The sequence below is a fragment of the Xenopus laevis genome, chromosome 9_10S (assembly GCF_017654675.1).
Source record: "Xenopus laevis strain J_2021 chromosome 9_10S, Xenopus_laevis_v10.1, whole genome shotgun sequence".
NCBI classification, from domain to species: Eukaryota; Metazoa; Chordata; class Amphibia; order Anura; family Pipidae; genus Xenopus; species Xenopus laevis.
In genome coordinates this window covers 83,354,755-83,498,933 of record NC_054388.1, presented here as the reverse complement: position 1 = coordinate 83,498,933, position 144,179 = coordinate 83,354,755, and the positions used below count along the sequence as shown (strand labels likewise).

At 38.7% G+C, this 144,179-nt stretch overlaps 4 protein-coding genes across 9 annotated transcripts in view; 1 reads left to right on the top strand and 3 right to left on the bottom strand.

The window, feature by feature from the left end:
* Positions 1–26,749: 26,749 nt before the first annotated feature.
* On the bottom strand, positions 26,750–54,386 carry luc7l.S (LUC7-like S homeolog). Of its 3 annotated transcripts, XM_018237504.2 has the most exons (11): positions 54,127–54,213; positions 47,577–47,641; positions 43,143–43,237; positions 40,408–40,506; positions 38,197–38,307; positions 36,778–36,921; positions 34,665–34,841; positions 30,483–30,571; positions 30,309–30,338; positions 28,892–29,093; positions 26,750–27,095 (listed from the first exon to the last, which is right to left on the bottom strand). In XM_018237504.2, exons 4-10 carry the CDS (start codon positions 40,501–40,503, stop codon positions 28,925–28,927), a joined length of 816 nt encoding a protein of 271 aa, XP_018092993.1. In that variant the 5' UTR covers positions 40,504–40,506; positions 43,143–43,237; positions 47,577–47,641; positions 54,127–54,213; the 3' UTR covers positions 26,750–27,095; positions 28,892–28,924.
* A 6,385-nt stretch (positions 54,387–60,771) lies between these two features.
* usp22.S (ubiquitin specific peptidase 22 S homeolog) lies at positions 60,772–101,956 on the bottom strand. 3 transcript variants are annotated; one of them, XM_041577880.1, is made up of 15 exons: positions 101,349–101,698; positions 96,311–96,601; positions 88,502–88,634; positions 85,762–85,875; positions 83,327–83,371; positions 79,724–79,825; positions 71,783–71,952; positions 70,129–70,276; positions 69,044–69,149; positions 68,391–68,549; positions 67,017–67,143; positions 65,765–65,856; positions 63,859–63,921; positions 62,924–63,073; positions 60,772–61,318 (listed from the first exon to the last, which is right to left on the bottom strand). In XM_041577880.1, exons 2-15 carry the CDS (start codon positions 96,575–96,577, stop codon positions 61,276–61,278), a joined length of 1,719 nt encoding a protein of 572 aa, XP_041433814.1. In that variant the 5' UTR covers positions 96,578–96,601; positions 101,349–101,698; the 3' UTR covers positions 60,772–61,275.
* Positions 101,957–111,975: 10,019 nt separating this feature from the next.
* dhrs7b.S (dehydrogenase/reductase (SDR family) member 7B S homeolog) lies at positions 111,976–135,319 on the top strand. 2 transcript variants are annotated; one of them, XM_041578890.1, is made up of 7 exons: positions 111,976–112,079; positions 121,651–121,826; positions 126,067–126,182; positions 126,861–127,071; positions 128,436–128,528; positions 131,944–132,096; positions 134,627–135,319. In XM_041578890.1, exons 2-7 carry the CDS (start codon positions 121,676–121,678, stop codon positions 134,830–134,832), a joined length of 930 nt encoding a protein of 309 aa, XP_041434824.1. In that variant the 5' UTR covers positions 111,976–112,079; positions 121,651–121,675; the 3' UTR covers positions 134,833–135,319. The 2 variants fall into 2 exon arrangements, with proteins under 2 accessions (XP_041434824.1, XP_018094546.1); XM_018239057.2 differs by lacking the exon at positions 111,976–112,079 and having other exon boundaries at positions 121,634–121,826.
* Positions 135,320–142,514: 7,195 nt separating this feature from the next.
* tmem11.S (transmembrane protein 11 S homeolog) overlaps positions 142,515–144,179 on the bottom strand; it is a 5,384-nt gene continuing 3,719 nt past the window's right edge. Inside the window, exon 2 of the mRNA NM_001096267.1 lies at positions 142,515–143,335. Within this exon, the coding sequence (NP_001089736.1) occupies positions 142,819–143,335 (517 nt within the window). The 3' untranslated portion in view covers positions 142,515–142,818. The remainder of the gene's footprint in view (positions 143,336–144,179) is intronic.

Genomic DNA, 144,179 nt, shown 5'->3' with positions numbered 1-144,179 from the left:
TAACTAAAAGTGTGCGAAAGGAGTCAGTTTGGGCTAAATATGAGGGGAAAGTCCAGCGTCTACAGTGATCGTGCGGCCTCACTAATTGTATGCTAATATGGATCGGGGCATGGTCTGACAGTACGATTTCCTCAATATCTGCCTCGCGGATTCTAAAAAATAGCTGTTCGTGGGTGAGTATATAGTCAATTCGAGAGTGCATATCATGCACTTTGGAATAATGACTATATTGTCTTTCTGCGAAGTGTAGGAGTCTCCATGGGTCAGTCAAGCTTAGTTGCGCCTCTAATTGTGCTATACTTCCCCCAATGTTGCTATTATGTGTGGTGTGGGGTCCCGTTCTATCAGTTATGTAGTCCCGTAGTGCGTTAAAGTCCCCTCCCACTATCAAATTTGGAGTGTGAATTCCTAAGAGTGTTTGCGTAAGTTGCGTAAAGAACGGTTTGTTGGGTCCATTCGGGGCATAAATATTAACTAGGGTATATACCGTACCTAATACGTCTATATGAGTAATTAGGTATCTACCCTCCGGGTCGATAACAGAGTCTTGTATTTGATATGGCAATGATGTACATATTAAAGTGGCAACACCCCGTTGTTTGGATGTATACGAAGCCGAGATACACTCCCGGATCCATGGTGCTTTGAGCGCACACGTGTCCCCTATCTTCCAGTGAGTTTCCTGTAGCAGTATTATATCAGCATTTAGTCTCTTGAGATGTGTAAGGACCGTTTTTCTCTTAATTGGGGTATTCAGTCCTCCCACGTTCCAAGAGACTATCTTTATGTGCTGTTGTGTGCGTGTGTGCAGCGGCTGTCCTGTCAGATTACCTGCGTCAGTCATGGTTCATCATTCAAGGGTCGTGGTAGATGAAAGTCCGCAATGCGTCGAGTCCACCCGTCCCAGCCAGCGGGCAGTCCCGTTTCGAGCAACCTCCGGCACTCAGGTAGCAACAGTATTGGAGACATAGACCAAAAAATATGTAAAGCAGTTAGCGGTAATAAGGTCATCACATTCAACAAATAGAAAAGTAAACAAATACTAAACAAGCTCATTTTTAACATAACTTTTTCTTAACCTAAGAAGATGATGCTCACTCCCACTTCGTGGGTAAGTGAGAAGTAGAGTATTCAATAATAGTCAGAATACCTTCAAGGCACCCTGTTGTCATCTTGCCCATTTTCCTGCAGTAGTCCTAGCTGGTCCCTAGCTGCTTGTGGGGTAAGGAAGAGCTGGGGTTGTCCATTCAGGACAACCCGTAATTTGGCCGGGTAGAGTAGGGAGAACCTGACATTGGTCTGAAAAAGGTGTCTACAGATAGGGGTGAATTCCCTCCTTTTTTGTGAGACTGTGGCGGAAAAATCCTGGAAGATCAAAATCTTGTGACCCTGAACCTGTACATCCCTGGCTTTCCTATACGCCTGTAGGATTAATTCTTTATCTGCATAGTTCAGGAATTTGGCTATAGCAGGACGAGAATTATTCCTGTTTTGGGGTCTTTCTCCCCCTAGCCTATGCGCCCGCTCGATGCAATTATCCGCCAGCTGTCGAGGGAGTTGCAAGGCTGGACAAAGTTCGGTAAGAATAAAGTCCGCCAGAAAATGAAAGTGTTTTAAGGTAATGAAAATATAATGCACTGCTGCCCTTCACTGGTAAAATGGATGTGTTTGCTTCATGAAACTCAACTATTGTTTATATACACAAGCTGCTGTGTAGTGATGGGGGCAGCCATTTCTGTGCATGAATCATAGTAGATAACAGATATGTTCTGAAGAATCCCATATATAATAGAGAGCTTATCTGTTTTCTGCTGTGTATCCTGTGCCTGTCCTACACAGCAGCTTGTTTATATAAACTATAGTTGTGTTTCTGAAAAAAAACACCAGTTTTGCTGCAGGGCAACAGTACAAATATTATATTTTCATTACTTTAAAGCACTTTCATTTTTTCTGTGTTACTTTTCCTTTAAGTTGCCCAAGATCATGATTATTACAAATCCTTTGCTACTTGTTAGATGTAATTAAACTGGTTATTATGTAAACTATGTACAATGCAGAGGTGTAGAAATATCACACCCAAACATTAACTTTTCCCATTATAGGTATAAAAATAAATTAGTGAAACTGTCATAACTTGTAAACGTATTACAGCATTGGTTTAAGGGCTTTTGTCTTGTTTTAGTTTGCACGTAGACTGAAGAGCTAGACACGTACCACATGTATAAAAGATGCATGCTCACACTTGATTGTTTAATATCTATTGCACTATTGAATGTTGGGAAATGTGTTGGCTTTCTTACTGTATCAAATACTTTCCTATTAAGCTAAACATAAATTTGTTTGTTGTGTATAGGAACTTGCCATTTTCTTACATGCTGGAAAAAAACAAAAGATAAATGTATTTTAGCACTTGCATCACAGTAATATTCTGAAAACGAAATGATAGGAAAATGCAACAATAGTTGTGAGTCCCTCTAAAAACAGTCAAGATTATTAATAAAAGTACAAAAATATTTATTAGGACATAGTAAAAAACTGCCTAACGTGTTTTATGCCTGTTGCACTTAATCATGTGCTACGAGCCTATGAGTACGTGCCAGGCACGAAAAGCTATTTTTTTACTATGTCCTAATAAATATTTGTACAGGTATGGGACCTGTTATCCAGAATGCTCAGGACCTGGGGTTTTCTGGATAACGGATCTTTCCAAATTTGGGTCTTCATGCCTTAAGTCTACTAGAAATTAATTCAAACATTAAATAAACCCAATAGGCTGGTTTTGCTTCCAATAAGGATTAATTATATCTTAGTTGGGATCAAGTACAAGTTACTGTTTTTTTATTACAGAGAGAAAGGAAATCATTTTAAAAAATTTGGATTACTTGGATAAAATGGAGTCTATGGGAGACATTCCGTAATTCGGAGCTTTCTGGATATTGAGTTTCGGGATAAGGGATCCAATACCTGTACTTTTATTAATAACTGTTTTTGGAGGGACTCTAGTGTTACATTTTCCTGGATATGTACCTGTGGACTAGGTGAACTGTGAATATATCCCTCCCAAATAAAAAATGTTTGCTTGCTACCATAACTTATTGTAACCTCTTTGATTGTGGTAGTGCATACACTTTTTTCCCGTCAACTTTTCTTTTTTGTTTTTAACTATATGATAGGCCTGTAACATGTATTAAAGCTTAAAGAATAAAAAGAAAGTATTTGATTATATTGTTTCATTTTATGTAATACAGTTCTGTTTTTTTATAATTTTATAATTCTAAAAATGTGTAAGGGCGATGTTTGTAGTCCTCAGGCTCCTTAAATAGGCCTCCTTTGGAGCCAAAACGGACACAGTGGCGTCATGACGCTGGCGCCCAATCAGCGGGCGAGAAGGAGCTGGTGTCACAGCGCTGCGACCAGGAAGAACCTCGTGGACAAGCTGGACGCCACCATCTTGGATCGAGGAATGGCGTCGGTAAGAAGTTTCCCTTACAAAATGTTATATGATGTTATAGTTTCTGTAAAGTTAAAAGCAAATCAGCAAATCAGCGCAGGATTTGAATTTATGTCACGTGATTTAGGGGATTAAACATTTTTTTCTTTTCCCCTTTGTTCGGAGTTGGATCTTGGTTCAGTCAAATACTCCCTGAAAGGGAAGGGTTCACCGAAAATACGCATTTGATGCATCCTTAATATTTTAACGTTCTTTTTTTTAGATTATTGTCACTTAGTGTGGTTTCTTATTTCTAAGTACACTGTGTTCATTAAATGAATTTGTTGTTCACTTTCTAGTGCTAAGAGGTTCTGTACAACAGCCTTATAGTCTCCTCATTATCAAATACTCTGTCCCTTTAAGCTGTAAACATGTAACATGTCGAGTTGTGCTGTGGCATGTTGTGATAAAAGTGCCCAATGCACCCAATTTCCATACTGCTCTATGGGTTTTCTGTACATAGAAAACTATTTATTAATTCTAAGCACAAGCTCAAGCCTTTTTTAACTTAATGCCCAGGTGCCTCATTTAGCCCTGAGGATTACTTTTTTGTATATTTGGGTGTAGCAGATGATCAATCCCTCCCATGGCAAGTGGTGGACAGCACTGTACATACCCACCCATACACATATGTAGTTCAGTAAACAATGTGTGGTTCATGTAACTTACAGATGTTTGTCACAATAACGCCTGACTTCCCAAAGCATGGATAACTACACCTTTTGTTTGAGAAGGACATGATTTATTTCAAAAGATTTTGCAGTGAGACAATTCCAGGGCATTTTATTGTTTATTTCCCTCAGCAGGTTTGTATTCATGCTAACCAATTAACTTCCTTTAATATTGCAGTTCGGCATCAGCAGGATGGAATGTGGATGAAATACACATTTTGCCTTTCCAGTTTGAGAATCAGGAAGGATTTCAGGGGTGTAAAATGAAAGTTACACTGTATTTTTTAATTTAATTTAATATCCTGCGAAGTTTATTAAAGGAGAAGGAAAGTTACAATCTCTGGGGGGTGCCAAGTGAACATGTTTACTTGCCTGATACCCTGGGCCTGTGCCCTTGTTAGCAGAAAACTGGCTTGGCCTGGGGTTCTTCTCAGCGAGTGCCAGGAAACAATGCTCTTCCAAAATCCTGAGGCTGACACATGTCCAATAAAGTGAATGAGTCATTTTTTTTTTTTATAAAGTTTGGCTTTTCACTCTACTGTGCGCAGGGCTGTATTTTGGCCACTGGACCTTACAGCACCCCCAGCTTAACGTAGTGAAGTCATGTGCTTTACTTCCGTGGGTAGACACCTAAAGCTGGCCATAGACACAAAGATCCGAGATTTCATACGATTTTAGGACCATGTGGAGAGTTCGACATTTTTGTCCCACGGAGATCGGTTGCTCAGTCAATCGGGGGCAGTTTAAAAGATTTCTGTCGGCTGCCGATAATTTCTCTGTATGTATTGCCAATCTGACAGTTTTCAGAGGGAGACTGTCACCAGCTTTGTTGGACATAAACTTTCGTACGATTGCTGTCAGGGGCAGAACATCGGCTGATCTTTTACTACTTTATTTGATCTGAATGGTTAGTGGCAGTTTGGGAGATGGGGTCTTAAGCTGGCCATAGATGCATAGATCCGATCGTTCGACCAAAGCCCCCCCTGCATTGCCTTCATCATAATCTGTACTGTGTAACATGAAGGAGAGAACATCTTGGTGATCTGAATTTCTCACAATAGAACTCACACCACCACATCAGCACTTGCAGGACAGGTACATTACCTTACAGAATCTTATTGGGCTAGGGAGGGGGCTAAAATGTATTTGGGTATCACTCATCTAACCCCTGAGGAAAAGGCCCGCAGGTGGTCTCTGGGGCTTTGTATTTACTGTGGGGAAAAAGGTCATTTTCTCAACCAGCGTCCTAAGAGGCCGGGAAACTTCAAAGCCTAAATGGAGAAGGCTACCTCCATTTGGGTAGAGAAGTTTCCTCTCCCCAATTTTCCTCTAGCATCATGGTACCTGGCCTACGGGCTCCATTAAGGTTTCTGCTTTTGTGGATTCAGGGGCGGCGGGGAGTTTTTTGGATGCTGCCTTCGCAGTACGATTTAATATTCCTCTAATACCCCTTATTCCTCCCATTAGAATCTTAGCCGTTGACAGATGCCCTTTGTGGTTTGTCCATGTACAACTTGCGCTCTGAGCAGTTATCCTTCTATGTTATCGAGGGTTCTTCTCCTCTAATTCTATGTTTACCATGGTTACAGGTACATAACCCACATATTGATTGGGTAACTGGGGAAATGCTTCATTGGGGTCAAAAATGTGAGGGCTCTTCCATAAGTGTTCCTCAATTGGTGGCAGTCACATCCCTAGAGTGTTTACCCATGGCTTATGCTGACTTCTCTGATGTGTTCTCTAAAAAAGCTGCGGAAACATTACCCCCACATAGGCGTTATGACAGCCAAATTGATCTCATTTCTGGGTCTACTCCCCCTAGAGGGAGAATTTATCCCCTTTCTTTGCCCGAAGCCCAAGCAATGAAAGATTACATCAGTGAAAATCTTGAAAGAGGTTTTCTTAGGCCCTCTAGTTCCCCTGCTGGTGCTGGGTTCTTTTTTGTGGGCAAGAAGGATGGAGGTCTTCGCCCATGTATTGATTATAGGGGCCTTAATAAAATTACCATCAAAAACCGCTATCTCCTTCCGCTGATTTCTGAGTTATTTGATCAGGTCCAGAATGCTACCATCTATTCCAAACTTGACCTTAGGGGTGCATATAACCTCTGGTTTGGTGCTCAAAGGAGAGACAGAAAGCGGAGTATATAGCGTCGCACAATCCTGAATTACCCTTGTGTTAAACAATGTGTCTGCCTGCCTGAAGCGATCAACTTGTATTGAAATAAATAAATAAATTATTATATTCGTGTTGTGCTCATTGCAATCATGTCTTCTGTGATTAACAAAACAAAATTAATTAAAGTGCATTTATAAAAAGTTCATGGTGACTTAAATATTTAAAGTGCATGGTGCTTGGTTGTGAACATGGGAATGTGCTTGAACCTGCGGCTTGGACTAATTAAAGAGACATCATAAAAAGTAACTTTTATTTCATCTACTAAAAATTCATGGATAGAGAGGAGGTTAATTGTTAAAACCACTAAAAACAAGTAAAAATTCAGGGTGGAAATCGGATCTAGATTTGGTATAGAAAAGGGGTGACAGTAAAATGTTTCCTTTAGACTGTTCCCATATCGATCTTACAACACCCGTTTCCCTATACTGGCTGATTAGTAGTATGGGAGTACGTTAAGGATAAATTAGCACTGTTGCAGTGATCTCCAAAAACGACTGAGCGAAGGTAAGTGAGGATTGGGGGTTGTGGGGAGGTGCCCTTAAGTAGATAAGCGTAATGTGCCAGCCACTGTACAGTATGATGTGCGCAAAATTTAACTGACACTGTGTCCTCTCAGAGGCACCTAATGAGTTGTGGCCTATTCCCTAGACACTACAAAAGCGACACATCGCACTGACAGAACCGCTGAGCAGGACGTTCTGAGGATAGGTTCCCCCACCCAGAAATTATCATCCGATCCTACCCCCTGGTCCTCTAACCCACTGCGTGCTTTGGTAAGATTCCTTATAGTTCCCTAAATTTAAACCGCTAAGTTAGCGGCTGAGCTACTGTGCCTGACGCACGTTTCGCCGGTTAGGCTTTTTCAAAGGCAAATGGCGGCGTGTTCTCGCGATATTTACGTCCTCACGAGCACGCCGATTGGTCTCTTGATGTCACGTGACCCGCAGCCGTCACTGCGTTTGTATCTTATGCAAAATGCCTCACGTGATCATAACATCCTTGTATTTGTATTGGATACAATACACTGTGGCAATTCTGATCATGTTGGCCACTGTTGCAATACATCTTTCTTACATTCCCATGTTTTTAGATACTTTCTGTCATTGAAATAGCGCTTAGATACATATGAATTCACACTTCTCAATAGATTACCTGCTGATTAAGCAATATGTAAAAGAAGCAAAAAGGACATAATTTTTTGTTTTCTGTATTTTAATTTTATAATATTATCTTGGATCTCATAATCTTTTTAGACGTTTTAACAGATCCTATTTAAGACAATTATACCTGACAGAATTATGATGCTTATAGCTTCTATGAGCCTATATACGTGTGTAATGATAAACTTTCATTTAAACCATGGGGATTGAGAGTATTTAGTTCATAGATCCCTCTGCTTTCTGTTGAAAGTAGTTTATGGTCTAAATCACCTCTTCTGATTCCTAGAGAAATTTTTTCAAGAACTGACACTGTTAAGCCATCTGGTGAGCCATTGTGGTATAAATAAAAATGTTTTCCCAAGGGACTGACTTTTTTGGGGTATAGCATTTTTTTGTCTGTACACAATGAATCTGAAGATTGAGTTTCCAATAACGCTCTCTGTGTTGATTTTATACTATTTATATGTTCAGAAATCCTTTTATTTAAAGATCTTTTTGTTTTGCCTATGTAATGTAAATTGCAAGGACAGGTGATCCTATATATCACTGCTTGGGTTTTGCAGTTGCTCCACTGCCGTAGAAGATGTTTCTTGCCGAATCTGTCTTCAACCTCTTTGATATTGTGTATATAGGGGCAGATGTTACAAGTGCCACATGGATATGTGCCCCATTTTTGTTTTGATACATTCCCTTTTTTATTGTTGAAGTGACTTCGAACCAGTAGATTTTGTACCAGTAGATTTTTTGTTTTCCGATGTGTCGCTTTTGTAGTGTCTAGGGAATAGGCCACAACTCATTAGGTGCCTCTGAGAGGACACAGTGTCAGTTAAATTTTGCGCACATCATACTGTACAGTGGCTGGCACATTACGCTTATCTACTTAAGGGGCACCTCCCCACAACCCCCAATCCTCACTTACCTTCGCTCAGTCGTTTTTGGAGATCACTGCAACAGTGCTAATTTATCCTTAACGTACTCCCATACTACTAATCAGCCAGTATAGGGAAACGGGTGTTGTAAGATCGATATGGGAACAGTCTAAAGGAAACATTTTACTGTCACCCCTTTTCTATACCAAATCTAGATCCGATTTCCACCCTGAATTTTTACTTGTTTTTAGTGGTTTTAACAATTAACCTCCTCTCTATCCATGAATTTTTAGTAGATGAAATAAAAGTTACTTTTTATGATGTCTCTTTAATTAGTCCAAGCCGCAGGTTCAAGCACATTCCCATGTTCACAACCAAGCACCATGCACTTTAAATATTTAAGTCACCATGAACTTTTTATAAATGCACTTTAATTAATTTTGTTTTGTTAATCACAGAAGACATGATTGCAATGAGCACAACACGAATATAATAATTTATTTATTTATTTCAATACAAGTTGATCGCTTCAGGCAGGCAGACACATTGTTTAACACAAGGGTAATTCAGGATTGTGCGACGCTATATACTCCGCTTTCTGTCTCTCCTTTGAGCACCAAACCAAATATTTATATAGGAGTGGTCAGCACATCCATGTCAAGTTGCTTCTAACTCTCGGTTTAAGGGGCAACCCTAAAGAAAAACAACTGGTTAGAAGGTGCGGCTACCATCTATAGTATTCTCCATTAAATTATAGGGTTCATTAATACCCATTCGGGTAGAACCTCTCTTTGCCTGCACATAACCTCTTGTCATACGAATCCTCATCTATCTCTCTAATAATCGCTTACGGTCATTGCAAATATGACCTCATTACTAACTAGGATTAACAAATGGGAAGGGAAAATGCAAGAAACTTTCTCCCATGATAAACTAGATCAACTTTCATCAGTGGATCAGTCCATGATGTCTCTGTTGAACAATTATCGGAGTGATAACACCAAATTATTGAAGTCTTGGTGGAATAAATCCACCTACAACAAATATCTGGAAGAAAAAATTATCCCCAGAGGCTTACGAATCAGAATTTTTCCGGCATTTATTATAAATGCCCCAGATTTTAAAGAGAGATGGGAGGATACTCTGTCCAAATGCTCTATAGACTTAATTAAAATACTTCATGAGTATGAAGACACTATGGTCAGAGAAATTACCGAGAGAATTAAGAACAAGGAAACCCAATTACAAGAATACAAAGATTGTGTAGAATATACTGCGTTTATATCAAAAATGAATGATCAACTAGACAAATTGGAACAGGACACTATTTTAAGAAAAAACAAAAGTTTATGCGAGATATGCAGGACTTCAAAACAGGGAATATTTACAAATGGGGAAGAAAAAGTGAAAGATCATTACGTAATCCAACCAATTCTGATCGTGAACTGACCGAGACTGACACGTCTGATATAGAAACTGGGAGCAATACTAATCAATACTCTAACTCACAGACCAACCTCCAATCCCTTTCCAGTTCCCCCCTAGAACCCGCTACTTTTTTAGGACAAGGAGATACAAGCGGATTAGAAGGGGGGCAAGAAGATTAAGGAACAGAAAAAGATGGGGTTATCCAAGGCAGAATTCCTGGGAGACAAACAGGGGGAGGGGTCATTGGAGATACAAAAAACAACAGAGGAATTAAATGTGATCAATTTAAGTGATCACGTACTGACTAACACACAGTTAGATATTTTAAAAAAAGGTTTATCCTTTTCACCTAGCCACAATGTGGACAAATTCACCCTATACAAAGACCTGTTTCTCTTCTGTAGAAAATTACTCCTAAAAAAATATTACTCCATACATGATCCTGTAACAATGGGTGACCATAACCCTTTATCTAAGGTAACCAGATGGGACAATCCTTTCGATCTATTTACACCACAACAGATCATTAATGAGGAAGAAAAGATCTTTAATAATGCTCTACACGATTTATGTTCACTTTTGAATGAAGAAACAGCACCAGAAAGACAATTTAAGGTACAAAGCACTTTCACTCCTATGAGCCAAATCTGTCCAGCTGTCCAAGTTTTTGGGGAACTTGTAATGAAAGAGTTTAACTCACTATCTGATACAATCAATGGGAACAATATGTCGCAAGCTGAGAGAAGAGCAATTAAAGAAATCCAACAGTGGGATGATGTTCTTATCAAAGCGGCAGATAAGGGAGGCAACATAGTGATATGGCCTAAAACTATGTACATAGCAGAGGCCTTAAAACAATTGAATGATAATAGATGTTATACCAAACTTGCCCATGATCCCACTGACAGCTACAAGAAACGATACCATGATCTCATAAGTGATGCTAAGGAATCTGGCTTAAGGTGGCCATACACGGATAGATCCGCTCGTTTGGCGATGTCGCCAAACGAGCGGATCTCCCTCCGATATGCCCACCTTGAGGTGGGCAATATCGGGCTGATCCGATCGTGGGCCCTAGGGCCCAACGATCGGATCCTAGCGTTCGCCAAACGGGCGGTCGGATCGCGGGACCGCATCAACGAACAGATGCGGCCGCGATCCGACGGGATTTTTAATCCCATCCGATCGAGATCTGGCCGACTTTCGGCCAGATCTCGATCGGGGAAGCCCGTCGGGGGCCCCCCATACACGGGCCAATAAGCTGCCGACACGGTCTGTCGGCAGCTTTTATCGGCCCGTGTATGGCCACCTTTACTCTCTGTACAAGAGTTCAATGCATTATCTAATGATAATCCAAGGATACCAACATTTTATATGTTACCAAAAGTCCATAAAAATAAAGAGAGACCTCCTGGCCGACCGATAGTCTCAGGCAATGGGAACCTATGTGAGATTGCAGGTCAATATATTGACACAAAATTGCGCCCTTTTGTCACCTCTCTTCCATCGTATGTTAAAGATACCAGAGATGTATTATGCAAACTAGAAAATATCAGGGTTAACAAAGATACTGTCCTAGCAACCTGTGATGTCACCTCATTATATACCTGCATCAGTCACAAGGCAGGTATAAGAGCAGTCAATACTATTCTCGAAGGTGAGAGCAATTATGACTTGGATTTCAGAATTTTCCTAATGGATTTATTAGAATTCTGTCTGTCGCATAATTATTTTGTTTTCAACGAAAAATACTACTTACAAATACAAGGGACAGCGATGGGGGCTCCATTTGCCCCCACGTATGCCAATTTGTTTCTGGGGTGGTGGGAACAGTTTTATGTCTTCTCTGAAGAACATGAAAAATGGACTTGCAAGATCAACCAATGGATACGTTACATTGACGACCTGCTAATTATATGGGAAGGCACAGTGGATTCTCTACAAGAGTTTATTGAGGAGCTAAATGACAATGACCTCAACTTGAAACTTACATATGCGGTCGATTTTACCAAGATTGATTTTCTGGATATAACCATTATTAAGGATGACAATGGTCTCTTACAAACAGATATGTTCAGGAAAGAAACCGCCACCAACTCTACCTTACATTTTTCCAGCCACCATGCAAGTAATGTGAAAAAAGCAATACCTATTGGTGAATTCCTAAGGGTTAGGAGAAATTGCTCCGATGATTTCACCTTTAAGAAGAGAGCTGAAGAGCTAACAAAAAGGTTAAAAAAACGTGGTTACAGTAATAGATCGATAAGGGAGGGAAAGAGAAGATCACAATCCATATCTAGATCACAAACTTTATGTCAAACCGAAAAAAAGTCCAATCAAGAAAGTGTGAGATTTGTTACAACATACTGCAAACAGTGGAATGGAATCAGATCTATCCTGAAAAAACATTGGCATATTTTGCATGCTGACTCTACCTTGAGTAAATACATTCAAATATTCCCACAAATAACATCCAGACGGGCTCCCAATTTACAAAATCTACTGGTTCGAAGTCACTTCAACAATAAAAAAGGGAATGTATCAAAACAAAAATGGGGCACATATCCATGTGGCACTTGTAACATCTGCCCCTATATACACAATATCAAAGAGGTTGAAGACAGATTCGGCAAGAAACATCTTCTACGGCAGTGGAGCAACTGCAAAACCCAAGCAGTGATATATAGGATCACCTGTCCTTGCAATTTACATTACATAGGCAAAACAAAAAGATCTTTAAATAAAAGGATTTCTGAACATATAAATAGTATAAAATCAACACAGAGAGCGTTATTGGAAACTCAATCTTCAGATTCATTGTGTACAGACAAAAAAATGCTATACCCCAAAAAAGTCAGTCCCTTGGGGAAACATTTTTATTTATACCACAATGGCTCACCAGATGGCTTAACAGTGTCAGTTCTTGAAAAAATTTCTCTAGGAATCAGAAGAGGTGATTTAGACCATAAACTACTTTCAACAGAAAGCAGATGGATCTATGAACTAAATACTCTCAATCCCCATGGTTTAAATGAAAGTTTATCATTACACACGTATATAGGCTCATAGAAGCTATAAGCATCATAATTCTGTCAGGTATAATTGTCTTAAATAGGATCTGTTAAAACGTCTAAAAAAGATTATGAGATCCAAGATAATATTATAAATTAAAATACAGAAAACAAAAAATTATGTCCTTTTTGCTTCTTTTACATATTGCTTAATCAGCAGGTAATCTATTGAGAAGTGTGAATTCATATGTATCTAAGCGCTATTTCAATGACAGAAAGTATCTAAAAACATGGGAATGTAAGAAAGATGTATTGCAACAGTGGCCAACATGATCAGAATTGCCACAGTGTATTGTATCCAATACAAATACAAGGATGTTATGATCACGTGAGGCATTTTGCATAAGATACAAACGCAGTGACGGCTGCGGGTCACGTGACATCAAGAGACCAATCGGCGTGCTCGTGAGGACGTAAATATCGCGAGAACACGCCACCATTTGCCTTTGAAAAAGCCTAACCGGCGAAACGTGCGTCAGGCACAGTAGCTCAGCCGCTAACTTAGCGGTTTAAATTTAGGGAACTATAAGGAATCTTACCAAAGCACGCAGTGGGTTAGAGGACCAGGGGGGTAGGATCGGATGATAATTTCTGGGTGGGGGAACCTATCCTCAGAACGTCCTGCTCAGCGGTTCTGTCAGTGCGATGTGTCGCTTTTGTAGTGTCTAGGGAATAGGCCACAACTCATTAGGTGCCTCTGAGAGGACACAGTGTCAGTTAAATTTTGCGCACATCATACTGTACAGTGGCTGGCACATTACGCTTATCTACTTAAGGGGCACCTCCCCACAACCCCCAATCCTCACTTACCTTCGCTCAGTCATTTTTGGAGATCACTGCAACAGTGCTAATTTATCCTTAACGTACTCCCATACTACTAATCAGCCAGTATAGGGAAACGGGTGTTGTAAGATCGATATGGGAACAGTCTAAAGGAAACATTTTACTGTCACCCCTTTTCTATACCAAATCTAGATCCGATTTCCACCCTGAATTTTTACTTGTTTTTAGTGGTTTTAACAATTAACCTCCTCTCTATCCATGAATTTTTAGTAGATGAAATAAAAGTTACTTTTTATGATGTCTCTTTAATTAGTCCAAGCCGCAGGTTCAAGCACATTCCCATGTTCACAACCAAGCACCATGCACTTTAAATATTTAAGTCACCATGAACTTTTTATAAATGCACTTTAATTAATTTTGTTTTGTTAATCACAGAAGACATGATTGCAATGAGCACAACACGAATATAATAATTTATTTATTTATTTCAATACAAGTTGATCGCTTCAGGCAGGCAGACACATTGTTTAACACAAGGGTAATTCAGGATTGTGCGACGCTATATACTCCGCTTTCTGTCTCTCCTTTGAGCACCAAACCAAATATTTATATAGGAGTGGTCAGCACATCCATGTCAAGTTGCTTCTAACTCTCGGTTTAAGGGGCAACCCTAAAGAAAAACAACTGGTTAGAAGGTGCGGCTACCATCTATAGTATTCTCCATTAAATTATAGGGTTCATTAATACCCATTCGGGTAGAACCTCTCTTTGCCTGCACATAACCTCTTGTCATACGAATCCTCATCTATCTCTCTAATAATCGCTTACGGTCATTGCAAATATGACCTCATTACTAACTAGGATTAACAAATGGGAAGGGAAAATGCAAGAAACTTTCTCCCATGATAAACTAGATCAACTTTCATCAGTGGATCAGTCCATGATGTCTCTGTTGAACAATTATCGGAGTGATAACACCAAATTATTGAAGTCTTGGTGGAATAAATCCACCTACAACAAATATCTGGAAGAAAAAATTATCCCCAGAGGCTTACGAATCAGAATTTTTCCGGCATTTATTATAAATGCCCCAGATTTTAAAGAGAGATGGGAGGATACTCTGTCCAAATGCTCTATAGACTTAATTAAAATACTTCATGAGTATGAAGACACTATGGTCAGAGAAATTACCGAGAGAATTAAGAACAAGGAAACCCAATTACAAGAATACAAAGATTGTGTAGAATATACTGCGTTTATATCAAAAATGAATGATCAACTAGACAAATTGGAACAGGACACTATTTTTAAGAAAAAACAAAGTTTATGCGAGATATGCAGGACTTCAAAACAGGGAATATTTACAAATGGGGAAGAAAAAGTGAAAGATCATTACGTAATCCAACCAATTCTGATCGTGAACTGACCGAGACTGACACGTCTGATATAGAAACTGGGAGCAATACTAATCAATACTCTAACTCACAGACCAACCTCCAATCCCTTTCCAGTTCCCCCCTAGAACCCGCTACTTTTTTAGGACAAGGAGATACAAGCGGATTAGAAGGGGGGGCAAGAAGATTAAGGAACAGAAAAAGATGGGGTTATCCAAGGCAGAATTCCTGGGAGACAAACAGGGGGAGGGGTCATTGGAGATACAAAAAACAACAGAGGAATTAAATGTGATCAATTTAAGTGATCACGTACTGACTAACACACAGTTAGATATTTTAAAAAAAGGTTTATCCTTTTCACCTAGCCACAATGTGGACAAATTCACCCTATACAAAGACCTGTTTCTCTTCTGTAGAAAATTACTCCTAAAAAAATATTACTCCATACATGATCCTGTAACAATGGGTGACCATAACCCTTTATCTAAGGTAACCAGATGGGACAATCCTTTCGATCTATTTACACCACAACAGATCATTAATGAGGAAGAAAAGATCTTTAATAATGCTCTACACGATTTATGTTCACTTTTGAATGAAGAAACAGCACCAGAAAGACAATTTAAGGTACAAAGCACTTTCACTCCTATGAGCCAAATCTGTCCAGCTGTCCAAGTTTTTGGGGAACTTGTAATGAAAGAGTTTAACTCACTATCTGATACAATCAATGGGAACAATATGTCGCAAGCTGAGAGAAGAGCAATTAAAGAAATCCAACAGTGGGATGATGTTCTTATCAAAGCGGCAGATAAGGGAGGCAACATAGTGATATGGCCTAAAACTATGTACATAGCAGAGGCCTTAAAACAATTGAATGATAATAGATGTTATACCAAACTTGCCCATGATCCCACTGACAGCTACAAGAAACGATACCATGATCTCATAAGTGATGCTAAGGAATCTGGCTTAAGGTGGCCATACACGGATAGATCCGCTCGTTTGGCGATGTCGCCAAACGAGCGGATCTCCCTCCGATATGCCCACCTTGAGGTGGGCAATATCGGGCTGATCCGATCGTGGGCCCTAGGGCCCAACGATCGGATCCTAGCGTTCGCCAAACGGGCGGTCGGATCGCGGGACCGCATCAACGAACAGATGCGGCCGCGATCCGACGGGATTTTTAATCCCATCCGATCGAGATCTGGCCGACTTTCGGCCAGATCTCGATCGGGGAAGCCCGTCGGGGGCCCCCATACACGGGCCAATAAGCTGCCGACACGGTCTGTCGGCAGCTTTTATCGGCCCGTGTATGGCCACCTTTACTCTCTGTACAAGAGTTCAATGCATTATCTAATGATAATCCAAGGATACCAACATTTTATATGTTACCAAAAGTCCATAAAAATAAAGAGAGACCTCCTGGCCGACCGATAGTCTCAGGCAATGGGAACCTATGTGAGATTGCAGGTCAATATATTGACACAAAATTGCGCCCTTTTGTCACCTCTCTTCCATCGTATGTTAAAGATACCAGAGATGTATTATGCAAACTAGAAATATCAGGGTTAACAAAGATACTGTCCTAGCAACCTGTGATGTCACCTCATTATATACCTGCATCAGTCACAAGGCAGGTATAAGAGCAGTCAATACTATTCTCGAAGGTGAGAGCAATTATGACTTGGATTTCAGAATTTTCCTAATGGATTTATTAGAATTCTGTCTGTCGCATAATTATTTTGTTTTCAACGAAAAATACTACTTACAAATACAAGGGACAGCGATGGGGGCTCCATTTGCCCCCACGTATGCCAATTTGTTTCTGGGGTGGTGGGAACAGTTTTATGTCTTCTCTGAAGAACATGAAAAATGGACTTGCAAGATCAACCAATGGATACGTTACATTGACGACCTGCTAATTATATGGGAAGGCACAGTGGATTCTCTACAAGAGTTTATTGAGGAGCTAAATGACAATGACCTCAACTTGAAACTTACATATGCGGTCGATTTTACCAAGATTGATTTTCTGGATATAACCATTATTAAGGATGACAATGGTCTCTTACAAACAGATATGTTCAGGAAAGAAACCGCCACCAACTCTACCTTACATTTTTCCAGCCACCATGCAAGTAATGTGAAAAAAGCAATACCTATTGGTGAATTCCTAAGGGTTAGGAGAAATTGCTCCGATGATTTCACCTTTAAGAAGAGAGCTGAAGAGCTAACAAAAAGGTTAAAAAAACGTGGTTACAGTAATAGATCGATAAGGGAGGGAAAGAGAAGATCACAATCCATATCTAGATCACAAACTTTATGTCAAACCGAAAAAAAGTCCAATCAAGAAAGTGTGAGATTTGTTACAACATACTGCAAACAGTGGAATGGAATCAGATCTATCCTGAAAAAACATTGGCATATTTTGCATGCTGACTCTACCTTGAGTAAATACATTCAAATATTCCCACAAATAACATCCAGACGGGCTCCCAATTTACAAAATCTACTGGTTCGAAGTCACTTCAACAATAAAAAAGGGAATGTATCAAAACAAAAATGGGGCACATATCCATGTGGCACTTGTAACATCTGCCCCTATATACACAATATCAAAGAGGTTGAAGACAGATTCGGCAAGAAACATCTTCTACGGCAGTGGAGCAACTGCAAAACCCAAGCAGTGATATATAGGATCACCTGTCCTTGCAATTTACATTACATAGGCAAAACAAAAAGATCTTTAAATAAAAGGATTTCTGAACATATAAATAGTATAAAATCAACACAGAGAGCGTTATTGGAAACTCAATCTTCAGATTCATTGTGTACAGACAAAAAAATGCTATACCCCAAAAAAGTCAGTCCCTTGGGGAAACATTTTTATTTATACCACAATGGCTCACCAGATGGCTTAACAGTGTCAGTTCTTGAAAAAATTTCTCTAGGAATCAGAAGAGGTGATTTAGACCATAAACTACTTTCAACAGAAAGCAGATGGATCTATGAACTAAATACTCTCAATCCCCATGGTTTAAATGAAAGTTTATCATTACACACGTATATAGGCTCATAGAAGCTATAAGCATCATAATTCTGTCAGGTATAATTGTCTTAAATAGGATCTGTTAAAACGTCTAAAAAAGATTATGAGATCCAAGATAATATTATAAATTAAAATACAGAAAACAAAAAATTATGTCCTTTTTGCTTCTTTTACATATTGCTTAATCAGCAGGTAATCTATTGAGAAGTGTGAATTCATATGTATCTAAGCGCTATTTCAATGACAGAAAGTATCTAAAAACATGGGAATGTAAGAAAGATGTATTGCAACAGTGGCCAACATGATCAGAATTGCCACAGTGTATTGTATCCAATACAAATACAAGGATGTTATGATCACGTGAGGCATTTTGCATAAGATACAAACGCAGTGACGGCTGCGGGTCACGTGACATCAAGAGACCAATCGGCGTGCTCGTGAGGACGTAAATATCGCGAGAACACGCCACCATTTGCCTTTGAAAAAGCCTAACCGGCGAAACGTGCGTCAGGCACAGTAGCTCAGCCGCTAACTTAGCGGTTTAAATTTAGGGAACTATAAGGAATCTTACCAAAGCACGCAGTGGGTTAGAGGACCAGGGGGGTAGGATCGGATGATAATTTCTGGGTGGGGGAACCTATCCTCAGAACGTCCTGCTCAGCGGTTCTGTCAGTGCGATGTGTCGCTTTTGTAGTGTCTAGGGAATAGGCCACAACTCATTAGGTGCCTCTGAGAGGACACAGTGTCAGTTAAATTTTGCGCACATCATACTGTACAGTGGCTGGCACATTACGCTTATCTACTTAAGGGGCACCTCCCCACAACCCCCAATCCTCACTTACCTTCGCTCAGTCGTTTTTGGAGATCACTGCAACAGTGCTAATTTATCCTTAACGTACTCCCATACTACTAATCAGCCAGTATAGGGAAACGGGTGTTGTAAGATCGATATGGGAACAGTCTAAAGGAAACATTTTACTGTCACCCCTTTTCTATACCAAATCTAGATCCGATTTCCACCCTGAATTTTTACTTGTTTTTAGTGGTTTTAACAATTAACCTCCTCTCTATCCATGAATTTTTAGTAGATGAAATAAAAGTTACTTTTTATGATGTCTCTTTAATTAGTCCAAGCCGCAGGTTCAAGCACATTCCCATGTTCACAACCAAGCACCATGCACTTTAAATATTTAAGTCACCATGAACTTTTTATAAATGCACTTTAATTAATTTTGTTTTGTTAATCACAGAAGACATGATTGCAATGAGCACAACACGAATATAATAATTTATTTATTTATTTCAATACAAGTTGATCGCTTCAGGCAGGCAGACACATTGTTTAACACAAGGGTAATTCAGGATTGTGCGACGCTATATACTCCGCTTTCTGTCTCTCCTTTGAGCACCAAACCAAATATTTATATAGGAGTGCTCAGCACATCCATGTCAAGTTGCTTCTAACTCTCGGTTTAAGGGGCAACCCTAAAGAAAAACAACTGGTTAGAAGGTGCGGCTACCATCTATAGTATTGTGCATATAACCTCATTCGTATCAGGGAAGGGGATGAGTGGAAAACAGCCTTTAACACCAGGGATGGCCACTACGAATATTTGGTTATGCCATTTGATCTTTGCAACGTCCCCGCAGTGTTCCAGGAATTTGTCTGACATCTTCCGGGACTTGCTGGGGTTATTCGTAGTGGTATATCTTGACAATATTTTATTTTTTTCTTCTAACTTGAATGACCATCAGAAACATGTCCGGGAGGTTTTATTCAGAGTAAGGGAAAATAATTTATTTGCGAAACTTGAGAAATGCACCTTTGAGGTTTCTTCTGTTCAATTTTTGGGTTTCATTATCTCTGGTAAGGGTTTAGAAATGGATCCCATGAAGGTTAAAGCTGTATTGGACTGGGCTCAGCCTCTTTCTTTACCTGCTACCCAAAGGTTCTTAGGTTTTGCTAACTATTATCATCAATTCATTAGAAACATTTCTTTGGTGTGTCTCCACTCATGGATATGACCAAAAAGGGTGCGGGAAGTATGTGGCCTCCTGAGGCTATTCAAGCCTTTGCATTTCTTAAGAAGGAATTTGTGTCTGCTCCCATTCTTCGTCACCCTGATTCTACTCTTCCTTTTATTGTAGAGGCTGAAGCCTCAGAGGTTGGGGCAGGGACAGTCCTTTCTCAAAGGCATCCGATAACCAACAAGGTGCATCCATGTGCATTCTTCTCTAGGAAATTCTCACCGGCCGAAGCCAATTATGACATTCGTAATAGAGGATTGTTGTTCAAATGGGCATTTGAGGAATGGCGACACTTGTTGGAGGGGGCTAAACATACCATAACAGTCTTTACTGACCACAAAAACCTGTTATACATTGAATCTGCTAAACTGTTGAATCCTAGGCAGGCTAGATGGGCTTTATTTTTTACCTGGCTTAATTTCTCTCTCACATACAGGCCTGGTTCCAAAAACACTAAGGCAGATGCACTCTCTAGGAGTTTTGAGTCTAACCTGTCTGAACCTAGTGAGTGTGTTCGCATCATTCCTGGTGAGTTGATTGTGGCAGTTCTGGCATCAGATCTTGCCACACTACTGTCTTCAGAACAATCTTCTGCCCCTGTGGATACTCCTCCTGGGAGGTTATTTGTACCTGAGGACTTTAGGGAACAGGTTCTGGGTGAGGCTCATAATTCTAAAATGGCGGGACATCGTGGTATTTCTAAAACGTTGTCTTTATTGTCTCATAATGTGTGGTGGCCTTCATTTAAACAAGATGTAAAAAATTTGGTGAATTCATGCCCTGTCTGTCAAAGATCAAAATCTTTGATAAACCTGGCACAGGGATTGCTAAGGCCATTGCCTATTCCTGACAGACCACTTAAGGTTCCATCACTCAAGTTGGGACCCAGGTTTATTGGTCCATATCCCATTGTTGAAATAATCAATCCTTCTTCTGTTCGTCTCAAATTACCTGACAAATTTAAAATATCTAACTCTTTTCACGTATCTCTTTTGAAACCAGCCTCACAGGTTTGTCCACAATCCTTTCCTCCCCCAGTGTTGGTAGAGGGTCAGCCTGAATTTGTAGTCCAAGAACTCCTTGACTCTCGCCTTGTGCGGGGTAAGTTGCAATATCTTGTACAGTGGAAGGGTTATGGCCCTGAGGAGAATTCTTGGGTTCCTGTTTGTGTTGTAAGTGCTGATCGTCTCAGGAAACAATTCCATCTTAAATTTCCTGGGGAAACCTGGGGGTCCGGTGGCCCCTCCTCAAGGGGGGTGGTAATGTAACAAAGGCTACTCACCCTGGTGGTCTAGCGGTTCGAGGGGGTCGGCGGGGATGCCCACCACGCTGCCGCTCCTCTTCCTCTAAGGTCTAGTTTCTTAGGGCGCGCGTGGCGAGCAACTTCCTTATTATTTGGTGCATGCACGCTGGCGTGATGCCACCAGCGCGCAATGGTGCGAAGTTTTAAAGTATTTAAAGTCACAGATTATATTTCTCCTTGCCTATTATAGGTTTCCTCCTAGTGAGTTCCTGGTGCCTCTGTGCTGTTTAAAGCTTCTGATATCCGATTACCTGTTGTGACCCCTGCCTGTTTGTGACAATCCTGACTTCTGTAATCCTGACCCTGCCTGGTAACCGACTCTTCTGTATCCCTTCTGATTGATCTCCTGGTTTGACCCTTGCCTGTCTGACTCTGTCTGCACCGACCCGGCCTGATTTGACTACGCTATCTGTCTACGCTTTGTACTGTGTCCTTCTGCCCAAAAGACTTTTCCTTACGTTCGTGCCCCTTTGCTCGTCCACAACCCCTAGCTTGGCACCTTTCTTAATAAGACCTTTCGGCATCCGATTAGCCGAGGGCTCCTCCAGAGGTGAAAGGCGGCTGTTACAGGCTGAAGCAAGAGCCGTGAACAGGGTGCTTAGCATTGGTTCTGAATTTAGGGTGCCGACCATGACACCTACATTGCAGAAGTGCCAAGTGCATTTACATTAAAACATTTAATATTTTGTTTAAAACTAATCCCCTCAACACAAATTCTAACTGCTTGCGGATAAAGTTTTTGTAATATCTGGATGTTACAGACCTAATACTACAAAACCTTCTGCCCAATGGTAACGGGGAAAACAATACATGAGATGGATGTAAGATGTCCCCCACTATGCTGTCTGCTCGTTGGATGACTTGCTTCTTATAGAGTTGAGAAATAGGTAAGAGTGGGCTTCCTTTAATTCTCTCTACTATACTAATTATTCTCTGCAGGATGCTCACTTTTCTAACTATTTCCAAACCAAACGGTGATGTTACTACATAGGACGCTCTCAATTGTACCCCGATAAAAATATATTAATAATTGAGGAGGAAAGCTGGCTTTCTTCAATTTACATAATAAATATAGATGTCAATTTGCTTTCCAAGTAATAGAAGCAGTATTTAAATTCCACATAAGATTGTCTGTTGGATTCACTCCAAGAACATGAAGTAAGAAGACGCACACACTAGAAGTTAATCATGACGTGCTAATCCACAGGAGGCTCCCCATAAGGGTCTCCAAAACGAACTTATCAAAATCAAAACATAGTATTGCACTCTAAATTTACAAAATAAAATATTTATTAGATCCATGAAAAAAAAGGGGGTTACAAAAAAAATCCTAAAATAAGTAGTGAGCCCAACGCGTTTCAACCATTATGGTCTTTGTCAGGGGCACAAATAATAAAGAATCCAAAAGAAAAAGGCAGAACGAGTCTTACTGTCCATACAGGTTTTTTACCAGTGTTTCGTTTACTCTACAGCAAGTATTGGCGTCTGATGTCATTTCCGCTTCCTCCGATATCAAAGACACGGAGAGATGTCCTCTGGGAAATCGTTTGGAACGCAAATGTGTTCCAGCGCAAATGTGATCTGTGGATGTTGACTTTTCATATGCTTCATTACCAACCACTCAAAACACTTTGTAATAATGGGTGTGAGTGAAACAGGTCTATAGTCATTTAAACAAGATACAAATTACTTTTTTGGCACAGGAATCATTTTTGTCATTCACATGGTTGATACCAAAGCTAAGTGTAAAGACAAGTTAAAAAATTCTGTAAAAACATCTGCAGCTGTTCAGCATATCTGCAGCTTTATCCTCAGCTGAAATACAAGGTGCCAGTTCATTTAGGAAAAAGCTCAACTGCCCATTTCCAACCTCAAAACGAGCAAAAAAAATGTATTGGGTAAGGCAGGATCATTTTCACATACATACTGCATTGAATTATATCCTGTAATATGATGAATACCTTTCCACATAATCCGTGTGTCTTTTGAAACCATAAAATAAATCTTCTCTGCATAATTTTGCTTTGCCTCTCTTATGGCTCGTGCCAAACTTGCTCTAGCCACCGTATAAGCCTCATTGTCCCTAGACTTAAAGGCAGTATCTCTGATTTTCACTAAATGATGTAATTTTGTAGAGAAACATGGCTTATGATTTGCACAACAGTCTTTAAGACTGTGACATTCTCTACACACTTTCCAATATAACCCACCACTGAGGTTGTGTACTCCTCCAGATCAATTCCATGTTCATACGTGGCAGCATCCCTGAACATGCTCCAATTTTCTACACTCAAATCAGCCTTGTAGTTTCAATATGGCATCATCTGGCCAAGTTCTGACTTCTCTTACAACTGGTTTAGACTGCTTATGGACTGGTCTCTTAGCTGGAATAAGTAATATAGACTTTTGATCAGATCAGATATAAACCCTCTGGATATTTGTATAAACATGTTTTCGCCACGTGTAGCAAAGTCGACATTCTGTTAATGATACACTATTAAAGTCTCCAGCAATTACAAAGAAACCGTCAGGATAAACGGTTTGAAGATCACTTCCGATAGTATATAGTTCATTTATTACTTCATTGGAATATACTGTACACAGCAACGATGATCACAGCAGAAAACTCCCTTGGGATGTAAAAAAGTCTGCATCTAATTTCTAACACTTCCATAAGTTCAGAGCAGTATGTACGAACAATCACCACATTTACACAACAGGTATTATTCACATATACACACAGACCTGCTCCTCCTCCTGCTTTTCCAAATAGGGAGACAACTCTGCTCGAAAACTGGACATAGCATGTAGCATAATAAAGGAATCAGTGATACCTTCATGCAGCCAGGTCTCAGTAAAAATAAAGACACACCAATGCCATAGCTCTTTCTGTAAAGTTAAAGATATTCTCAAACAATCAATCTTATTTATATAGAAAGCACATTTGAAAGGAACAGAGATGGCACGGCCGGATGACCCGGGTTCTCCTTCAGTCTATTGCAGATACCTGCTCTCTTTCTACTCCTTTCATACCATTCTCGTGCTTTTTTTAACGTATCCATCTACTTAGAATTGCTTACTCCCTAGCAAGGCTCCTCTCCTCCTACCCCACCACTTGCAGACTTTTTTTTAACATTCTCCTCTGTTGGATGCCGCTTCCCTCCTGCTGAGGCTCCTCTCCATCTACTATTTCCTCCTTCCCCGGCATTACACTAATTCATGAGTCCTTCCTTGCACATGCAATAACCTGGAAAGGCAATAGTCGGCCCTGGATTTTCCTACTTATTTGTTGAGCCCGATTGTGTTGAAAAAAGGCTTAAGTTCCTCACAATTTTATGCAATCTTTTTGTTCAACCCACTGAATTAAAGCTGAAAGTCTGCAGTTCAAATGCATCTGAGTTGTTTCATTTAAAATTCACTGTGGTAATGTACAGAACCAAAATTAGAAATATAAGTTTTCTGTCCAAAGATTTATGGACCTAACTGTATGTACACACATATACCACTAGGGCACGTATGGAATATTTACAATCTATAGGATACTGTGGGACACTGAAACAGGCAGCAACCAAAACAAAAACCGTACTGATCCTGCCACTCTCATTGAGAGATTTCCTTCCCCTATCCAAACAGGCTTAAACTCAGAAGGGCAGGACATTTTGGGGGTTATTTGCCCTTTAGTATAATATGTATAGTGGGAATATTTCACATGTGCCACTGATTTCAACTGAATACGATCTGTATACAATATTAATACCAAAACAGACAGTAGGAATAAAACCTCTGGGATCCCAGTGAAGCTGGCTCCTGTGGCGTTGCTCTGTAACTGGGTTTAAAGGAGAAGTAAATCTTAAAAAAAAAAAAAAAAAAGAATGTAAAATTGCTCAGGATGCTTCACTAAGCATCTCTGCAATTGTCACTCTTTTTCCGGTTTCATAACTATTTGTTATTTTTAACTGCCAATATACTGAATTTTGTAACAGTGCCACCTGCTGGTCAGACCTTATAACTGTCAACAACAGTTTGAGATACAGTAGAAACCCCATTTTACGTTTTTCAGGGGACCAGGAAGAATTATGTAAAATCCGGGAAAATGTAAAATCAGGAAAATGTGTTAAAGTAACTTTTTCTTCAAGTACTGAAAGGATATAAGCACAGGAGTCTGTTTTAGTTTGAGATACAATATTTACTGTGTTAATAACAAAAGGTTAAGCATTGCAGTGTTAATGTTACACTATGGGGGGCATGTGCAAGACTCTCTGTCAGTCTTATACACAACCTAAAGTAATAAGTGATTGGTGCAGGATTGTATAAGGGGGAGACTAATTGGAATTTACCATTTACAGGCAGAACCATGGCAAAATATACATCTGGCTAGTGTCATACTAGATATACCATCACATCAGATGTTTTTTTCCATCTCCTTAGTGAAAGATTTGGGTGAATATAAAACTGATCCTAGTTTGCAAATTAGGAGTTGGAACAGAAAAAGTGAAAAACATTTTTACTTCCTTGTTTTGTGATGAAAAGTCATGTGATTTCCCTTCCAGACCCCAATTGGCATGTGCAAATTACTTTTCTGATTCCGTTTGCCAGGCACAAGGATTCGGCTGAATCCTGCTGAAAAAGGCAGAGTCCCAAACCGAATCCTGGATTCGTTGCATCCCTACTACATTCAATTAACTAAAAATTTTCCACTTTTGCCTTAAAAGTTCATTCAATTTGCAACCTGAAGACGCAACAAAAAATGGATTGTGCATGTTTGACTTGCAGACTAAGCAGCGGAAACGTATTACAGGTATGGGATCCGTTATCCAGAAATATCTGAATTACCGAAAGGCCGTCTCCCATAGACTCCATTTTATCCAAATTCTAAAAAATGATTTCCTTTTTCTCTAGAATACTAAAACAGTACCTTGTACTTGATCCCGGCTATAATTAATCCTTATTGGAAGCAAAACCAGCCTATTGGGTTATTTAATGTTTACATGATTTTCTATTGGACTTAAGCCATGAAGGTCCAAATTATGAAAAAATCCATTATCCCGAAAGCCCCAGGTCCCGAGCATTCTGGATAACAGGTCCACGATGTACGATGATTTTAAGTAAAAAGACGGTCTTTGTCACATCTTGCCCTGAAGAAAAACTCAATTAAAATCTTAGGACAGAAGAAAGGAAACCTAAACTGAAGTTCTTGGAGTGCTGTCTTGCTATAGAGCAACATGGTCTGGACACATTAGAATGAGTGGTCTTTGGAAAGTGTTTAATGGAGAAATAAAAGTAAAAAAGATGATTCTCTAATACAGAATGCATTTGACAAATTGGTTGGTTATATTTTTTTTTTAATAATGCGGCAAGAGATACAATTTTGGACAAATCAAATACTTTTATTTATACTTCACTACTTTCAAAATGTAGGGCAAGCAGCATACTATTTTGCAAACACAGCTCAAACAATAAAAATGTAAGTTTAAAAAAAGATGAATTTTCGGGAAGTAAAAACCGTAACTTGTTATCTGCAGAACATTGTGTAATTATTTACACCGCAACACAAACTTATGTGTAGAACTTCAAGCTTCGCCATCTGGAAAGTCATTGGATCTTGGGAGTCTCATAATGGTCCTTGTGTATTCCCTGCTCATCTAAAAGCTTCTTGTAAGTTTAGATGCTGCTAAAATTAAACAGACGAGACCATATGTCATTTACAGGAACATATTTGAAAAAAGTTTCTAGTTTTTTAAAATGGAATCATAATATTAAAAAACAAACAGACAAAATCGGTTTCTTTTAAATCAATCCTAACTGGCCACGTAAAATGTTAATATCTCAAAGTATCAGCAGGCGATAATGCCTTCAGAAGATTCTCAGATATTTCAGCCTCCTAAATAAATAAATGTGGAGGACACAAAGTTCCAAAAGATGAGGTGGGAGAACTTGGCAGATTCAGGATTTAGGGGTTAAGTCAAATCCAAAATAGGGAATCGGTGAATCCCTAATTCAAACTGATCTTTCAGTAAAATGTAACGACAGGGGCAGCTAAGGTGATTTAAAGTAATCCTTAAGCTGTCCATAGACGCAAAGATCTGATCGTACAAATCATCGTACGATTGGACTTTCCCCATTTCCCGACCTGCCACTAACCATTCCGATCAAATAAAGTAGAAAAGAACAGATCAGCTGATGTTCTGCCCCTGACAGCAATCGTACAAAAGTTATGTCCGACTAAAGCTGGTGACAGTCTGCCCCTGAATATCGTACGATCGGCAATACATGCAGAGATATTATCGGCAGCCAACAGAAATCTTTTAACCTGTCCGATCAACCAAACAACCGATCTCCGCCGGACGAAAAATGTCGGGACTCTCCACACACGGTTCGAAAATCATACAAATCCTCGATTCGTACAATCAGATCTTTGCATCTATGGCCAGCTTTAGTCATTTAAAATAAAAACGGAAAAAAAGAGGGGGCGGGTCAAAACATTTAAAGGGATACGGTCATGGGGAAAAATGTTTTTTCAAAATGAATCAGTTAATAGTGCTGCTCCAGCAGAATACTGCACTGAAATCCATTCTCACAAGAGCAAACAGATTTTTTTATATTCAATTTTGAAATCTGACATGGGGCTAGACATATTGTCAATTTCCCAGCTGCTCCAAGTCATGTGACTTGTGCTCTGATAAACTTCAATCACTCTTTACTGCAAGTTAGAGTGATATCACCTCCCTTCCTTTTTCCCCCCAGCAGCCAAACAAAAGAACAATGGGAAGGTAACCAGAGAACAGCTCCCTAACACAAGATAACAGCTGCCTGGTAGATCTAAGAACAGCACTCAATAGTAAAAACCCATGTCCCACTGAGACACATTCAGTTACATTGAGAAGGAAAAACAGCAGCCTACCAGAAAGCATTTCTCTCCTAAAGTGCAGGCACAAGTCACATGACTGGGGCAGCTGGGAAATTGACAAAATGTCTAGCCGCATGTCAGATTTCAAAACTGAATATAAAAAAATCAGTTTGCTCTTTTGAGAAATGGATTTCAGTGCAGAATTCTGCTGGAGTAGCACTATTAACTGATGTGTTTTGAAAAAAACATGTTTTCCGATGACAGGATCCCTTTAAATAAAGGAGAAAAAATGTCCAAAAATCTACTGTGGTCACTGGGAGAAAGCAGAAAGTCATTTGTGCCAACATGCAATAAGAAAAGGGTTATAAGGTTTTCTAAAATATTTTACTCTCATTCATAAAATCAAACGATTTTTTCAGGGAAGAAACATTTTTTAAATTTTATACAGTGCTAGCAGTTTATTCTAAGAAAGTAAATTTTGTTGAAATAAGACCGAAATAAAGAGCTTTAGTTCTATGCAGAGATTAAATGAAAACGTAATGCTGTACATCAGAATCACAGCATTTTATCAAGTTTATATACATCCAAACCCAGTGGTGGAAATTGTGTGTGTACAATACCTGATTTTGTTATTGTCTCCTTAGAAACAGGCGTTACTTGTGCTTTGATCCTCTGTCCCTTGAGCTACGGTAATGACTTCTGTTGCGGCTCCCTGAACGACTGCGATGGCGCCTATGTCGGTCCCGTGACCTTGATCGAGACCTCCTTCTATCATGGGATGAGGATTGTGACCGCCGTCTCCTCCTTTCCTTAGAGCGTGACCTTTAATTAAAATTAAAACAATCGATGTTAACACATAGTTGTGGATATTCTTGGAAGAAGTTAGGAGGAGCTTAAAATTAAAATATTGATTTTATATGAATGGTGCTATAAGTTCTTAAAGGAGAACTATACCCCTGAATAATGAAAATATACAGCACATAGGTCTTATCTTTATTTATTTTAAAATATGTACTTTTTTTAGTAGTATGTGCCATTGGGTAATCCTAAATAGAAAATTGCAATGTTAAGAACGAAGGGCCACCTCCTGGGATCCTACGATTCACAAACAAACCAACATTAACACATATACAAGTCACGAGCCAATTGTTGTTCTGTCTTTTACTCCCACATTTCTTCCTGTTAGAGTTAGAGCTGCAGTATCTCTGGTCAGGTGAGGGAGCAGACAGCCATTTTCTCAATGTTGTTACATCTCTGCAGACTACACTGTAGAAAACTGCCCTACTCACTTAACTAGTGAGCTTCAATTAAAAAACTTTTATACATAGGAAAGAAACCTTTGTGCTTATTTTTTACTTCCCTGGAAGTGAGAATACTTCCTTATATTATATAAAGAATATATGTAGATACCACAGAGAAACGGAGTATGTTTATTTATTGTTGTCCAAAGATTGAGAGGTCTGCACTTTTTTCTATATAAAGGGCCACAATCTGTAAATTTGTTTTATATTTTCCCCAAGGCAATGGTGTAAATGCTGTGTAAATTTAGGTCAATTAATGGACAGTATGATTAACTACATTTTCTAGTTTTAGGCCTGTGGTTGGTATGCATAAGTTTCACATTTTGTATTTTTTTTTAAATGATTATAATATTTATGATTATATTAATAAGGTTTACAGGAGAAGAAAAGGATGGGCGACTATGGGTGTCAATTTCACAGGAGTCAATTTGAGTTTCACAAATAAAATATTTGCACCTCATAGGACTCTGCAAATCTAGAATAGGAGTTGCTATTCGTTTGTTACTTATTATTCACTTGAGATCGATATCTGATGTTTTGTGCACTTCATTTTTGTTGCCAAACACAATGAAGTGGGGGCCCCTCCTCTTTTACTATCCCCTGTTTTTAAGTTTTAGGGTATGATTGACCTTGGTTGTTCTCACAAATATTTATATACAGAAGAATTTAAAAAAAAAAAAAAAAGCTCTGATCCAATATTTAATTAATATAAAATGTTTTTTTCTTTAATACTCACCTTCGACGATCCTTGCTTTTGGATTTGGATCTGTTTAGCAAAAGAAGAAAGCATTGTTTAAATACAAGCAAGCTCAAGATAATTTATCAGTAAGTGTTATATGGATATAAGGTGAGTGAAAAAAAATAAAAAGGTAATATGGTGATAATTAGTCTAAGTAATAATGATACAAACCTTCTGCCCAAGTGGTCATCTCTTTCTCGTTCTTCTCTTCTCTTTAATCGATCTTGGTTCCGTTTCTCCTGCTTTTCTGCAACCGTTCTCTAATTAGATAAGAAGATAAAAAAATAAACGTCGGTAAAGAATTAAAGAACCAGAAACCCCCTTTAATGGGGAAAAAAAATGTACTGCTCAAAACATGTAAATATAATTTTTGCACAATGAAGAGAATTGTTTCTAAGAGCGGCTGGATGAGCACCAATCAGGCATTATCATTGCATTATTTCAACAGTATCTAGCCCATGAACATGTGGCTAGAAAAGACAATTTCCCCAATCTGTAGAATAAATTGGATAGCACTTTTTTTTTGTAACTCAAACTCTAGATAAAAAACAAAGCCTGTACTTTGCACAATGGATTTAATCTCTGTTATTTTATGGAACTTCAGCCCTTTAGTGTTATCAGTGCTTTGCAAAAAATAATGTTGGTAAATAATAAATTGAATACTACTTTGAAGAATGAAACCGTGGGATTGAATTAAGTGTTCAAATCTGGCACGCTATTGGAATTCTGCACAGTTGAAACCCATCCTTCAGGGGGCTATCACTTCATAAACAAAGCACAGTGAAATTACAGTTTTTAGCAAACATTTTTGCAAACACATTTTTTAAATATGTCATAAAAGAAAAAAAAGTTTATTCAGATAAACTTACAATCACAGGTGTATAATGTGTGTCTAAAACACAGGTATATTCTACATTTCCAGAGACTGGCCCTCTGGATCGAGCCTTATTGTCTGCACAATGTTACACTTCAGCTTGTGCAGTTGTACAGCCAGTGTGCCACAGCAGTAGCTTATTATAATATAGGCCAAGGCTAGGCAACTGAAAGGCACATTTTAACCCATGGCCATCCAAAGTATTTTATGGCAAAAAGACCCTGAATGGGCTCTATTAGCTTCTTGTTTGCCATCATTTAAAAATAACCCAGCTCATGAGCATACAGTGCATATGAAAACCACCGAGCACATGGAAAAAGTTGGAGAGGACTGTCACAACCAAGTTTCACATCAGTGATCAAGACAGTCTCTTAGAAGTACAAGAAAAATGTAGCCCAAGCACTTAAATATAATTAACTTCTTCCCCACCTTCTCCCAGATCACCAGCCAATAAAAACACTTTTTATTAAAGGCCCTAGTAACTTCTTCCCCACCTTCTCCCAGATCACCAGCCAATAAAAACACTTTTTATTAAAGGCCCTAGTTAGAGTTGCCAACTTTTTTGTTCCCACAGTCCAGGCAGGGGGGCAGGACAGATGAAGTCAGGTTGTGACAGATTATGGGTAGGCTTATGACATCGGGGCAGGGTCATGATGCAATGACCCGCAACTGGTCAATCACTGCTTCATTCAAGGGGAGTCCAGTGTGGAATTCATTATCTGGAAAACCAGACGGGCAGTTTTGAACTGGACATGTGGCAACCGTAACCCCAATTGTAAAAAAAAAAAAAACAAAAAAAAAAAACACACACACACACGTACACGCGTACACACACACACGTACACACACACACGTACACACACACACACACACACGTACACACACACGTACACACACACGTACACACACACACACACGTACACACACACACACGTACACACGTACACACACACACACACACACACACACACACACACGTACACACACACACGTACACACACACACGTACACACACACACGTACACACACGTACACACACACGTACACACACACGTACACACACACGTACACACACACGTACACACACACACACGTACACACACACACACGTACACACACACACACACACACACACACACGTACACACACACACACGTACACACACACACACACACACGTACACACACACACACGTACACACACACACGTACACACACACACGTACACACACACGTACACACACACACACGTACACACACACACGTACACACACACACGTACACACACACACGTATTTAGTATATATACTGTTTCATATTTTCATCTGAAAAAGGCAACTTGAATCAACAGATTAAAAAATTAATCGGGAAAAATATTATATCCTAAGTAGTGCAGTGATAATCTCCTTTTCTGCTTCAAGGAAGCAGCATAAGAATACCTTATGAATTGATCAATTACCTCATGTGCAGTGCCCAGTGTTATAATGTGTATGTGTGCATTATATTCATTAATGAGACATAAAATTACAATGTAGGGGAAATGAAAATATACTGGATTAATTTAAAACACTAGCTCCCAAGCTGATCAATTCCTAGATACTTATACATGTATTTAGCTTGAAAACTTGAGTTTTCTTTGATAGTCAGCTTTACTTTCTAGTGTTCTTTTGGACAGTGTCCACAATTTTCTAAAATTTGTAATCCTACTCTAAAATATAAATAATTGTTTTGCCACTACCTTTAAGGTATATACCAGTACTCACCAGCTACAGAGTTGTTATTCACATCTTTATGTTATTCAGAGGAAGAGTACTGGCACCATCTTAAGAGACTGTGGCTCTCCATGGCTTCAAGAAGAAGTGGTAAAGAACTTGTGAATATTTTTATTCCCTTCTAAACAGCTATCATGCATTATACTTCAGATAGGTTTCAGATTACATTATCCCCACAAGCAACTTTATGCCAGTGTCCATTATTCTTCAAAAGGATTTACAGTTTTCACATTATTTAAATTCCTTTAAAAGTTTTATTTATTTATGTTTAATCTGTAATGTGTAACAATTAAGGGCCTATTTATTGAAACCTCAAATTGAGTTTTTTCTGCAAATCCAGAAAATCACTCAGAAAAAAGGACAATATCAAATTGTTTTCAAATTCAAGTTTCCTGGAAGATGTCTATAGGCTTAGACAAAATCTTATGAAACTGGGTTTAGTGTAGAGAAGACTTTGTTCTATGGTAGTTTCTTAATGTCAGTATATGAATATATCAATATGAACCTTAAACAGCTTCTAATAAAAGCTAGTAATATGCTGAAATTATTCCCCCCATGGTGCTTAATGGAAACTTGTTTGTCTTATTGATGCATCTTAAATGGGGTGGTTCAACTTTAAGTAAACTTTTAGTATGTAATATAATGGCCAGTTCTAAGAAACTTTTCCATTTGTTTTCATTATTTATTTTTGATAGTTTTATAATTGTTTGCCTTTTTCTTCTGACTTTTTCCAGCTTTCAGATGGGCGTCGCTGACCCCATCTATAAAGCAAATGCTCTGTAAGGGCAGAGACACATGCTCAGATTCGGGGAGATTTGTTGTCCAGCGACAAATCACTTCTTCGGGGCGACTAATCACAAGGAAACTTTGATCGACTTCAGAAAACGAGTGCCATCCCATCAGCGATCTCGGGGAGATTAGTCACCCAAAGAAGAGGTGATCGCTGGGCAACTAATCTCCCCGAATCTGAGCACGTGTCTCTGCCCTAAGTCTACACACTAATTATTGCTCCTACTTTTTATTGCTCATCTTTCTAGCAAGGTCCTCTCTTATTTATATTCCAGTCTCGTATTCAAATCAATGCATGGTTGCTAGGGTAATTTGGGCCCTAGCTACCAGATTGGTTATAATGAAAACTGAAGAGCTCCTGAATAAAAAGCTAAACTCAAAAACCTTAAATAAAAAAAAAAGAAAACCAATTACAAATTGTCTCAGAATATCAATCTCTACATCATACTAAAAGTTAACTCCAAGATGAACAACCCCTTTAAGAGATAAACTACACAAGAGATTTTGTAGGATGGTGTCAGATCGACAGAACACACCCTACAAGTCGGATGTAATAGCATGGGTCAAAGTGAAATGGGACAGATGCCCAAATCTGATGTGTAAACTACATGGAAATGTTTCTATTTGACTTGACAACTGTTGGATGTGAACGCTGCTTGCTGTCTCGTCATCCAACAAGATAAAATACGATCCAGTCTGACAGACTTCTCATTGAAATAAGTTGAATACTGGATGAAGATGCATGAACAAAACACATCTGAATTTATCGGATCCAGCATTACAGATATAAGGATCAAATTTTGTAGGATTCTACAAAATCTCATGCTGTTGCGTGACAAGATTTTGTGGGTCAGATAAAATCTAAAGGCCAACAACTCCGTTTGCAATGTACTAAATGCATACGGTTGTTGGTACTTACCCTCAACAATTCCAGTTTTTCACGAATCAGGATAAATCCTAAATGCAATTTGCCCCCAAAATGATCAGCAAGACGACGGTCATTGTCATGGAGGCCAAGGTAGGCAGAGCAGACTTCACACACACGTAATTTCTGCTGCTGGAAACTTGATGCTGGCATTGAGTTACGGTACTCATCCTGCAAGTACAAAAAACATTTGTTGATGATTTATTTTTTTGTCAATATACCATCATCTCTACACAGATTAAACCTCTGTTATTCCATATGATGTAATTTAATGTGCCATGATATTAACAATGTTGCTGTTAATTTAGAACCTTGTTACAGGGTTTTAAAGAAAGCAATGAAACCCATACCAATCTTTCAGGATCACAATCCTGCCAGTAGCAGGACATTGTACACCAATTTATGCCGGAGGAATTGTGCTTAGCTGGTTGCCAATCATTTTGCACAGAGGCCAATGGGCCTATAGGTACTTCCTTAAATCAAGCAGTGTTTCATTTGAACATGGCTCAATTTGCCATATTTGGTCGGGTTAGGTTTAAAAATAAACAAATTCCAGTACATTATCATTGTATATTTCCTTATACAGTTTTGCTGACTACTACCAGAATAAGCACTTTGTTTACAAACCTTTGTTATATGATATAGCATCCACCACTAGGACAAATGTAACTTGATCTTTAACTTACATTTAGCTCCCTATCCACTTAACCATTACCCATAGCCAGAAGGCCTTCAGACAACAATAATAATACAAAACAATCTGAACTCTTAGAGACAGAAGAGAAAGGGATCAATAATTTGAAAGATGTAGCAGCTTCTTGAGGCCAGCTAGGAAGAAAGATATGAGTCTCTGGCCTTTTGTAATAAGTACTAGGAATGAAAAGCATCCAGTTCTTACCAATGATCTAGAGGACACTAAAGAGCTGCATTTAGACTGTGCAATTTAGCAATATGAAATACTGAAGGGCAGCATGGTTTGCAACTAATAAATCATTAGTCCTAATCGTTAATAGGATGAGACCATGGCCAAGAGGCCTGCCCGGAAAGTGTAAAAAGAATGATGGAGTCCTGGGTACAGTAGGGCAAGAAATACTAAAGTAACATATGTGAGGTTGTGGAATGCACTGCCGGGTGATGTTGTGATGGCTGATTCAGTTAATGCCTTTAAGAATGGCTTGGATGATTTTTTGGACAGACATAATATTAAAGGCTATTGTGATACTAAACTCTATAGTTAATATAGGTATGGGTATATAGAATTTTAATTAAAAGTAGGGAGGGGTGTGTGTATGGATGCTGGGTTTTCATTTGGAGGGGTTGGACTTGATGGACTTTGTCTTTTTTCAACCCAATTTAACTATGTAACTATGTAACTATGTAACAGTTGAGTACCCAGATCGATAAATGGTCCACGAAGGACTGGGGATAGGAAAGTCACACAGTAGAAATATATGCAACCCTTTGCATGCCATAACAATAAGGGAGTCACTGGCAACAGAATGAAGCTTACAAACGGAGGATTCTGACTGTAAAACAAACCCTGTTCTGCCATCTTTGCAGTGACCGGTTTTTGCTGCAGGTGGCTTAATACTAAATGGCTTCATACAAATATCACCTGAAAACAACTGTTCAAAGCTTCAGTGTGTAGTGATGCTAGCTTATTATTATCAAAGGATAAGGACATGTATAGGATCCATTAAATGAAAACTTGTTATCTAGAAATCCCATATTGGACAGAGTTCATTTTTAAGAAAATAATGAATATATTTTTAGCAATGATTTCAGTTTTCTTTATAAACAAACTTCTACTTGATGGTAACTATACTAACTAATCTATAATCATGCCATATCAACTAAACTAGCATAAATCTATATGATGTCAAATGAATCCTATTAGGTTTTTTTTTAATTTTAACTTTTTTTTTAGTAGACAGTGTACAGTAATTCCAATTACAGAAAGAAAAAGCTTATCTGATAAACCCTAGGTCCCAAGCATTCCAAAAAATAGTTCCTGTACATGTCCTGAAAACAAACATTTTGCTTTTAAACAAAAAAATAAACTTTAGAGCAAGCTCTCCATATCTGCAGACAAAACCAACTGAATAACCTCTGCTTCTCTTTTTCTGCCTTTCACTTTTTCCATCTCCATAAGGATTTTTTGAGCTTCATCTACATTCCCTTCAGCTCCCAGCTGTTCAGCCTTTGCAAGAAGTTTTCCTATTTCTTCATTCAGTTCATGAACCTTTTCTGCCTATAATGCAAAAAAAAATTATTTAGTTAATTGTAGAAAATAAAATTAAAATCTATACACATATATTAACCATTCACTATAAAAGTAAGTGGTGTAAAAATAAGCATCAGGAACATAACAGAAAAAATACAGTAAAACTCATATGTTTTTCAAGGGACTTGAAATTCCAGGAAAATATAAAACCATGGAAATGTAAAATGAGGGAAAACTTGAATAGGGGAATGTAAAACTGAGGTTTCACCGTATCAGAGTTAAAACATTTAAAAGAGAACTAAAGTTAAAGGGATTCTGTAATGACTTATATGGAGTAGTTTGTATTTCTAAATTACACTGCAAATAATTCACTATACCATATAAAATTGAATTCCTAACCCAACAAGTATATTTTTTTAGTTGTAATATTAGTGTGTAGGCAGCCATCTCAGGTCATGTGCATTCAGAAAGAACCAGAACATTAGGATGGAACTGCTTTCTGACAGGCTATTGTTTCCCCTACTCAATGTAACTGAAGGAGTCACAGTGAGACATGGATTTTTACTATTGAGTGCTGTTCTTATCTACCAGGGAGCTGTTATCTGGTTACCTTCCCATTGTTCTGCTGATGGGCTGATGGGGGGGAAGCGTTGGAAAGGTAGGTCGTTGATATCACTCCAACTTGCAGTGCAGCAGTAAAGAGTGACTGAAGTTTATCAGAGCACAATTCATACCACCAGGGGGCACCTGGGAAATTTACGATATGTCTAGCTCCATGTCAGATTTCAAAATTAAATATAAAAAAAATCTATTTGCTCTTTTGAAAAGCATATTTCAGTGCAGAAGTGTGCTTGAGCAGCACTATTAACTGATGCATGCTTTCCCATGACAGTATCCAGTGTCGGAACTACTGGAGGATGCAGGGGGTGCGAATGCACCAGGGCCCACACCCCCTCTGGGCCTGCCAACGGATCACATGATAGCAAATCTGCAGCGATCTCTGCTTCCGAGGGGGGGGGGGGTCCCGAATGCATAGCCTGCACCTGGGCCGCGCGCCTCATAGTTCCGTTACTGACAGTATCCCTTTAAAATCACTGGGGGGGGGGCGCCAAGATGTTAGCCACCCCCACTAGTTATCATAATTGCTTACATGATACCCTGGGCTAGTGCTCCCATTTGCTAAAGCGGAGGAAATAGCCTGGGCCGGTGCAATTTTCTGCTAACAGGAGCACCTGCTATCATTTCGCCCCCCAACTAGTAATTTCAACTTTAGCGCTCCTTAGTTTCTCATATAATATATACCTTTACAGATACTTCTGCACTAATTTCCTCCTGGGTCTCTGCCAAACGTTTCTTAGCAAGTTCTGTTCTTCTGTCACACTCTGCAATAAATGACTCAAGATGATCCATTGCCTAAAATACAAAGCTGCAAGTTACAATGAGTTTTGAACTTTTTTTTTTAACATTTGCATTAGCTGATTGCAGAATCCACGTATGTAGATTTCAGTATAGCTCCACAATACTATACAAATGTACCCTTTGGTGATACTTCAAGGCTGTCGCAAAAACTAATTTCTGATGTTGACTGAGTAAATACAGGTATAGAAAGCCCAGCTAAATGTCACCAATTGTTAGGGGTTAGAACTACTGGTAGCTTTAACACAACAGGAAAAGAAGGAATGATAAAGTGCCACATAGTACTGAGCCTTCTTGCTTTAACAATTCATTACAGCTTATATTTTAGGGACAAAAATGTATAACCCCCTTTATTAAAGGACAAGTAACATGAAACATTGAAAGCTTTTGCTTTCTACATTTAAGGGGGTTATCAAAATCTGAAATTTTCTCACTATTTTCTAAATAACACTCCAACCAAATCCACATGGACTTCCCCCCTTATTTATCAATTCATTTTCATAAAAATTTCTTGTGCGAGAAAAAAAAAAAACCTCTACAAAAATTGTTTTTCGGATGTCGCCAAAAACTGTGACTTTCACACTTGATGCCCAAACCACGAAATCTTCTGATTACTTAAAAAAAATCCAGTGCAGATCAGGATATTAAAATGTCAATGTGACATTTTTAACATCATCAGGGTTTAATAAATCTCGAAAAATGTAAGTTTTTTATTTTCTACGAAAAACAGCAAATAAATCAATCAGACTTTAATAAATAACCCCCTTAAAGTAGGTTCTAGGTCAAATCTGTTGACCTAGAACCTACAAATAAATTATTTATTGGCAACAAATGTCCTATTTTATATAATAAAATACTAAACTCTTTGTAATCTACACAATTTAGTTATCTGCTAAGTAGCATATACCTTTGAACATAAGGCTTTAAAAAAATACTGCATCAAAAACAGTTTAATATAAATAAACCATTTTTTAAAAATATGTTGTTCTATAGTGGTATATGCCATTGGATAATCTCAAATAGAAAACTGCCATTTTAAAAATGAATGGCATTGTATGATTTACAGGGCACACAAACAACCCAAGGGTGCACAGACATGCTAGATTACACCAGCCAATTAATTGAAGGGGCTATGTCTTTTCTATCTATATTTGTTACAGTTAGAGCAACATTATTTTCAGGCAGGTGTTATCTAAGGGAGCACACAAACCATCACAAAATGGTGGCTCAAGGTAAAACGGCACTATTTAGTGTAAAAAACACAAAAAACTCAGCAGTACTGTTTTAGAGGTTTTTCTTCCCACTATGAATTGTCAGAAAACCTAGGATTTTTAGAGGTTTTCATATTTTTTAGAGCATTGTTCAGCTTAAATTTTCATTCATACTTTTTTTTATTAAAATTTTTAATAAATATCACTGCATTCATAGTTTTAGAGTTTGTGAGTTTAGTCGTGGTTTCAAAAACCTCTAAAATCTGACCCTAGATAAATTGGCCCCTACGTTTTTTCTAGAATGGTTTCCGAGCAAACTTTCAAATTGCTTTCATTTTTTCTTTTTTATAGTTTTTTTATTGTTTGCCTTTTTCTTTTGGCTGACCACATCTAAAAAAACAAGAGATCTGTAAGGTACAAATGTACTGTGAATACAGGTATGGGTCCTGTAATCCAGAATGCTTGGGTCCTGGGGTTTCCCAGATAAGGGATCTTTCTGTAATTTGGATCTCAATACCGTAAGTCAATTTAAACATAATTTAAATATTAAATAAATCCAATAGCATTGTTTTGCCTCCAATAAGGATTAATTATATCTTGTTAGGATCAAGTACCATGTATCGTTTTATTATCAAAGAGAAAAAGGAAATCATTTTAAAACATTTGAGTTATTTGATTATAAAGGAGTCCATGGGAGACGACGTTCCCATAATTCTGAGCTTTCTGGATAATGGGTTCCTGGACAACTGATCCCATACTTTTACTACTTTGTATTGCTCATCTTCCAATTCATATTCCAGTCTCTGGCATATAAACTGAATGTAATTACTTAATTCACTGAATGAAACATCATGTTTTTAAGTAGAACAGCAAATAGCACACTTACATCAAGCTCAAAGAACAGGTCTCTCTCCTTCCTGTCAATTTCATAATCTGCTCGTAGTGCCAAATCATGAATCTTTGTACATTCTCCCAGATCCATGCGCTGTTCAAGAAAAAAAAAAAAAAAAGAGAGAGATTTGTTTTAGAATCCTTATATTTAACCATAACATAAAAATTGCTTACCGTATATACCAGAGTATAAGCCGAGTTTTTCAGCATCCAAAATGTGCTGAAAAAGTCTACCTCGGCTTATACTCGGGTCAGCGGTACCCGACCCGAGTAGCTGAGATTGCATTCACTTTTAATCATTCCTATACCAACAGTACACTTGGGGAGAGACTGCAATATCCCACAATGCCCTCTGTTGGTTATATGAAAGAATAACAGTGCGCCCTCTGTTGGTTATATGAAAGAATAACAGTGCGCCCTCTGCTGGTTATATGAATGAATAACAGTGACTGCAATATCACACAGCGCCATCTGTTGGTTGTATGAAAGAATAACAGTGCACCCTCTGTTGGTTATATGAAAGATTAACAGTGACTGCAATATCACACAGCGCCCTCTGTTGGTTATATTAAAGAATAACAGTGACTGCAATATCACACAGCACCCTCTGTTGGTTATATGAAAGAATAACAGTGACTGCAATATCACACAGCGCCATCTGTTGGTTATATGGAAGAATAACAGTGACTGCAATATCACACAGTGCCCTCTGTTGGTTATATGAAAGATTAACAGTGACTGCAATATCACACAGCGCCCTCTGTTGGTTATATGAAAGAATTACAGTGACTGCAATATCACACAGCGCCCTCTGTTGGTTATACGAAAGATTAACAGTGATGGCAATATCACACAGCACCCTCTGCACATGGTAGTGGGACAGTGGGACAATGCACACAGTAATCCGTTTGGCAATTCTCTGTCACAATCAACTTTGCAAAGAAGTCCGGTTGATCGCTGGTGGGGTCGCTTTGGCAGAATGTGCGCTGCTGTGAGACAGGGCTGTAGTTGTGTCTAGGCTTATACTAGAGTCAATAAGTTTTCCCAGTTTTCGTAGGTAAAATTCGGTTTCTTAAAAGAGCAAACAGATTTTTGTATCTTTAATTTTGAAATCTGACATGGGGCTAGACATTTTGTCAGTTGCCCAGTCATGTGACTTGTGCTATTGGAGTGATATCACCCCCTCCCTTTCCCCCCAGCAGCCTAATAATAGAACAATGGGAAGGTAAGTGCTGGCTCTTTCTGAAAGCACATGACCAGGCAAAATGACCTGAGATGGCTGCCTACACACCAATATTACAACTAAAAAGATACACTTGCTGGTTCCGGAAGGAAATGTAATATTGTATAGTGAATCATTTGCAGTGTAAACAGTGTAAATTAGAAATCATAAAATTCATGACCCTCCCTTTAAGGTTTCACTGTTAACAATTGCAATGATTTATGTTTTTTGTAAAATAATATATTGAAAGCAAGATCTGTCCATCCTTAAGGAGACCTGGTCAATGCATACTGAACATGGGATGAAAAAAATAAATACATGGTAGTGGTGTGGGAGAGGGTCAGACAAACACAATACTGAGCTCTAGGATGTTGCTTCTTCCTTACTCTAACTACTAGACCATCTACTAAAGGTATTAAAAAACTAGACTGCCCTAAATGCAATATGTACCACAGCAGGAGAAACTGGACAACAGCAGTATTTAAAAGGTTTTTTTTTTAAATTTGAAGAAAAGAAATTGCAAAAATGCACCATAGAACACTTCCATTGCTTTTTTCAGTTCATTTGGTTTAAAACAGTTCACCAGTAATAGATTGTTTTCAATTCTATTTGTGACTGTTCTTATGTTGAAGTTTCCTTTTTTCACCTTATATCTTTTTAATACAACTCTGATGGGGTGGTCACTGTTCTAAATTGATACATTTTTTTCATTTGTCCTTACTGAGCAGAATCCCAGAATTTAGTCGCTAATATTCCACAGATGCTGCTGAAAAATGTATCGCCTAATTCAGAAATTATAGTTAAAAATCTGCACCTGGACCACTGAGCTGCCAGACTGAAACAGGAACTTTAAACTTACATTTTGGAAAAACAGTAAAAAATAATACATATAAAGTAACTGAAAAACGTCTGGTGAACAATATTAAAACAACCAAACTGAAAAAAAAGGTGTTTGAAGGTGTACAACCCCATTTAAAGAGCAAAGGGAAGCTTTGGTGACTTGGGGGTGCCCAGAAAGTGATACAAACATGAAACAAGCAGACATGGATTAAGGAGGAACATTTAGGCTCTGTGAGTAATGAATGTCACCAGAAAAAAAGAAAATTAATTATAAGCTGTACTGAGATATTGGGACATTGCCATAGTCACTCTGTTTAGCAAAACATGCACTGTGGGAGTCGAATGTCAAAGATTTTAACTGCTTTATGCTAATGAAACGTCTGCATTCCACGGGGTATATGGAAAAATACTGTTAAAGACTGTGTTGCCTTTAGTTTCCATCTCAGTTCAAATTGGCAATGGGGTACCTCCCCCCCCATTTGTTCAGCCTTCCCTTTGCCTTTTTAACAGATGGTAAGGTCAAAAACAAAGTGTGCTTGTTTTGCTACTATGAATAAAAAAATTGCTTGACCAGTGCAACCTGCAGGTATTTTGTTGCCCACCCATGATGCTATTACATCTATGTGCTATTGCCCTGTAAATGAGAGATATAATAAAATGAGACTTACCGTTCCAGCAAGAATATCATGAGGGCAGCAGTCCAAGAGATGACTTTTGCACACTCGATCATCTGTAAACTTTACCCTCTGCCGTGTTTCATCCCCTGAAATGCAGATATAACAAGATGTACTTGCTGAATGAAACATGTTCATAAAACCCATTTACAGTATTTAGTTCACTATGTGCCATGCTTCTGCTGGCTGTAATAATTGTTAGCAATCATTGTTACATTAAAAAGTGACAAAAGTTAAAAGTATTGCAATAGTTAGATGGAGTTCCAGATACACAACTGTTAATAGCAGGCTGTTGGGGGTTATATAAAGGAGAAGTTGCCTTTTAAATGAATTTTAGTATTTTACAGGTAGAAGGCAAATAGTGCTTCTTTTTTATGGTGTTTGAATTGCTTGCCTTTCTACTCTGCCTCTCTCCACAAAGAACTTAAAGGGGAACTATCGCAAAAAATGAAAATTTAATATGAGCTTCATCATACTGAAATAGGAAACTTTCTAAATACAATCAATTAAAAATTCTGCATTGTTTCTGAAATAATCAAGTTTATATTCATTATTCCTCTCTCAGCATCTGTCACCCGTCATTCTCGCTTCATGCAGCAGGTAGGGGTCAGATATTTCTAGACAGTTAGATCCAATATATCTTATAGGGGGGCTTCCTTTCCTAGCAGATGAATTAAAACTGTCAATAATTATCGGACACCCAACTGCTGCTTGAAGAGCAAATGAATATAAATAGATGCCAAGAGGGATAGTGAAGATGAAAGTTTCTTATTTCAGTATGCTGAAGCTTATATTAAATTTTTCATTTTCACAATAGTTTCCCTTTAAAGGGGTAGTAAACCCTGCTGCACTGCTCAACCAAACTTTACACAGTTAGACTACAAAACCAAGAGTAATCATCTTTCTTCGTGCGACTGCACAAGCGCAGTAGAATGAAAAGCCAAATTTTAACTAAAAAGTCGGCTATTTCGTTCTGCTTGCATTTGTCTGCCCTGGGAAATTTGAAGAAAGAACAAGCCGGGCCTGTGCAGTTTTCTGCTGATAGGAGCACAGGTTTCAGGTAAGTCAATTCAATCACTTGGGGGTCCCCAAAGTGCAAGATGACTTTCCTTCTACTTTAAATAGGGGATCACCTCTATGGTTACTTTTTATTACTTATCTTTATATTTAGGCCTTTTGCTTTTCATATTCCAGTCTCTAATTCAAACTACTGAATGGTTGCTAGGGTAATATGGACCCTAGCAACCAGATAGTTACTGAAATCCAACTTGGAGAACTGCTGAAGAAATAGCTAAAGAAATGACGACCAACTGCAAATTTTTATAGAATATTAATCTCTACACCATACTTAACGTTAAAGATGAACAACCCCTTTAAGGTACAGATGTAACTGTGCAGCTTCTAAACAATTATGACAATGTTCTTATCTGGTTAAAACCATAAAAATGTATATGGTTTATTTTTCAGATCACTGGGCTCATCTTGTATAACATGCAGAACACTGACTATCAAAGAACTGTTCTGTTCCTGCTGGCATTTCTCATTTACCCAAACGGGATAGGTTGCCAATGTGCGCTAAGGATTTTTTTTTTAAGTCATGTGGCATTCAGAATAAACTGATTTATCTGCAATACTTAAATTCTCAATAAATTTATAATTTACAGGTTGAATCAACTTTTTTGGGTGCTTGTGCTTATATGAAGAGACAAACATTGACTGCTTAGGGTAGGGTTACCAAAAACACTCTGAGGGACACATCTAATAAATGCATATTATAGGACTACACGGATATACAAATCATGTGTAAAAGAGTTATGCATAGTTACTTTTTAATATCTTCAGTTTGCTTACATGAAAGAGTATTACCAGGGTATATGTAAGTAAAAAAGGGACTCACAAGTAACAACCCTTTTAGTGGAAACAGCTTTCTAAAATAAATTGGAACTTTTTAAAATAATAATTAAATGGAAATATAGCTGGCTGAAGTTTTACAAACTCTTAACCTTTATTAACGCATACAAAATTTAATAATTTCATACATACAGTTATTGACATATAATGGAAGAACTAAAATGTAATAATGAAATGACAGAAAAAACATCTGGATAAATGCAATTTTTTTTATTGCCTACAGTCACCCCCAAACGTAGTAGTGAGTGTATGTATCTGTATTATCTATACTGTATACCTTCATCAACAAGCAGTGTTCTTAAAGGGGTTGTTCGTCTTCAAACAACTAGTTTTCAGATACACCACCAGAAATAATGACTTTTTCCAATTTCATTCTATTTTCTATGTTTCTAATACTGAATTGTAAAGTGTCATTTTTCACCTTCTAAAGCAGCTCTGGGAGGGGGGTCGTCGACCCTTTAAAATGTTCTAAATGGATACATTTATTTGATACATTTCTTATCTTTGTCCCTGCTGAGCAGAATACCTGAGTTAGAGTCCTACGCGGGTCCATTTTTTGAGACCCGAACCGGCAACCCGGACCCGCGTTCTTACCCGCTTGGACCCGCTACCCAACCCGCAAGTACCTTATCCGCAACCGAGACCCGCTGACCATCAAGAATCAGGAAGTGTCATTGTAAACCGGAAGTGACATCATTGAAAGTAGACATGATCAGAAACAAAAGGAGTAAAGCAGGAAGTGCTGTCATCTTAAACTGGAAGTGACGTCATCAGAAGTAGACGTGACCAGAAAAAAGGAGTAGATATCGATATTGAGAAGACCCGCGGCCAGACCCCAGAACCGCTGACCCACGTCTATACCCGCACCTGGAACTTCTACATGCAACCCGCAGGGTACTGCAGGTTTTTGCGGGTAACCCGCGGGTACCCGACCCGCTGCAGGACTCTACCATGAGTTTCATTACAGGCAGCTGTTAAAATTGATATAATAGTTGCAGAGAGGCTGCTGAGAAATGTATCAACTAAATGTTGCAAATTATAACAGTTCAGAGTCTGCACCTGAATTACTGAGCAGCGAGACAAACACCAGAGACTCGAACATTCAACTTAAAAAAATGGAAAGTATTTAAAAAAGTTTTTATTTCTGGGGAACAACTGAAAAAAAAGTGTTTGGAAGCTTAACAACCAATTTAAGTTGGCAAAAATATTCACACCTCCACACAACTCCTCCATTACTACATGTTCTTTTCAATACAGTTAAGGAAAGTGTGTTGTAATCATCTAGTCAATTAGGTAAACAGTAATGATCGGTCAGAGAACATAATTATTAGTGGAGCTAGAAAGTAGCTCAATAATAGTAAGCATTATTAAGCAGAGCCAAAGCTCTGTCTGCCCAGAGCCTATAATGTCAGCGGCTTCTCATCAATAAGAAGGCATATTCAACAATCTAGACTGAAATGGCTATATATGTCTAGCAAAAGTTGTATGGTTAATGTGAACGGGTCAAAGGTTATATTATTTGGCATGCGGATGACATTTTTTCAGCAAGTCGCAAGTTATGCATAAAAAGCAATACTTAAGGTGTTTATAACAGAGGCCTACAGTATTATCATTTAACTACATACTGGCTATGAAAGTGTTCAGGGGATAAATAACAGGACACCTATAATGACAAAAGGACACATGGCCTATCATATTATCTATCATATGCCTCTTCTATAGGTTTATAAGTGGGACAAATTGTCTGTAAAACTATGAATGGCCACTGTGCACAAGATGGCCCATAATACTCATCATAGCCTGGTCAGGGCAATATCTGATTACAACACACTAATTATATTTTGTTTGCCTTCATACAACATAAAAAAACAACACAAATATGATTGATACCGACACATTCTTATAAGGTGGATAAAGTCTTTTTCCAACTTTAACAACTACGTGAAAGCTTATGGAAAGAAAAAAAGAAAAAATTATAATATAATCACTTTCTCTCAGGCTCCACATTGCATATTTTAAACCTTGTATATTCAGCATAAAACTTACAAGTGTTTTATAGGTAAGGAAATATAGGTTTGTCAGTGTGCGCGTGTGTGGATCTCGGAGTGTGTGGGCTAGTGTGGGTCTCGGAGTGTGTGCGCATGTGTGTGCACTTGTGGGGGGGGTCTCAGTGTGTGGGTCTCTGCAGAGTTGGAATATTTATTTTATTATACATCGGTTTTAATAACTAAACAAAAAAAAAAACCAAACTGCTATTTCACGTATCCATGAAACCAAATATACCAGTCTGCCTTATTTAGCATGCCCTTTTGGCTGTATATTATGCTACTGGTTGAAATATTTATGGGTATATCTTTGATACCCGTCTAAGATATAACTAATTAACTGATGAATAATAAAGTAACTAAAGAGAAATATATACATCATTTTTGGAACTTCATTTTTCAGGTATGTTGTACAATTATTCGTGAAAATAAACATGTGTAAGTTAGAACATCTTTAAAATTTGTGACTCACGGCTCGATGAAAGAGGCTTTTCTGCAACTCCCGTGCAGATGTAGGCTGGCAATGATACATTGAACCTTAACAAATAAAATAGAGGAGCCACAATTGTTTAGTTTGTATGAAATAGTATTATGGGAAGCAGTTTAAAAGCTATACACGGACAATTACAAAAAGCACAAATAAACACAACCTGAATATACCACGTGTCAGCCACCAAATTATTACAAAAAGTACTTATAAGAGAGCAATTTAAGACACACAGTCATGACAAAATCCAGTTTGTCTGTGTTTCTGCTGCTACAAAGACTGTTAAGATTCTTCCTGAACTACAAGGATAGATAGAACTTGCATGCTAGGGTCAAGGGCTAAGTTCAGGTTTAGGCAATATTTAGCATCTCAGAGGATGTACTAATATAGATGTTAGATCATGGGGGGGATCTATAGCTATTTACCGACAACTAGTTTCTGCACAGTGCCATAAAATACAGCAAATATGTGACATGGGCACTATACACTATTTTAGAATAAAGCAGACAATCCTAAATAGCAGCTCATATAACTGTGTGATTTTTGCCCATGTCAAAGATTGGTATTGCTAGACCTGAAACTTTACTCAATCCCTGCATCATTTACAAAAAACCCTTCACCATGGTGATGGCACCAGCAAGCTCTGGTTGAGAAAAACATAGGAGTTAGCAGGCTAATGTGATTGACGGTTATTAATTCTGTGACTTATGCATTACTAGTAGATTCCTTATACTGAATGTTATTTTGCAAGAGCTCGTTGCAAGATATATTACATGCTTTAAACTATTACAACAAACTCAGCATGCTAAAATGGCTGCCAAGCTGTGCACGTATTGATGCTATTCATTGTATGAATAGTTACTTGCATGTCACAGTGTCAATAGCCAAAACAGACTTGAGCCAAACTAAGGAGATTATTTATTAAAGCCTGAATACCAAAAACTCAAGGTTTTTTTTTTTGTTTTACTATAAAATCCGAATTTTTAGTGTATCAAAAAATTTTTTTATTATACCCCAAGGATGCACAAGTCAGAATCCAAAAAAAATCAGGCATCTCAGACCTGCCAAGGTTGTATATAAGTCAATGGGAGAAGTTCCAAAGATATCCTGATCTGCGCTGGGTTTCGTGCAACAATCCAAAGATTTTGTAGTTTTCAAGTGGAAAATCCGAAAAATTCAAAAAGATTTGAATTTTCGGACAATTTTCAAGATTTTTTCCCCGCACTGGAATTTTTCAGGGAAAATGTATTGTTAAACAAGGGGAAATAACCAGAGTGGATTTGGTTGGAGTATATTTCAGAAAATAATGAGATATTTTCTGATTCTGAAACATAACCCCACTAATTTTATTATGACAACCTCATACACTGGAATGCTGGACACCATCAGCAGCAATTTTAGGCTGGAACACTACATAAGGTAAGCACAAGGAAAGCAAGGACCATAAGAGGGGGTAATGATGGCTCCTGCCACTGGGCAAAGTACAGCTGCCCACAAGATTATAACTGCACCAAACAAGTATAAAAGTAGGTGTATTTTTAACAGATTTGATTCTTCTCATTTGTAAAGTTCTTTGAGATTTTTCAAACAGGACAGTAATACTGACATCAGATAACTGATAACTGATACAGGACCAGCTGTCACTTTGTCTTTTTAGAGTTTCCATTATTTTTACAGCAAGATCAGTACAAAATACAGTACGGCTCTTCCCAGAGTACTATAAGTCAAGTATTTCACATAAAGAATAATGCAATGATGTAACTACAGTACAGCCACCACAGGAGGGCCCAGAGGAGCCATGTTGTAGTATAGTTCCCTTCACCAGTCCACTTAAGTTCACTGCAAATAAGCAACTGGCAGGCAGCCGACAAGGGCTGGGGGGCAGTGTATATTTGTGGTTGAGAAAGGGTTTGCATCAGGCCCACCGGAAGATTTTTTTCAGGGAGGCCCAGTCATTTGCAATTATGACACTGAATAAGAGGATGGTTTTGTCTGTTAATATAATATTATTGAAGAACATAAAAGTATGGTTTCACTGGGAATTTACGTGGGTGGGGGGGGGCAATATATTAGGTACGTCTTTGCCTAGGTCATTTCTCCTTTTAGAAAGAAATGCATCAGCATAAGAAAAGCAAACAAAGCAATGCAGCACCATTTTAACTTGCTCCTTTTTTTTTTTTTACTAGGGATACAGCCACTACTGCTTTCTTAGCTTGTCAAGTTTGACAGCAGAGATCAGCTGAAAGAGCCCTGACCAAATCTTCTGTAGAGGTCACTGCTCAGAATTTAGTGCTGTGGAGACATATAAATTGCTCCTCCTGGCTGCTTGGGGCAGGCATTTGACCTGTACAAGAAAAATAAATGGTTATACAGGTATGGGACCGGTTATGCAGAATGCTTGGGGCCTGGGGTCTTCTGGATATTGAATCTTTCTGTAATTTGGATCTGCATACCTTACATCCACTAGGAAATCATGTAAAGATTAAATAAACCCAATAGCCAGGTTTTAGTTCCAATAAGCATTAATTATGTCTTAGTTTGGACCAAGTACAAAGTACTCTTATTATTATAGAGAAAAAGGAAATAATTATTTTAAAAATAGGATTCTGTGGATAAAATGGAGTCTATGGGAGGTAACTCTTCCGTAATTTGGAGCTTTCTGGATAATGGGTTTAAAGCTAATGGATCCCATACCTGTAATATATTAAATAAATTGTTCTCTCTCTGGACAGACAAACCTAGTGTGAAAACAAAATCAAATGTCTTATTAAAGAGAAAATATACCCCCTTTTTGAAATGAGCACATTCAGTTGGGCTTATACAGAAAATCTGAAGTTCCAGAAATAAATATCAATGTCATTTTTTTCCCCACACAAAAATACTGGATTCAACAGACAAAGTAAACCATGTTAAGCATAAGACTAAGATTCACCACCAAGTACACAATTTTCAACACCATAATATTTACAGTCTCAAAGGTAATCCTTAGCCATAATGCATTTACTCAATTTGTTCATTAATGGTAAACATGGTTTTGAGTTGTAGTAAAAGGGGTATAGATTTGCTGGAAGAGGAGAGGGTCATTCTTCCACTTTAAAAAGCAATGGCAAGACCCCATCTAGAATATGCCATGCAGATTTGGTCTCAGATGGGATATGCTAGTGCTCAAATGGCAAATTGTTAAAGAAAGACCAAAGAAGGGTAACCAGAGACTTGTCTGATTGACCTCTTAGAGTTAAGCTGGCCATAGACGCAAAGATGTGATTTTACGAATCGAGGATTCATACGGTTTTCGGACCGTGTGGGGAGTGTCCCGACATTTTTCGTCCGGAGGAGATCGGTCGTTTGGCCAATCAGACAGGTTAAAAGATTTCTGTCGGCTGCGGGTAATATGGGCAATATCTCTGCATGTATTGCCGATCGTACGATTTTCAGAGGGAGACTGTCACTAGCTTTGGTCGGACATAACTTTCGTACGATTGCTGTCAGGGGCAGAACATGATCTGATCTGTTCTTTTCTACTTTATTTGATCGGAATGGTTAGTGGCAGGTCAGGAGATGGGGAAGTCTAATCGTACATCGATTCTGGTCTGTGGCCAAAAGAAGAGACTTTGATTTGTTGCGTTAGGCAAATTTCATTTAGACAGAAAATGTTGAACTCAAAGGACAAGTGTATTGTTTTTTCCCCCAACCCAAGTTACTGTTATTAATGGTCTCTCTAGTCAGGAAATCTTAGTGAAAATGAAACCTTTTTATAAAGGATTGTGCACTGCATTTTATTTTTAGTCTTCTCTCTCTCATTACATGTCTAACACAGACAATGGATATCAAATGGGGGAAACCCCAAATATAGGCAGAACAGTGTCCCGGTCCGTATGCCACGACAGGGCTCACCGTGTTCAGAGGATCGCATATCATATATCATACTTCATTGTCATATTGATTTAAATGTGGTTATCATTAATGAGGGATTTAATGTACTCAATTTTATTACTTTGTAACATAAACAGTACCGTCAATGACTGTCTCGTGTAAAACAGGAAGTGGTTATCAAGATTAACAATGGTTACTTAGTATGGTTTTTAAACAAAGTATTTCGTTTAACATGGGGTGTTTGTATATAAATGTGGTTACTTTGAATGGTAGCAATGCATACATTTTATTTTGTTTTGTTTTAGATAACTATATGTTTCTTATATGTGAAATCGAAATACTTGACGCATCGTGATGATGACATGTAAGCCAATTAACTTTTACCGCCATCATATGTATTTATTGCATTCTCTGAGTACTTTTCTATACTTTGAGAAAGGCCTCGGAGAGGCCAAAAAGTTAGTCCTTTAGCTATTAAGGATGTTAGAGTGCGGACCTTCTTTGTGGGATAGATATTCTAAAATTTTGGACACTGCACCCAGGCACTTTTGAACCAAGTGACGCGAGTGCCGACTCCTCCACAGACCACTATATATATATATATATATATATATATATATATATATATATATATATATATATATATATATATATATATATATATATATATATATATATATATATATATATATATATATATATATATATATGGGAAAAGGAGTGATGAATTCCAGTCAAACGCAGTGGGTTGCTGCAAAAACAGTGCTTTTATTTAACACCATGTTTCGAGCTGTTTCGAACAGTTTCACTAAACTACAGAGTGTGCTGATCTTCTGTTATATATATATATATATTTTTAATGGTTTCTGCCAGTTCCCTATGCTTAGCCCCCTGCTCTTCTGCTGATCTTTCTAAATACTTTGCTGATCTGTCTGACTATTGTTATTTTGTATCAACAGCCAGCTTTCCTTAGCCTGCATCCTCCAAACCCCACAATTCCCTGCACATGTGATTTCAATAAGGAACAGAACATCATAGTGCAATGCATTGTGGGTTATGCAGTTCCTGCATGTTGTCTGTAAGCTGTGGAGAAGTTGTTACAATTTGTAGTCCCTCCTTCCCTGCCAGGATTTCAAATGATGCCGATAGAGAAGAACTGTTCAACAGCAGCATTGCAGCATAGAACATGGCATTTATTCATACTTTTTGAAGAAACAGGTAACTGTGATGGGTATATTAGGGGTTTCTGTGTTATGTGGGCCTCTTTATTAAATTTTGGTTTGGAAGCTGGAGTTCCCCTTTAAGCAATTTGTCTCAAAATTATAAAAAAAAATTATAACAAGATAACGTCACAAGGAAAATATTTGTCTGTCAACACTGACACAGAATGGATTTCCTTGAAATTGATCCTGTGATGTAAATGACAAGCCCACAAAACAGATTAGCATTTACTCTGCAGGTAGAGAATACTCCTTGTGTGAAATCAGGCTTACAAAATGATTTACAGCTTAAAAAAAGCCACATACAAGACATTGCTGAAGTTGTTTTCTATTTTCATAACTCACAGTGCTGCACACACACACTACACAAAGCTTCTATAAAGCTCCTCAACTTGGGAGATTTTGTCTTATTTAAAGGAGACTTATAGGATAAATGGAAAAAACCCTAATTTTGCAGGCAACTATAAGTAATATATGCTGTTGCTTTTACATGGTGGTAAAAATTAATATTATCCCTTTATTGGAGCTCCCTATAGATGTTCTCTGGACCCTGTCTGCGTTTCAAATGAGGGGTGGGCATGTCCTAATGGTCCCTGCCAGAAGCACAGTAGGAGGTAGACAGCCAATCACAAGCACAGACAGGCTTCAGTTCCCTATCAGGTCCTGCTAGCTGCTGATTGGTTCCTGTCCTACAGTGCAGGGAGCTGAGAGCCAGGGGCTCCCCTGCACAGCCTGGGATTTCAGGGAGCAGGAAGTGGAAGAGAAGGGAGGAATTATTAGGGTTTTTGCAGAAATATTCAATAAATCAGCCTGAAACACTACTTTTTAAAGCACAATTCTTCTATATCTAAATAGTGTGTGTGTATGTATGTGTATGTATATATATATATATATATATATATAGATATAGATATAGATATAGATATAGATATATATATATATATATATAGATAGATAGATATGGTACATTTGTATTTTTTACACAAAACGTCTCCTTTAAAGGCATTGCATTTAACAAATGCCAATGTAAAATGTGATAGTAATACACCAGCCATTTTTAGCGAAATCCTGCATGTTGCATTTTACTTTTTTAGATTTCATTTCACAGTTTGTCTGAAACTTGGAAATTGTTTGCCGCCACCCTCAAGACTTGTTTTTTTAGGGGGAAGTAATCCACTACTGGTAAACATGTGCAGCTACTAGCAGCTGTAACTCGTTCTTTACACTATCTGAAAGCAGCAGAAGGTGCTACACCTCGTAATAAACAAACTACTAGAGTCCCAGAGTAAAAGAAGAAGAGCTAAACTGCCAGCATTATATCAATAAAGGGTTGAGGAGATAATGAAGGCACCAGTACAGGCCAGGGCCTAGTTACAGACAGAGAGCTGCAAAGACAAGGCAGGCATGCGGCCCACCCAGACTTGTTTTGATGGGAAACTTACCGTCTCGAGCTGTGCCCATCAGCTGGTCCAACATAGCTCTCATTTGGGCCTGGGCCGACATCATCGACGCGGAATTCTATCCCGTTGACTGCGTGTTAATCCCGCAGCCCTCCACTACTACGCGAGTAAAGAGGCCAGCAAGTCTGCCGCGGTGGATTGTGGGATGAGTGATGAAGCCGGAAGTGGCGCTGCAGTACAGCGAAGTAGGCTGACGTCGGGTTGTCAAAACAATTTACACGTGCTCTGCAACACTATAGTCTCTGTGCAGCTAATAAAATGTCCCCGGAAATAAATAGGGAAGTTCGTGACAGAATAAGGAAAGTCATGTTTAAATTGTGGAAAGAAGTTTTCAAAGGGAGACACTAGAATGCTGTACAGTTTTAAGGGTCGTAGTTACATGATTTCATCACATACCCCTTAAGAATTCTGTTCAAGTGAAGTGACAAGTATAAAACTCCAATTTCTGCTCTGCGCTGGCTTGGGACGCTTTGATAAAATCCAATAAATAGAGCATGGTCACCCCCGCAGCTGTTAAATGGACTCTTCCACGAGTCTGTGGAGCGAGTTTGCCAGGTTGGCGGGTTTCCAGCCAAATTGGCTACTAATTTAAAGCCCAGGCGTGTTTTGAAAGTACATGATTTGTAAATATCCAGGATACAGCTCATTTCTTTCTTTAAATCTAGGGCAACTAACAAGAACACTAAAATACCATAATGACTTATGACTTATAAGGGGTATATAGTATTAATAATCTCCGGCACACTTTGAAATTGTTCCTGGCCTCCCATCATTTCCCTTTTTTTATCAATCCACCTTCAAGGTCAGAATGCCCCTTGTTAACCATGAGTGCAACCAATACAGTATGTGCCAAATATACTTTTTGCCTATTGAAAAAAAATCTATGTTTTCTGATTTATTGAACTTACAGGAAAAACAGGGAAATTGATGCTACTCTATGTTTGGTCCTTGCAATGTAGCTGATTCAAGAAACGGATAAGAACACAAATAAGAAACTACCTTGTTAACCTTCCAACACTATTTTCAGTTCAGTTGGTGTAACGACCACGTTATCGGGAACCTTGTTCATCCATAGTACCTGCAGACGCACAGATGAATCCTGTGGGTTCCGGTGGCGCCCTTTTGGGGCCCCGGGCTTTCTGCTGCGGAAGCCAACAAGAAGTGGGTAACAAGTTCGTAGGTGAGGTACCGGCAGGGAAAAAGAGAAGGCTTAGTCGGTCAGGCAAAGAGTTCAAGGCAGGCGGCAGGAGTCGTAGTCAGGAATCGGGCAGCACTCAAAATCAGGAATATCAATCACAATCAGACGCTTAGGTAGGAACAGATAACTGAAACCAGCTTGGGCACTTCAAAAATGGCAAATTGGCCTTTTAAAAAAGATTTGGCGCCAATTTTTAAAATCTAGCGCCTATCCGTGACGTCATGACGCCGGCATCACAACACTCGTGTCCTGACGCTCAGTGTCAAACGCCAGTGTCAGTGGAATACCCAGAAGTGCGTGTCTGCTCACCAGCAGCAAGGAGAGACGCACCAGGAGGTAAGGGATTTCGTCAATCTCCCGGCACGTCTTACAGTTGGTTTTAGATTGTTCACCAGAAATAAAGACTTTTTCAAATTACTTTCTATTTTCCATGTGTGACTTTTTACTAATATTGAAATTTAAAGTTTCATTTTTCACCTTTTAAAGCAGCTCTGGGAGGGGGGGGGGTCACAGACTCTTTAACTGTTCAAAATGGATACATATAGTTGATACATTTGTTATCTTTGTCCCTGCTGAGCAGAATCTCTGGGTTTCATTACAGGCAGCTGTTAGAATTGATACAATAGTTACTAAACCTCCAGAGATGCTCCTGGGAAATGTACCAAATCAAATTTGTTAACTTGTTTATATTGTTCTCCATAGCTGTGCAGGAGTGTTAGAGTAAATATGGCTCTTATTATGACAAAGTGCTGATGAGCTGTGTGCCTTACCAGAATGTCTGTGGACAGCACCGCAGTCAATGCAAAGACCATTGCCAGAGTAAGACACTATTATGAAATTCACTGTTATGCACAGTCCCCTTTCCTCCTGCATCTCTTCCTTTTAAGGGTGAGTGCCCTACTCTTGAGACGCTAGAAGAAATAACTGGCCCTATGTGGCCCTGACAGTAAGTGCTGCCTGGGTACTACCTCCTTGGCAGAGTCTCAGATGCTCATCTATCTGGCCTCCTCCTTTCTCTAACAAGCTCAGCAAGCTTGTCTAACACTAGCTGGTCTGCAAAAAATACTTTTACCGTTGCTATTATCTTATGTGTTGCTCCTCAGGCTCTTGTGGGCCTTAGTTCTCCTGTTCATAAGCCAACTAGGCCTGGACAACTTCTCACCCCTTATATTGATTTCCTAGGGCCACCTAACCATTCCTGCATCTAGAACCTTCTAAAGTGGATTACCTAGCCTACACCAGTTAATGGGACCCAGGGGCATTTTGGACCCTGTGGCCACCTGAGGCAGCTGCAGTGATGCCGTCCCCCCTCACCCCTCCATGCTTAATTTACATTGTCAGACCAGGGGCCCACACCACTAGTGCAGTGAGCGCAATTGCACTCTCTGCAGTAGAAGAGTCAACATTTAGATTTAAAAATCAGAGAATTTCAACTCTTGCGGTTACCAGGAGCATTTTTTTTGCTGCCCCGGGTAAATTGCGGACTGTTGCTGCCTGAGGCGACTTTCTCTACTCACCTCATGGCAGCAGTGCCCCTGCTGGGACCTGTAACAAACAACACTCCACAAAATAAAAATAACCCAATTGACTTATAGCTACTCCTTACAAAGTTAAATGGGATATATCCCTCTTAAAGGAGAAGGCTGCATTTACTTAGGGGCAAAAAGTTATACACCTCTAAGTGATTGTATTTACTTACAGTACCTGACACTCCGGGCCGGTGCTCCTAGCAGGAGAAAACTGCACCAGTCCGGCTTCTTCTTTCTTCTCGTGGCTGCGCATGCACAGTAGAACAAAAAGCTGAACTTTAAATAAAAAGTCGGCTATTTCGTTTAACTGCGCATGTGTTTGCCCTGGGAAATTTGAATGAAAATTAAAGAAGACGCCGAAAGAGGATTGCTTCGTGGTGCTCACTGGTATAACCCCAGGCCGGTGCAGTTTTCTGCTGATAGGAGCACCGGCCCGGGGTTTCAGGTAAGTCAATACAATCACTTGGGGTGCCTAACATTTGGCACCCCCAAGTGCAAGATGACTTTCTTTCTCGAGGTCCAATTCTTCTGTAGCATGTTATATACTGCATGGCTGTGGATACAAAACTGTGGCAGGCCTACTTGTTTACCTGTTACAGAGGGATCCGAATGGCTTGACAGACAATCCCTTCAATGACCACAACCTCTACTATTCGCCTTTATCTAATTGCCCACATGCTGTTGGTCTAAATTCAGTCTTTAGGTTTAAGGGATAGCTGTGGGTCTACGGACAATCATTTACTAAGTGCTGAGGCTCTTATGACATAAATAGCTGTGGACATTATTGTCCAAGTGGTACCGTGATGTCCTTCAAGGACAAGATACCACCAAACCTATTGGTCCTATTGTTATGGGTTCAAGATCCAGCCAAGTGTTGAGGATGAGAAAGGGTACAAGGAGTTTTTAAATTTTGGCTGTGTTTAGGTTTTACTTATTACAAAATGATTGGTGCTCAGAACAGTGCAGGATGCAGCATATGCTGGCTATAACTCGCATTGCTCAGTTCTTAGACCTTTCTAGTTAATGGCTTCCTGTAGTATTAGTACAGAGTTGATCCAGCCAATAATATGATTTCCCCCCTCTTAGGAAACTGGAGAGGTTCCTGATAGGGTTCTATCCTATGTCTTCCTATGGATCAACTAGCAGGTTTCACTTAAATAAAATGAGAACATGATGGACTTTAAATAAGTTTTAATACCTTTCTGTTTCCAGATCATATCATTAAGACTAGACATGCTTTAGAGAGCCCTCCTGAGACAGAAAGCTCACAGCCTGTGCAAACATGCGGATTTTGCTTTCAGGTGCAATCACCCACAGAAGTGTCTGTAAGACATCACAAACTTTCACATTCATACACGGCAACTGCAGTACCTTCTGCGCTATTCAACAGGCTCAATAATGAAACCTTATCTCCAGTGGAAGAAAACAGATCCTTTAAAATAATATGTTCCCCAGCTCAGGAGAGGTCTTTCATTGATTTAACTGGAAGTCACTCTCTCTGTGAATGAAGAAAATATTATTCTATAATTTATGTTTAAGAATAAATTAATTTGACATTTTAAATAATATAGTAAAATCCAAGCTGATTTCTCGGACATCGACAAACTAATGTATGCATGTTCTCCTAAAACAAGGCAGATTAATTGGCACCTTCTAAAATGAACCTACAGTGTGTAAATGAGTTAGGGACCATATATTGTAGTATTAAGTACCAATGGGGCAAGAACTGATGGGAATGATTTATACTATCTGTAAAGTGTTAATCAATTGTGTAATTGCTATTTAAAGAACATCAAAATATATTCAAGGTTGTATTTTCTATATAGAACCTGTCTTTAATAGAAAGGAAAGGACAATTGCCTAATACAGACTGGTAATCCAGAATGCTTGGGACCTGGGTTTTTCTGGATAACGGATCTTTCCATAATTTGGATCTTCATACCCTCAAGTCTACCAGAAAATCATGTAAACATTAAATAAACCCAATTGGTTGGTTTTGCTTCCAATAAGGATTAATTATATCTTAAGGCCCCCATACACGGGCCGATAAAAGCTGCTGAGTGGGGGCCATCCGACTGGCTTCCCCAACACTCGTATCGGATCCATTATCATCTGATCGTTGGGCCCTAGGGCCCACGATCGGGTCAGCCTGATATCGCCCAGCGAGCGGATCTCTACGTCTATGGCCACCTTTAGTTTGGACAAGGTACTGTTTTAGCATTATATAGTAAAAGCAAATCATTTTTTTAAATTTTAATTATTTGGATAAAATGAAGTCTATGGCAGATGGCCTTCCCATAAATAGGAGCTTTATGAATAACGGCTCCCATACTTTTACATGTTGTAAAAGCCAAAGTGGTGATGGGCATGACTTATGAATTTAAAGGTATTGCTGCCCATACTTCCAGACTCACTTAGGATTCTTAGTAAGGGTGGTCATGCACTGATCAAGCCTCGACCTTTTTACTTCATTCTGGGACAGCATGTTTTAAGGCCAGAAACAAGATTTCTATTCTAGTTTACTATACAGAACACAGCCTTAGTTAATCAGCTATGTGATAATGAAAGTGCGACCTGGAGTGGTTAGCCAGATATTACACAAATCTTTAGGTGCCCTCTGCTGGACTATTGTAAAAATATCAGCAGTTTGCCAACCCCTTCAAAAATAAAAAATTTAGTTTTCGATTATATTGAGCTCAGTTATTTTTGCTTTTCTGGAACTGCAGCATAAAATTATACACCATTCTCTCATTGCATATATTTTAAAAGGTAAGTTTTTTTTTAAAAAAAAAAAAGACAATTTTGTTTTATTGTCCAAGAAAACAAGGATGTTTGCTATACCTCAAAATTTTAGCTGAAAATCAGCCAGAAAAATTTGTCAGAGTGATGACTGCATTGGCTAGTTGATGTGATCTTCACCCAGTTGGCCTGTATCGGTTGGGATTAGATTGTTGGCTCTAGGGTCAAATAATGGAATCAGAGATCGCCCACTTCAAAGGGGACAGATCTGCTCATTTGGTGCCCTTGTCACACAAGTGAATCTTTCATTGTATGACATTGTGAGATATTGCTTTTGTACTAGGTAGAATAATTACATTTTCCATTCAGATTCTAGTGTTCCACTTCAGGTTGCTTCCTACTAACTGCATTCAGTAATGTGAAGATTTGATCGCGTTACTGTTGAAAAATAAATACCCTTGGTGCATCATCTGATTTTCATGCCTCCCATTTCAAAAGAAATCAAAACTTTCATCCAATACTCCACTACATGTTGTTTTCCGCTATAAATATAAAATTTATTGCCAGTCTTGAAACCTTAGACATTCAAGATACTGTGTATACGGTGGATGGCCAAATCCATGCTCTATTAGGTAAGTAAGATTAAATATTACAGAATAACCTGACTTTCCCCAAATTTTTGTTTCCTTTAAACTCGGCCACTTACGCACATGTAATTTGGAAAAACTGTCCAAACACAGCACAATGTCCCTGAAATATATTTAGGATATTCTGTGTTTTTGATTAACAAGAGGCACGCATTTTGAACTCTTTGTGGATTGGTCATGCTAAGGTTGCCCCCCAAATAACCATACTGTTGTGTCAGGCTGTAACAGGATGATAAACCAAAGACACAACACATAATACTGATACATTTGTTTTGCCTTTCCTTTTACTCATGGCTGTAATAATGAAGTTAATTTTCATGGACTAAATAAAAATTGCTATTCAATGACAGACAAAAATAAAATCAATCTGTAAAAAAAAAAAAAAAAAATCCATCTTCTGGTTTTCAGGGGCAGTCGAAAGGAAAATATTTATACTGAAAACTGGTCTCCGTATGTGTCGAATTAGTCCACAATCCAGAATTTTCAAATGCTGGCTGATAAACACAGACCATAATAGTTTCATACTGTATTTATTTCAACGAAAATTCACAAATAAAGATACTTGCAAAGTTCTCTTTTGCCATGTATAACTGATTTGAGGACACCATCCTGGCATCTCCTTTTATGTAACTGTTTAACAGTCCCACCACGCGAATCCAGTCGTTGGCTTGATCATGATATCTATGGTCAAGTCAATTCCTCATTTGAAGCTCAAGCACCAATGGAAAGGATGACTATATTTGGAGATGTAATCTTTCCCCCCTCCCACACAAGATCCCAGAAACACAATGAAGGATGTTTAGTGCCAGAGTTTCGGAGTATCCCTCCACACTTCTGCAGCTCCCATTTTCCTCAATAGTTGCTCCGCCAGTTCTAAAGCCAGCATTGGCAAGTGTGATGGTGACATTGCTCCGGTGTAAATCTGGTTTGTGTGTACATTTCAGGTAGATTTGTGTCATAGCAGAAGGCTTCTTGTTTGATATTCTATACAGGTAATTCAGAACAACTCTGATAAAAGTTACTCATACTCCAGAAACTGCTTGTGATAGAAAAGCAAATACCTGGAGAAAAAAAAATAGGGAAAAAAAAACAATTAAACTCTGTGTACTTAAGTATATATTTCACCCTTCCATGACTATCAAAACACGTTTAACTTGTGTCTTCCTACCTAGATGAACACCATATAATTTTCCACTAAGAAGTACAATTAAAACTGCGCCAGATTATTCAGTTTATTGCCTTGACAATATTTCCTTAAGAAAAGCTACAGAATGAATATGTGCAGTGTGTGATTATCCTCAAGAAAATAGTGTAGCATTGAGTATGTAGATTATTTGTACAATCTTTACAAAGCTTTAGTACGGAGGATAGGGAACACAAATATTCCAGTATTGGGTTAGTATTTCCCCAGCAGATTTGCCTCAGTTTAAGAGTACACTCGCATAGTGTATGGTCCACTTCTCCCTGCCTGCATTCGTTTTTAGGTGTATACTGCAAAAATGTACAAAATCTTTTAAATTGAAGGAAAATGCAAAAGCAGGAGCCACAAGTAAGTTGCACTAGAGAAAGGCAAGGCATTCCAAGGAAAGGCCGCTCCATAACGTTAATCTTGTTTTACTGGTGTGTTTGGGGTCATTTTCTTGTTGAAACATCATTTTCAAGGGCATTTTCTCTTCAGTATAAGGCAACATGAACTCTCCAAGTTCTTTGATTTACTGAAACTGATCCATGATCCCTGGTATGTGATAAATAGACCCAACACCATAGTATGAGAAACATCCCTATATCATGATGCTTGTGCCACCATACTTCACTGTCTTCAGTGTACTGTGACTTGAATTCAGTGTTTGGGGGGTTGTCTGACAAAACTGCAGCCCCTAGACCCAAAAAGAACAATCTTGCTTTCATCAGTCCACAAAATGTTGTGCCAGTCTGTGTTCTTTAGCAAACAGTAAGCTCTTCACGTTTTTTTTTCAACAACGGGACTTTGTGGGAGCTTCTTGCTGATAGCTTGGCTTCACATAGGTGTCTTCTAATTGTAACAGTATCACAGGTAATTTATACCTTCTTTAATCTTCCTGGAGCTGATTATTGGCTGAGTCTTTGCCACTTTGGCTATTCTTCTATCCATTTGAATGGTATTTCCATTTTCTTCCACATCTTTCAGGGTTTGGTTGCCATTTTAAAGCATTTGAGATCATTTTCGGCACTTTATATGTTTTTCCCTCGCCAATCAACTTTTTCATCAAAGTATGGTGTTCTTCTGAACAATGTCTGGAACGACCCATTTTACTCAGATTTCCAGAGAGCAATGCATTATAACCAGCATTCACAATTGCTGCCTTCCATACTTAAATAAGGGCTGTAATTGACACCTGTTTTTATCACAGACTGAATGACCTCACTAATTGAATTCCATACTGCTATTATTTTGAACAAGCCTCAATACTTCAATTACACAGAATCAGCAGCATGCAAGTCATGACTGTTGGGTCTGTTGGTTTTCTATGACTCTGCTACACCTACTAGTAAATTATTTGTTTTTGGTAGAAATTTTATTTCTACATGGCAGTGATTGACCAGGTTAGTGATGTCAGACTGCTATCATTCCTATCACAACTGTAGGATATTACCAAAATAGTTCATCACTGTTATAACCAACTCACCCTTCACTGTCTATAACATCTTTAATGCTAGCCTTGGTAATAATCGCATCATCACATTTGAACCACTGGTCCTTGTGTTGTCTGATGAAGCTTGTGTAATGCCCACTCTCCAAGGTTCCCTGGTGGTTAACTACTGCAAACAATGAATACCTATGACAAGGAAATGAATAACGTATATTAGAAAGAGTCCAGTACAGCTTATGAGGGTAAAACAAGACAAACACTGGCATATGCAGGGGTTGTAATGTTTGTGGCCCTTTTAAAGGTGATCCTTTTAGTGGTGAAAAAAGAATGCAGCAATTTGTTGCAATCTTAATTACAACTGCCAAAGGTCCTTTCACTTGAGAGTGCCAATATGGTAAGCTCTACTACTGAAATCTATCCCTAAAGTTTTTTTCAATGGGCAATGCTGCTTTAAGTTTGGGGGAGAAAAAGAAGCCACATGGGGGGGGGGGTCCACTAATTTGATACATTTGTCAAATAAAAGATCTTTCCCCCCCCGATATCCCCACCTTGACCTGGGCAATATTGGGCTGATTGTTTGACTTTAGTGTTAGGATTGACAGAGATAGCTGCATTTATTGGCCATGTATGTCCATTTTTACATGAGCACATGCACAAGTCTATAGGGCAGACTTATCAAAATGTAAAATTAGAGCTCACCACAGAAAAACTCACCCACTTTCTATTCATCCCATGGTGAGCTCTAATAACACACTCATAAATCTGCCACTAAGTCTTCCACTGGGCAATAGGAAAAGTGAAGATGGTGGTGTAGCACTGTTTTTTTTTCAGGGCTGCTGCATTTTTTTTTCTTAAAAGAAGCGCTAGCCTGAGGAAAAGCTTAATGATTTGATTGGGCATTCGTTGGCCTTCAAATGTCAGCTGTTAAATAATAAAAAAATATCTGGAAAATAGCAGGACCGAAAACTCACTTATTGTCATTGTGTAAACTATCAGATGGTTGTTGATACTGTCCATTCATTCGGCTTTCTTTACTGTAACAAGAAAAAGTGCAAGCATTACAAGTCATTCTAATCTTAATTCCCAAGTTACTTGAAAACAGCAGCAGAGGGTGGTGTTTTCTATATACCACAGGTAAGTCTTCATAGACTATAAACACTTTTTTCAGGATCTTAGCCATTACAGCACTACTGCTTTGTAAGCAAAATGAAGGTAACAAAGGCACAGAGGCATGGCTCAAAACACATCAATGAATTGTGGTGCGCAATAATAATAATAATAATAATAATAATAATAATAATAATATACTAGTGCCATCATAATAATACATTTTTTTTTCTTCTGTAAAGCAGATTAATATCAGTAAGAAATAGTGCCTAGCTGGAGAATTGATGTTGATATCAGAAGAGCACACAGCTGAAGAACAGGAGTTAAAGGGGAAGTAAAGTCTAAAATGGAATAAGGTTAGAAATGGTGTATTTTGTATACTAAGCATAAACTTACTGCACCACAAGCCTAATCCAACAATTGATTTATTTTTTCCAAATTGGCCACAGGGGGTCACCATCTTGTAACTTTGTTAAACATCTTTGTAAGACCAAGACTGTGCACATGCTCATTGTGGTCTGGGCTTCAGTTGAGAGGTTAAGATTAGGGATCTTCATAAATTATCAAAACAGCAGTTAAATAATATCTGCCAGAAGCCGATACAGCAAGACTGATTAATAATCAGAATAAGCATCCTGTGTTGTCATGTAATCTAATGTGGATTTTATAGTTTTTGTATTGTTTAATACAAACTTTCTCCAACTCTGCAGAACCAGTGGCTGCAGCAAAATAATCCTCCAAATAGAATCCCAGTTTATCTGTTTAAATCTGGCTCCATGATCTGTGTCCCTGCAGCTGTAGTAACCAGTAAAGGGGGTGTAAAGGCAAAAATAAAATCCAATACAAATCTCTACACAGTCACCGATTGCTCTACAGCAGGCATGTCCAAAGTCCGGCCCGATTTCAGATTTACACCGGCCCGCAGCCTCCATCATGAAATTAATAATAATGCAGCCCGCCAGCACAGTGTGACAAGCAATCGCGTAGCCATAATATTTGGGCACATTAGTGAAATGATGCTGCCTGTGTGCTGAAGGTGTTCCCAAAAGACACATACTGGCACATAGTGGAGCTCCACTCTCACATACTTCTTTAGGGCTGAAGGTGTCAATAGGCATACTGACGTGCCAGTACAGTAAACTAAAGAAGTATGTGAGAGTGGCATGCCAATATGTGTCTATTACTAACTCCTTCAGCACACAGGCAGCAGTATAGGCCAAGTGGCAGATCATTTCACTAATGTCCCCAAATATTACTGCCACGAATACGCAATTCCTTGTTTAAATTAGCTAAATGATGTTAATGGTTCAAAGAATGTCAGGCTGAATGGTCGGCCCCCACACATTTTCACCTCACCAAATCTGGCCCTCGTTGCAAAAAGTTTGGACACCCCTGCTCTACAGGGAAACAAACAAAGCTGCTTAAAAAAAAGGTGAAAAGCAGAAGTAGTGTTCTGGCAATTACATTAGACATTTTTGGTTAAACTATATTAGAAACATGTTTTATTTTGCACAGCCTATCGATTTACCCAGTTTTTATTTTTACACTGAACTGTTCCTTTAATGAGGTAGATACAAGCAGATGCGCTAAAATCAGTGCTGCATTTGAAAGAATGGTTTCCACTTCTGTGCAGCTACACAGAGCAGAAAAAATGTGAAACCAGACAAGCAGAGATCTTTACACAAGCTTAATTATATTTTGCTTTCTACTAAAGTAATACTGAAATCCTCATTTTCCAAGACTTTCTATAAAACATTTGTCTCTGCTTACCTGGAAGCCATAAATGGCATCATGTCCAGCTCCAAAGGGAATGACACATATGTTGTAATCTTCCGCCTCAGTTTAGCCGAATGCTCAAATCGCTAAATAAAAAAAATTAATTTTACCATCTGTAGTTGCAATGTTAAACGGAACTTGATAGGTCCTAGTCTTCCCCACCAGTTTCACACCAAGCACTTGTCTCATCCAGTTTAAATACTGGACATAAAGGGGAAAAATTATTTTTCGGTTATCCGTACCAGAAACTGCAATTGAAAGCAATGTCTCTATCCTTTGCTTTCTCAGTTTGTCAGGCTATACAGAATGTATTAGAAATCAATTTTCCCCCTGCCAAGTTAAAAGTTTCCATAACCCTTGCCTATTTCTTTTCTCCTTCAAATGACTTTTAATAATAGAACATGCAAGTCATTGTGTCAGCTGGAGTTTTGGCTGCAGGAAAGCTGACCAATACAATGTTGGAATGGCATGAGTTGTCAGATGAAAGTTTAATTGAGATCCGGATACCAGTAATTAACCTTTTTTTAAATCTACTTTGGTGGCTGCCTGGTTATGCACACATCAGGGGGTAGATAGTGGGAAGCCATAAGATCTGAATCTAATTTAAATTTTTTTTTTAAACACAGGAAATCTGCAAATTCAGCAGATGACTGCAAAAAATGTACATCCATAATTTTAGGGAGTTGCTTAGAATATTAGGGCATTGCTTAGAATATTTTCGGTTACTCCAGTTTGTAAAAATTCTACGCAAAATGTTGGTTACATTCATAAATGAACATAAATGTATATATTTAATCTCAATTCGTGGCAGAAAAATTATAATTCTCATGGTTTTCCTAAATTTTAAATAAAAAATTTTACCTTAAAGTTCAAACCTTAAAATTAAATGCAAAAATTGCTCGGCAGTTTAAAAAAAAAAAAAATAAGTCTCAAAGTGAAATGGAAAGTTACATAAAGGGAAAGTAAATCTAATGGTGACAAAATAAAAGTTCTAGTGCCTTTGTTTGCTCCCCCCCACTCTGGTTGCCCTTGCTCCATGAAATACTGAATTAGTGTGAAGTGTTCTGACAGAAAATTCAAGGCTTCTCTGCAGTTGGAGTGTAGAATAACCGAGTGTATGTGTTAACAGAGGTTGAAAGCATTGTCAGGCTTTCAAGTTTAAAATGTACGTTTGTAAACAGCAGTGCTAAGTGGTAAAACAACTTATAACAGAAATGTTACAAAGCTCCATATTAGTCTTGCTTACTTTGAGATGAAAACAAGCCACAATAGGCAATTTCTTCATAGTCAGCTGTTTCGTAGATTCCTGGTAGCTATGGCAACCGCTGCATTTGATTTTGGCACTACTTCCTAGATGCTCTGGTCGTGTAAACCTGAAAAAGAAAGGAATTTTATCTTATAAATGTTATCACTGCGTACAAGAGATAATTGGGGCATATTAACATTGGAGATTAAAACTGGTTGCTATGGGCAAAATCGCCAATGATCATTAACAGTCACCAAGTTAGAAATCAAATGCAAAGATCATATTAGTCGCTATAGGCAATATCACTGGTGAGGTTTGTCTCCAATGTAAATACACCCCTTAGTGTATACAATGTAGTGGTGTAGTTGCAAGCTGCTACAATAATTTTCTTCAAAACAACTCACTTCCCATTTATATCAAAGAGAACCAAGGTTATACAGTAAATTAATTGGACAGGACATACTATGGTGGGGGAGGGGGTGGGAAGACAACTGTAGTCCCAAGTTCCCTTTAAATATAGCTAGGCATTTCCGAGATATTTAGGCTTTAGAGGCAGGGGAGAAGGCTCTCAGCATTAGCAGCTCTGCACCCTTTATGAGCCAGAGCACAAGTTTGAGTTAATACGTTTATTTCATAACTATGCCATCTATGATAGCCTTTCGCATTGTGGTTATGGCATAATTGCGGATTAAAATGAATGCCCCCAATAGCCTAATTTAAAGGAACAGTTCAGTGTTAAAATAAAAACTGGGTAATAAATAGGCTGTGCAAAATAAAACATGTTTCTACTATAGTTAGCCAAAAATGTAATGTACAAAGGCTGGAGTGAGCGGATGTGTAACATAATAGCCAGAACACTACACTGCTTTTCCGCTCTCTAACTCTGAGTTAGTCAGCGACTTAAAGGGGGGCCATGTGGGACATTCAGTGAGTTTGCAATTGATCTTCAGCATTCAGCTCAGATTCAAAAGCAACAGATATGACCCACATTGCCCCCCCCACTCAATTCACTGATTGGTTACTGCCTGGTAACCAGTCAGTGGAGACCAAGAGAGCTAAAAAGCAGGAAGTAGTGTTCTGGCTATTATGTTAGACATCCAGTCACTCCAGCCTTTATACATTACATTTTTGGCTAACTATATTAGAAAATATGTTTTATTTTGCGCAGCCTATTTATTTACCTAGTTTTTATTTTTATACTGAAAAAAATCCTATAGAAATCATGTGAAAAGACCTGAAGTATAGAGCTCTCAATTTACCACAACATTTCCGGAGTATCTTGACCCCCAGTGAGTTGCTGCATTGCCGATTTTGTATTGTTCAGACAGAATTCATGCAGTTCAATAAAGTTTTGTTTTTTTAAATCTACTATACCTCCTGAGACAGTCTGTGAGCGTTGTTGTTCCTGACACATGACTTTCCCCATTCACAACACCAGCATCACTTCCTGGGCTCAGAGGCCAGAATGGAGTTGAAGAGCCTGGCAGATCTAAGCTGATGTCCCAAAATGGATCTATAGTCGTAGAAACCCCACTGAAGTGAATGAAAGAAAAATTAACACAGCTGCTTTAAAAATTAACTTCAGGCTTTATTTTTTCTAAAATTAAAGGCTATAATACCTGTATATAGGTATCGGAACTATCTGGAAACCTGTTGGCTAGAAAGCTCTAAATTAGGGGAAGATATCTCCCACAGACTCCATTTTAACTTTAACATAATTGTTATTTTATTTTTTTTAATTTCCCTTTTTAGTAGTTTGTTTTACATTTATTTATGATGATATTTTAGTAGGTCCAGAGCATTCTGGATAACAGGTCCCATAACTAAACCAGTAAACTCACTTTACACTGTTTGGCCAGCTAATCAAGAGGTTTGGCTGATAAGTGCAAACATGAATGGTGATCTCAACACTTATAACTACAGTTTGAAAAGTAATAATAACTTCCTGTAAATGGTATTCAATACAGGGTGTTTATAATATTATAATAATGAGACTTTTAGTAGATTCACATGGTGTAAGAACTTACTGGCACACTTGACAGGTTACATCTGACTGTAGGCCTCCTGTGAAGATTTGGTCTATGATACAGTTACAGTGGTTTGGATTGTTGGCCTTTTTCCCATTATCATCCCCTATAATAATTTTAAAAAAAAATAATAAAATGCACTGGTCTGATCAGGAGACTCATGCAGTTTTCACCCTTCTAATAATTTGTTTGAATATCTTGTTGAGACAGAAATACTAGATATAGAGCAATATGAATATAAGTTATACACTAAGGAACAACACATTTAGTCACACAAACCAGACACTTGCTTTACACATCACTGTTGGGGACAGGTGCCTTTATATTACAAATATATAATTTAACACATTTGGTTTAATATTCAAGTTCCTGCCAAAATTGCATTGCATACGAAATTAAAAAGTACAATTTTTTTTGTTTTGCAGATTCTTAGCCAGTGCAGACTACCACTCTGGGGCTTTATGGCTGCTTTTCAAACGACTCATACAAAAATAAAAATTCCGAATATATTCAGTCACAAGTCACTTGTCCACACTCTGTATATACCAATATGTACACCTGGCTAATGGCTGAAAATTAATAAGATAGAAAATAAACATTGCTGGATTTTAAAATAATCGTAACCCATTACTTGTAAATTTATTCCAAAAAACAAACAAGTCATATGTGGCATAACTGAAGAATAAGGAGTGCAGAACATTAAATTTAAAAAATGAACATGTTGAGAGGGGAACATGTGGATTCGGCCGAACCCCAAAAAAAAAATGCAAATTAGGGGTGGGAAGGGGAAACCATTTTTTACTTCTTGTTTTGTGACAAAGTCATGCAATTTCCCTCCACGCCCCTAATTTGCTTATGCAAATTAGGATTCGGTTCGGCTGAATCCTGCTGAAAAAGGCTGAATCCCGAACTGAATCCTTGATTCAATGCAACCCTTAGAAACAATCCAAATGTGTGAGAAAACAAATCAAGTTCAATATTTTGATTAAAAAGAAGGAAAGTAGGAGGTATTATGTTTACCTAAATGTCCCACAGACATACATATGCACACCATCTAAAAACACAAGTGGATTCAGAATACCAACCTTTACAATGTCTGTGCAGAACATCTAAAGCAGCAATGAGGAACTCGTGTGCATCTTGCTGCTCGTACCCTGCTAAATGCCGTGCATGTGTCCATACAAGGTGCAGTAACCTATATGGAATGTGAGGAGAACGGTGTCCGGAGTAAAACTGTAATTGAGAGAGAGAAAAAATAAGCAAAAAGTTGTTCAAGTTAGTTGGATGATTCTTAAAGGAGAAGGAAAGGCTAAAATTAAGTAAGCTTTATCAGAAAGGTCTATATAAATACACCAGTAAACCCTCAAAGTAATGCTGCTCTGAGTCCTCTGTCAAAAGAAACACTGCATTTATTTCCTTTTATTGTGTACACATGGGCTTCTGTATCAGACTTCCTGTTTTCATCTTAAACCTCCAGGGCAGGACTTGAGCATGCTCAGTTTGCTCCTCTCCCCCTCCCATCCCTGCTTTAATCTAAGATCAGAGCTGTAAGTGAGCAGGGAGAGACTCACGCAGGAAGTGATGTCACACCAAGCTTATATGGCAGCTTCTATCGTAAACAAACAGAGACAGTGTCTAGAGCGGTTTACTCAGGTATGGTAAAGCATTCTGCAGAATAAATATAGCGTTCTAGGTTGCACTATTGTGGCTAATCTGTTGCTTTCCTTCTCCTTTAATAGTTAAACAATTATTTATTTTATTTATGTTAGTATTTTTAATGGTTAGTATTACTGTCCTGCTGGAAAATGCTATCTGGTAGTCAGCAAAAAAAATAAAAAAAAAAAGATCAATAAAAATAAGTAACCATAAAACTTAAAGAAGACATATAGGATCAATGAAACTCCCCTATTTTTAGGTAGTCATGTGTAATATATGGTGTTGGTTTTACTTTTGGCTGTAAATTAATTGTGTCGTCAAAACTTGCCCCTTTATTGGAAATCCCCATAGATGATCTCTGGTCCCTGTCGTGTTTCAAATGAGGGGTGGGTGTGTCCTAACGGTGCCTGCCAGAAGCACAGTAGGAGGGGAATAACCAATCACAGCCCTGTAGTCACACAAGAAAAGACAGGCTTCAGTTCCCTATCAGGTCAGCCTAGATGCTGATTGGTTCCTGTCCTACAGTGTAGTGAGCCAAGTGCCACCGGCTCCCCTGCAAAGCCAGAGAATTAAGCGAGCAGGAAGTGGAAGAGAAGGAAATATTCAATAAATCAGCCTGAAACACTACTTATTAAAGCATAATTCTTCTATATTTAAAAAGAGTATAATACACTGACAGATGCTTGTGTTTTACATAAAATGTCTCCTTTAAGCCTTGCAATTGCTTATATTTCTTTTAAGGCCCTGTTTTTCAGCTTCCATTCTGACTTCCAAACCGAATACCTGGTTGCTAGGGTAATAAAAAGGGGTACTCTACCCAAAAAAGTATTTTGTATATTGAAAAAAAAAAATTCCTTCAAACCAATGTTCTAGTGTATATTTATTCAAGATTCAAGTTATTTGTAAATGTAATTGCTATCAAATAGTATTCATCTGCCTGTTTATATAATCTGTCCTGGCTTCTAAAGCAATGCAGTAGAGGCCTTCTGGGTAATCGATAGAGAGTGGACATATGTTTAAAAAATAAAAAAAAATGAGATTTCTACCCATTTAGTGCAACACACCTGCCAGAAAAGTACTTACCTCCTGAAAGAGCGTAGACATTTCACAAACAAGGCAAGAGTTTGGACTTTGCATTTCACATTTATGTCTGTCCGAAAGGAAGAAATCTCGTAGCAAGGGAGTATGGGTTAGTGCCTGGACAATACAGTTCATAAAACACGTGTTCCCAAGATTAATTAAACCTCGCAAACCTAAAACAAGAAAGTTTTTCTGCTTAATAAAACGACCTGAACACATGGTATATAGAACACGCAGAACTTTTGTTTGATGGAAATAAAATTTTCGTTAACATTTATTTTGGGTGCATTATGTATAAATATAAAAAAAAGTTACAAAATTCTGTGTACATTACTAAAAACAAAAAAAAGGGAAGAGTACCCCGAATAAGGAATGCCATAAAACGTATTAAACACATACTGTTAAAACGAAGTAAAATGGCTAAAATCCATACAAATAAAAAAAATTGAGTATTGACACTGATTGGTGACATATCTAACTGTATTCTCTATTGCATGTTTTATAAAAATGTGCCATAGTAGATTGGGGAACATCAAACACACATAAGAATGTCTGATACTAGTAGTAACATTTTAGGCATCCTTTGTCCTGACAGATAGGTCAATACTAAATGGTTGACACCAATTAAAAGCATAAGAATTGGTTTAATTCCATATATGTTTCTATGTCTGGGGATCTGGGGATATCATGTCATGCCACACGTCTGAAACTGGCACAAAAAAAAAAAAAAAAAAAATCCCTTGAAACACTTATGTATATGTTTCCTCCTTTCTAATAATGTGTTGAGTAATTTTCAGATAGTACGGAATGTATCCCATTGGTCAGATAGCGGGTGTTTGATTTTTGAGTAAACAAATGCAAGATTAAAGCTCAGCTCCTTTGTAACCCTCTAGATAAATGCTTTGTCCTTTACCATAACACATAAGATCCACTGAAATCAAGCTGAACTTGAAGCTACTGCTTCATGACAGTGTCTGGCTGGAGCCAGAGTTTAACTAGATGTTTTCAGGGAAACCCTAAAATATGCTAATGAAAATTAAATCTGGAGAAGAGGACACACTGGGGAAAGCTCTAGGAACTAGAAACAAGTGCAACCTTTTCAGAAGAGGGCAGATGTAAGTACAAAGAAAGAGGAAAAAAAATAGGGGAAAAATGGAGAGAATGAAAGGATGAATTTAATACTTACCGTAAATTCCTTTTCCCTCAGTCCCGAAGGCAGCACTTACTATAGAGAGCTCCTCCTTTGGGTAGGAATCACCGCCCAGCATAATAAAAACTCCTCCCCTGTTCCCTATAAGAGACCCCTTCACCATATCCCCTTCAGTGATAAATAAGCAATAACACAATGAATGCCAAATATTTTAATAAAGGGGGGGAAAAAAACGTGCTGCCTTCGGGACTGAGGGAAAAGGAATTTACGGTAAGTATTAAATTCATCCTTTCCCTCACGTCCCTTGGCAGCACTTACTATAGAGAGTTTTGAAGCAATATTCCGGGAGGGTTTAGGTCGATACAGTATTTAATACTGCTTTTGCAAAAGCCACTTCCTTGGGTGTATCCACGTTGAGCCTATAATGGTTTGAGAAAGTCCTGAAGCTTGACCAGGATGCTGTTCTGCAAATTTGGTCCACAGAGACTCCTGCACTTTCCGCCCATGAGGCTGACACTGCTCGAGTTGAATGTGCACGCAACCCCGCAGGAACCGGTTTTTGTTGTGATGTATATGCAATAGTAATTGCCTGTTTTATCCATCGAGATATCGACATCTTAGATGCGGTTTTGCCTCTTCTAGCACCTGAATGTGTTATAAACAGGTGATTTGAGATTCTGAATCGTTGCACTACTTCCAGATATTTCAGTAAACATCTTTTTACATCCAATGAGTGTAGGTTTTCCTCATGTTTATTTTTAGGCTCTGGGTAAAAATCCGGTAAAACAACTTCAAAATTTATATGGAAGTCTGATGAAACTTTTGGTCTGAATGAAGGGTCTGTTTTAAGAATTATCCTGTCTTGAAAAATTTGCAAATAGGGTTTCTTACAGGATAAGGCCTGTATTTCTCCCACTCTTCTGGCGGAACAGATGGCTATTAGAAACACTGTTTTGATTGTAAGATGGAATAGAGAGGCCTCCTCCAAGGGTTCAAAGGGTGCTTTTTGTAGGACTTTAAGGACTATATCTAAATCCCACATTGGTGTTAGTGGTTTGCACTTTAGTCGAAGGTTCTGCATTGCCTTAACCAATCTTTTTACTAGTGGATGCTCCGCTAGTGATGAATTTCTAAACGCTCCCAAAGCGGTTATCTGTACTTTAATCGTGTTGGGAGCTAGATTCTTCATGAATCCGTCATGTAAGAAATCCAAAACTTTCGAAATGGGCGCCGTCTCTGGGAGCAGATTCCTTCTTGCACACCAATTTCTGAAAGTTGTCCAAATTCTTTGATAAATGCGGTTAGTATGGGGGGGTTTGTGGATGCACACCTAAGGCCAATTTCAAAAAGTATAATTTCAAAAAGTATAAAGCCCTGTCTAAGTAATTCAAGTAAATATGCCAGTGCATTTAATTTTGAAACAGGGTTCTTTTGTTACAAAGTTATGATCATAATATTGATAAGCCACCATACCACGTCAAGGTAAAACCCCACATGGTGGTCCCTAACTTATTTATCTTTAGTCATAGTAAACAAGGTACATTACCTCTCTGTAGTAGCAATTCTTTGTATAAACATCTCCTGTGCCTTGGTTTCAACTCTGTGCTAGATCCTCCCCCGCCAACTTGCTGAGCGGCTTTTAAGAGGGAGAGACTGCCTTAACCAACGCCCATTTTAGAAAAGTAGAAATCAGGTGTTGTAATTAAAGTCAAGGTAGAGTGATATGTGCAGTTGCACAATAGTGTGTATACATGTGTAAGTGAAAAGTGAAAGTATGTATGGTAGTGGTAAGGGCTTTATACTTTTTGAAATTATACTTTTTGAAATTGGCCTTAGGTGTGCATCCACAAACCCCCCCATATAAATGCGGTTAGTCACTTTTTTCCTGCTGCATAGCAGAGTTTTAATTACTGCAGGGGAAATTTCTTGTTGACTTAATGCATCCCCTTCAGTCTCCACGCGGTTAGTTGTAGCGGAATTAGATCTGGACATGAGATTGGTCCTTGGGTCAGTAGATCTTCCCTTCTGGGTAAAAGCCATGGTGGGCTTACTGACATCTGAATCAGCTCCGAATACCAACTTCTCCTTGGCCATGCTGGAGCTATTAAGATTATTTCCGCCGAGGTCAGCCGTATCTTTTGGATCACTTTGCCCACCAAGGGGAATGGTGGGAAAATGTAGGCACGGTCGAAATTCCACGGTTGAGCCAACGCATCCACAGCTATCTCTCCCTGACCACTTGTCAGTGAGAAGAATCTCGGCAGTTTCTTGTTTTCCTTTGATGCCATGAGGTCTATTTCTGGAAAACCCCATTTTTTGCAGATTTGTAAGAATACCTCTGGACTTAAACTCCATTCTCTTGGGTGTATATCTGTTCGGCTTAAGAAATCTGCTTTGAGATTTGACTGGCCTGAAATGTGCCGAGCTGCAAGACTGTTTAAATTTTGCTCTGCCCATTCGAATATTCTTTTTGTTCTCTGAATGAGGTCTTGACTTCTTAGACCTCCCTGGTGGTTTATGTAATAGGCTGTTGTTACATTGTCTGTATGAATCAAGACATTCTCGTTTCTTATATATGGGCCAAATGCTCTTAAGGCTCTCCATACTGCTTCCAGTTCTAGCGAATTTGCTGCCAGATCTGCCATGCCATCTTCCCATCTTCCTTGTTTTGACAATACTTGAAAATGAGCACCCCAGCCTCTTTTGCTTGCATCTGTCGTGATTAACTTTGCAGGAGTAGGGAATAATTGGGTTCCTTGGTTTAGGTTTTCTATCTGCAACCACCAGGTTAGTGATTTCTTTATTTTCTGCGGTATCTGTGTCTTCCTGTTTAAAGAATTCTTGTTGTGGTCCCATATTGAATTTAGAAACCTCTGTAGTTGTTTCATGTGAGCTTGAGCCCATGGAACAGCCACTATAGCTGCCGAAAAGAGTCCTAGGACTTCTGCAATTTGCCTTAGAGAAGATCGTCTTCCTTCTTGCAATATTCTCACTTTGTCCCTGATTTTTTCGGCTTTCTGCCATGGTAACAACACCTTCCCCATTTCGGTGTCTAGAATCATTCCTAAAAACTTTATTTTTGTTGTGGGAAGAAGATTGGATTTCTCCCAATTTATGATCCACCCCAGCTTTTGTAATGTTTGAACAGTTAAATTTAGGTGTTCTTGTAGGATGACTCGAGATTTTGCTTTTATGAGGCAATCGTCCAAGTATGGTATTATCGAGACTCCTTGTATTCTTAAATATGCTATAGCTATTACCAATATTTTGGTGAACACTCTTGGAGCACTTGATATTCCGAACGGAAGTGCTGTAAACTGGAGATGTTCTGTAAAAGTGGGACTTTTTATCGCTATTCTCAGAAATTTCTGATGACATGGTCTTATCGGAATATGTAAATAAGCATTTCGCAGATCCAGTGTCACCATCTCCTCTCCTTCTCGAAGAGCTTGAATCGTAGATCGCATGGTTTCCATCTTGAACTTCTTCTTTTTTATATAGCCGTTTAGATATCTCAAATCTATCACAGCTCTGAACTTCCCTTCTGGTTTTGGTACTAAAAAGATTGGGGAATATACTCCCGATCTTCTTTCTCCTTGAGGTACTTGGATCAATACTCCTTGATCTTTGAAATCTTGGATTGCCGCACACATAGCTTCTTTTTCTTTCTCTTGTTTTGGAAGATATGTCTTTACAAACTTCGTTGGAGGAAAAGAAGTGAATTCGATGGAATAACCTTTCTCTATAGTTTCTGTTACCCATCTGTCGGATGTTATTTCCTTCCATTCTGCTATAAACTTCTTCAATCTTCCTCCAACTTGTTTGGCGTCATGCCGAAAACAGTCGTTGCTGAAAATTTGCACGTCCTCTTCCTCTGCTAGATCGTCCTCTGAATTGACTATAGGGTCTATCTTTTGTTGGTTTCTGATTTCTCCAATCTTGTCGAAACCTATATGAGGTACGAAACCCACGAAAAGGACGTTTAGTGGATCTTCTATCTTGAGGCAGACATCTCACTTTGTCGTCTGATTTCTTTTCCACTAATGAATCTAGTTCTGATCCGAACAACTTTCCTCCTTCAAACGGAAGATTAAGCAAGCGATTCTTTGACGCTATGTCTGCGGCCCATGGTTTTAACCATATAGCCCTCCTGGCCGATGTTGCAAATGCTGTGGATTTGGATAGAATATCAACTGAAGCTAAAGCTGCTTCCGTGAGAAAATCAGCTGCTGAAGATAACATGGGTAAGTCGGACAAGATCTTGTCCCTTGGCACTCCTTTCTTCAATGCTTTATCCAATTGAGTAATCCACACCTTCAGTGATCTAGCTACTGAGGCTGCAGCTATTGCTGGCTTAAATCCTGCTGCTGCTGCTAGAAATGCTTTCCTTAATGCACCATCAGCCTTTCTATCCATCGGGTCTCTAAGACCCCCACTGTCCTCCAGAGGAAGCGTTGTTCTTTTAACCGTCTGTGCCACTGGGGAATCCAGTTTTGGAGCATTGTCCCAATCTTTGGCATCCGCTTCATCAAAGGGAAATAGTATGTTAAATTTTTTCTGTAAGACAAATTTTCTATCTAGGTTAGACCACTGATTTTTTATTTTCCCTTTAATAGCTTCATCCAATGGAAAACATTTTTTCAGTTTATTGATATTTGCAAAAAGTTTGCTCGCTTTCTTTGGTGGTTCTGAAGTATCTTCTAACCCCATGGTCTCTTTAACCGCCAAAATTAAGGGATCTATCTCTTCTATGGGAAAGAAATCTTCTGAATCTGAATATTCTGAATCTGAATCCCATTTATGTTTTGAAGGACATGGTTCATTCGAATCATCCGAAGAAACATTTTCATAAAGAGGACTGTTTTCGATAGGAATATCCTTATCCTGTTTAGCCTGGTTAAATGATTCAAAAGCCTGCAGCATTGCACCCTTCATCCATGATACTAATTCATTTGAATTAGCAGCTGGGGCTGCTGAATTATTTATCTTATCCTTACAAGCCAGACACAGCTTGTTTCCTTCAGTTGATAAAAATTTATTGTCACAGCCCAGGCAAATAACTAAGGGTATCTTCTTAGTAGTCTCCTTTTTATCCTTAGGTGTTTCAATTTGGGGGTCTTTATTTTTGGTCTTATCTTTCATTTTCACTTTAAGTTCCCCTCTATCAGGTGCAGTGTCAGTCATGCTGCAAGACACAAGCAGCACAATTAAACGCTAGTAGCTGCCACCTAAGGATACATTGCCTGATACATTGCCTGATACATATAAATAAGTAATTGCTTACTTGTCTGGCGTGTGCGCAGCGTTTGGGGACCTGGACGGTGAAGCATACACCCAGGAGCGGCAATCCGCCATTTCGCGGCGTGCTGTTTATCGCCGAAACCCGGAAGTGACGTAATCGTGACGTCACTTCCGCCGCTACGTCCCCCAGCGCATTTGCTATCGCGCGCACACTAGGAGGCCGGTCATTTGAGCGGCGTCCTATTCACAGCCCATATTATTTCCATTACCTGGAGGCATATACATCTGCATAGCGTCCGGTTTATTTGCTGTAACGGAGGCGCAGTCATCTGACAGGCGTCCGATCCTGAGTCCTGTTTAAGGGAGGCACAGTCATCTGACAGGCGTCCACAGGGTTTTTTTTTTTTTTTTTTTACGATGTTTTCTGCTGAACGATGTTTCCTCACCGGTAGGAAAAAAACACTGAAGGGGATATGGTGAAGGGGTCTCTTATAGGGAACAGGGGAGGAGTTTTTATTATGCTGGGCGGTGATTCCTACCCAAAGGAGGAGCTCTCTATAGTAAGTGCTGCCAAGGGACGTGAGGGAAAAATGCAATACATTTACTCCAAATGCAATAAAATTAAATTTCAAAAGTAATTGCACAGTGAGTAACCGCACAATAAGTATCATGTGGAATTCTCTCCCTGAATCAGTTGTACAGGCCGATACATTAAATAGCTTTAAGAAGGGGTTGGATGGCTTCTTAGCAAGTGAGGGAATACAGGGTTATAGGAAATAGCTCATAGTACCAGTTGATCCAGGGACTAGTCATTTTGGAGTCAGGAAGAAATATTTTCCCCCTCTGAGGCAAATTGGAGAGGCTTCAAATGGGGTTTTTTGCCTTCCTCTGGATCAATTAGAAGTTAGGCAGGGTAAATGGAGTTATAAAGTTGAACTTTTTTCAACCTAACTTACTATGTTACTCAATAAGGGAAGCCATTTTAATATAGTAGGTTTCAAGAAGCAACAACTTGGGACACATAGTAAAAGGAAGGGATGATATTTTTTTCTAATAGGTGCCCAGTTACAGGTGGAATGAGCCTGTTAAGATAGTTATGCATGATTGGTGCAACAGTGTAATAGAAAAAAAAGTTTATTCTGATTATGAATCAGGAATGGATTTGTGGCAAGGCCACAAATGCCCGGGTCTAGGGTGGCAAAACATTAGCCTCTTTCTGAGGAGCACTGGAGACACACAGGTTGGACAGGCAGGTGATAGGACCATGTGGCCTAGAGTGCGCCTGTGCAAGGAATGAGAATTCCACCTTGCACATGCAAGGAAAGCAGAAATGCCCCTAGGAATTTGAATATGCCTGGCCAATCAATTTTACATTGAAGGTGGCCGTTGAACCAAGGCCCAGAGGATTCTACCTTAATCTGAAATCAGAAGCTCTTCAAAAACCTTTATCAAACTTCACAATCAAAACAAAGATAAACAGACATGTTTCAGCATTTGGGTATTGTTTTTCTTAATGTCTCTTCTTGATTTGGATTAATGAATCCCTTTCTTACCTATAGTACAATTTGTGGTAATTTTTCTTCTTTTGGGGTTATGCTGTAACAGCTCTAGCTCCCGCTTTGTTGGCTCCCATGTTGAATACTTTTCTCCAACTCCTAAAATAATTAGAAAAAAGAAATTGGGAGCTACTGACAACTGAAAATGAATTACAGGAAAAACAAACGTTTTCTCTATCAACTTAAATTCTGACTTGCCACAAACATGAATTCATAATTATCTTATGGCAGAAAGCCAATTAAGTACAGGTACAATGACTACATTGGCAACATATATACTGGATTCATGTGGTTAGTTTTGCATGGCAGAACTTTGACAACCAGAACTCTTATTAAATGCTTTGGACAACCTTAAAGGGGTGGTTCGCCCTCAAGTTAACTTTTAGTGTGTTGCCAATTCTAAGCAACTTTTCAATTGGTCTTCATTATTTATTGTTTATAGTTTTTGAATTATTTGCCTTCTCCTAACTACAAAATGTATTGTTATTGCTACATTTTATTATTCCTCTTTCTAATCATGCCCTCTCCTATTCATATTCCAGTCTCTTATTCAAATCAATGCATGGTTATTAGGGGAATTTGGACAATAACCATATAGTTGAAATTGCTGGAGAGCTGCTGAATAAAAAGCTAAATAATTCAAAAACCACAAATAATAATAATAAATAATAATAATAAAAAATGAAAACCAATTGCAGTGATCCCCAACCAGTAGCTCCTGAGCATGTTGCTCTTCAACCCCTTGGATGTTGCTCCCAGTGGCCTCATTTTTTAATTCCTGGCTTAATTTGTTTCCTCCGAGTAAAGTTAAAATTTTGCAACAAAATTATAACTGAGGCAACTTTGGGCGACTACTGAAAACACATAGCCGCGTGTGTTTTAGCACAGGCGACTTTTCATTGTAGCCTATGGGAAAACACGCTGAGGCAGTTCGGGGAGATTGTCGCTCAGAAGATGAGGCGATTATAGTCGCCAGACGACAAAACCTCCCTGAATCTCCTTGTGTGGACTAACCCTTAGAATGCTTGAAGGACTTTTGTAAACAAAAGCAATTTCATTTCACCAATACATTTTCATACTGGTTAGCAATTTAGCATTAATAGTCTTTTAACTTGTTTTAAAAATTATAACTATACTCGGAGGAAACAAATTAAGTTTCCCTGATAATAAAAAAAGCAAACAAGTCCCTTGGGAACATGGCAGAAAGGTTAAGAATTATACAAATGAGAGAAAGCAGATATGAAACAGGGAAAAGAAGGGGAGAGGACGGTAAAAAAAAATTAACAATTGAAAGGAGGAGAACAAAAACAGAATATGAAAATACGAGAACGGATTGTAAAGGAGTAGGGAAATAAAGGGTTGTGAAAGCTATGGATAAAAGGAATAATACAGAAAAAGAAAATCACAGCACAAGGACATAATATGAAGGCGAACACAGCGAGAAAAGGTGGGTGACCCATAAAGAATGTTAAAAAGAGGAAAGGAAACTCTAGAAAAAAATTTAATGTTCCTGTCTAGTGTCTCAGTCTGGCAGCTCTGTAATCCAAATGCAGATTATTAACAGTTACAATTTGTTACGTTAAGTTGATACATTTCTTTGCAGTATCAAAGAAATGTATCAACTTTGAAATTTTAGCAGTTATTATATCAATTCTAACAGCTGCTTTTAATGAAACTCAGGGATTTTTATTCAGCAGCTCTTCAATTTGCATTTTAAGCAATCTGGTAACTAGGGTCCAAATTACCCTAGCAACCATGCATTGATTTGAATAGGAGACTGGAATATGAATAGCAGAGGGCCTGAATAGAAGGATCAGTAATAAAAATAACAATAACAATACATTTACAGCCTTACAGAGCATTTGTTTTTAGAAGGGAGTCAGCGACGCCCATTTGAAAGCTGCAGAGAGTCAGAAGAAAAAGGCAAATACTATAAAAAATGAAAACCAATTGAAAAGTTGCTTCAAATTGGACATTCTATAATATAATAAAAGTTGCCTTAAAGGTGAACCACCCCTTTAATGAGTCGGCGATCACGCCCCCAACCCGAGCGGTTTAGAAAGACATAAGAAGGTGAAAAATTTAACTTTAAACTTCAATATTAATACTGAATTGAAAAATGTGTTTGAAGTTGAAAAGCCCATTTAAGAATGTAAAAATAATGGCTAAGAACATAACAGAAATGACTAATTAAGAAAAAAACATATGCAAAAGTGGAGGAAAACAGCAGCTAAAATATTTCAATATAATTCAAGGGAAATGAGATGAGAGGTTCAATTTTGTCATAAGCCAATACAGAACAATATGTATATGGACTGCTAAAGTAAGGCCCATTCATTTGTTTTTCATTATCAAACAACTCACCAGCTATGGTGACCCAAACCCTCTAATGAGTGACCCTTACGGGAAAATTATACCTCCCAAATGAATACTTAAGCAACTAATAGTTTTTTTTATCAAATTAAGTGGCATATTAAAGAATCTTACCAAACTGGTATATATATATTTTATAGCCAAAAATGTAATCTATAAAGACTGGCGTGACTGGATGTCTTGTATAACAGAACACTACTTCCTAACTCTGAGTTGGTCAGAGACTGAAAGGGGGGGCCACATGGGACATAAATGTTCAGTAAGTTTGCAATTGAGCCTTAGCATTCAGCTCAGAATCAAAAGCAAACAGTTATAACCCATATGGCCCTCCCTCAATTCACTAATTGCCTGGTAACCAATCAGTGGAAACCAAGAGAGCTGAAAAGCAGGAAGTAGTGTTCTGGCTATTATGATAGACATCCAGTCACTCCAGCCTTTATACATTACATTTTTGGCTAATTAACTACAGTATATTAGAAATCTTTTTTATTTTGCACAGTCTATTTACCCAGTTTTTATTTTTACACTGAACAATTCCTTTAAGTAAATATTGCTCATTAACATCTTTTGCCTTGAACCACCATTTTGTGATGGTCTGTGTGCTGCCTCAGAGATCACCTGACCAGAAATACTGCAGCTCTAACTGTAAGAGGAAAAAGTGTGGAAGCAAAAGACAGAACTCTTTCTGTTAATTGGCTCATGTGACCTAACATCTATGGTTTGTTTGTGTGCACCGGGGCCGCCCTTATTTCTTAAAATTGCAATTTTCTATTTAGGATTACCGAATGGCACATACTACTAAAAACTATATAATTACGAAAAAGATTTATTTGCATGAGGCAGGGTTTTACAATGAGCTGTTTCAGCTGCCTTGCTGAAAATAACTGTTAATGTATGCCCATCATAGACCATCCATCCACATAATTCAAAGCAAATTCACTGGATACCTTAAAGGTCATCCAGGGGATGTCTGTCTTTATTGTTTTCCTCAATTGGTGTCTTGCAAGATAGAGAAAAGTTTTCATTCAAAACAAACAAGATATTTTATAGCTAAATTGGAATTAGTTCTTAGCTGGTTTAACTGCTAGCCAGTTTCACAGTGGTTACAGTAAGGAAGAAATTCTGATTCTACCATGCAGATAAAAAGGTCTGCTTGCTCTTCTTTATGGCCACTTTAACATAATACAAAGTGCAACAAAATTAAGTAAAATGGAAATATCAACTTACCAGTCATTGTATACTGGTATGGAGAAACCAGTGCAGGGGAAAAAACTGTAGAGGAAGGGGAAAGGGTCATGGAAGAAAACAAAATTAATTTTCAAATAGCAAAAATGAACACAGGAGAAACCCAATATGCAAGAATGAACTACACTTACACCCCTCTGGTTTAAAGGAACAAAGTCTTAAATGAAAAAGATCAGTATCTTAGGCTGGAAGAAAAAAAAACAACCCAAACGAATAGTGCTATACTGTTACTTTTTTAGTCAACACATGTCCACTACTAATATGTAAAGGGATCCAAAACAATGGAAAGATAGATTGACACGACAAGTCATATGTTCCCATGTGTCCCCTTACATGAGCACAATGGATTTAGAAGAAATAGATCTGGTATAAATGGTTACTTACAAGCCTAAATATGCATATCTCTATTCAGACTCTCCAATATAGTATATTAGCTAAAATCATGGTTAAAATCAGGGGAAGCTTACATGACAGACATTACACCATCATAAGGCAACTGCAGTTGGACTCAAATGATCACTAGCTCAGGTATATCACACCAAAACATGTCTTGCTGTATCACCTTGCCAAATTGATTTTACTATATAATCAGCACCAGGGCTATTTTTGTTTTTTTCCTTCAGTCTAAGGTGCTAATCTTTTGCATTCAAGACACTGCTTTTTAAAAGTTCCCAATGTTTAAAAAAAATTGGACAAATGTCAAAATGTGGCATTACCAACTGTTGTAAATTGTTTAGTCTATTTGTGTGCTTTATACTGTATTTGCGCAGTTATCTATATGCCTAATAAGGAAATAATCACCAGAGTGAGTGTTCTCATGTGTCTTTTAATAACCTTGGAAGCACCCATTTTGCAAATTTTAGTCTTCTGTTTAACATTTTCCAGAGCAGGTAATATACCTCGAAAATTTCCACTATTATTGAGGCTATTTTAACATTTTGGCATAAATTGATTTCATATACTCAAAATATTAAGGCTATTTCTGCAGAGGTCAAGTACATTTAATTAGTATTTCGAATGAAATATATATATGAAAGGAGCAGAAACAAACAAAAGGAAAAAAAATGAATACTTGAGCAACAGAACGTTTATATCACCTGATCAGAAATACTACAACCCTAACTGTAACAGGAAGAAGTGTGGAAGCAAAAGAAAGAACTTGGTCTGTTAATTGGCTCATGTGACCTAACAAGTATAGTCTGTTTGGTTTGTTTGCGTGCACAGTGAATCATACGATCTCAGGGGGCGGCCCTTATTTTTTGAAATGGCAATTTTCTATTTATGATTACCCGATGGCACATACTACTAGAAAAGTATATTATTATGAAAATGGTTTATTTACATGAAGCAGGGTTTTACTTACGAGCGGTTTAAATGTAATATCTTTTTATATAGATCTACATTGTTAGAGGGGTATATAGTTTTGCTTTAAAGGAATTGTTCACTGTAAAAATAAAAACTGGGTAAATGTTTCCAATATAGTTAGCCAAATTGTAATGTATAAAGGCTGGAGTGATTTGATGTATAACAAGTCAGTCAGAACACTACTTCCTGCTTTTCTTGGTTTACACTGACTGGTTACCCTGGTTACCAGGCAGTAACCAATCATTGACTTGAGGGGGGGCACATGGGTCATACCTGATTGCTTTTGAATCTGAGCCGAATGCTGTGGGTCAATTACAAACTCACTGAACAGAAATGTACCATGTGGCCCCCCTTCAAGTCGCTGACTAACTCAGAGTTATAGAGCTGAAAAGCAGGAAGTTGGATTCTGGCTGTTTTATTAGACATCTGTTCACTCCAGCCTTTATACATTACATTTTTGGCTAACTAACTATATTAGATACATTTTTTATTTTGCACAGCTTATCTATTTACCCAGTTTTTATTTTCACACTGAACTATTCCTTTAAGGCCAATAGCTACTGATAATGTATTATCAGCATCAACAGTTGATCCTGTATACTCCTAGTGAATGCAACATGGAATAAAAGAGAACCAAGCCATCAAAAGGGAAACCCCCGACGCTACAAAGACATTTTTATTCTTGGAAATTTATCAGAATGACTGGTAGAAAACTATTTTTATATACAGTAGTTGTAAATTTGGTGTCAGTTAAGAGGAGGTCCTGATCACATCTGAACCAAAAACAGTTAGTCCTGAGGTCAGACGAATTCTTAAACTACCAATCTATATAAAAAGGCACCGATTCACAAATGATCTGAAGTGTTCAGCAGCAATCATGTTTCAGTGCAAGCAATCCATGTTCACCAATTAACAAAGGGTTTTCCTGAAAACAAAGTTGTAGGGTTATAGAATACAAGAACACAAGGAAAACGGACAGCCAGAAACACCAACTAATTAAAATGAATGGTAAACAGTAACACGTAACTGTCTCCCTTATCATAAGAGCCTACCTTGCAATTTCCAAGCTTTTCGTTGTTCTTCTTTGGCAACTTGCTCCATATCTTTGTCATATATATAATCTTGACACATAAAGCAGTATATACCCCCATACAATAGATCTATAGCTTTAAAGACAAAAGTTGGCAAAGGTTATAACAGAAATGTAATTCTTATATTTAAGTTATTACTTTGAAGTGACTCAATCACTCAAATAAGACCTGCTCAGAAAACACAAGAATTAAACACACCCAAAACTCCCAATTATCTAAATTATTCTAGGCCAGTTTTTCCAAATCTTCAGTCAACATGCCTACTACCATGTTGTTCTATCTCAACAGAGTCAGATTTAGAGGTTCTAACTTTGTTTTTTAACTATGACTAGTAATGTTACCTTGAGTAGCTGGTAGAACATGGTAGGTAGGCACAGCCAGCTAAAGGGCAGAAAGAATGGCCTACAATCATTTAGAACCTGGGATATTTTATTTTAGAATTTTACAGTCATTTGGATGACCATACAATAATTCTAAAAAAAATGTAACAATAAAGTGAATAGAATTGTTTTGACCCCAATATGAATTCACACTGAAATCTGCAGGCAGAGAATCAGCCCCTATGCTGCCATTGGCAAGTTGTCCTGGTGAATATCGGAAAATAAATGTAAACTTTTGTGTTTCTTTGCTGAAATCCGCCTGGTGTACCTGCACCAGGCCCAACACAGTTATTCCAGGTGCAGGCAGGATAGGAGGCTAATGCCAGCAGAGGGGCTGACTCTTGGCCTGTGTATTTCAGCAAGCAGTCTAATTTTCAGCCTGTTTGGCATTGGCGTTATTTCCCTGTGTAATTTAAGAAATAACAAAAACCATAGGTTTTATTGCCACGACATGTTTCGGGCTCAAGGCCCTTTATCAAGTGTTATAAAGGGCCTTGAGCCCGAAACATGTCGTGGCAATAAAGCACAATTAGCAGCAAGCACTGCATTCTTGGCTGTTTCTCTCAGTAACTCCAATTTCAATTGATTTACTCTACACCTGAGGTGGGGGTGTACACTGAGATAGAAGAAGCCTATTAAACCACTCTCCCAGAGCGCAGTCACTTCTATAGTGTAAAAACCATAGGTTATTTTTATGTATGCAATAGGTATACAGTGAGGTCAGTGAGATTGTGGAATGCACTGCCGGGTGATGTGGTGATGGCTGATTCTGTTAATGCCTTTAAGAGTGGTTTGGATGATTTCTTGGACAGAATTTCAAAGGCTATTTTGATACTAAATTCATACCTCCCAACTGTCCCTTTTTCAGAGGGACAGTCCCTCTTTTGACAGCTTAACCTGCAGTCCCTTATTTGTACTGGAAAATCCCTATTTTCTCCGCACTGAACAGCCACAAAAAGAAACAAAGTTTCTAACTTGATTGCCTTTTAGCAGAGAGCACAGAGCTGCTAACATGTGCAAATAAGATACTTTGTAACAATTTTGAGACACAAAAAAACAGTTTAGATGAGAAATATTTTCAAACTTTCATAACCTGCCAAACTTTGTAACATGAACATGGTTATTAGGGGGTGTGGCCACAGAAAGGGGTTTGATCAAAATATTTCGCTGTTCTACGTGTGAAAAAATTTTTTGTCCCTCTTTTTACTTCCAAAATGTTGGGAGGTATGCTAAATTCTATAGTTCGTATAGATATGGGTATGTATGTATGTATGTATGTATGTATGTATGTATGTATGTATGTATGTATGTATGTATGTATGTATGTATGTATGTATGTATGTATGTATGTATGTATGTATATATATATATATATATATATATATATATATATATATATATATATATACACACACACACACACACACACACATATACATATACAGGGGTGAGAGTTGTATGGGGCCCGAGGGTAAGGGGGGCCCCGGCCAAGCCACACTTACTTGATTAACCGGGCCCCCCTGCTTTCTGAGAGCTGCTGACTTCGGGAAGGCATGGACGTTTCAGGGGCCCTGACCACCAATTTTCTTATAATGTGGGGGAGGGGGGTCCAATTACAGGCGCAATTCAACATGTTGCATAGTTTGTCCAGAATGTCCATTTAAAAGTACATTCAGTAAAAGCCAAATTGTCTGAACTTTGTTTAACGGGAGGGAGGGGGGCATAATCCACCTGAAAGTCATTATGAGTAGACCATTTGCGATTCCTTTTTTTTGGCCAGTTATAATGTATTCTTAAAGGAGAAATATAGGATAAATGAAAAAAAAAAAAAACAATTTTGTAGGCAATTATAAGTAATATATGGTGTTGCTTTTTCATGGTGTTAAAAATGAATCTTTAAAAATATCTCCTTTATTGGAGCTCCCTATAGATGTTCACTGGTCCCTGTTTCAAATGAGGGGTGGGCGTGTCCCAATGGTTCCTACCAGAAGCACAGTAGGGGTGGGACAGCCAATCACAGCCTTGCAGTCACACAAGCAAAGACAAGCTTTAGTTCCCTATCAGGTCCTGCTAGCTGCCGATTGGTTCCTGTCCTACAGTGCAGTGAGCTGAGAGCCGCCAGCTCCCCTGCACAGCCTTGGAATTCAGGGAGCAGGAAGAGGAAGGAAGGAATTACTAGGGTTTTTGTAGAAATAGTCAATAAATCAGCCTGAAACACTACTTTTTTAAGCACAATTCTTCTATATCTAAATGAGTATAACGCATTGGTACTTTCTTATTTTTTTACACAAAAGGTCTCCTTTAATTCCAAAAAATCTTACCCAGATTGTGTCTCTTATTTTTTGCGTGTTCGTGAATATGTTTCTTCGTAAAGCAGCCAAAGTAAACACAGTAGAGACAAGAGTGAAGTCTGTTCAAGTGAGCTCCACACATATGACAGACGCACGACTTAGCCTAGAATTAAACAAAAAATAAAAGCATTAAGGAAATGTTATGTTTTAAAAAAAAATCAAAACATTTAAAGGGAAAGAGTAGTTTTCAGCAGTTGCCATCTTTCCAAAAGTCTTCCACATCAAATTAGGCATGACACCAGCCAGGGGTATAACATAAGCAATTAACATCACTGGGGTAGAGGGGTACCTAAAAAATTTGCACCAAAATAGCACATTTGTGGGTTGCTCATCCCTATGCATTAGACCTATATAAAAAATAAAAGGCACCTAGCTCTGAAGAAGCATTTGGGAAACCGTACATTTCATACTACATTGCGGTGTGGCCTAGGGAATGTTGTAGACATAATACTGACATGATACTATAAAAATCTGTATCCCGTTTAAGACCCTCCAACAGCTATACAAGTTTAGTGAGAAAAGGTTAAAATTTTTTGTTTTGGAAAATATATAATTATAGAAAATGTATTTTATTTATGGATAATATTTTCTTTATGGAGTACCCCAAATCCAGTTATTTTCATACCTATCTTTCCCTAAATGTTTGGAACTGTGTCCAATAAGATAAGCTTCAGTCATAGTCAGGCTGTACATAAAAATCCCATTAAAGAACACAAGAAGTAGTGTTCACCTTAATGTCTGCATAATTAACCACATTTCAGATAAAGTTTACATTTACAAAGCATTTAGTTATTAGCATGCATGTATAGACAAGAAATTTTCTGCAATGCAGCACTGCAGTGGCCAAGTGTGTAAGAACGTTTGAACTTAAAGCGCCGCAGCACTGCTCTTGGATCTAGTATAAAATCTATTACTTTAAGACTTCACGGTTCCTATGTGTCAGCAATATTGTGAACAGTTTTAATGTGCCATTAGGTAATGTATTGATCCAATAGGAGTACTTTGTTGTCTTAGACTGCAGGCGTTTAAAGCGAATACTACTTCCACTATCTTTAAGATCTGACGGAACAGGTGAATAAAAAACATTTTTTCTACATGTGCTCTTATGACTCTGGGTAAATTATCTCAGTTAATAAAAGAGTACTCTGTAAGTGTTAACTCAAGTACGACTGCACCACCAAGAGTTCAAAAACACTGCATTTGGCATCTAAAATGCACAAAAATTTGCTTGGTTATTTACAAACTGGAACAATCTTTAAAAAAACAAAAAAAAAAAAAAAAACCAACAACAACATGCACTCACTTTGTGGATATGACGATCGGCTAGCACATACAAGGACAGCTGGTTGGATACAGGTAGCTAACAGGACCTTCTTGCCTGCTCATAATAAAGTAAGAGGTAAAACACTGTCCCCTCATTTCAGAATGGATCTCCTTGGTCATTATAACAGCTTAGGCAGGGTGAGAGTAGAAAGAGAAGCAAAATGAGTGGTTCACCTTTAAATTAAGTTTTAGTGTGTTATAGAATGACAATTTTTCAATTGGTTTTCATTATTTATTTTTATTTTGTTTTGTTTTTTTAACAGTTTTTTTTAATTATTTGCCTTTTTCTTCAAACTCCTCCTAGCTTTAAAATGGGGTTACTGACCACATCTAAAAATAACATGCTCTGTAAGCTACAATTTTATTGTTATTGCTACTTTTCATTAATCATTTCTATTCAGGCTCTCCTGTTCATATTCTAGTCTCTTATTAAAATCAATGTATGGTTTTGCTAGGGTAATTTGGACCCAACCAGACTCCACACTTCTGAATAAAAAGCCAAATAAACAATATAAAAATTGAAAGCCAATTGCAAATTGTCTCAGACTATCACTAACTACATCATAATAAAAGTGAACTCAAAAGGTGAACAAACCCTTTAAAGGGATACGGTCATGATTTTGTAGTTAACTTTTTTTGTTTAATACTACATACACAGTGTGCCTTGCAAATTATTCTACCATTCAAAACTGCATTTTCAAACTTGTGAAAAATATTTTTTCACATGGGCAGCAATGTCAGTTAAATATATAAGATTCCAGGGTATATGATTTCAGGGTTAAACTGCCTCTCACTGCATTTTATTCAATTGCATTATCTTGACTTTTATTGTATAACATTTAGAATGTTGAGATATTGTTCACAAAAGTCACTGTTTAAATTACTTACAAATGCATGTTTGGCCTATTTAAGTAAATTGAAACAGCCTCATAGCAAGTAAAGACAGTTCTGAGTGCTCTAAACACACTTTTAGAACATTTTAATATGCTATTAGGTGTATTAGGCAATTCCCACTAGGATATGACACAAAGTGCTTTGCCTGTGAGTCACTAAAACGTTCCTGATATTAAATTAAAAGCTACAAGTGGGGGAGAATTAAGCATGTGAAACCAATGCCAGTGTCTTAGCAATCTCACTCCTTATAAAAAATAATGGCAGGCCTGCGATTGAGACCATTGTCCAGGTCAAAAGACACTTTCCCAAGAAATGCAACCATGCAGGGAGGTGCCAGCCTCTGAAATATACAGTATGACCAGAGGGACCATAGGTGGTATGCCTCCATGGTATGGTGGATTTACAATTTCCTCTTAAAGGGCAACAGTTGGGTAAAAATGTTATCCCCAACCAAACGTGTGGGATAATTGAGCCAGCATTCTGGTTGGGGATAAGTTTTGTTCATTATGCACATGCGACTGGACTGGACATGGCTGCTCACACCGGAGCTCCCTCCCAGTGCTAGTAGCGTAGCCCTGTCAGGTGGCTTTTTAAAAAAAAAAAAACTGCTGTTATCCCCAAACGGAATGCAGGCTCTATTAGCCCATACCTTTGGTTGGGGATAATATTTTTACCACACAGGTGCCCTTTAACTTTGTAACTTAAAACCCGTTTTTGAAAACACATGCAATTGTGTAGATCCTAATTTACTTCTAATGATCTAAAGAAAGTCTGAAGGTGATCTCTGAGCATAAGCCACAGCACATTTCCTTTGTCATCATTATAAATGGTGACAGACAGATAGGGGTGTTCTGACCACCACTGTTTTACTGGTCAACAGAGGCAGTCAGAAACCCCCATGTGCTGTAGTAAAAAGTATGGCATTTTTGGCTGGTCCTTCATTCATTAAAACACCCAGTCTGACGCAATGGGATCCAGGAGCAGGCAAGGTAGAAGGGTGATGCCAGCATAGGGGCTGATCTAGCCCTGCATACTTTAGCAGGCCGAGATTTAGACAGTGTGGCATTAGCCTTATGGAAGTTGTCAGGGTAAATCATCTTGTTACTTGCCCATTGTTCTGAGGCCAAGCTGATCAAACAAGGTGCTGTGTGGGAGAGGGGGACATACCAAGATCAAAAAATGGGGTGATGACACATGGAGAGATGTGTCCCAGTTAAGTTGAGGTACCAGCTAGCAACAAATCATCTGGGGTTACATGAACACCAAAAGGGTTATTTACTTTTTTTTTGTATAGATTTTTAACCAATGGGTAAAGCATATTTCCTGCAGGCAATGTATCATTATCCTAATTCTTGCCAATTGCTCAATTTTATATTTTAAAACTAAGACCATTTATTTGCTCCTTAAAAAAAAAAAAAAAACAAGTTCAGTACAGAATTGTGAGGGGAGCACTATAAATTGAGGTTTTAAAAACAGCAAGCTTCCCCATGGCAGAATTCCATTAAGATCCAAGGATAAAAACAAATATAAGTTGCAGAAAAATATTATTATTATATTTTAAATAAAAAATGTATGTGTTCCATCACTAATTAAAATCATAATTACAAGTAATACCATTACCTAATGGGAAACAATTTTTTATTTTTTATTTTAACTATAATGCTTAAAGTCTGAAAAGGGTGACTCCAATGAGTAGAAAACAAAAATATTTGTTGCGCGTCAAAAAGAAAATTTTTCGTGAAAGCGAAAGGAGTGACATTTGCCCATTGCTACTGAGAGGCCATCAGTGAGCACAGAAAAGTCTTACTGTTTCTCTGCTCGCTTAAAGTGATACGGACACTAAAAAATTTATTTTTAAAATATTAATCTACAGTAAAGTTACCTATAGTTCATGTTGCATCTGGCAAATACTTTTATTGCAAAATTATAAATAGTATGCAAAGACATTGTTATGATAGATATAAAAATATCTCTTTAATAGATTTTCTGACCTCTGGCAATTGGCCAAATGACTGATTTTTCTAGTTATATAAGCAGAGTAAAAACTGTCATTTTGCAATATTTTTTTCTGGTTTCCCTAATACTAGCGGTTTTTACATGGTTTATATAGCTAGAAATATCAGGGCTACTTCTCAGAATAGTATTAAGCAAATTTTACATTGTATGGAGTGTTTATATTCTCTAGGTAGAGCTGCTTAACAAAAAGCTAAATTATAAAAATAAAAACAAATGGATAATCAATTGCAAATGGTTTCAGAATCATTGTCTCCATCACAACAAAAGTTAAAGGTGAATTACCCCTCAACGCAATCTGAAAGCTTGTTCAAGGCCATTTAGAGGCCATCTACAATTTTGCAAGTTTACAGACAAGAGCCTCTGAATCTCTGTGGCACTGAGCTGGATGAAAAAGATTTTCACTGGCACACAGGATTTTTAGCTGCAGGGCAAGCCCTTGCAATTTTTTAATGCAGTGCAGGTGCAACGTTTCAAGGGGGCATTGACAAAGGGGCGTGGCTCGAAACGTTGCACCTGCACTGCATTAAAAAATTGCAAAGGCTTGCCCTGCAATTAAAAATCCTGTGTGCCAGTGAAAATCTTTTCCATGGAATTTTGAGGTGGCCGAAGCCTCTATCGTTGTGCACCAGGTGATAAATACATGAAGGGTGGTGTTGGTGTGCGGTTAACCAAAATTTCTTGAATGAGCTGGATGACAAACCCATCTAGTGGAGGGCTGTACCTAGAAATACACTGCTATGTTATGCGACAAAAATGACAAATTACCGAAGCCCAGGAAGAAGACCGGAAGATTACCGAAGTGCCGGAAGATGCCACCTGTGAGCTCCACTGCGCTGACACTGCAACGAGGGGTAATTACAGGCTATGCGGCATATGCAGGTGGAACACCTGTGCGGGGGAGGGAACTATGGAGGGTGGGGGGCCTCTGATGTATTTATTGCTACTTTGAACCCCCTTGCTAGACATTTGCCAGTTGAAACACTGCCCTGTTGCAAAATGTTCCCTTTGGCAAATGATCATTCTCAAGAGTAATAAAAGGCATACTGGGCTAGGCAATGCACTACGTCAGTTGTATTCTGTGAGGCCTTTAAGGCTGCAGCAAACAGGTTTTAAGGCTAGAGGTGTCCCTGGAGATGGCAGACAGGAACTTTAAGTAAACCAATGAAGTGCACACATCCCTGTGTGACACTGAGAAATATTTAAGCATTGCTTTGATCATGGTGATTAAACAAGGTAACTTCTTGTCAGCTTTGTCTATTTCAGAAATTCTCCAACAATACTCTCCAGAATTAGAGATCCTGAGGGGCATTTAGGAATGGCCTTAGAAAAAAAAAAAATCTTTGAGTGTCAGTTACTACCAAACCTTGCACAGAACTACAGTCAGGATAAATGAAGTAAACCCCTTGCAATCTCTCAACATACTTATATTTGATCTTCATATCAACTATACAGATAGCGGTAGTATAATATAAAAATGTATGAACTTTTTATAGTCCATTTTATAAATCAAACATAAAATTCCCTATCTTCATTAGATTCAAATACCTAAAATTAGATTCAGGTGCGCCATGTCAGGTACAAATAACTACGACAATGTTAAAGAGAATAGTGGAGGAATTGGTCTAATTTAAAACTCAGACATTTAATTTTGTTTGCACCTCGTTTAAAGGAGAAGGAAAGCTAAGGAGGCATTTTATTGCCAATAGATTAGCTGCAATAGTGCCAGCTAGAATGCTATATTTATTCTGTAGAATGTTTTACCATACCCGAGTAAAAAGCTCTAGAAGCGCTCTGTTTGTTTAGCATAGGAGCTGCAGTATTAATGTGGTGTGACATCACTTCCTGCCCGAGTCTCTCCCTGCTCTGGGCTCAGATTACAGTAGAGAAGGGAGGGGGGGGGAGAGGAACAAACTGAGCATGCTCCTGCCCAGGGCAATGAGGTTTAAGCTGAAGGCAGGAAGTCTGATACAGAAGCCCATGTGTACACAATAGAAGGAAAGAAATGCAGTGTTTATTTTGACAGTGGACTCAGAGCAGCATTACTTTGTGGGTTTACTGGTATATTTAGATGGACCTTTCTGATAAGGCTTACTTAGTTTTTACATTTCCTTCTCCTTTAAGCATTTGGCATCACCAAATAGCTCTCCGAAGCCTTTAAAAAGGTTATAGATGTCTTAAGAGTTTGGCAATCTTTTTAAATCCCTTCACAAACAATTAGACATCGCTCATTCCAGGTTATGGATAAAAATTGTTCAAGACTTTAACGCAAATTAACTTTCTTCATCTCAGTATGCCTTCTGTGGTTGGTTGATGAGAGTTTACCTTTGAATAAAATTAAGTTGCTATTATTCCACTGCAAAAAGTTGGTTGTAATGCAATTAATTGGTCCAATAACACCTACTGTTGTTGCATGGGTAGCAGAAAGTCACACCTATTCACTTAATTGGTTGCACTGAAAATGTTGATAAGATATGTGCCCCATATGTTGCTTACCCCTCAACAGATGAATTTGAGAATTAACCCCTGACTCCATAAATCTATGTATTGAGAAAACCTTCAACACAAAAGCTCCACAAAGACTAACCATATTAATCACAGCCCGAAGGCTTAGAAGTCTAAAGTAGAAAAAGGGTCATACCTACCAAGAAGGAGGTGCATGAAAATGGGAAAGTAGTTTGGAGAATAAGTATAAGTTAGCTATACACAATGAAATCTTTAAATATTAACTTACAATTTCCCCACAAATCGTATTTAAAGGGATGATTTCTGCTTAGAATAACCCATCTAGGCTGTGTTGTAGATCTGTTTGCAGCAATATCAGGAGGTATGACTTGAATGAACACATTATATGATTGAATATTCAACGGCACAAAATATCTTGTCTTTACTATACTTTATTATATTTATTTCCGTTGTAAGTTATTGTTCTCGGATATATATGCATAGTAATTTTTTTCCTCGCTTTTGTTTTCCTTGTTTTGGATCTTTCCCTATGTAAAAAAAAAAATACTGCTTTCTAACAAGGATGACTGCAGCAAGTGTGTTATAGATTGACATTATTTGATCTTTTTCACTACTTTCCTCTTTACTTTTATGCCTTGCCCAAGTATATGTTAGAGACAAACCCCATCACCTTTTACGTTACCCATATGTGGCTTTACACAACATTAAACATCCCTCCATATAAGGAAATACTTTACTTTCTAGTTTATATTTTATATATGATCACACTTCAGGTGATGTACATAACATGTTCTGTCTGCATATTACCTGTAACTTGTCAATGTATAGTTAAAGACTCTAAAAAGAAAAATGTTAAAATATTTATGGGGTAGACAAGTAATATTTTAACATTTATACAATAGGCCAGCTGTACAAATGCAAAATTTTGCCTTAAGTCTATAGACTTGACACTATTTTATTTCACATTCGAAAAAACTAAGTTAGTTTGGCTTAGTAAACTATTATTAGTTAAAGAACAGCTGTATAATATAATTTCATAACCTAACTTTCTAATATGCATGGAATTCTAAAATTTAAACTCACCTTCCTCTTCCTGGTTTCAGGAGTCCCACTCCACACAAAGCACTGGTAAATTACTCGCAGGTTTTGCCTCCAATTCTCCACCTTAAAGCTGTTCACATGGGAGCAGCCGGCCGGACTCATGACAAACCCACATCCACTCACTAGGTGTGGGGTCCGAGGACAGGAAGGACTTCTCCCCAGGGAGGAGGAGGAGAAGGCTGAAAGCCTCCCCCCCTCCCAATTTTGTCTCAGCAAAAACTCCTTCGAAGGGGTCCAAGAACCAGACATTAACAAATTTTGTTACTTGCAGGTCTACAAGAAAAAAAAAAATAGGAATTACATTTTTCATTTTTACAGAAGATTTTATGTTTTAATTGTATAGACTACCGCCACATTGTAAATTACGGTTTTTGAATAGAGCACAGAACTTGAGGTATTAAGAATTAATACCTCTGTGACGTGGCAAAAGAATTAGGTCCGAGACCTACTATGCTTAACACATTGGCAATTTCCAAAACACATTTAACAGGTCGTATTTGACAGAATTCCTTTTTACTTCTAAAAATAAACAGTATTTTTGATTGATGGTAACTTAGCTGCATCAACTCATATTGGTGGCAAAATAAACCTACAGGATGTTTAAGATTTAAATATTTTTTTTTTTTATTAGCCTTAAGGAATGGTATTCCAAATAAACACCAATGTCCCAAAAAATTCCAGATAACTGATCCAATACATAGACATGTATATCAATCTTTCACTAAGCCATAATTTCACAGAATAGGCGTACACCTGGTGTAAGACAACATACTTATGCACACAAAACACACAATGCATATTTGTATACACAATGAGATCGAAATTCTCTTTATGCTAAATAAAACTTTCCAATGTTTTACATATTAACGTAGGCATTAAAAAAAAGTATTTAGGATCCACAACAGTGAAATGTAGTTATCCCCCTGGGAATAAACAACCCCTGTGATACATTATTAGAAAGAAAATATTTCTCGTAAAGTGGTCTTTAAACTGTCCCAAAACTGAGGTAAGTACCAATAACCCCATATGGTTAAATGTCTGTGCGGAAATACATTTGAATTATGCCTTTATCGTGATGCTTGGCACTGTACATGGAAAAATACATATCTACAGAAACAGATGAAATACAAAAAAAATATAGCTATTTGGCAAAATACAGAATGAAAAGAGTTACAATTTAAAGGGTTTTTTTCGGCCTCAAACATGTCAGTTGGTTTCAGATAGTTCACCAGAAATAAATTTTTTCCAATCACACTCTATTTTCTATATGTGACTGTTGTTCGAATATTTAAGTGTAAGTTTAATTTTTCACCTTCTAAAGCAGCTCTTGAGGGGGGGGGGGTCGCCGACTACAACTGTTGTAAATTGGTAATTTAGTTGATACATTTGTTATCGTTGTCCCTGCTGAGCAGAATCCCTGAGTTTCATTAAAGGCAGCTGTTAGAATTGATACAATAGTTGCTAGTATTCCACAGATACTGCCGATACTGGCTTAACCAAATATTCACAGTGTCATATCAGGTCTGCACAAAAACCTTTACGGTTTACGGTCAATTTGGATACTGGCTTAACACACATGCACATAGAAGCACACAGGTACTTTTTAAGGGTTTTTTCACTTTTTTTTTGGTTCTTCATTTTATCATTTTGTCTCGTTACCCCCCCCCCCAAATAAAAGGTTTATTTCACAGTGTGCCTTCTGAATCAAGCATTCTGATCGCTAACCACGTTGTCGGATCAGTTATTTTATTATTTAATTGATTTCTATTCGTTTGAATGTGTACTTTCAAAAAATATAAGGTTGTTGGGGGTCTTTGTACTGTTGGGGGGTCTTGCAGCACATAATACGCAGTCAGGGGGCTTTGTTCACAAAAAGGCGAAATGGCAGCCGAGAAAATTCATATGCGCGGTTTTCTATTTGGGGTCAGCACATGCCACCTGCTTTGGTATATCTATGCTTATTGGGCATCATACTATTCAGTAGACATTTGATGTTCATATTTAGGGTGTTTTTCTCAAGTTTGGGTAAGATAAATGTGGCAAATTGCAATATTGTTTAGCGATTTTCAGGAATGTCAAAAGCCACTGCCTTTAGCTTTGCAGTTGGGTAGTTTGGAGTAGAAAGAATGTGTACTTTCCAAAAATATGTTATGTTAAAAAATGTAAACAATTTTAAATTAGCGTAAATGTAAGCCATGAAATAAGTATGCACAAGGTAGATTTTGGAATCTTTATATGCTATATACTACAATAAACCGATGTACACTGGGTATCAAACTGTTCAGCGAAACCCAGGCTCTCATATTTGGAGTGCTTTATCTTGGTACCCAATCCCAATAGTATGTGGAAGAGGAGATGCTGCCAATGGAAGTTTTGAGGTTGCCAAATTTAGGAAAGGTTTGTGGCTTGGTGCTTTGGAGAAGAAAGACGCGCATACCCAATTCGGATTCAGGGGAATTTTACTTTCTGAAAATATATGGTTTTCTGGGATGAATGTACTTCTTTCTATCTTTGCTTTCGAAAAAATGCTGTAAATGTTTTGATTTTGCAGTACAGTTATGAGACCAGTTATCCAGAATACTCAGGACCTGGGGTTTTACGGAAAATGGATCTTTCTGTAATTTGGATCTTCAAACCATTAAGTCTACTAGACAATCATGTAAACATTTAACAAACCAAATGGGCTGGCTTTGCTTCGGATTAAGTTTGAATAAAGTACAAGGTATTGTTTTATTATTACAGAGAATGGAAATCATTCTTAAAATTTGGATAAAATGCAGTCTATGGAAGACAGCCTTTCTGTAATCGGAGCCTTCTGGGTAACGGGTTTCCGGAGAACGGATCCTATACCTGTACCTGGAATTACAGAACAGATGGCTCATGTGGAGTGTCTTCATCTTGGGGCCCCTATTTATGCCACATACATATGTAAACCAATACATTGGGCATCAAATTGTGCAGTGGACTCCTGGATTTCATATTTAGGGTGTTTTACATTGGTACCTAATGATGTGTGGGAGATAAGATGCTTCAAAATTGAAGATTTTAGGTGATTTTTGGAAACGTCACCACATTGCCAAATTTAGGAAAGGTTTGAGACTTGGTAATTGACGTAGAAAGACATGCATACCCAATTTGGATTGGAGGGACTGTGTTCTTTCCAAAAATATATGGTTTCTGGGGTGAACGTAGTTTTTTGTAGCTTTGACCTTCATAAAATGATGTAAATGTGTTGATTTTCCAGTGTCTGAAACTACAGAACTGATCGCTCGTACGGGATGTCTTCATTTTGGGGCCCCTATATGCCAATACAACCAATAAACATTGTTCATCAAACTGTTCAATGGACTCCTGGCTTTCATATTTATGGTGTTTTACCTTGGTAGCTAATGATATGTGGGAGATATGATGCTGCAGACTTGAAGCTTTGAGGTAATTTTTCAAAAAATTCAATGTTATTAAAAAATGATAACTTTAGGAAAGAATTGCAACTTGGTAGTTCTGGAGTAGAAAAATATATTTACCCATTTTCGATTCCTCAGAATCTGTGCTTTCCAACAATGTGTAGTTTCTAGGGTAAACTTATGGTTAGTGGAATGTTTGGCTTTGAAATCATAAGTATGCCATTTTGTGGAGCGGTGCCTTGGAAATTTGGTAGTGTACTGCTTGGAGTTTTTGCTATATACAAGTGAGAAATCGCCATACTATATATATTTGGTATTGGCACATTCAAGAGATATAGAACTTTCCAAATCTGCTGTGTTCTCATACATAAAATAAATTATGTTTCTGATGAATGTGTTTGTATTAAGGGAAACATGATTTTTTTCCCCATTTTTTAGACAGTCTTTTTGCAAAAGTGAAAATACAGCAAAATTCTAACGTATTTTGAAACCTCAGGTTGTCCTGAAAAAAAACGATATATTGTTTTCCAGGGAGATCTTAAAAAAAAAAAAAAAATAATAACCTTGCCAACGAGGGCCCCTAAAGTGAAAGCACAAAATGTTTAAAAATGGTCTGGCAATAAAAATACCAAATCAGTGAAAGAGTTAAAGGTATGGGGGTAGGTATAGAATGTAGGAACCATTCAACAGTACAAAGTTCAGCAAATGAGCCTTAATTTTAAGTTTCTTACAAACACAGAGTGAAAGCCAAACAAGCTGCCACCGTATCTTTATGTAATTTCCAATATGTTTGGCCAAGCAGTTATCAGCAAGATGTCTTTATATAATTTCCAATATGCTTGGCCAAGCAGTTATCAACAAGATTAAGGATCAGCGGTTCCATACATGGATATACAAAGAGGTTGGTGGTTGTGCTTTGTTTTCTGTTTTTTTAAACAAAACTCTCTATGGTGGGAATAAGTTGTAGACTGCTCCAGTCAGTTTACTGCTTATTGAAGGAGACATAGGATAAATGAAAAAAAACCAAATTTTGTAGGAAATTATGAGTAATATATGGTGTTGCTTTTACATGGTGCTAAAAATTATTATTATCTTTAAAAATATAAATTTATTAGAGTTCCCTATAGATGTTCACTGGTCCCTCTTTCAATGAGGGTGGGCGTGTCCTAATGGTCCCTGCCAGAAGCACAGTAGGAGGAGGACAGCCAATCACAAACCTGCAGTCACACAAGCACAGACAGGCTTCAGTTCCCTATCAGGTCCTGCTAGATGCTGATTGGTTCCTGTCCTACAGTGCAGTGAGCTGAAAGCCGCAGGCTCCCCTGCACAGCCTGGGAATTTAGGGAGCAGGAAGTGGAAGAGAAGGGAGGGATCATTAGGGTTTTTGCAGAAATATTCAATAAATCAGCATGAAAGACTACTTATTTAAGAACAATTCTTCTATATCTAAATGAGTATAATGCACTGGTACGTTCTTATTTTTTATACAAAATGTCTCCTTTAAAAATACAAAAAAAAAAAAAAACCTTATAGCATGCCATACCAGCAACACAAACACAGATTTAGTTTTGCCTTTACACAAGTGCACCAACACTTCTGTCATTTTCTGTCCATACCCATCTTTATAGACATTTTCTATTGTCTTTATGGACTGGATTTCCCTTCCTTCCTTTTGTGCACTTCATTCTTCTGTGGTGGTTTAGTGGCATTGTGCAGCTGAACACCGTGTCCTCATTTCCAGATTTGCTAAATGACTACTCCTCTTTTCAGCAGGACACAGAGCAATGGCCACTCTCAGAATATTGTACCTTAATTATACGTGATGAGGCGCATACACCCTAATAACTACATTGCCATTACACTGGGCTGGATCACCTGTGCACTTCCCATTAGGAAACAGACTAAAGTGTTTAATCTGTGCTTTTTAATCTGCCCACCCAGATGAGGGAATGGAAGACATGAGATGTATTGTATGTAGCATAGTCTGGTCCCTTAACCTGTGTACCTCATGCTCCATGAAGCTGTGAAGAGACCATACACTGGGATGACAATACTCAGAAGCCACCCATCGTACACAGAACCATTCCAAGCATACCGCCCACCAGTCCCGCCTTTAGCGGGACAGACCCGATTTTCTTCAGTCCCGGATCGCTGCTTGAACGTCCCGCAACGCCGTTAATGTCCAGCTCCTTGGCTTCTGCCGGACAGATAATCCCGACATCACAAATCTCATCGCGCGAGAGTATGACGTCACGGCTACACCTATATAAACGCAGCGACGCGGTACGTAACCGCCTAGTAGGAGTGACGAGCAAGGGCACAGTGATTTAGCGTTGAACAATCAATAAGCCGCTCGTTATACGCGGTAGTCTGTTGTGTGGTCAAGTTGAGGGCGTCTGCCCATAAATGGTTCTTTGTTTTGTCACAGTTCATATTTTTATCAGGGAAAATAAAGTAATATTTTTTTTGGTTGTGGTTGGTAGTCGTGCCTGCCTCAACCATTACCTCAGCCCCCAATATTCGGTCAAGAAGCAATTCATCGTTTCACTAGATCTCTTGTGCCAGAAAACAAAACCTCATTGGTGGGTTCCGCACTAGTCAATAACTTCCACAAGAGACTAATATTCCCAATATTTTCACAGAAGTCATTTTTTTTTCTTCCCATGGCTTCAGAGAAAAAAAAAAAACATTTCCTGGTGGTCTGCAGTAATCTGTGCTCTAAATATTGAACCAAAAGCACAAATTATTTTATTTTTGTCTCTGCTTAGAGGTCTAACTTGTCAGGGAACAGCCCCCCCCCCTGCATACAGTTCTGCCACCATCCAGTTTGAGGTGAAGACTTAAGATGGCCATAGACGCAAAGATTTTACCTCAATATTGGACGAACCATTGTACTTCCTCATCTCCCGACCTGCGAATAACCATGCAGATCAAATATAGCAGTAAAAGAACAGATCAGCCAACGTTCTCACCCTACAGCAATCGTACGAAAGTTTATGTCCGACCAAGCTGGTGACAGTCAGATCAGATCAAGTGTATTGGGGTCAGAAACCCATGTCTCAATAAAGGCATTTTAAACAAAGCGATCTATGACTGGTGCTGTCGATATCTGCAAATTGACAGTCAGATCAGATCAGTCAGATCAACTGAACGACCGATCGGTATGGCAAGATAAATTTCCGGACACTCCACACACGATCCAAAAATCGAATCAAGGATATGTACGATCGAATCTATGTGTCTATGGCCAGCTCAGGTGTAAGGGCACACACGATGACAAAGATTCGGAGAGATTTAGTCGCCCGGCGATAAATCGCCTCTTCTTCGGGTCAACTAATCTCCTGCCTCCCGCCGGCTAGGATCTAAATCGTCGACGGGGTGACACTCGGACTGCTTCATTTTCCGAAGTCACAAGAAGTTTCCTCGTGAGACAACTTCGGACGACTTCGTAAAATGAAGTGCTCCAAGTGCCATCCGGCCTGCGATTAAGATTCTAGCCAGGGGGAAGGCTTTTTGGGGATATTAGTCACCAGAAGAAGAGGCCAGGCGACTAAATCTCCCCGAATCTCCACGTCTGTCTCTGCCCTTAAGGCGGCCATACACAGAGAGATCCGCTTGTTTGGTGATGTTGCCAAATGAGTGGATCTCTCCCCGATAAGCCCACTTTGAGGTAGCAATATCAGACTGATCCTGATCACAATGCAGGGCTACGGGCAGTCAGATTGCAGGAAAGCATGAACAGGGTCGGACTGGGGGGCCCGGGGCCCACCGGGACTGCTGTCCAGGGGCCCCGTCCGGCCCCCTGCACCCCTACTAAAATGCGTCGGCCCAGCAACACCGCCGCTTGGCGCGCATGCGCAACACCGCCGCTCGGCACGCATGCGCTGGCGGCGCTGCGCATTGCCGGAAATTTTTTTTTTCCGCGATTCGAAATATCTAGAGAAGGGTTCTGGCCCGGCGGGGGCCCACGAGGGTTGGGGCCCACCGGGTTTTTTCCAGAGCACTGAGCATGAACAAACAGATGCGATCCGATGGGATTTTTAAACCTGCCTGATCAACATCTGGCGTCTAGGCCAGATATCAATTGGGGAAGCCCGTCAGAGCGCACCTTTTCTGGAAAAAAATACCGGCCTTCCTATATATTTATCTTTTCTCCCTACATTGGGATCAGGCAGGTAAAATACTGGCCAGATGGCAACCCTATACACGGGCCAATACGCTGCCGACTCAGTCTGTCGGCAGCTTTTATTGCCCCGTGTATGGACACCTTTAGGCAACATTTTTCACAATTTACGAGAATATAATGTGTGAAATATACTAACAGTAACTTTTAGGCTTTGTTGTCATGGCCTGCAGTGTTTGACTGGCCCACCGGGATACCAGGAAAACTCCCGGTGGGCCAAGGTGTCAGTGGGCCCTCCTGCTTCCAAACATTTGGCCTATTTCATGATCATTACCAATTTCTACAAGAACAAAGAGGATAAATAGATGGATTAATAGATTATAATATGAGGAAGAGGAAGAATAATAGTACTGAGAGTAGGCCTCTGGTCTAAGGTCTTTGGGTGGGCCCCAGTCCGCCACTGTGTGGGGGCCCCCGAGTTAACAGTCAGAGTGGGCCCAGACCCCCAATCCGACACTGATGGCCTCTGAGTGCCCCAGTGGTTTTCTTGTGTCCAAACAAGGGCCAGCCTTCACAACTTAGGTCAGTAATCCCCAACCAGTAGCTCGTGAGCAACATGTTGCTCTCCAAGGCCTTGAATGTTGCTCTCAGGGTCTTCAAAGCAGGAGCTTATTTTTGAATTTCAAGCTTGAAAGCAAGTTTTAATTGCATAAAAACTACGTATAATGCCAAGTAGAGCCTCTTGTAGGCTGCCAGTCCACATAGGGGCTACCAAATAGTGAATTATAGCCCTTATTTGGCATCCCAAAGGTCTTTTCCATGCTTGTGTTGCTCCCCAACTCTTTTACATTTGAATGTGGCTCACGGGTTAAAAAACGTTGGCAATTGGCTCGTTTGAAAATGATCTATTACACCCCTACAATTTACATCAGGTATTATGGTGATCAAAAATACCATTTTGGGATTCCAAAGAAATCTCTACTATTACAGTCGATATGTTGAGTCTTTGGCGAACACTTGCAAATAAAAAAATGGTCTTATCTCTTCACCTTCTCTACTTAGTTATTTTTTGAACAATCGTGACTTTACGCCAGGATTCTCACAGTATTCTTTTAGGTGGTGGATCAATAAGGGTATCACTACATTAGACTCATTAGTTAAAAAAGGGAAACCTCTCGATTTAGCACAAATAGTAGAGCTATATCAACTTCCTTCACAAGAATTATTTTGAGCTTTATAGGTACTACATTATGTAAAAAAGCAAGTTGCACTATCTGAAAAATGGGTTACTTACTCTTACAAATTTTGAATCAGTATGCAAGCGAACTCCATTGGCCTCAGGGATTCTTAGCCTTGTATACAAGAAATTAAATCAATTGATCCCTAATAATAAAAACATCTCTATATGCTTGAGTGGGAGATAAGATCTCAATGAACAACTTTCAACCCAGCAAATTGTAGTTTAATGTCAAATCAAGGAAGCAGTTCTGTAGCTGTCATGGAGACTTCTGTAAAATTTCTCCATAGAACTTATTTAGCCCCAGCAAAGCTACACAAGATTTACCCTACATAAGATCCACATTCTTTTAGGGGTTGTAATGAAAGAGGAACCATTGCCCATATATGGTGGGACTGTAAGATTGTATCTAAAAACTGGGAAAGGGTAGCACAGCTACAGTCTCAAAAGTGTTAAACACCTTAAAATCTGTAAAGATCCTTTTTTTTGCTATTAGGAAGGAAACCAAAGAAAATTTCTAAAACAGCATATAGGTTGTGTCAACATATCTTTATGGCATCTAGGATAAATATATCTAGTAAGTGTAAGAAACCAAATGTACCTATGGTATCTCTCAAAACAAGAATAATACAAATAGCAACCGATGAAAATCTTGGATATGCTTTACAAAATTATATGAAGACATGTGATAAAATTTGGCTTCCATGGTTAATATATGAAAATGATCCATTACTTCATCTGGCACTACATGTATGAGGAAACCTATGGCGAAGGGGGGAGAAGAATAACTAAAATTACTGCCGTAGCAATCATTGGTAGCATATCAGAACAACCCTGGTTGCCAAGAGGATAAGGGTTTTCATTTCTTTTCTTTTTTGTTTGTTTTTGTTTATGGAGAATTATTGTAAAAGTTACTTTTCTTTCCCCTTTTTGTACGTCAAAAAATCTAAATAAAAAATAGGAAAAAACAAAAAAAGTTGGCTCCCCTGACTTAGGTAATAACTAATGACTAATGTATGAAAGAAATTGGTAAAATTAACCAAAGTTTATCTTGAGTGTTTAGGTTTTTTTTGTTTTAACTTTGGCATAATAGGATTCCAGTGTTTTTTCGAGTGTTTTTTTAGTGCAAACTAGGGCTACTTTGTTCACACTTTTGAGACAAAAAACGTCTAATTTTAGGGGAAGACATTGGGTAACAAAAACTTTTAAGAATCAATGCTATTTCCCATTAGCTCTTCGTATTACTGAATATCTGTAAACCAGAAAATTATGAAAACCTACAAGAATGGTAATTTGTTCCTTGCCTTGTCACTTGTGTCAGGGAATAAAAAGAATCAAGGGAAAGTTGTGCTCACCACATATTTTTAAAAACATTAAGCGGGGTTGCAATGAGGTTGTGACCACAAAATTCACATAGACAAATACAAGAGGTCCTCTGCACTCAACTCATTATCAATATTTTAAGGACATTGAAACATTTTGTGCCTTAAGCTACTAAAAATGCCTTAGCCTTTAAACAAAACAGGGACTGTTTGTTCATATTTTGCAATATATTTAAGCTGGCCAACTACGTCAAAGTCATCCCCGGTGTGGCCAGTTCCTAAACCCAAATTGCATCTGATTCATTAAAGAATTCTATTGCTTCATTATACATTTTATAAAGGGACTACGTTTTACCCGCAACTTACCTGCTGCTTTCAAAATAAAACTCCCAAGCTTGGGATTTGCCCTTTTATTGGCCACCAATGGGATCGCCTGACTGTAGCTGGAAAGGGTGGGAGCTACAACATGGAGCTGGCCCAGAGCCCCATTCCCAATATTTTACAAAAAAAAATTTCCTCACAGTTCTGACTTTTGCCAGGAAACAAGCAGTCACCTTTTCTTTTTTCCAACAATTCCCACTGCTGCCAGACCCTCCACTCCCAATATTTGACTGAGATTAAAATTAATTGTTTTCCTGTGGTCAGAGCTCTGACCAGGGAACAAAAACAAACAACACTTTTTTTTCTGGTTGCCAAGAAAACCCACTGCCACAGCACATATGCTAATAGTTGACAAAAAAAAAAAGTGATTTTTGTGCAAATCAACATGGTGAAATTAAGTAATCTTTAATTAATTTGTTCTGGCATTAAAAGGGTCCAAGTGTTTTTTGTGCAAACAAGGGGCATATTTTTTAAAATTTAGGGATACAATGGTCTAAAGCTCACCAAAGACGTTAAGATTTTTCTCACCTTAACAACCAATTTTAGTGCAATCCGACAAATCCATCATATTATCAGGAGGTTAGTGGGCACTGAACGATCGTGCATCTAATGATTTTTAGTCCAACATTGGTCAGAAAACCAATCAGGCAGGTAAGAAGATTTTCATCATTCACAGTAAAATGTATCCATTGTCCAATGTTTGCAGGGCCAAGTAGGCTGCTACCCACAGTTTTCTTGGCTTCAACTAGATGATATCTCTTGAAATGGTCTTTTTAGTTGATGGACAAATCAAACATTTACATGATCATTTCAAGATGAGCTTGGTCTTACGATAACTAAAAGGTTTTTTTTTTTTTACAAATCTTAACATCTATGGGCACCTTAATTTAGGAAAATACTATGACTGAAATTGACCATCGGCACAAGTTTTTTTTTAAGGGGGTGCCGGAACGGGGGAGCAGGTCTGTCCCAGTCCGACACTGCACAGTGGTATCACAGGGTGTTTTATGTGAAAACTAGAGCCATTGTTTTTTTACAAATCATAGACCAAAAGGACTAATAAGAGAATATAGTTGGTAAAAAAAACCCAATAGAAATCTTTAGTTTTTAGGCTCTTTTTTCCAATGTCAGAACTAGGGATAGACAGAAAAGGCAGAGGTTTCTAGCACTTTATTAGGAGGGAGGCATTTTTATTACAATGGCCCTTGTATAACATGTGCCTTGCTTGTCCCTGCACACTCCTGTGAAGCCTTTACCCAATATTTTACTTGGGCACACTACCTGTATAGGAATTGATCACACTTCTTTAGTTGTAGTTATTATTATATGTTCCCAATCAGCAAGTGTAATTGAGTAAAGATGTCAGTAAAATACAAAAATAGTTTATCTGAAAAATGCAAAATAGTTTATCTGAAAGCAGTTCCATTGTGAAGTGCTGTCTTTTTCTTAATCCACAAGATCAGGCACAATGACCTGAGATGCCTAGATTACATATACATCTTACATCTGAAAAAATACACTTGTTGATTCCTTAGGAATAACTATAAACACTATCATGACATAATTTCTTTAAGGTACAAACTATTGTAGGCTCTCAAAGAGGTCTCCAATATCTTGCAGAAGAGTAAATCCTTGGATGGATCCCTCGATAATTACTCCTTAGACCCCCCCAACCCACCTTTCCGGTTTACCCCTATAATCTACATGGCATAAAGTGGACAGTTCCAACTACAAACAGTAGAGGGACTATAGGATACATATTGGCATGTAAATGATGCAAAAATGTATGTAAATGATTTTATGTAAAGACCTGAACCACCATTGTGTACTCACTACATTATAATTGTTAATTGTTTTAAAATACATTGGATTGTAACTGGAATGTCAAAACTAATTAAAACGTTAAAAAATATATATTGCATTTATTGGAAGGTGCTTGGTTTGGAGGTGAGGTATTGGGTCAGTTCTAAGAAAACATATTCCCCCCACCCCAGTCTGATCAAGCCCTTCCACAAAAAATGTCCCTTTGGGTGCTCCTGAAGGTGAAGGGGTACTATAAGATGCACCAAGTTTACCACTGATTTGTCAGTTATTTTAAAGACTGTTCTTGTGCATTTTAACAGTTTTGACTTCTGCCTGTTTTTCTTATCACAATTCTTGCCACCCACTATGAACTATTGGCCCATTTTACATTTTTTTTCTCTCCTTTATCTGTACCACACCTGTCTGGTCCAATCTCCAAAGTGTGCAGGTGCCATGTCAGTTCCATTACAGAAAGTTCCAGGGCACAAAAAGGGTGTCAGTTAAGACTGGTGCTGGCAGGGGTTCTTCTGCTATACAGAAGAGTAAGGTCATTTCTGCTGTCACATGGGGTTCTCTGCTAACATATCATTACCATCAGGATGATACTGTTTTAATTGTGCAGAATAATTTATTTCCAAACTACTGTGGCAGAGTGGCAAAACATCAGTCTGGATATTTTCCAGATTGTTCTATTTCCCAGTTGCCTGGAAGTCACCAACTGTAATCATCTTCAGTTTGCCGCACCTAGACATCAAAAGGAGCAGTGTAGGAACAGAAAGTATATATAATCCATCAATATCCAGCTGGTGTGGATTATAAATGCATACTTTTCATGTTTGGGTGCTGCAAACTAAAGATGATTACAGTTGTTGACCTCCAGGGAGTTTCCATAACACCTTTATCCTGTGCCATTCAGTCTTCTATGATTGAATCAGTGAAGAAGAGATGCCAGAGGGCTGGATTGTGGGTAAATAGCTTTAAAGATTTTTAGAACAAATAATTTTATGGATAGACTTGAGGATTAACATTTAGCAGTGCTCACACAGGATGTCACTATTATTTTTCTTATAGTTGAAGTAATGATTGTATTTCAGCCCTGGTTGATGACCTGACCAAGGTATCCACAGATGCGTGGTATACAGTAACTCTGTAGTCTCCATCAAAAGGCAAAGCTATCAAGTGCCTCTTTGACATAATCAAATATTGCTGCCAATTCCTCTGTTACTGGGGGGAACTCTTTATGTTCCCAGAAAGTTTTGTTCTGAGAAAATAAATTGCCAGCATCAGCTTTACTTAAAGAAACAGTAACACCAAAAAATGAAAGTGTATCAAAGCAATTAAAATATAATGCACTGTTACCCAGGGGCAATCCTGGCCTCTCTGCCACTGCCCCCCGAGCCCTTTTTTACTCCAGAGGGGGTCAAGGGAGGGTCCACAGTGTTGGCAGAGGGGTCCAGGATGCACAGAGAGCACAATAACCAGTGGGGCACTGCCACCTGAGGCTAGCTGAGAAACAGCACCCCTACTGTTAATCTGTACTTGTACTTGTTCTAACCATTTAACCTATTTCATGGTCATTCTCTATTTCTTAATGGGAAAAATATGCTTAATAATGGAAAAGTATATTAAGTAGATAGTAAGTAGATATAAAAAGATTATGAGAATAAAGAGGTTGAGTGAGAAGAGGAGGAATAATAGTTTGGAATGTAGGACCACGGTTTAAGGTTTTCTGGTGGGCCCCTGGCATCCCAGTCCAATACTGCCCATGAGGTCTCAATTCATATACAATTTCAATAAATACCGGTAAAACAGTCCAATCTCTAGACATTTTGGGGGCCTGAAAATGTATTTGCTGTGGGCCCCAGGGATTTCTAGTTACACCACTGTGGACTGGAGTCCAAAACTGGAGTGCCAGACACTAACATTCAAAATAGGCATTTCACACACACAAATTCTTAAACAGTTCCCCCCCCCCAGCTCACTTAATAGTGACTATTCTATCTGACAGCAGCCCCTCTAGCATTTGCCAGAATCCACTGATTGCCAGTCTCGACCTGATAGGGATACAGCTGCCGCTTGTCATTGCTGAGAGTGAAGGTACTGGAAGTTTATAACAGTAAGGGTGCTGGCACTAAAAGATCGTCAGATATCCAAAGGATGTTCTTGGGTGGTAAAACTTGTTATAATGCAGGGCAAGGGGTATTTTGAGAGTAGATATTGAGAGGCAAGGTTCTGGAAGTTGTACATAATAATAAAGGACTTGAAGGGAAAGTTGGTTTGATGCTCCAGGTGGAGAAGCAACAGTAATGAAAGATACTTGTAGGGTGTAAGAGGCGGATATCTGGTACCGGAATTGTTAATGGCAGGAAAAGTATTTAAAGGGGTTGTTCACCTTTAACTTAAATTTTAGTATGACATAAACAGTGATATTCTGAGTCAATTTGCAACTGACTTTTTTTTGTATTTTTTTTGTTTTTCAGTTATTAAGATTTTTTTCAGAAGCTCTCCAGTTTTGGAATTTCAGCAAATATCTGGTTGTTTACATTAGCAATCAGGCAGCTATATGTATGAGAGACTGAAATATGAATATGTAAAGGAAGGAATATAAAGATAAGGAATAACATGTAACAATATAATTGTAGCCTCACAGACAGGGGCGTTTCAGGGGCTGCTGCCCCGTCTCCCGCTCTGTGCTTAAAAATTAGCGTTGGAGCGGGTCAAAGGGGGGCAGCATTGCTAATGCAATGAGCGCAATAGTGCTCTCTGCACTAGCAGATCTGAATTTCTGAGTTAAAACCCAGAAATTCGGCTCTTTAAGTTACACGGAGGCAGCTTTTGCCTCATGGCAGGAGCGGCCCTGCACCCAGATCAATATTTTTTTGGCTGCTGGGGTCAGTGACCCTCATTCAAAATTTGGAAATATGCAAAAGAGGAAGACAAATGATTACAAAACATTAAAAAAATAAATAATGAAGATCAACAGCAGATGGAGGTGTATATACATGAGTTATATAATAAAACCATTATAATTGTTAGCAAAACTGTGTTATAAGACTTAAAATATTATAAAGTGTAATGTACCCAATAATAAATTTGGAAAAATATTACAAGTCACTTCACAGTTCTGGGACCCTTTACATGCATAGGTTTATTTTTTTGCCCTAATTAACCAACCAACTAAATAAATGTGAAATTAATGTAATGTAATGTAATTGTACATTTTTTTTTCCTGTAAATGACAAGTCTATCTCCCTTAACATTTGAGTCTCTAGTGTAAAGGTCAGAAAGATAATCCAGGAATCCCTTTAGTAGCGTACAGTCACAGGCATGTGTTAGACGCCGAGTCTCTCTCTGGCACATGGCCACTTTCTAGTTTATATTTGTCTGCCCTTGTTGGTAGATCACTGTGGCATACCAGCATGAGCTAATGTGAAGAGCTTGATTTGCGAGGAGAGGATCTCTGAGTCCATGGTTCTGCTCGGTGAGTCTCTACCACTAAAGTTACAATCCCTTTGGTAGATTTCTTTATAAATCATATACCATTTGCAGGAGTCAAGCTGTGAAAAAGAGAGATCTGTAGAGAAATCGTTTTTCTTTTTAGTTTTTCTGTATCCTATAAGTATCACCATAACAAACCTTTTATGGTCTTAGATATATGTAGTTATGATATGGAGAAATGTTCTAAAGTTTTGGCCCTGTTGAGTAGAATCCCTTAATTTCATTAAAGGAAAGAAGTAAGCTAGAAATTTTGTACATTATGTTTTGGGCTCTTGTCCCAGCCCAAGGCAACCACAGCCCTTTAGCAGTAAAGGTCTGTGTCTCCAAAGATGCCCCAGTAGCTCTCCGTTTTCTTTTCTGCTGATTCACTGCACATGCTCTGTGCTGCTGTCACTTACTGAGCTTAGGGACCCACTCACAATATACCGTACACATAGAATATAATTATCACAATATAAGGCTGATTAGTAATTAATACGTATTATTACTACATGGCAGCTCAGAAACCTGCGCAATAAGCATCAGAATTTAATAATCAGCCCTGTAGCATCAGCTTATATTACAGATAAACCTCATTTTCTGCTTGAAAATTTACGATGACCCCTAAGCTTAGCTTCTCAACAGCTGCTCAGAGCCCACTGAGCATGTGAGTGTCGCAAACGCTTTCCAAGATGATGACCCCCTGTGACAAGTTTGAAGTCCTGGATCATTGCTGCTATTGAGAAGTTGAAACTTTAGGCTGGTGCAATAAGTTCAGTATATAAAACATGGCTTTTCTAGCCATATTCATTTTTAGGGTTTAGTTTAGCTGTTATAAGTGATACAATAGTTGCTAATATTCCACAAATGCTGATAAATGTATCAATTAAATGCATTAAAGGGGTTCTTCACCTTTGCGTTAATGTAGAGAGTGATATTCTGAGACAATTTGCAATTGATTTTTATTTTTTATTGGTTGTGGTTTTTTAGTTATTTAGCTTTTTATTCAACAGCTCTCCAGTTTGCAATTTCAGCAATCTGGTTGCTAGGGTCCAAATGAGCCTAGCAACCACATATTCATTTGAATAAGAGACTGGAATATGAATAGGAGAGGCCTGAATAGAAAGATGAGTAATACAAAGTAACAATAACAATAAATGTGTAGCCTTATAGAGCATTTGTTATTAAATGGGGTCCAGGGCCGGATTTGTATTTCAGGAGCCCCTAGGCAGCATGGTCCTAGCGCCTGTCCGCGGCACAGCGCCCGTCCGCACCGCACCTCCCGCAAGTGCAAACGGCAGAGCACTGGTGCTCCTCAGCAAGCGGCCAGGCGGCATGCCGCCCCTAAAAGCTTGCCACCCTAGGTCCAGCCCTTTGTGGCCTCGCCACAAATCTGGGCCTGATGGGGTCAGTGACCCCCATTTGAAAACTGGAAGGAGTCAGAAGAAGAAGGCAAATCATTTAAAAACTTTACAAAATAAATAATGATGGTCAATTGAAAGTCTCTTAAATTTAGCCATTCTATAACATACTAAAAGTTAACTTAAAGGTGAACAACCCCTTTAAATTGTAACAATTAAGATTCTGCTCCTGGATTACTGATCTGCCTGACTGAAACACCAGAGGCATGAACTTAAAGTGATACTAACACTAAAAATTTTCTTTTCAAACTATTATTCTGAATTAAAAGTTACCTATAGATCATGTTGACCATTTTTTCGCTGATAGTTCTACTTTTGTAAGTAATTGTTACTTGAACAGGGGCGCTCCACCAATGAGGCGAGTTGAGACACTCGCCTCAGGCGGCAGCGCCCCCCTGGTTGCCAGGGGCGGCAAAAATGCCGCTCCTGGTAACTAAGAGCCGAATTTCCGGTTTTCAAACCGGAAATTCGGCTCTTCTAGTGCAGAGAGCGCTATTGCGCTCTCTGCACTAAGCGTCGCGGACCGCCCCTGCCCTCTCCGGCGCTATAAAGGTTAGTGCCGTGGGGAGGGGTGGGGGCGGCGAAAGAAGGCCGCCTCAGGCGGCATTATAGCCAGAATCCCCCCTGTACTTGAAGTTCATAAAACCTGTTTTGCCAACCTGACTGTCCCTTCCTAACCTGTCAGAGTTTTTAATGCTAAAGGACTACTGCTGCACAAATATGGCAGCCCCCTCACAGAGAAACACAGGAGTAAAAAACGGCAATGTAAAAGCATCAGGCAAATACTTTTATGGCAAAATTAATAATAGCATTCAAAGATTATATTATGATAGAGATAAAAAAGGTTATTTTCTGGTGTCAGTATCTCTTTAATGGTCGATCATTTCTGGGTTCTGGTTACCCAGCATTTGTCCCTTGCATCAGTCCATTCTCATTTCTCCACTGAAGGAGCCAAAAGTTGTTGCCTGCTAATTCATCTAAGAACCCTCATGTGGTGACTTTCTATTCCAAATTGCTTCTGCTGCCTGCCTCCCTCAAGTCTTAATATGGAATAAGCACACCTAGTGCCTCTGGCCTAGCACTTTACATGCTGTTGCCCCTGTTATTCCACTGATTGATAAAGGCTTTGCAGATCTGGTTGCTTTGAAATACCTAGAAACTACTGAGTGTTACGGGCCCTTACTGCTGAGCACCCTTAAAGGGCATGTAAAGGCAAAAAAATAAAATCCCTTTTTTACTTTCTTTAATGAAAAAGAAAACTATCTCCACTATACTTTGATTAAAAAATGTGTACCGTTTTTATAAGAAACCTGACTGTATGCAGTGAAATTCCCCCTTCATTTACTGATGTGGATAGGAATTGTCAGACGGTCCCTAACTGCTGAGAAGGGAAACAATCATACTTATAAACAGCAGGGGGAGACCCCACCTTTCTTCCCAGCCATGCAGAATTCAAGCAGCTTTGTTTATGACGATCCCTAAGCAGCCCAGACAACAGTGAGCATGTGCACAGTCTTAGGGGCAGATGTATGAAGGGTCGAATATCAAGGGTTAATTAACCCTCGATATTCGACTAGGAACTAAAATCCTTCGACTTCGAATATTGAAGTCGAAGGATTTAGCGCAAATCCTACGATCGAACGATCAAAGGATTATTCCTTCGATCGAACGATTAAATCCTTCGAATCGAACGATTCGAAGGATTTTAATCCAACGATCGAAGGAATATCCTTCGATCAAAAAAACTTAGGCAAGCCTATGGGGACCTTCCCCATAGGCTAACATTGACTTCGGTAGCTTTTAGCTGCCGAAGTAGGGGGTCAAAGTTTTTTTTAAAGAGGCAGTACTTCGACTATCGAATGGTCGAATGGTCAAATAGTCGAACGATTTTTAGTTTGAATCATTCGATTCGTAGTCGTAGTCGTAGTCGAAGGTCGAAGTAGCCCATTCGATGGTCGAAGTAGCCCAAAAAACACATAGAAATTCGAAGATTTTTTACTTCGAATCCTTCACTCGCGCTTCATGAATCGCCCCTTAGTCTTGCAAAGATGTTTAACAAAGTTACAAGATGGTGACCCCCTGTAGCCAAAAGCATAAATCTTTTGTTTGATTAGGCTTGTGGTGCAGTAAGTTCATGTTTATATTTAGTATACAAAATACAGCATTTCTAGCTTTATTCTATTTTAGACTTTACATGCCCTTTAAGCAGCATAAATGGCCCTTTCTGCTCCTTTCAGACATCACCTAATCAATAAGTCTGGAATCCTGATACAAGGCCTATTCTTCTGGTCTGTAATTGCTGGTAAGACATACAGAGAATAATAATATAATTACTGGTCAGCTATATCTCCTGTAGCACATCTAAAATGGGAGATTATCAATATCGCACAAATTAACTATGCAAACCATAGCAGCTCATATGCTTTAAACATGTCCTTTGCACGGACAAAGCAATCATAAAAGGATGTTGGGCAATTTTTTATAAAACAATCCTCAGACATGAAAAAGCCCAAAATTGTATTCATTGCACCATTTTTTCTTAGTTAACAGAAAGTGATATGGAAAATATCATGGACACCCTTAATCAACAAATCTCCTCTACTTTTTAAGATGAACATAATAAATCTGCAGCTGTTGAACTTACTAACAGCCCTTTCTGCTTAAGGGTGACATGTGAAGAATGCTCAACAAACAAACAATTACAAACAAACAGTTAATTCTATTGAATTACAAAAAGACATCTAGAAAATGGATCAATTTTCAGCAATATTAGTGTCAGAAATTACACTAAATTATATACTAAACTACAAACATGTCCCAGTAGCTTTCCATCTTCTTTTCTGCTGAATCGTTGCATATGCTCTGTGCTGTTGTTAGTTACTGAGCTTAAGGATTGATGTGCAATATACTGAATATATAGATTAAAAATGCCACAAATAAGTCTGATTTAACAATTATCCCTGTAGCATCAGCTTATATGACAGGCAAACCTAATTTTTTGCTTAATGAAAATCCAAGATGGGAAACTCCTGTGACAACTTTGAAGGCCTGGGACATTACTACTATAGAGATGCTGAACCTTTAGACTGGTTCAATAAGTTCAGTATATAAAATATTTCTAGCCATATTCTTTTATGGGGTTAGTTCTCCCTTAAGTGTGGCTTGGTTGATTTCTTGGGCAAGCATAATATTCAAGGCTATAGTGATCTCAAGATGTACAGTTAGTTTAACATAGATATGGGTATATATTGTTATATATGTATGTGTATTTCTAGATCTGTAATATATGCACAAGAGGTCATTTGGAAGGATTGAATTTTGGGGGTTATTTATTAAAGTCTGAATGACAAAACTTGAAAAAGTTGACTTTTTTTAACTATATGAATTTTTAATGGTAAAAAAAACCTCAATTTCTTTCACGAGATTTATTATACCCCATGGATGAAAGAAGCCAAATCCAGAAATTTGCCATCTCAGATCTGCCGAGGTTGTATATAAGTCAATGGGAGAGGTCCCTATGCTATTTGGAAGTTTCTGTGGTCTGTTCTAGTATTAGCCCGAAAATCCGACTATTTTGAAGTTTTCGGGCAGAAATCCAAAAACGAGTTATTCAGGAAAAGCCTCTAAAAAAATTCAGGTTTTCGTTACATTTTATCGAGTTTTCCCCTAATCGGATTAAATTATGCTTTTTTATTATTAAATAAAGTCAAATAGTGGATTCAAGTTTAGTCAGACTTTTTTATTTAAAAAAAAATCTGAAAATGTGGATTTTGATAAACCCCCTTTATGTCTGTCTTTTTTTGCCATAATTAACTGTGTAACTAGTTAAGTGAAGTGTATAAAATATACTGCTATGGTTCATTTATTCAGGGGCAAATGATATGTGATCACTCTGCAAAATAAGAGATATCTTAGAGGGGTTGTTCACCTTTTAAAACTTTTTTCAATTCAGTTGTTTTCAGACTGTTCACAATAAACAAAGACTTTTTTCAGTTGCTTCCAATCTTTTATTATTTACAGTTTTCCCAAAAAGTATAACGTTTAATGTTCCGGACTCTAGTGTCTCAGTCTGGCAGCTCAGTGATCCTTCCAGGAGCATTCTGTTACAATTTGATACAATAAGTCGACAGATTTCTCAGCAGTAGAATATTAGCAACTATTGTATCAATTCTAACAGCTGCCTTTAATGAAACTCAGGGATTCTGCTCAGCAGTGGTGACATGCGGGCCAGTCCCATACCCATGGAACCCGCGGGTCGGGCGGGTTCGGGCCAACCTCAGTTCACCTCCTGCAGGTCGAGCTTCTCTGTCCACTCTCACGGCCGCAACCTTACACTGCCGGCTTCCGGTTTTATAGACACGCACCTGCCCCACCCTGCCCCTTTTGTGACATCATCGGCGGGACGGCATGGGTCTATAAAAGGAGGGGGGAAGCCAGAAATGGGGGCAGGCATGGGTTGGGTGGGCGCAGGTTAGGGTCAGGTGTGTGTTGAGTTTTTCTCAGCCTGCACATCACTACTCAGCAGGGCCTAAGATAACAAATGTATCAACCAAATATATATATTTGTCTGTGTCCTCCCCCTCCCAGAGCTGCTTTAAAAGGTGAAAAATTAAATTTTACACTTCAATATTAGAAAAACGGTCCCAAATAATAATAGAAACTAATTGGAAAAAGTCTTTATTTTCTGCTGAACTGTCTGAAACCAACTGAACTGAAAAAAGTTTTGAAGGTGAACAACCCCTTTAATCACATTTGCAATACATTAGCTAAGGACAGGGTTATAACTTTAATACAACCCAGGCCCAGTTTGGTCACCCAAACCCAGGACCAAAACAGGGCCAACAATCGGATCACACACTGCACAATCAGGGTTTCTTTTAAGGCAACTAAAGAGGATCTTTCATCAACATGGACAACTCATAAACTCAAAGAAGTTTTAGATTACAGCACGTTAATTTCAGGATGCTCTTTGCTTTTGTCAGGCTGTATTAAGTTGTCACAGTAGTGCATGTGAAGCCAAAAATAAGCATTATAAATGCAGCATATAAATAGTTGCATCATTTATAATAGAGGCATATAGTGTAAAAAAACAAGAATGTGCCAGTGGATTATACTCTTTCAAATATAGAAGGAATGTGGTTAAAAAAATATGTGTTTTGGGCAGATACAGTTCTGCATCGCTGTCCATCTGTTCCACTTCCTGCTGCCTCCTTTCGCAAACTGTGCTGGGGAGCAGGTGGCACTCAGCCCTCTGCACTGTAGGATAGAAAACAATCAGCAGCTAGGCTGACCTGATAGGGGACTAAAGCCTGCCTTTGTGTGACTGTAGGGCTGTGATTGATTGTCCCCCTCTTACTATGCTTCTGGCTGGGACCCAGAGCCGGGCCAACCCGGCCAGGAACCCTAGGCAACCTGGCCGGCCATGGTGCAGGCTGACTGCGTGCTGGAGTGCGCATGCACAAAACTACGCTCAGGTGCGCATGCGTGAAACTACGCTCGACCATGCATGCGCTCTACAGGGTTCTCTATAGGGATCTAGGATCAATTAAGGGGCCATTTTAAAGTTAAAGGAAAACTATTCCCTCAAGCAATGTAGGTCTATAAACAGGGGTTTTCCTGGGGCTGCTGCCACCTGAAGCAGCAGCCCCAATGCCGCCCCCCTCTCCTGCTCTAAACTTAAAACTTCAGTGTCAGAGCAGGTCAAAGGGGGACCTAATCACTAGTGCAATGAGTGCAATAATGCTCATTGCGTTAAAGTTAGGCTCTTTAAGTTACAAGAGGCAGCTATTTGCCTCCCCTTGTAAGTGGCCGCTCGCTGCTGCCCTGATGGAAGGTTCTCACCTTGCCTCATGGCAGGAGCAGCCTTGTCTATAAAAAGATATTGCATAAAACAGCTCATATGTAAACCCTGCCTCATGTAAATAAACCATTTTCATAATAATATACATTTTAGTAGTTATGTGCCATTGGGTGATCATAAATAGAAAATTGCCATTTTAAGAAAAAAGGGCGCATCTAGGATCCTTTGATCCAGGGTTGGACTGGGGGGGTCCAGGGCCCACCGGGGCTGCTGCCTCAGAGCCCCCCCACACATGTGTGCAAGTGCGCGGCAGGAAGAAAAGCAGGGTGTGGATCTTGGCCGGCGGGGCCCACCAGGTTTTTCCCCGTGTCCTGTCGGTCCAGTCTGGCCCTGCTATGGTCTGCAGTGAACACAAACAAGCCATGAGCATGTTAGGTCACAAGCCAATTAACAGACGAAGTTCTGTGTTTTCTTTCTGTTACAGTTAGAGCTGCATTATTTCTGGTCAGGTGATCTCTGAGGCAGCACACAGAAGGTTTTTTTTTTCTTCTTAAATTGCCCCCCCCCCCCCCCAGCGCCTAGGACACCTGCATCGAAAGGGAGCTCCGGATTCGAGCAATCATGTTGGGGCACATGTATAAGCATAGTGAGAGAATGCCAAAACGTGCTCATTATGTGCATGCGGGTGACGTCAGAAGTTCACTATACATGTGCATGCGCTTTGCATGACATGGCTGCTCACACAGGTAGGGAGTGTCCTAGCGCTGGTGGGACCAACTGGAATGTGGGCTAAATGTAAAAATCTTGGACAGGTTAATCACAATCACGTTCAATCAAAGCAACCAATGTTGCAGAGATTAAAATGAAAACGTGTGGTGACATCTAAGGGCAGAGAGAAACGCTGCTATTTCGGAAGTTTAGTCGACCAGTGACAAATCGACTCTTCTTCTTCTTCGGGCGACTAAACTCCCTGAACTGTCTTCCCGCTGGCTAGAATGTAAATCGCTGGCGGAATGGAATTTGGATCGCTTGGCTTTCCAAAGTTTCCTCGTGAGGCAACTTCAGGCAACTTTGGAAAACGAATCGTTCCGAGTGCCATCCCGACGGCGATTTACATTCTAGCCAGCAGGAAGACAATTCAGGGAGTTTAGTCGCCCGAAGAAGAAGAAGAGATTTGTCACTGGGCGACTAATCTCCCCAAACTGCAGCGTGTCTCTGCCCTAAAAACTGTTTTTTTGCATTGTGAAAGGAAATGTAATTGTAGGCAACTTTCCAATGTGTATAAATTACAAATTTTTAGATAACTGCTGTTTTTGGTAAAGAGTATTTACCATATAGGCACCTGAGGGTACTCACTTAAAACTACTGCCCTAGACTAGGTAAATAAAGTGGTCCCCCCCACACTTTCTCTCATGGTAAGCAGAAAAAAATGAATGACTTGAATGACTTGAATGACTGGAATATGAAGAATATGTATCTGAATAGAAAGAGGAGTGATAAAAAATTAGCAATAACAATACATGTGTAGCCTTACAGAGCATTTGTTTTTTAGAAGGGGTCAGCGATGCACATTTGAAAGCTGCAAAGAATCAGAAGAAAAAGGCAAATAACCATAATAAAATAAATAATGAAAACCAATTGAAAATTGGCTTCGAATTGGCCATTCTATAACATGCTAAAAGTGACCTTAAAGGATCAGTAACACATTTTTTTTGAAAAAAAAATTGCTAGTATAGAACAAAAAAAAACCACAAAGACAAATGAAAGTTTTAAATCGCTAAGTCTTTATTAAGAAATAACTTACGCTCCTCTTCAGAAAAGGCGACACGGCGACGATCCATGGTGCGGCGCTCCATTTCCCCTCCCTGGCTATCTCCTATAAGGAAAGCAGGGAGGAGAATTTGAGCGCCGCACGATGGATCGTCTTTTGTGAAGAGGAGTTTTGTGAAGTGGAGTTTCGGTAAGTTATTTCAACTTTTTTTTTCGTTGTATACTAACGAATTTTTTATTTTTTTTAAATTGATGTTACTGGTCCTTTAAAGGGGAACCACCCCTGTAAATAACTAATTATTACAAAAATTATGAACAAATGCCTACAGCCTGCACGCCCACCACATTCTCTCTCTCTTGTCACAGAAATGACAGAACGATAGTCTCGCGGGATGAGAGTTTGTGACGTCGCCATGAGCTGTCAGGCGCTGAAGAGCTGGGCATTGGAAGTTTAGTAGCGTTGCGGGACTTTTAAGCAGCGATTGGGAGCTGCAGGCTGTTGAGTCGGCACTGTGCTACAAAATGGAATGTTAGGCCTTATAGTGTGGGATCTCGGCTGATAGAATTATGTTTCTTCCTGTCAGGAGGAGACTTGCTCGTGTGAAACCGATGGATCTGACAACGTGGGCTATTTACCCTTTGCTGCTGGGCAGTATCGGAGTGTACGGCCTGTATAAGCTGCTGCAGAGGCTGAGGAGTGGGGCCTACCTCCAGGATGCTGTAGTGGTCATCACCGGGGCCACGTCTGGCTTGGGCAAAGGTCAGTTCTCACTCAACTCTGTCCCATTCCACAGGCCTGCTGCTGAACTATAATAACAGCTCATTCTAAACCATTGCTTCTGCTGCTTTGTTTACTTTTTGACGTTGGTAGTTTTCCGGTATATAATGTATGTGACCTAAGTTTTAGCACTGCCAGTGACTCCCCTGCTGAATAATGAACAGCTCCAGCAGGGTCGCCAGGTCTCATTTTCAAAATCAGAAATGAAGTATTTGCTTAAAGGAAAACTATACCCCCCCCCCCAAACAATGTAGGTCTCTATAAAAAGATATTGCATAAAACAGCTCATAAGTAAAATCCTGCTTCATGTAAATAAACCATTTTCATAATAATATACTTTTCTAGTATGTGCCATTGGGTAATCATAAATAGAAAATTGCCATTTTAAAAAATAAGGGCCGCCCCCTGGGATCGTAGGATTCACTGTACTCACAAACATACCAACAAACCATACATGTAAGGTCACATGAGCCAATTAACAGACAGAGTTGTGTCTTTTGCTTCCACACTTCTTCCTGTTACAGTTAGTGTTGTAGTATTTCTGGTCAGGTGATCTCTGAGGCAGCACACAGACCATCACAAAATGGTGGCTCAAGGCAAGAGATGTAAAAGGGCAATATTTATGTAAATATATATTCCAGTTTGGGAAGATTCTTTAATATGCCACTTAATATGATATGAACTATCTGTTGCTTAAGTGTTTATTTTGGGAGTATAGTTTTCCTTTAAATTTGGATCTGTTCACTAAATATCTAAAAAGTGAACGCCGCTGTTTAAGGCACCGAAAATACATATACAAAGAAACTTTGTTTCGTGGTGCCCTTTATAAATTGGCGGCCAATACATCCATATTGCATCAATCTAGCTCCCCCGAAAGTGAAGGTGACCCGGGTCTCTCGCTTGGGTTCACTGACATTATTAAACAGTATCAAGGGTGAAGACAGCAGAAGGAACTCACCAGATCCAGAGGTGGCCGGGTGCATCACCCCAAGCCCGTAGCTATAGGTGAGTCACGTAGTCGAAAAGTATTAGACGAGCACTCTGTATCCATCCATGAGGTTAAAAAGTAAACTTTATTTTACACAAGTTTAAACTAAAGTTTGCTTTTTAACCTTATGGATGGATACGGAGTGTTTGTCTAATACTTTTCGACTACGTCATTTTCAAAACCAGCCAAAGTCCGCTAAAAAAAACAGCCCAAAACTAGCCAAGAGGCACTTCAAAAGTAGCCCAACAATAGCACAATATGCGCAGTGGAAAAAAAAAGTCTAAAAAAAATAAATAAATGAATGGGAAAATACGCCTTTTTCAAATATTCACTGATTGACTAATTTTTCCATGAAGCAAAATGGGGCCGATTCACCCTTCACCAGAGGGCCCAGGAGGTATAGGTGCCCTTTACACATACCAATTCAATAAATATTGGTAAAACAGGTCAACCTCTAGACATTTTGGTGACCAGCTGATTTTTGCCCGAAAATTGTCTGAAATTCAGGAAAGTCACTGGAAAATGCGAGAATGACGGGACTTGGATACAGAGCCCAAAATCTGGTAACTTCCAACTTCTACACAACTCAATCCCATTGCATGCTGGGTGTTGTAGTTACATTAAACTTGTCAGTTGGCAAATTGTTAAACAAAAACTACATTACCCAACATGCATTGAGAGACGCAGGCTTGGCACATTAGAGCAAGGAAAAACTTTGCCTGGTACAAACCAGCCAAAGGCCCAAAAAGTAGCCCAAATCCATACCTTGGCTAGTTTGTACTTTCAAAACCATACCTCCCAACATTTTGGGAATAAAAAGAGGGTCAAAAAAGTTTTCGCCCGTAGTGCGGCAATTTTTGACCATGCCCCTTTTTGTGGCCACACCCCCTAATTACCATGTTCATTTTACAAAATTTGGTAGGTTATGAAAGTTTGAACATATTTCTGTTTTTTTTTTCTCCAGTTATTACAGTTTTCCTAATGAAGGTGAATTGCCCTTTAAGCTGTGAATCTAACTTCTCCCAAAGGACCTGTTATCTTATATTGTTACAACTATTTGCTTATCTCAAAATTGTTACAAAAGTATCATATATGCTGCTGTGGCTGTTCTGTGCTCTCTGCCAAAAACCAATTAAGTTAGTTAACTAACTTAGTTAAACTTTGTTTCTTTTTCTGGTTGTTCGAGCAGAGAAAAATGGGACTTTCCAGTACAAAAGAGGGACTGCAGGTTGAGCTGTCAAAAGAGGGACTGTCCCTGAGCTTTAAATTGGTACTGCCATTTGGCTGCAAACTCGCCAACCCAATTGGGCTAGAAAACCCGCCAACCTAGCTGCAAACTTGCCAACCGGGCAACCCTGAGCTTAAGAAATTATGTGGCAAACCAGCTGTGCTTGAACAACATGATCCGGCATTTCAAACCTCAGACTTTTGTTAAATTTGGTTTCCAACATCTTTACTCTTTCAGTCCTGGTTGAACTACTACTACTACTATAAGCCAGCACAGTAACTGTTGGTAGTTTACGTATGTTAACTTTTAGTTTGTTATAGAATGACCTATTCTTGGCAACTTTGCAATTGGTCAGTTATTTTTATACACTGAATTATTTGACGTTGTCATCTGCCATTTTTCTAGTGCTCACTTGGCGGTCACTGACTCCAGCCACCAAATTCATTGTGGGGCTGCAGTTTTATTGTTATTTATTTAATTACTTATATTTCTATTCAGGCCTCTTCTCTTAGTCATCTTTCAAACTCTCATTTAAATTACTGTCTGTTTGCTAGGGTCATTTCAACCCTAGCAATCGTATAGCAGCTGTCAAAATATAAATGAACACAGAGCATATCTATAAACAGTGCTTCATCTGGAGTGAAATAAATGGAGCGTTGCTATGTGCACCTGCCAGCAGTGTGGTGTGTGTCCCAAAATAAGCCACACCTACAGTTATAAGCCACACCCACCAACACTTTCTGGATTTGTCCACTTTAAAGTAAAGCCATTATGCTATTTACATAAAACAACACAACCCCAGCATATTCTATGTTATTTAATGTTATACTCAGGGCAGCCATCAGGAGGGAGATTTGTAGGGGGCCCGAGGGTAAGGGGGGCCCCCGGCCATGCCACACTTACTTGATTAGCTGGGCCCCCCATCTTTCTGAGAGCTGCTGACTTTGGGAAGGCATGGACGTTTAAGGGGCCCTGGCCACCAATTTTCTTATAATGTGGGGGGGGGGCCCTGGCCACCAATTTTTTTTTCTCATGTGGGGTCCTAGCCACCAATATTTTTTAATGGGGGGGGGGGGCCCTGGCCACAAATGTTTTTTTTATGTGGGGCCCTGACCACCAATATCTTTTTATTTTTTATTAACATGTGGGAACCATAGCCACCAATATTTTTTTTTTTACTGTGTGGTGGGGAGGGTGGACCTGTAGGCGGGGCTTGCGGTGGGCGCAGCCCAGGAAATCTTGTCGTATGGGGCCCTGCGATTTCTGATGGCGGTCCTGGTTATACTCTTGCCGTAACGCTTCTCCATCTCTTCTCTCCCAGCATCTTTTATCTTCTGTGTTTTCTTTTAATTGTTCTTTTTAGCCTCTCCATTTTATTTGCATGCAGAAATGCAGAGGAGCAAAATAAAGCTCCAGTATTACAATAAAAAGTACCAGGATTCACAACTCTAGCACCCCCCTGAGGGATTACATTCCTGTGTATCTCTCCCCAATTCCAGCACTGTCTATAAAGGAAGAGAACCTGCAACTACTACTGGGGGGACCCATAAAATCTGGTTATCTATCTGTTTATCTAAAAAAAAAACTATAACTGAATGAAAGCAAAATATTCAATGGTTCACTTGGGTTGTATTCAAAGGGAGTCAAGAATATTCTCAGCTGATAGCATGACAAACCAAACCTACCGAGAGGTGTCTCATGTTGCATTCACCTGCCTCCCCCACCCCATCCTTCACATACTCCCGCACACACTTTCACACTATGACACATAGTCAGTAGGGGACGATTAGGCACCAAGAGAAGCGCATGAATATACTGCATGATGTTGATGTCTTATATCCTGTGCAACATACTTTCTGCAATGTTAATTCATGATAGCAATCCCCTGTTGTTGTATGAAATCTTAATAAAAGATATTTGAAAGATATTTGAAAGAAAGCAAAATATTAATTAAAGCATTGTTGATAAACAGTGATTTTTTTTTTTTCCATATTTTTCCCTTTTAGAATGTGCAAAGGTCTTTTATGCGGCTGGCGCTCATCTTGTTCTATGTGGACGTGATGAAGAAAGATTAAAGGATCTGGTACAAGAACTTAACCAGATGCGGTTAAAATCAGCTCAGGTATGTGACTGGAGACGATAAGACATGTTTTAACCCTTTACCTGCCAAGCACATGGGTACTACGTGCTGGCAGAAAATGCACTGGCTTTTTTTTTTCTTTTGCACATATTTACACACTTACATACACATATACACATATTTACATGCTTTTTAGATATGTACACACATGCATACACAAGCACACACATCCTTTTTTTTTTAGTTCTTATTTTAGCATAGTTTGGTATTTTGGAGTAGAAAGACATAATTTCTTATTTTGGATTCATCAGAATGTGTACTTTCTAAAAATATACAGTTTTCAGGGGTCTTTGTACTGTTAGGGGGTCTTGTGGCACATAATACGCAGTCGGGGGTTTTTGTTCACAGAAGGAGAATTGGCAGCTGAGAAAATTCATATGCACTATTTTTATTTGGCATCTGCACATGCCAGCTGCTTTGGTATATCTATGCATATTAGGCATCAAACTGTTCAGTAGACCTGTGCTATTCATATTTAGGGTGTTTTACTATTGTATGCTTAGGAAGGATATCATTGCAGTGCTGCAACCATTGTAAATTGTATTCAGGGGTAAAAAAAATTTTTGGTAGTTTTGTTTTTTTTCTCTATCAATAGAAAACATTCTAAGCAGGATGTGATAAGAATTATAAATGTATTTTGCATTGTCTCTTTTTTTGCAGCTGCATAAACCACACATGGTGATATTTGACTTATCTGATGTGGAAGCTGTAAACAGTGCAGCAAAAGAGATCCTGCACCTTACAGGGAGGGTGGACATTCTCATAAACAATGCCGGGATCAGTTATCGTGGCACAATTCTTGACACAAAGGTCAGCGTGGACAGAATGGTGATGGACACCAATTACTTTGGACCAGTTGCTTTAACTAAAGGTAAACGTTTAATCCTGTAAGGCAGGGATGTGCAGCTGGAGGCCTGTATACTGAATGTGTTCCACTGAAGTATTTTATATGACTCTCAGCCTGCCTTAAAGCCCAGGAAGAAATTTGAACTAGTTTTTGCGTATTTTTTTTTTTTCCTTTTCTCATAAAACATAAGGCACCTTTTCTGTTTCCTTTTTTTATTTTGTTGGACATGAGCAATACATTTAGATTCAAGTTATTGCATTCTATCTCCAGTTACAATATGCCAAGTGGCAGAGACTTTATGGTCCTTTAAGGAGAAGGTAAAACCACTCTTAGGCATCTCCTGAGGATTCTAGTTGTTTAGTTGCTACCACAAGATGGCGATTTTCCCTTTGAAGAGCATTGCACCACCATCTTGATACAGTGTCCCAGACAAACCCTGCACCCCCCTTGGGTAAGCACATGTGCAATCTTCATTAATTCCAGTACAGGTATGGGACCTGTTATACAGAATTCTCGGGAGTTAGGGTTTTCCAGATTACAGATATGTCCGTTATTTGGATCACAAATTAAGTCTACCAGAAAATTATTTAAACATTAAATAAACCCAATACCCTGGTTTAGATTCCATTAAAGGTTTAATTCTATTTTAGTTGGGATCAAGTACAAGGCACTATTTTGTTACTACAGAGAAAGAGGAAAGCATCTTGAAAAATTTGATTTATTTTGATAAAATGGAGTCTTTGGGAGATGGCTTTTCCATAATTCTGAGCTTTCTGGATAACTGGTTTCCGGATAACGGATCCCATACCTGTACTGCACGTTTGCCCAACTTCAATATTGTATTATTGCACTGATACCTACTAATTGCACACCCTCAATCGCATTAAAGTAACAAATGCTGTAGGTGACATTATCTTTATATAAACAGAAAAGGAGTGGAAAAAAACCTCTAGATTCTGAATAGGTAAAGATTGTCACTTTTCTGCTATTGGGGGTGTACAATTAGTAAATATTCGTGCAATAATATAACAAATATGGATGCTGGGTTTTCATTTGGAGGGGTTGAACTTGATGGACTTTGTCTTTTTTCAACCCTATGTACCTATGTTTTTTTGGAGAAGTAAAATGAAGAGACCTCGAGAAGTATTTTTGTTTTTTTCCTCTGAAGAGATGTAAATTGAAGAGGGCCTTTTTTTTTTTTTTTTTAAATTATACAGCCTTGGCAGTCAGAGCCCTGGTAGTCACCACTATAGAACTTATGATCTATGGCATACAAGCATTAATATGAGTTAAGAGAAAAATATAATCTTTTTTTAATATACATTTGTTTAAAACTTTTAACAACCAGTGTTTTTTTCTTTGTTTTCTTTTTTGCTATTGTTTTAAAGCCTTCATCCCATCAATGATCAAGAACAGACGTGGGCATGTTGTTGTGATCAGCAGTGTTCAAGGCAAAATAAGTATCCCTTTCAGATCTGCCTGTAAGTATATAACTTGATTGGATAAAACTTCAAACTGCCATATTGAGAGCATGAATGTACCCTACCTAGGAGTGTCACTGGGGCAAATTTGCCCATGGCAACCAATTAAATTGTTGCATTCATTGTTCTACCTTAAAATGTGAGAATATCACTGATTAGTTTCCACAGGTTACTGCCCACAGGCAGATTTGCCAGTGTTGATAAATTAGCCCTATTGCACTTTAAATCATTATAAACCTCACAAATGACACGGTTAACCTATGTTTAATCGTTTCTGTACAGCTGGTGTTGGATTTTTATGCTACATACTTTTATATAGTATTGTTAAATCTAGAGCTTGCATATGTAAAGGGTTAAACTACTGCTTGGTAAAGCAGGATAGTAAATACAAATTAAACTGTAGTATCAGTCTTATACTCTAGACCTTATCTGTTCCTTTTTAAGTACATTACACATTAACTGTAAGCCACAAGTGTGTATGTAAATGAAAAAGTTTGGGAACCGCTCTCAGCCTGCATAATAATTTACTCCACTTTCAACAAAAAAGATAACAGTGGTATACTGATTACTGGCAACACCAAATTGGTTGGATTAGCTCGCTAAGCCTGGAACTTCATAGGCAGGTGTGTCCAATCATGAGAAAAGGTATTTAAGGTGACCAATTGCAAGTTGTGCTTCTGTTTGACTCTCCTCTGAAGAGTGACAGCATGGGATCCTCAAAGCATCCTATGATTGTTCAGTATCATGGTTTAGGGGAAGGCTACAAAAAGCTTTTTCAGAGATTTAAATGGTCAGTTTTAACTGTAAGGAATGGAATTAGAAAATGGAAGGCCACAGGCACAGTTGCTGTAAAACCCAGGTCTGGCAGGCCAAGAAAAATACAGGAGCAGCATATGTGGAGGATTGTGAGAATGGTTACAGACAACCCAAAGATTTGCAGGAACATCTTGCTGCAGATGGTATATCTGTTACTTTACAAAGCTGCTTTAGGCACGCACTCCAGAGACTCCACGGACACGGTGTAAGATCAAACACACATAATCTTCCACAGATCACCTTACGTGTTTCATGTGTTTCCACAGTGGCACCCGAACCACATCCAACACTCGGTGAGCGCATGTGTAAAAAATGAAATGATAAAAGTTTAAGCGCCCAAGAGGTTAATTGTATAATTAAGATAGCAGCATCTGTCTTAAGTTGGGCAGATGTTATATCTGTACATCGTTCTAAAATTCAGCACAATTTGCTCAAAGAACATCTGTATGGCAGGGTAATTAGTCAAAAATACCGCCATCCAGAAACTCCTCAAATGCTATAGGAGGCGTCTAGAGGCTGTTACATTTGCAAAAGGAGGCTCAACTAAGTATTGATGTAATATGTAATCTACACACACACATATATACAGTCGTTGTTCCCAGGGTCAAGGTATGATCAATCTCGAATTCGAGTTTGTATTATTCTCAATTTGAATTTGTGAGTTTTGGCAAAAAAAAAAAAAATCCAACTCGAAAATTCGAATTTACAATTCGAACATTAAGAAATCTGCCCCTTAATATTACTCTAATGACCAGGTACTTGTAGCTGCTATATTATTCCACTTTACTTGGTCTTGCTCATAATAACCACAACTCTGCTTTTTTTTTCCCTTTCTTTTTGACAATATTGTGGTTATATTTAACTGATGTAAGGGGCACATTTACTAAGGGTCGAATATCGAGGGTTAATAAACTCTCGATATTCGACCGTCGAAGTAAAATCCTTCGACTTCGAATATTGAAGTCGAAGGATTTACCACAAATGCTTAGATTGAATGATCGAAGGAAAAATCATTCGATCAAACGATTAAATCCTTCGAATCGAAGGATTTTAATTTATCGATTGAAGGATTTTCCTTCGATCAAAAAAAAGCTTACAAACCTAATGGGGAAGGGCCCCATAGGCTAACATTGATGCTCAGTAGGTTTAAAGTGGCAAAGTAGGTAGTCAAAGTTTTATTTAAAGAGACAGTACTTCGACTATCGAATAGTCAAACGATTTTTAGTTGGATTCAAAGTCGAAGTAGCCTATTCGATGGTCGAAGTACCCAAAAAAATACTTTGAAATTCGAAGGTTTTTTCATTCTAATCCTTCACTCGAGCTTAGTAAATGTGCCCCTTTAAGTGTTGTGTATTCTTTCTTGAAAAGGTTATGATTGCTAGTTTTCCTAGCAATTTTGCAAATTTTAAATTTACTTTTGAAACTTTTAAAAACACAGGTTGGATGTGATTCATAACCGTGTTACCATTTGTTTCTGATCCCAAGTTTGTTCCTGAACCCAAGTGTTCTTCACATACCTATAATACGGCTTTAAATGCATTTCTCTAAGCACTTTTTTTTAGTTCATAATCAAAACAAATTGCCTAAAGGAACAAGTAGGATTTGGGAGGGCTGTAACATGTTTTTAAATGTAACATTTAACTGCTTATTCTCCTTTGTGACCTGAATGCTAAAGCATCTCTTCAAAAAGTATACTTTAATGATGCTGTTAACCCCCCTCCCCCCCATTTAGTCGCCTGTCCCTCTTATGCATTCCCATGATTTCGGAAATTTTCCACTATTTGAGGCAAAAATCCAATATATGAATGTGCAGAACATTTCCATGACAGCAGCTGAGCGATGAGCACATGTGCAGGAGAGGCTGTGTGCATGCATGTGATGTCACTTGCTGACATCACAGACCTGTATGTCTAGGGCATACTGGTGCACACATCTGAAAAGTCTGAATGATGTTTACAGGGAGTAACTGTAATGGATTGAGATAGTGCTCACAAAAGCCAGAGAGTATATGCTACCTGTAAATAGTCATAAGGGTGCACAGAGAGTAGACACTTGTTTGTAACAGGGCACTTTGCTGTGTAATCAAGTAATTTGCCTGCAGCATCTCTGCTGTGTCTTTACTGTGCACCCAACTTTGGGCTGGGTAGTAAAGAGATATTAAAGCCTACAGGAAAGAATGATGAGAGATGGACAAAGGAGCATGGTTTAGCTAGAATGTAGGTGAAAATGAATAAAAAAAATTATAAGGTGTAGAAAGGAAAACTGAAAAAAGGAAAACAGAGCCATCCACCCTATCATTACAATGCACTGACATCTGGCACTGGCATCCTCCTGTCAGCGCAATACCATGGATGTCTTATTTAGAGTTACCTAATGACTTTAAAACTCAGGTACATGTCTAGAAAGTCCAGCAAGAAGGGCTGCGCTGATTGCAATGTAAATACAACCCTGCAACATGCATTTATTAGGTGTACCAGAATTTTCAAGTGATCTGGTAACCTCTGTCTAATTTTAATGTTCTCATTTGTATTGGCAATATATAACTGCATCTGCACAGTTCCAGAAAGCCTTCTTTACACAACTGATGGATGTATTACAGATTCAGCATCGAAACATGCAACACAGGCCTTCTTCGACTGTTTGAGGGCAGAGATGTCACCACATGATATTGATGTCACGGTTATAAACCCCGGGTATATAAAAACAAACATGTCCGTGAATGCAGTCACCGGTGATGGTTCCAGTTATGGAGGTAGGTATAAACTGTTGTATATCTCAAATGCAAGTTATCTTTCTGATATCTTACCAAGCTTTGCTCGGTAGATGTAAACAATAACATACAAAAGTATTCACAGCCAATTTTAAGTTTTTTTTGCAATGTAAGTGGGCCTTTTGGAGCTTATGGGGTGTGGCCGAGCTGCATACTGTCTGTGTGTGTGTGTATGTATCTATATGTGTATATACAGTGGTGTGAAAAACTATTTGCCCCCTTCCTGATTTCTTATTCTTTTGCATGTTTGTCACACAAAATGTTTCTGATCATCAAACACATTTAACTATTAGTCAAAGATAACACAAGTAAACACAAAATGCAGTTTTTAAATGAGGGTTTTTATTATTTAGGGAGAAACGAAATCCAAACCTGTGTGAAAAAGTAATTGCCCCCTGAACCTAATAACTGGTTGGGCCACCCTTAGCAGCAATAACTGCAATCAAGCGTTTGCGATAACTTGCAACGAGTCTTTTACAGCGCTCTGGAGGAATTTTGGCCCACTCATCTTTGCAGAATTGTTGTAATTCAGCTTTATTTGAGGGTATTCTAGCATGAACCGCCTTTTTAAGGTCATGCCACAACATCTCAATAGGATTCAGGTCAGGACTTTGACTAGGCCACTCCAAAGTCTTCATTTTGTTTTTCTTCAGCCATTCAGAGGTGGATTTGCTGGTGTGTTTTGGGTCATTGTCCTGCTGCAGCACCCAAGATCGCTTCAGCTTGAGTTGACGAACAGATGGCCGGACACTCTCCTTCAGGATTTTTTGGTAGACAGTAGAATTCATGGTTCCATCTATCACAGCAAGTCTTCCAGGTCCTGAAGCAGCAAAACAACCCCAGACCATCACACTACCACCACCATATTTTACTGTTGGTATGATGTTCTTTTTCTCAAATGCTGTGTTACTTTTACGCCAGATGTAACGGGACGCGCACCTTCCATAAAGTTCAACTTTTGTCTCGTCGTTCCACAAGGTATTTTCCCAAAAGTCTTGGCAATCATTGAGATGTTTTTTAGCAAAATTAAGACGAGCCTTAATGTTATTTTTGCTTAAAAGTGGTTTGCGCCTTGGAAATCTGCCATGCAGGCCGTTTTTGCCCAGTCTCTTTCTTATGGTGGAGTCGTGAACACTGACCTTAATTGAGGCAAGTGAGGCCTGCAGTTCTTTAGATGTTGTCCTGGGGTCTTTTGTGGCCTCTCGGATGAGTTGTCTCTGCGCTCTTGGGGTAATTTTGGTCGGCCGGCCACTCCTGGGAAGGTTCACCACTGTTCCATGTTTTTGCCATTTGTGGATAATGGCTCTCACTGTGGTTCGCTGGAGTCCCAAAGCTTTAGAAATGGCTTTATAACCTTTGAAATTGAACTCAGGTGTGATAAACCACAGTTAAGTTATTTTTTAACAAGGGGGGCAATCACTTTTTCACACAGGCCCATGTAGATTTGGAGTTTTTTTTCTCCCTTAATAACGTAAACCTTCATTTAAAAACTGCATTTTGTGTTCAATTATGTTATCTTTGACTAATAGTTAACGGTTTTTGATAAGCAGAAACATTTAAGTGTGACAAACATGCAAAAGAATAAGAAATCAGGAAGGGGGCAAATAGTTTTTTACGTGTGTGTGTGTGTGTGTATATATAAACAAACAAACAAACAAGGGAAAGTTGTGAGTCCTCTGCACTCAACCCAGTATGTTGTTTGTTATAGTTATACAGGAGCAGTGACCAGCTCCATGTTGTAGCTCCCACCCTTCCCAGCTATAGTCAGGTGATCCCACTGGTGTCTAATAAAAGGGCAGCCAAGTTTGGGAGTTTTACTTTGAAAGCAGCTAGTAAGTTGCAGGTAAAACTTAGTCCCTTTGTAAAATGTATAATGAAGCAATTGAATTCTTAATGAATCAGATGAAAATTAAGCGTAGGACTGGCCAGATATGGGATGACTTTGACGTAGTTGGCCATCTTAAATATATTGCAATATATGGACAAACAATCCCTGTGTTGTTTAAAGGGTAAGGCATTTTTCAGTAGCAGTATGCACAAAATGTCTCTGTCTTAAATATATTGATAATGGGTTGAGTGCAGAGGACCTCTTGTAGTTGACTATATATATATATATATATATATATATATATATATATATATATATATATATTTCATTATTTTAAATTATATTGGAACTGGTAAAAATTATAATTATAGATTTTTTTTTTTTTTCCTAAAATCTGTTGCATTAGGTACTAATAAAATAAATGCAGTGTGATGGGACAACACCATTAAAAATGTGGTGTCTGCCAGGGGTGTAACTACAGAGGAAGCAGACCCTGTGACTGCAGGGGGGCCCAGGAGGTATAGGGGCCCTAATTCATATACAATTTCATTATATATTGGCAAAACAGATAAACCTCTAGACATTGTGAGGGCCTGAAAAATAATTTGCTGTGGGGCCCAGTGATATCTAGTTACACCACTGGTGTGTGCTGTATCAATATAATAGCTATCTTCCTTTCTCTAGTTATGGATAAGAACACAGCAGAAGGAAGAACACCAGAAGACGTTGCACAGACTGTTCTTTGTGCTGTGGGTGAGAGAAGGAAGGAGCTGTTGGTGGCTGGCTTGGTGCCCACTCTGGCAGTATATTTAAGAACTCTCTCCCCAACAATATTCTTCTCCCTTATGTCAGCAAGAGCTAAAAAAGAAAGAAAGCTAAAGGATTCATAACACTGAAAATGAGATTCTAATCTTAAAGTGAAACTAACGGTTTGTATTTAAAATATGGTGTGAAATTAACAAATATCCTTTATATGTCAAGATACGTACCACTAGATCGTGAAGCATTGCAGGCACCAGCTTTATGGTTTCTTCTTTAATGTGTTATTTAACTCCCTCCCTCTGTCATTTAATACATTTTATAATAAATATTTCAACAAGAAGAGCACTACCTTAAGGGTCAGGCCACACAGGGCGTTTTGGGGAGATTTGGGCGACTAATCGCCTTGTTTTTGCTTTGATGAAAAAGCGCAGACTTTTCTGAAGTCGCCCCTTCGGACGACTTCAGAAAAACGAATCGCCGCGTTTTTTGTTTTTTTTTTTCATTTTAGCTGGCACAGATTCAGGGAGGGCGTTTGGGGAAAAACGAGGCGATTAGTCGCCAGGCGACCAAATCTCCCCAAAACTCCCAGTGTGGCCTGACCCTAGAGGAGAACTAAAGCCTAACTAAAGAAGTAGGCTAGAAATGTTACAATATGTTTTGAGCTTCTGTACCAGCCCAAGGCAACCACAGCCCTTTAGCAGTAAAGATCTGTGTCTCCAAAGATGCCCCAGTAGCTCCACATCTTCTTTTCTGCTGATTCACTGCACATGCTCTGTGCTGCTGTCACTTGCTGAGCTTAGAAGCTAACTATAATAGAAATGTCACAATATAAGGCTGATTAGTAATTAATACAGACAATTACTATATGGCAACACAGAAACCAGTGCAACTAGCATGGCAATTTAATAATCAGCCCTGTAGCATCAGCTTTTATTACAGACCAACCTCATTTTCTGCTTCATAATTTCCAACGACCCCTAAGCTTAGCTTCTCAACAGCTGCTCAGAGCCCACTGAGCATGTGAGTGTCACAGACACTTTCCAAGATGGTGACCCCCTGTGACAAGTTTGAAGTTCTGGATCATTGCTGTGATTGACAAACTGAAACTTTAGGCTGGTGCAATAAGTTCAGTGTATAAAACACAGCATTTTTAGTCCTATTTATTTTTAGGGGTTAGTTCTCCTTTAAAAAAGAAGAAAAGGAATGAATCACATTGGAAGATATGGTCCAATAATCATATTGGTTGTGAGTAGCAAACGCTGCCCAAGTCTCAGAATAAAAGTGGATTAGTCCCACAATGATATTCTGCATGATTATTATTTATAGAGCACCAACATATTCCACATCACTTTACAGAGATTATACATTATTCACATCAGTCCTTCCCCCCGTGGAGTTTACATTCTAAGGTCCCTATCCCATACACACTAGGGTCATTTTTATACTCTGCTAGGTCAATTAAAGGAAAACTATACCCCCAAAATGAATAAAGCAACAGATAGTGTATATCATATTGTGGCATATTAAAGAATCTTACCAAACTGGAATATATATTTAAGTAAATATTGCCCTTTTACATCTCTTGCCTTGAACCACCATTTTGTGATGGTCCCTGTGCTGTCTCAGAGATCACCTGACCAGAAATACTACAGCTCTAATTGTAACAGGAAGAAGTGTGGAAGCAAAAGACAGAACTCTGCCTTTTAATTGGCTCATGTGACCTAATGTATGGTATGTATGTGTGCACCGTGAATCATATGATCCCAGGGGGCGGCCCTTATTTTTTAAAACGGCAGTTCCCGATCTATGATTACCCAATAGCACATACTACAAAAAAAGTATATTATTATGAAAATGGTTTATTTACATGAAGCAGGGTTTAACATATGAGCTGTTTTATGCAATATCTTTTTATAGAGACCTACATAGTTTTCCTTTAAGATCAATTTCATGGTAATTTCATGGTAAAATAAGGGATCACATAGCGGAAATAGCGGCAATTAACTGCACATAACATTTTGGGTTAGCTATTCTGTTACTATTCACACTACTATGTACTATCATATATATTATTTTTTCCAAAGTTTACCAGTTATCTTTATGGGGCAACATCTGTTTCCAAAACAATCCTTTGATAACAAGTGTAAAAAAAATTGGCCAGGGACAAACAATAGAGAAACAAGTAACTGGATGAAAACATTGTCACAGAAGAACATATTTAGGCACTTCTAAGCCAGTTAGAGTGCACAGACTTGCATGGCTTCACCTCCAGTCAGTAGACTTTAACCCCACTCAACATCCTTGGGAATATTTAAAAAAGGAAAATGTGCTTTTCAGCTTGCTGGACAAGAAGCTGTGATAACCTCCGGTAACTCCCAACTGCTTAGGAAATATCCAGATATCAAGTCCAAGATGCCCATTTATCAAAGGTTGAATTTCAAATTCCTGATAATAAAATTAGAATATACTCAAAATTTGAATGGGAGGTTACTTAAGAAAAATATTGAAATATCTAAAACTCGAACGAATATTACCAACTTAAAAACTCAAATCGAACTCGACTAAACTCGATTTGAGTTTTTTCCCCAAAAACCTTAAATGTCAGAAAGGTTAACATCTTCAAATGGGTCACTGGACCTCTGCCTTTGACTTCTACACAAACTCGGCAGGTTTTAGGTGGTGAATAGTGTAATTTTTCCGAAGGTCAAGGTTTGATCACTCTCGAATTTTGAATTATTGGATTATTCCCAATTTGAATTTGTGAGTTTTGTCCAAAAATACAATTCAAATTTACTAGTTACTTAAGTGTGCGCATTTCTAAGCTTGAAAATACCCTGAAACATGGTTTTGGCCCAGAAAGTGCTGATAGTTGTGCTTCTGCTTTTTCCCATTCATGCAAATAGGTGCCACAAGAGGGGATACCAGCACATTGTGACACTAGCCCAACTGCAGTTTGTTTAAAACTTTCCCGCAAGTTATGGACCAACGGATACAAATGCTGTTCTTCATCTCTGGCACAGACACTCTGGGGCCTATTTAACATAAACACTGGAGGAAACCATGACCGGTGATGTTGCCCATAGCAATCAAACAGACCTTTGCTTCTGTTGTCTAACTTGTAGGTGACAGTACTAATCTAATTGCTAATTGGTTGTGATGGACAACATCATCGATCATGGTTTTCCACAGCATAATAAATAGGCCCCTCTATGTAGTCAGTATGATTTCATCCAACTTGCACTTACCACACGGGGGTAAACTACCTTAAAAGGACTATCCCTTTTTATCACAAGCCCATTCATTTAGGCTTATGTGCATAAATATGCATAAAAACAATCCTGACCTCCAGAAATGAATATAATGGTGTTTTTTTCCCCACACAGACACTTGAAAATACACCATGAGCGACTGACTGTGCTGCAGGGACCAGTTCCCAACCCCTTTGGTTCACAGAGTGATCCAACCCCTTGTTTACCTTCTTCCATTGTGAAATAATAGCTTCCAGGAGTTGGCGTCCCTTTGCTTTCCACTGACTCCCCTGCTCACTATGGAAAGCAGAGGGACTACAAGTTTCAGGATCCATCACGTCACAATGAAGGAGGGAAGGGAGGGTTTGCATTATATTTCAGGGGCTGGAAAAGGTTCTTACGAGTAATATGGCTTCCTTTCAACCTGTGGAATCCGGTTTGTCTGTGTAAACAAAAGAAAATAATACTAATGAAATGTATTTTTGACAGTATAGTTTTAATGCAATTTTTATTACATAAGGACCAAGTTAATGAGCTGATGTCACAAAAAGGGGTATATTATACCTTTATGCAGATCCACACCCTTGGGGTGCCTTCACACAGCAGCAATCAGCCTTGAATTGTACCTATTAAACATATCTGAGCAGTAAAAAAAAAAGCCTGATTGGAGTATAAGTGTCATCAAGAAGCGGGGTTGCTACTTACTGGGAAGCTTCCAGGCAACAGATCAGAAGTTATGAGGGTTCAATTTCTGTTTTAGAGATGGTGTCCCAGAACTTGAGACATCCAGTACATCACTTAGCAGGAGTGATTTAACAGCTCTTTGACATTACTATCTACTCATTTGTACAGGAATATTAGGGACATATTTATCAATGGGAGAGTTTGTAATTTGATAAATACACCTTAAAAGCAAAATGCAGATATATTTCCCTCTAGGTGAACTTTACTACACCTTGTGATAAATGTCTCAATGTTAGAAATACATTTAAACAGTATGCTTAAAATGTACCGTACTCATCCAGAATCAGTTATCTATACTACTAACCAGGGCCGCCATCAGGGGGCACTGCGGGCCCTGCCAAATCGAAGGCAAAAGGGAGGCCCGGATGTGCTCTCAGAAAAAGCCGGGCCCCCCCTTAAGAGCTTGCAAAAACAGTGAACGAAGTTGCGGAAAGACTCAAAGCTGCAAAGAAACGACACAAAGATCCAAAGCGGCAAAGGCAGTGCCGGAAAGATCCGAAGCGGCGAAGGCAGTGCCGGAAAGACCCAAATTGGTGGAAAGAGCCGAAGTGGCGAAGCAAGTGCCGGAAATACCCAAAGCCTGAAAGGAACTGAAGAATCTGCCCAGGACAAGGAAGAGGTGCTGGGTATGCATGAAACGCGTTCGGCTCCATGTGGGGTAATGTTGTATTTCAGATGTTTCAATAAATGTATTTTTAATACAGCAGGACTATAGATTATTTTTTGGGACTTTAAATGTATTACCTCTGTTTGGTCACTAGAGGTCTGCCATGCTTTTTGCAATCAAGACTTTTGTTCAGACCCTAAACATTTTAAGCATAAAGCAAATCCAAACTTGTGAAGTCACTCACCAAAATAGAGACGTGGGCCTGGCCCAGGTGCTCCAGCCCCAGATCTCAGGGGATCGGACAATCCATTTAGAAATCGTAAATGTTGGTGCAGGGCACACATAATCATAATTTATATAATCATCTATTCACCACTTTTGTTCAGACCCTACCTTCTTTTGACAAGGAAGAAAAGCCTAGGTCAGTTCCACTGAACACCAATGTTTTTGTTTTACTTGTTAGTTGGGCCCTAGCCACAAATGTTTTTTTTTTATTTTTCTATGGGGCCCCCGACCACCAATGCTTTTGTTTTAAATGTTCTATGTGGCCCTGACCATCAATGGTATTTTTAACTTTAAGGTTTAAGGCTTGGCCACCATTTCTTAAAAAAATTTCTATGGGGCCCCTGACCGCCTATGTTTTTTTAAACTTGTAAGGGGGGCCTGGCCACCAATTTTTTTTAACTTGTGTTTGGGCTGGCCATCAAAGAAGTTTTTTTTAAGGAGGGCCCTGACCACCAATGTTTTTTTTTTTTTTAATTTGTAGGTGGGACCCTGGCCATCAATGGGTTTTTTTAACTTGTAGGGGGGCCCTGGCCACCAATGTTTCTTTTTCTTTACTCGTAGGGGGCCCCAGATAATGTTGTACGGGGCCCTGTGAATTCTGATGGCGGCCCTGCTACTAACATTGGGGTATATTTATGAAAGGTTGAAATCTCATCACAGTTAACCAGAAGGAAATATCGCTGCACTCTGTGTAAACACTGCATAGTTTATTCACACTGTTTTTGTGATTTATCTGTAGTCTTTGTGCCACCTCCAATTTCCTCCCCCCCCACCCCGAGTAAATGCTACCTCAAGAATCCAGCCAATAAGTAAGTTATGTTTTGAGCTGTAGGAAAAAGTATGTGAATGTATGTGAGTAAACTGTTACGTAGGGTACTATTCAAAAATTTGTAGTGGAAAGTGTGCAAAACCACCAAAATGTGTGGTTTGGGAAAGGTTATGGAAAATGCTTATCTGGAGTTAAAAGGTTTTATTTCTCAGTAGTAAACCTGATGCAGCTTTGCCTTTAGTTGCAGCAATAAGCCTTAAAAAGGAAATAAATAAAAGTAGAGTACAGGTATGGGATCAGTTATCTGGAAACACATTCTCCGGTTGACTCCATTTTATCTAAATAACCCACATTTTTTAAAATGATTTCCCTTTTCTGTGTAATAATAAAACAGTAACTTGTAATTGATCCCAACTAAGATAAAATTAATCCTTATTGGAAGCAAAACCAGCCTATTGAGTTTATTTATTGTTTACATGATTTTATAGCAGACTAAAGATATCAAGCTCCAAATTACGGAAAGATCAATTATCCGGCAAACCTCAGGTCCTGAGCATTCTGGATAACAGGTCCCATCCCTGTACTATTGTACAATTCCCTTTTTTGTTACAGTTTGGATACATGCTTCTGTCACTGATAAAGGTGACCTTATATTGCAGAAATATCAGGTTGCCCAAATGACATGGAACTATACGGCCAATGCTTACTGATAATTAAAAAATACAAAAGGCAGTCTTTTACCCAAGAAAACATTACAGAACAGAGTGCTAATACACAGAGAAACACTGTTCACTAACGTGAATAACCACACTATATAGATAGGATATGCCTCTACTTTAATTACCCTACATAATATGAAGATGCACTACCCCTTTAACAATAAAATGACAGAGGCAACATACCATTAATAATCAATTTTTATGAGATGCAGTCAACTTTTGCTCTACACCTGTTTAATCCATTTGGAGAGTTTACCTCTACAACTGTAAGCATGTAAAATTCATTTCTATTTTTATGTACAAAGCAATGGAGCAAACAATACATGGGGGAGGCACATTTATCAAGGGTCAATTTTCGAATTCATGTGAGTTTTTTTAAACTCCCATAAACCCCCATGAACTTGAAATTCGACCAATCAAAATTTATCATTAATTTCACATTTTTAGAAGTCTGGCGACCAGGATCGATCCGAAAACTCGAATCGAACTAGAATCTAATTTGATTCGAGTTTTTTCCGGAAATAAAGGCTGTCAGGAATGCTGTAAACATCACCAAATTGATCCCTGGACCTGTCCTATTGACTAAGATTAAGGAGCAGATTTATCAAGGGTCGAATTTCGAATTCGAATATTCAAATTTATGTATGGCCAAAACTGTCAAATATAACTAGGGAGTTATCCAAATTCAAATTTGATTTTCGAGATATCATACTCTGGCACCTTAAAGGAGAATTCAACCCGTAGTTTAAAAAAACCCCTCCCCCCTACCCTGGGTAGCCCCCCTCTCTCCTCCCCCCAGCCTACCTGCCCCCCCCCCCCCAGGGCCCCTAATTTTTTACTCAACCCTCAGTGCAGATTCTGGCCTCTGAGTACATGGCAGCCATCATCTTTCTTCTGTCTTTTTCAGAAGTTTTGGCGCAGTTGGAGTAAATTTCATGTCCTGTGCATGTCACATGTTTCCAAAAATTTTCATGACTTTCGGCACATGCGCAGTTGTTTGGGACCGGAAATTTGCTCCAACTGCGCATGCGCCGAAAATGGGGTCAATACACTACGATTACCAGAGAAGAAGATGGTTGCTGTGAACTCCGAGGCCAGAATCTGCATGGAGGGGTGAGTAAAAAATGTAAACAAATTTGGCATTTGCCCGGGGGGGCAGGTAGGCTGGGGGGGCTACCCAGGATGGGGGGGGAGGGTTTTTTTTAAACTATGGGTTGAATTCTCCTTTAAAGGGCCAGAGTATGATAAATCTCAAAAATCAAATTCGAATTTGGATAACTCCCTAGTCGAATTTGACAGTTTTGGCCTTAAAAATATATGAATATTCGAATTTGAAATTCGACCCTTGATAAATCTGCCCCTTAATCTTACACAAAAAATGGCTATTGCCATAGTTTTGCTAGACCACTAATGCTTAGAGAAAAGCAAGTGAAACAAATGGTTTACTTATATTTTAATGGTCACTGGCATCTGGCTGGTTTAGTATGATATAACATATTCAGCTTGATGTTAAAAAAAAAATTTAAATAAAAATACTCCATCTTTCAGTTTCTTTACATAGCTTTTCCATATGTTAGTTTACTTGGGTAACTGGAGTTCACTGCAGACCCTGACATTAAGCAGAGCTGAAAAGAATTCAGTGCAGCTGAATGTTTCATTTAATCGATAAACTAAACTCCACACTCTGACAGTTTTCAGAGAAAAATCAAAAGCATACAGTTGAATGGTGTTTTATGCTGAAATCATACAGAGTAGAGTTCATATATCTTCTTCATACAATATGCCAGGGCAGCAAGAGCTATTGTGTTGTGGAGTCTCTTTCTGTGCATGTCATCCTTTCTTACAAGCACCACGGGTGTGGACGAGGTGAGGGTATGAAGTGGCAGTCTGGATAGTTTGTAAGCATCATACTCCACTTGGTATTTGCAGCAGGGATCAAATTGCCAGGAGATACCATAGAGAGTAGAGCAGGCCAAGCTGAGCACACCAGCTGGCAGAGATACGTAGTGTGAATACTCAGAGGGTAATGCCAGAGGTGTGAGAAGACAGGCTGTTCCTGATAAGACTGCAGTCTTGTGCAGACAGTTTCCTACGGAGATCCATCGAGCTGTTTCATCCCCAATTCGAGTAGGCTCAATCACAATGTATTTATATTGGGCTTCCAGAGCTTGCTCCAGCTCATACTCAAACTGGTCCTGAGCATTCTCTCCATTGTAAATTTCATGCACAATGTAGCATTCACCAGCTGCGAGCGCCACCCTAACAAAGACAGCAAGTTTAAAAAAAAAAACAGTCTTGGATACACAATATGGCTTAGAAATCAAGAATTGCCTAATTTACATGCTGTAGGAGCTTTGTTAGCTGATTAGAATAAAACGTGCTACTTCTAAGAGAGGCTTCAGTCAAGGGTTACTAGTACCCAAATACAGAAATCACTGCTTTGTCACTTTACAGTATAATTTCTCACTAGTCTGGCCAGGATTTACATCATTGCCATTGCTTGAACCTAACAGCTTTTTAAAGGGGAACTATCATGAAATTCACCATTTAATATACGCTTCCTTGTACTGAAATAAGAAACTTTCTAAACACAATCAATTAAAAATTCTGTACTGTTTCTGAAATAATCACATTTTCCAAAAACCAAGTGCAACTGACATTATATCTGCAAACAGCACATGTGCGCTGTAAATGTATTTCATGCAATGAAGAATGCAGGCTTATGCAGGCACAACTTACTCTGATAAAAAGTCCTGTTTGGACTGAGCACTGGTTAAGCTGGGCTCAGGAGATGAAGTTAGGAGAAAACAAAATAAAAGCAGACAGCTAGAGCAGAGTTTCTATGAAAACCAGCAACACCATCTCTTCATTGGCTGCTAGACTGTAGAAGAACTGAGCATGCTCAGTAGCAAACAGCCAAAGTCAATTCCTTAGGGAGGGGTGCAAGTGGGTTTGAGGAGGAGACAGAATTCTAAGTGATTAAGGGGATGCTGCAGTCATACAATTAACCTTTTAACAGCTGGAGTGTCCTCATCCTGACAAACAAACAAGCCAACTGTTTGTGAAAAAAAATCAATTTTGTGAAAAAAAATCAAAATTCCTA

What these genes read in the sequence shown, in the direction of transcription:
- dhrs7b.S (XM_018239057.2), top strand. Translation starts at nt 121,634, where the DNA reads ATGTTTCTTCCTGTCAGGAGGAGACTTGCTCGTGTGAAACCGATGGAT. An exon ending in TATCCCTTTCAGATCTGCCT is followed by an intron (nt 128,529 to 131,943) that starts GTAAGTATATAA and finishes GATGTATTACAG; the next exon opens with ATTCAGCATCGAAACATGCA. An exon ending in TGATGGTTCCAGTTATGGAG is followed by an intron (nt 132,097 to 134,626) that starts GTAGGTATAAAC and finishes TCCTTTCTCTAG; the next exon opens with TTATGGATAAGAACACAGCA.
- usp22.S (XM_041577880.1), bottom strand. Translation starts at nt 96,577, where the DNA reads ATGTCTGGTTCTTGGACCCCTTCGAAGGAGTTTTTGCTGAGACAAAAT. An exon ending in TACCACAAATTGTACTATAG is followed by an intron (nt 71,953 to 79,723) that starts GTAAGAAAGGGA and finishes TTCTTGTTTTAG; the next exon opens with GTTTGCGAGGTTTAATTAAT. An exon ending in TGGCTTGTTTTCATCTCAAA is followed by an intron (nt 65,857 to 67,016) that starts GTAAGCAAGACT and finishes TTTTTTATTTAG; the next exon opens with CGATTTGAGCATTCGGCTAA.
- luc7l.S (XM_018237503.2), bottom strand. Translation starts at nt 54,190, where the DNA reads ATGATGTCGGCCCAGGCCCAAATGAGAGCTATGTTGGACCAGCTGATG. An exon ending in GATGGGCACAGCTCGAGACG is followed by an intron (nt 43,238 to 54,126) that starts GTAAGTTTCCCA and finishes TCTGCATTTCAG; the next exon opens with GGGATGAAACACGGCAGAGG. An exon ending in ACCTGTTCTTTGAGCTTGAT is followed by an intron (nt 38,308 to 40,407) that starts GTAAGTGTGCTA and finishes TTTGTATTTTAG; the next exon opens with GCAATGGATCATCTTGAGTC.